The 144,179-nt window shown below is 37.1% G+C and overlaps 1 protein-coding gene and 1 long non-coding RNA gene across 5 annotated transcripts; one reads left to right on the top strand and one right to left on the bottom strand.

The window, feature by feature from the left end:
• Positions 1–6,471: 6,471 nt before the first annotated feature.
• LOC106027407 (uncharacterized) lies at positions 6,472–91,542 on the bottom strand. Of its 2 annotated transcripts, none has more exons than XR_002790907.2 (6): positions 91,232–91,542; positions 83,522–83,652; positions 74,443–74,586; positions 21,745–21,815; positions 15,189–15,270; positions 6,472–11,406 (listed from the first exon to the last, which is right to left on the bottom strand). It is a non-coding gene; the product is annotated as an uncharacterized LOC106027407 (long non-coding RNA). The 2 variants fall into 2 exon arrangements; XR_010048831.1 differs by lacking the exon at positions 91,232–91,542 and adding an exon at positions 88,902–89,032.
• Positions 66,211–96,001, top strand: Rgs4 (regulator of G protein signaling 4). 3 transcript variants are annotated; one of them, XM_063253587.1, is made up of 5 exons: positions 66,211–66,231; positions 91,969–92,073; positions 92,375–92,436; positions 92,990–93,156; positions 93,573–96,001. In XM_063253587.1, exons 2-5 carry the CDS (start codon positions 91,979–91,981, stop codon positions 93,810–93,812), a joined length of 564 nt encoding a protein of 187 aa, XP_063109657.1. In that variant the 5' UTR covers positions 66,211–66,231; positions 91,969–91,978; the 3' UTR covers positions 93,813–96,001. The 3 variants fall into 3 exon arrangements, with proteins under 3 accessions (XP_063109657.1, XP_003468662.3, XP_013006667.1); XM_003468614.5 differs by lacking the exon at positions 66,211–66,231 and adding an exon at positions 89,070–89,251; XM_013151213.3 differs by lacking the exons at positions 66,211–66,231; positions 92,990–93,156 and adding an exon at positions 89,070–89,251 and having other exon boundaries at positions 93,573–93,643.
• The last annotated feature ends 48,178 nt before the right edge of the window (positions 96,002–144,179 follow it).

The raw sequence follows: 144,179 nt of genomic DNA on the forward strand, positions 1-144,179 counted from the left end.
TATCTATTGTTCTTTTGGAATCCACTAACTCTTTCTGTTTTTTATGCTAAGGTTCACTCCTATGAATTCAAACCATTTCATTCATGAACATGATCTCCAGTTGCATCTATTTACCTACAAGTGCCTTGAGATTATCCTACTTTATAGCTGGGTAGCTTTTCATTATATGAAAATACCATATCTTTTGTATCCATTCTGTGGTTGATGGGCAAGTTACCCTTTCTTTGTTCAGGTCTTCTGTCATGTGGAATTATTGATCTCTGTCTTTTGATTTTCAGTCTATGAATTTCCTTTTGAGTTAAATGCATTTCTTATATATAGGGTATTGATGGATCTTATTTCTTGATCCACTCTCCCTGTATTTGTTTTTATTGCTGAACGAAGGCCATCTACATTAATGGTTACTACCAGCATACATTGGTTTGTCTCTGCCCTGCTATCTCCTATTGGTGGCCCTCCACTTTCCCCCTTCATTTGATTGCCCAGCCTGTTTGGTGATCCTCCTCTGCTGCTATTCGTGGAATCAAGGTCATCTTTATCTCTCTCTAGAATATCCTTTTGCACTCTCTGTAGGGTTGGTTTGGTGGTTGCAAATTCCTTCAATTGTTCTTTATCATAGAAATATCTTACATCAATTTTGAAAGATAGTTTTTCAGGGTACATCAATCTGGGTTGCAATTTTTTTTTTTCTTTCATGATTTGAAACACTTCACTTCAAACTCTTAACTTGATGATTTGTGTTAACAGGTCTATCATGATTTTGATTGGTTTTCTGTGATTAGGTGATCTGTTTCTTTTTTTCTCTAATAGCTTTTAATATTCTGTTCTTGAGTGAAATTTCTGGGATCTTGATTATTATATGCCTGGGGGTAGATTTACTTTGGTTATGGCTAGTTGGAGTTCTATATGCTTTGCTTATCTGTATGCCAGAACCTTGTCCTATGTTTGGGAAGTTTTCTGCTATTATTTCTGCAAATAGCTTTTTTATTTCATTTATGTTGACTCTTGCTTTTTCACCGATACTAATCACTCTTAAATTATTTTTCTTTGTGTCACCTTGCTGCTGTTGAATTATTATTTCTTGGTTTCTTGTTGTTTTAAAGAGATCTTTCCTTGCACAATCACTAGCTGTGATCCTGTTTTCAAAGTCTGAAAGTCTATCTTCTGTCTCTTTCAAGGGGTTTTGCCAGCTTTTGATCGACTTTTTAATTTCCTGGGTATCTCTTTGATTCTGTTTCATGCATTATTATACCTTTCTATAGCACTAGCTGTTTTGTAGTGAGACTATTAGGTCTCTATTCATAAAGATCACAATATATCATCACTAATAACAGTCACTATGTTGCATAACAGTTCTCTTGAAATACATTTGTCTTGTCTGATGTAATTACACATACTTTAATCAAATTCTCTCCAACCCCTTCCTCTAACCAGCCAACCTCTGCTAACCGCCGTTCTACTGTCTAGTTTTATGAGACAATTGTTTTACAATCTACATCTGAGTGATGTTATGTGATATTTATCTTTCTAAGTCTGGCTTATTTCAGTTGAAGCAATGTCCTCCGGTTTTAGCTATGTTGTTACTAATGGCAGGATTTCAATCTCTTTATTGTTATATTGTACTCTTTTATATACATACTACATTTTCTTTATCAATTGATGGGACACAGGTTGGTTCCATAGTTTGGCTCCTGTGAATTGTGCTACAATAAACAGAGAAGTGAACATCTCTCTTCAACACACTGATCTCTATTCCTTTAGATATATGTGCCCTAAGATGGAATTGTTGAATCATGTGATATTCTTTTTGAAAATCTTTCGAGAAATCTCCATTCTCCTTTTCAAAATTGTTATGCTAATGTATTTTCCCACTAACCATATATGAGTTCTGTTTTCTCCCATTCCCACCAGTACTTGTATGAAAATATTGATGACATTCTTTACAGTAATAAAAAAACTTTAAATTTATGTGGGACTATGAAAGATCCTGCAGAAAATTCTAAGGAAAAAGAACAAACCTGGAGGCATCAAAATATGATCAAAATAGCATGGTACTGGCAAAAAGACATGTCAGCCAATAGCATGAATAGAACAGAGAACTCAGAAATAAATTTGTGCATTTAGCCAACTGATTTTTAACAAAAATGTCAAAATTGCATAAATAGACAGGACAGACTTTTAATAAAAGTTTTTGGAAAAATTGGATATTTATGTATAGAAGAATGAAAATTCATTCTTTTCTCTCACTGTATATAAAATTAACTGAAATGGATTAAATATTTAAATTTAAAGTTCCACACTATAAAACTACTAGAAGAAAATATGGAAGTGCTCCATAACATTGGTTTGGGCAAAAGTTTTTTTTTGGAGAAAACTTTAAAAGCAAGGCAACAAAAGTGAACATAGACAAATGGGATTATATCCAACTACAAATATTTCTGTAGAAACAGTAACACTTTATTTTGATCAAAATACTACTTTAAACAAGTCATTGGTATTCTTTGAATTTTAATTAATTTATTTATAGACTATAGATAATTATACTTTTAAGAGTATGGAGCATAAATGAAGTAATATGTTTAAAAAACTGGATAAGATTGTCATTAGTCTGAGCCTGTCATGAAAGTTACTATAATTCTGTGACTTTAGATAAATTTAATGTCCATAGTCTGCAAAATAACACAAGGATTTTATGAATGCAACTTAAGGTACATCTAGTTGTAGGTTATAACTATTGAGGTCCTTTTTGAAGTTTCTATTCTTCTACAGGCTGAGCATCCTTAATCTGAAAGATCACAAACCTGAAATTCTCCAAAACCTGAAACTTTTTGAGTTATAACATGATGCCATAAATGTAGGATTCCACACCTGATCTCATGCAAAGACTACAGTTACACTATAAATAATATGTAAAATTATTTTTAGGATATGTTATAAGATATACATATATAAAATATGTATAAGATTTATGTTAAGACTTGCTTCTCATTTCCAAGATGTATCAATTCATACGTGAAAATAATTTAAAAGTTGAAAAAATTTTAAATATAAAACACTTGGGTTCCTAAACATTTCAGATAAAAGATATTATATGTGTATTAACAAAAATTCCTGTATATCAAAAAATGGCATATGACTTTAATAAGGAAATAAAAAGATCAGAATCTTGTTCCTTTACAAAATGCAGTATTCTTAAGTAGAGTTTCTCAAGCGGCTTAGGGGAAAAAAGGGGCCAATTTGGATCAGATCTAGTTTGCCTGGCAATTGGTCAAATGCTATCTGCATACAGATATTATATATATATTGTGTCAAAATGTTTGAAATGCTATATATATGTCTATCAGAATTTTATACTGCTGTTTATTTATGCTTAATTTTTAATATGCTAGGAGCCTCAAAGACCGAAAGTGGCTTAGTGAACTCCTCACAATCTTTGAGAGACCCTGTTCTTTTTATCCTCAGAGATGAAATGTTTATCTCTGACCTAAGCAACTGTCCTCTGTTTGAAATACTCCTTTCGTTTAAAAGAAACGTCTTTTAAGATACAGATATTTTAATCTATACAAGAATTTTCTCCACGTTTCTGCATCTTTTTTAGTTATAGAAGATCTGTTCTCTTTCATGGTTGATATTGATATTAATATTTCACATGTTGATGACACTAAATCAAATGACTGGAACTGCTGGGTACTTGATTGTTCCTGTAGGAAAATTAAGGCAGAATAAAATGGGATTATGTATTTTGGATCAAGAAAATTTGCATCTTAACAGGAACATAAAATTTCCCCACTTTGCGTGATTACTCAGCGAATTAAAGGAAAGTGTTTCACAAATAAATATCACATCTGTGTTTTTCTAACTCAGGCATTTTAAAGTTAAGTAAGACATCTTGGATCTTGTGGTTCTTCTAAGGTTCTGTATTCTTTGGGATTTGAAATGAGTCCAAATGCCTGGGCAATCATAGACTTGCCAGGGCATCGCTGGCCTAGAGTATCAAGTCCTTGGATTCTGGTGAGTAACTAGACTCAGGGAGGGAGGCTGCACAACCCTGTCATCTCTTCTCAAGTTGATAAAAGGAATGCCAACTGAAATGCTATCTTGCAGGGATACGTGCAAGGCTAGCTGTTCTACATCAGGGATTCTGCGGATCAGTTGTTTCTAGTAGTTCAGTATTAAACCATTTAAACACCCCAGGCAGATTAAGGATGTATGTAGAATTTGCTCATTAAAGACTTGCTGTATATTTAAATCACTATTTTTTAAAAGCTCATAGACTAGTGAGGGAAAAAAGATAAAAATGAATAATATAGGTCTTTGAATTAAGTGCTACAATAGAAATGTCTCAGTGGATAAGTATCTTAGTGAACCGTAGGGAAAGCCACAGTGGCAAAAGAGATGAAACGAATAGAAATGAGTCAGACTTAAGTGACTGGGTAGTTCGTATTGCTGAAAATGCAAGAAAAATAAGCAGAAGAGTGGAATTTATTCAGCACGGCAGCAGTGTATTAAGTCCAGGATATAAGGACATAGGTACCCTTAAGCCACCAGGACTTATCAATAGGAATGTTTAGGAGGCACTTAGATGGTTCTGAGGCTCTGGAGTGGATCTGGACTACAATTATAGATCTGTGAGCCATCAGAGTATAGGTGGCAGTTGAAACTACAGATAATGATGAGAATAAAAACAGTCATGTTTAAGTGAGGTTAGTAAGTAGCTGAGAATGAGTGCCAGGGTGTAACAGGGGAGCAATGATCTCTCTATTCAGGAAAGAGGGGGCGATCTCTTTCAGATTCCCAGGAGACACCTACTCAACCTTACACTGACTTCTCCATGCCAATTCCCTTCAGCCTTACACCTTCAGCTCCCTGGTTCCAGTCTCTCACTCCCATGCTCCACCTGCCATTCAACTCAAGTCCTATGTGCCTCTTGCTGACTGCCTCATGTACCTACCTTATGAACCCCGAATACCCCCGTGACCGAGCTACTTGCCACACCCACGATGGAGGCTCTGCCTGCCTTGCTCTCTGGGATTACCTAATAGCTAAACCTACTTCCTCCATAGCTGGTCCATGCTGCTGTAAGACTTAGGGCTACCTAATTGAGAAGTCTACTGATAGTTTTTCTTTTTTTGGTCTGGGATACACAGTTTACATGTACACACTGGGATGCACAGTTTACATGTATGAATAAGTTTTATTTAAAGTAGCAAAGAAGATACTAAATATGATCACAGTGGATTTTGGAAATGATAATCACTCTATTAATGTTTTTCATTGTGGGACTGTATTTTCTGTGTCTTCTCTCCCTCTTTGTGGAGATTTATCACAGAACATACTGCTTTTATAAAAAGATGTGGTTAAAGGTATATTTTTCTTCCCAACATCTTATTTTCAACAGTGTGGTTTCTGTTTCTCCCTTTGTGATGTGCATGATTTGGTCATGAAAGGAACTTGATCAGAGTGAATGCCTTGCTTTGTGTGATGATTGATAAATCATTTTACTTTATGGGAATCTTTCCCTATAAACAGTCATTCATATAACATACTTCATGACTATTACTGTTTTTACATGTGTGTGTGTTTGTAGCATATTCTTACACACTTACATTATTGTGAGCCTTACAATTGTGAAAAAGATGGGGCCAGTAGTTACCCCATTGAGGAACTGAGGCAATTTAAATATTTGTCCAAAATTCATATAAATATTTATCTGGGGCAATATCATAATTCCCATCCCAAGTCTTCTTTCTTAGCAACTTTTCCTATAGATTTGAGAGTCAGACTAAAATATCAGTCACAGACAGTAAAAATAGTGAACAAATAGTAAACATTTATTCAATATGCATTATGTTCCAGACACTGTTCATGTACTTTACATATATTATTTGACTTATATTACATTTGAATATAAAGTAATAAATAATAAGCAAGAACAAAGATTTGTGCAATGTTTATTAAATCAGGGTAGATTGAAACCAGTCGGGGTTCTACCTGGGAAGTGGAACTAGTAGGATGCCCATCTATATCTACATCTATGTCTCTGTCTACATCTATCACTATTTCTATCTCATCTATCTCTATATTTCTATGTTACATTTATCTATATCTGAAGAGTTTTATTTCAAGAATCCAGCTTACATAACTGTGGATCAGATAAGTCTTGAATCTGTATACTCAAAGGCAGGAGCCAATGTTTTATTTGACAGACAGAATTTCTTCTACTTCTGAGAAACTTCTGCATGTCTCTTAAGGGCTTTCAACTGATTTGATGAGGCTCACACAGGTTATTAAGAATAATCTTTACTTAAAATAAATGGATTGAAGACATAAACTACTTCTACAGAATAGCTTCACAAAATAGCTGTGCCCAGGTTAGTGTCTAGTTACACTGATGGATATAGCTCAGTCACACTGATACACAGAGCTTGCCATCTTAGAAAATTTATAGTTCATAAAGTGCTCTCATGTGTCTTATCACTTAAAATTTTTTTATTTTAAAGAGGGTAAAATTAACAACAAAACAACATAAGAAAGCAATGTAAGAGGCATAAATTTCAAAGCAGGACAACCAGAGATCTTTACTATCAATCATATTGCCTCTTGTTTTCTTCCAAACAGTTGTCCATATCTTCATATACAGAGAAACAACATAATATAAAACTGATCCAAACAGGATGAGGAAGGTGTTTTAGGTCTTCAAGACTAGACAATAGGGAAGTCGACAATGGCTGTCATAGTGTCTCTCATTCTCTTCAAAATAGCTGTCCATACCTTCATGTATGTTGAAATTAAACAAAACAAAACAGGCTAAAATTACTCTGAATAAAGAATAATAGTATTGCTGGATTTCACGTCATGATGCTGGCATAATATATGCCAGAATCAGCACTGGGTATTATAGTGTCTCTTCTTCAAAGTAGTTGTTCATCATGCATTATATAATCAGTTCTCATAAACTGTTTTTAGGTTCTACGCATGCATGAATCTCTACATGTATTTCTATCCTTTCTGCATTTGAGGGAAAAACAAAACAAATTCCTATTAAAAGCATGAAACCAAAAGTCATATAAAATCACAGTACAAGGTGATCAACAGTGGTTACTGTGTTGTCTCTTGTTATCTTCAATAGAATTGTCTATATCATCAGGCATAGTATAATTGAACATAGCAGCATATAACAATATTAATAAAAACAAAACTTTGTAGACAGTGTAAAACTTCAAAAGCAGGTAATAATCAAACCAGAGTGGGTATCCTGGCGAATCGTGTCATCTTCAGTGTAGCTGCCTAGACTCTTAGAATTGATACTATCAATCATAACAGATTCAAATAAAATCCGTCTATACAAAACAGCAATCTAACAAACCAGATTCAAATAAGATCAGTTATGATAAAACAGTGTAAGTTATACAGGGCTTCAGATTAAGTTAATAGGAAATTAAGAATGATTATCATACTACATCCTGCTATTTTCAGGATAGCTGTCTGTGCTCTCAAATCTAGTACACGTACACAAGCTGAAACAAAATATAACCCATCTAAACAGAATGGTGTGAGTAATGTGGATTTTAAATCCTGTTGCACTATTAACAATATCTTCTGCCTTCTTTTTTTTTTTTTTTTTTTTTTTAGACTATTCTTCCCCTTTCACTCTCACAGGGTGCACTGCGCATTTTGGGTCTTACCAACTCCCAAAGTTTTTAGATTGGGCCGGGGGGGGGGGGCGCAACCTGCTAGTTACCTAAGTGGTTCCAAACCTCCTCACTCTTGGACTTGATCTCAAGTTGTATTCCTTTACCTACAAAAGCCTCAAGGTTTTCCTTCATTATAGCTGAGTAGTTCTCTACTGCACATAAGTATCCTGTCTTTCCAACCTATCTGCAGGTGCTGGTTGAGTTGCTCCTATTTCTGTCTCATTCTCTGTCACATAGAGCATTGTTTTCTCATATTTGACTTTTGATCCATAAATCTTTTTTCAGGTTAATTATATTTCCTATATAGAGCATCTCAGTGGACCCTACCTCCTGATCTACTCTGCCTGTGTTTCTTTTTTCTTTTCTTTTCTTTTTTTTTTTTTTTTTTTAGTGTATCAAGGCCGTCTATGTTAGAGATTATAGCAAACCTTCTGTGTCTCATTTCTGCTATGCTATTTTTCTGCTGTTAATTGTCTACTTTCCTCCTTCATTCCACTGTCTGCCCCATTCATTGAGGCCTCTATGCCACTGTTCCTGGCATCCCATTACTTTCTCTCTCTCTATAATGTCCTGGAGAAATCTCTGTAGAGTTGGATTGGTGATCGCAAATTCCTTCAGTTCCTCTTTGTCTTGGAAGCATCTTGTTTCTCCATTAATTTCTAGAGACAGTTTTTCAGGGTGCATCAATCTGGGCAGGAGGTTATTTTCTTTCAGTGCTTGGAATACTTCCCTCCAAGCTCTTCTTGATTTGATGGTCTGTGTTGAGAAGTCTGCTATGATTTTGATGGGTTTTCCTTTACAGGTGATCTGTTTCTTTTCTTTGATGGCTTTTAATATTCTGTTCTCATATTGAATTTCTGGGATCTTGATTATTACATGCCTGGGTGTAGCTTTGTTTTCGTTATAACTGGCTGGAGTTCTCTATGCCTCATACATCTGAATATCATTTCCGTTTCCTATGTTTGGGAAGTTTTCCTTATTTATTTCTGTGAATAGCCTTTGTCATTCCTTTATTTTTATCCCTGCTTCTTCACTTACATATTTTATCCTTAAGTTATAGATCCTCTTGTCATCTTCTAGCCTTTGTATTGTTATTTCCTGTTTTCCTTGTTATTTTTAAGAGATCTTCCTTTCATGATCATACATTGCAAACCTACCTTCAAGTTTTGATAGTCTTTCCTTAGTTTCTTTCAAGCAGTTTTGCCAGCTTTCAATGGAGTTTTTAATTTCCTGGTAATCTCATTGAATCTGCTTCATGTGTTCTAGATTTTCTTTATATTCTTCATTGAATGTTTCTCTCCTTTTTTGTGTCCCTCTATTCTTCTGTCTGTGTCTTCTTGAGAGGTGTTTAGCATTTCTTTTATTAATCTTCTTATATCTTGCTTTACTTGAATTAACATTTCAGTTTTAAACTCCTTTATGAAGTTGTGAAGATATCTCTTTATGTCCAGTGATGCCATGTCTGATATTGCATGTTTGCTTCCCTCAGTATCCTCTGTATTTACCTCTCCTGGATCAATACTCACTGGGGGCTTGGGGTGTTTTCTTATTTCTTTCTCTTGTTATGTTTTTGGTTTTTTTCCTTACAGATGTACAGTGGAGGTCCCAGCCACTTTGCTGTTGGTATGGTTCTTCTGAAATGCACTGGCCAGGGATTTCTGCCCTCTCCAGTTTGCTGTTGGTCATTGAGGTGCAAGAGCCTCAGAGCTCAGGGAGGCTCTGTATGCTGCTGCTTAACTATCTGCCATATTTAGCTCTTCTCTCTTATCACTTTTGATGGCCAGTAATAAATAACACAAGATCTTCCTGTCAAAGTACTACAGACTTATTCACAGACAGAAGTAGATAATTATAGGACAGTTTCATAAGTGGTATAATTGATTGCATTACAAAGAGCCATGGGGATATACAAGAGGACTAAACAGTAGGTCCTAAAGGAGGGAAATGGGGATTAGATAAAACAATCATGTTAAGACTGACCTGGGATTTTTTCACCCATAATTTCATTAAGTTTTATAATTCTGAGAGGTAGGTGGTCAGAATCTACTTTTATAATTATGGACATGGATGTTCTGGTAACTTTGTAAAAAAAATGACAGCTCGGGCTGGGGATTTAGCTCAGTGGCATAAGCGTCTGCCTTGCAAGCAGGCAGTCGTGAGTTCGATCCCTGGTACCGATAAAAAAAAGAAAAAGACAAAAAAAAAAAAAAATGACAGCTCATACATAAGAGGTTGAGGTAAGATTTGAAATGGTTCTGATCTCAAAATTCATACTTTTTCTATTATTACTCTCAGTATTAAATTTCTGATGTTAAATAAATAAGTGTCCTTGCATACATGGCACTCCTTAGATGTTAACTGAGCAGAAAGAAATTGAGTCAAATTGAACTAAAATTAACAACTAAAAAGTCACTAACAGGGAATGAATAGGTCTCTAGAACTAAATCCTACCTTCACTTCACTGCAGACATTGGTATTTCTCTTCTTCATTTGGAAAGTGAGAGTTTGAAGATGATACTGAAATTCATTTCATCTTTTAAAGCCTGCTTTTTGTGAATTGGTTTCCTCAAGGTCATACAACTAGAGGATGAACATTATAGTGGAATGTTTCCCCTGGACTTGTATTATAAAAATATATTACACATGGTCTTAGATGAAAAGGCAGTAAAGTAAATGCAACAAAACAAAATGCCAGGAGGTAAAGAATCAGTAAACACATGCTTTTCAACTGCCATTACTATTTTCTGGCTAACGCAAGAGCAAAATAAAATTATAATAGGAATGTAATGAACTGCACTTTCGTTTTTCAAGGTATATTGATTTCAAATGTTCCTGTCCTCAGTTCTTTGGACAATTGCTGTTTTTGAGTGTTCCAATTGACCACCTTTGTCACTTGGCTCCCAAAAGCTTAAATGAACCAGCCTCTGCACACGTGCATGCTGCCATCAAGCACAATGACATGGTGACAAAGGAGCACATTTAGCTCTTGTTTTAACCTTTTTATTTGATTGAAGTGGGTGCTCAAAAACCCAAGAGGACAAAAGTAATTACTTTAGTTTGTCAGCACAGACTGTCACCAACATAGAGAGACACTGATGGTGTTTCTGGGATGCATTGTGATCTCAACCCCCTGGAACCACTTAATTGACCACTGTTCTCTGAAATCCCCAGTACTGGTAATCTCTGTTGTTCTTGCATCTTAAATACTCCTTAAAGTGTTCATGCTCTGAAGCTTTTGTTCTTCTGTCTCCATCAGTTTATCATGTTGTATCTAATTGGATTTTATTATATGTGATAGTATAAACAAAATTTTTATAGACAAGGAGATAATATAGAAGCCATTGTTCATTTTCTGTTGGTTCTAAATACCCTGTAATACTTTCATTCTCTTGAATGATTTTACACTGTCATGCTGTGTTTGATGCTATAATATATGAAGTTATACTTAAATATTTCAAGGAAAGAGACACTACGGTAGCTACTGTTATGTTGGGTTATTTTGTGGTGAAACACTATGTTCCTTAAATTGTTCTGTTCTGACCTGTGTTTTTATGTTGTTATGTCCTCTTTTATCTTAATCTCCTTCTTTCTTTTAATTTTTTAATAAAAAAAGAGTTCATGCTCACCAAAGTAGCTCCCAGATTCACCTTTTCTCCAGCAGATGTTCTGCTGGCCTTCTCATTGGATTTTCTATATTCTATGTTCTTTTTTCCTAGGAAAGAAATTATGAGCTCTAATTTGGAAGCATTATTGGCATATAGTATTTGGTGTCTGGTGCCACTTGGTGCTTGTTGTACAATCTACCTCAGAGTCATTTGCGCTAGCAAAAGGGATGGCTAGGTATTCATGCTGGTGTGGCCAGTATGTTTCTTTGACACTCTGTTCCAGTTCTTTTCAGAAGCCCTGTCCAAGTCACAGCTCCCAGGTCCACACTATGTAGGGCATTTCCTGTTTCTCCCTCCAGGTCTCCTTTTCATCCTGTTGTTTTACTCTCTAATGGAACAACTTTATGTTTTCTATCTTGCTCTCTGGCTTTTTTTGTTTTGTTTTGGTGTCAGGGATCCCTTATCATCTTGGCTTGCCAGGCAGGTGCTTATGCCACTGAGTTAAATCCCTGGCCCCAAATCTGGTATCTAATTCTACAAATGGGCAGCTGAGGCTAAGAGGGCAGGAGTGTACTTTGTCCTGGCAGTCCTCCCAGGAGCTTCTGGTTGGCATGGGCTTACTGCTGTTAAGATCATCACACGCAGTTACCTGTGTCTCTGAGTTCTAGTAACTGGGCTTCTTTTTTGCCTGCAGTCCTGGGCATGACAGTGGTTTCTTACTTTCTCTTAACTCTAAACCTCTTCCTATATTAAAATTTCTTAATTTCTTGTTTGTTTTAAGGATGTTGCTCCCTGCCAAGATCATGAGTGACACAGCCACATAGAAGCAGAAGTATGTGTTGGATTCAGAGTGTTAGGTCGGTGACATGATCTTGATATTTTTGTCCACCATTCACCTCCCTGTTGTTTAAAGTCTTGCTCATAAAGCTCAGTGGTTTAAAAGAAAAACAAGGCCGACTTCATGATGTGCAGTCTCATAGGCCTTGGGTGAATGATTTGCTATTGCAATCTTGAAATTCTTAACAAATTTTGATCAAGAAGAATTGTCTTTTCATTTGCACAAGGCCCTGCAAGTTATATAGCCAGCCCTGTGTAGAAATGTGGAATTGAGGGAAAGAGCAAACTCTTATGTAGTCTTCTCCAAGAGGAGTTCTTCACATTTCCCATCTTATTCTTCATCCAAATAGAGGGAACAGTAATCTGATTCTAAGATTGTGGTGAGACTGCTTTACTCCAAAGAAAGCCGGAGAAGTCAGGCTTTCTCCTGTGGTGTTTTCGTTTCTTTGTTATTTACCTCTAGAGCTCTTCATTAAGTTTCTCCTTGTTTTTCCTCCCTTCTTCTAGTTTCAGCTACCTGATACCGAAAGCTGTGCTAAGGAAGAAAAAAATCCCTAGAATCTGAAATAATTAGACCAGCATCATTTTTCAGAATTATGAGTTGGAGTTTCCAGTTCAGAGGCACTGCTGATGAATTGACACTCTGCATTTCCTTTGCTATTATTTCCTGACAGTTTATAGTCATTTAAAACCTTATGAGAAAAGAATTACTAATCAGCAAATGGAACAAAATGTGAGTCTCCTTCATCTCTCCTTTAGTCATTATTACTAGTGGAATGTTTTGGCATACATCTTGCCGGATTGCACTAACATATTATCGCATCAATACTTAAATACATACATTTAGAAACACATTTAAAAATATAACAGATATAATTATGTGTATGCTTGAGTAATTTTTGTGAAGTGTAATTTTTACATTTGGCAAAATATCTTGAAAGTCTTTCTATGTTGCTCCATGATGATCTGTCCATGCTATTTTTTTCTATCTGAAAAATACTCCATCATTGGGAGTTGAAAGATTCTTTACAAGACATTTATGTTTTTGCAACTTTTTTCTATTACATGCAATAATCATTGTAACTGAATCAAAGTGTCAGCAAATTTTTCTATAGATCTGAAAAGGTTTAGTTCTGCACATTTCCCTAATTTATGACTTCCTGTTCTATTATGTCCCGCTAAATTGCCAGCTTTGACCTTTCATCTCTGCCCCCCTGAAACCCAGCAGGGATTCTTAAACCCCAGCTTTCTCTGTGGCAACCTGGAAAATGCTTCCAGTTGCTTCCTCTTTTCTTAAAAATTTGAGATCAGTTCTTCCTGTTTTCTGGTGCTCTAAAAGTATTTTTTTAAATGTTTTGTCTCATTTTCTACTGGATTTTGTGAAAGACAAATTCAAAATCTGTTACTCTCATATGGGATCTTTCTTTATTGCTCAGTTCTCCTTTGGCTTGTGGGACTTTGTATCTACTTGGTGGGTCTCACAATAGTGGTCAGCTATCAATTTCACCCTCCTGTCTGTTCAAACCCAGAAAAGCACTCCTCTTTCTTAAAATCTCAATTAGAAAAGTTCTAGCGAGGATTCTAATTTGCCTGGTATGGCTCCTATGTCCACTTTGATGTCATTCTTTCCATTTCTTTGTTTTGTTGTATATTACGAGATTTTTCTCACTTAATGTCTATGTCTTAATTCACTCTTTAAGTGTCTATTGAGATTTTTCTTTTACTTTTAACTATTAATCTCTAACTTCTCTAAAGCTGACTTGTTATAACTATAAAGACTCCTTTGCTTTTATTTATTTAGTGTTTTGAAGGATTCAGGTGCTCAGTGGGATGAAATTTTGTATCTTTTGAAATTGGTTTAGTTTCCTCAAGAGTTTTATGATAATTGGTTGCCTATCTTTTGTGCTGGATAATTCATGTTTGATTTGAGGGAATCACCATTTTCTGTGAATAGCAAGGAGTAGATGTTTTTAAACACAAGAAGAGTTCTTTTACGTGTGAGGGGTGTAGGAGGAGAGCTGGAAAGACAATTACAATAAAGATGCAATGTGTTATCTGCAATTATCTTTTAACAATTTACTTCCACCCAAACTAATTTGATATTTTTTTCAGTGTACCTTATTTTCCTCTCTACTTCCACAACACTGTTCATGATGACTCACTTACCTAACGAGAACATTTTTTTTCTTCCATCTATTTGTCAAACTTTTATGTAGCCTTTGCATACAAGATTCACCCATTTCAAAAAGTATTCTGATCAACTTTAGCTTCATTAAATAATGTGACTCATTTGATGGTGATTACAAATGGATTTCAAGGTCATTTCAATTATAATAATTGTTACCATTCTGAGGACTCATGATACATGTTAAGTCTTACGGTGGCTATGCCACATAAGCTTCATTGTTTGTCCTTATGTGGTGGTGTAGGTGTGATTTCTCTCTTTTAAAGAAGAAACTAAATGTTAAAGCAATGGGTTCTCTAACTCAGAGATCCCTGTACCCAATTCAGATGACTTCTCAAAGCTGGTTGCTTTGTTACACTCCTGCATCTCCTTCATCTGATTCCCATCCATAAGCCACACACATTCAGGATCTGTGAGGAATCCAAACCCAAAGAGGGACTTTACTGTTAACAGTGACCTCGAGATTCAAAGAAAGTAAAAGTTTTTTTTTTTTCTTTGCTTTTCACAAGTAAGATGAAAGGAATCTAATTCCAAAGTTATTTTATGGTTTCCTGATTTGTTGGAAAGAGAGCTAATAGCAGGATCTTTGACACTGCTCTTCCTCCCTAACAGGATAATTCTCTGCCTTCCCTGGCAAAGTGCATAGTTGAGCAGGAATCTGTTGGCAACACTGGATTTTAAATGCATTTTTTCATTTGATGCAGATTCTCTTAGGCTGAAGCTCTGAATTTTAGTAAAAAACAAAATTGGAAACAGTTTGTTCAGATTTATCCATAGTAAGCAAAGAGTAATATAGAAACTAGAAGGGTAAAGATAATTTTCTGTAAAGTTCAGAGATGAAGTAGGAGAAAGAAAAAAATATCTTACACTGTTGTGAGCCTTGCTGTACAGGCACCCCATTGCCCTCCTTTGTGGGGGATGTTTCAATGCTGTGCTCACAGCTTCAGGTCTGTAAATCAAAACACAGGTATAGTGTCAAGTCAGGCATCCTGATTGCCTAAATTTCCTGATTAACCTAAATTGTTGACAACAACCAGCATTATAAAGACGAAACATCTCAAAATGAACATAATGTTACAAATTTCCTGCTCTCCAATGCACTTTCATCTGTATTATCTAATTTCCTTTTCACAAATGTGTGATGTAGGAATTGTTGTATTTATTTAACCAGTATGGAACTGAGCTACTTTGTGTAACTCACATTAAATTATTCTGGTAAAAAATTGACAGGATTGAGAGTTTAACCTAATTCCAAAATGCATCCCTTTTTCAGTGCATACACACACTTGTATGAATGTTCATGTGTGGATACCCACATACATCACGGATTCTGCCAATTTTAATGTAGGATTATCTAGGCAGAACAATATGGGCAGCAATTCATTTAACATCGCAGTCAATATTTATTAGTATCCAATTATGTGCTGTGTACTAGACTAAGTGCTTAGGACAAAGCAGTGTATGAAGGAAACAAAAAATTTTGGTCATGAGAAATGTATGTCTTATTGACTGAATAGAGATAGACAATAAAAGTCAATGTAAAAGATAAGAAAATTGTAAAGTATCATAGGGGATCTATAAGAACTACTATGGAATAAATGAAGAGGATATAAGTTTTTGGGGGATTAGTATTTTGGGAGCAGAACAAGTTTGCTTACTAAGTATAATGGCCAGGCTAAGGTGATTCAGAGAGGAGACACTTAAGCACAGGATACAAAAATGTGAGTATCTGGAAAAAATAATTTTCAAGCAGAGAAAATGCTAATGTATGACAATCCCTGATATGTTTGCAAAACATCAAGATGGTTAAATCAGAATATATAAGGAGCCAAACAGGAAAAGATGGGCAGAAGTAGTAGTAAAGGAAACACACAGAACCATATAGACAAGTATATTGTGAATACGCTATGTCCTGAGTGAGATACAAAGCATTTGCTAAAATGATACAGGGTGAAATTTACATTCAGAAAATTATTTGAGCTGCTCTGTTGGGCATAAATTAAGGAAAGGAAAGATAGATGTGGGAATACCAGTTAGGAGACTATTATAGTCTATTAGTTCTCCAGAGCTGCTGTATCACCAACTTGGTGACTTAAAGCAATGCATTTATTTTCTTACGGTTTTGGAGGTGCTGAGTTTGAAATCACGGTGTGGGTCAGGGCACACTTCCTTTGTAGCCTTTGGATGAGAATTTTCCTTTTATCTTTCAGGTCTCATAACTCCAAGTGCTTTTTGCCTTGTGGCAACAGGACTCCAATCTCTGGCTTTGTCCTTACATGACTGTCCTCTTCCTGTGCATTTTGATGTCATCTTTCCTTGCTGGGTGGCTGTCTCTGAATCTAAATTTAAATTTCTTAGGAGGTATCAATTATATACATTAAAGTTTCAGCCAAATGATCTCACCTTACCTTGTTTGTATCTGCAGTGACCCTTTCTCCAAAAAAAAAAGCTCTAATCTGAGGTTCTGGGGGTTAAGGTTTTAATGTAATTTTTAAGGGAAAGTTGGAGGAGGTGGTGGGTGACATGGGGTTCAAGAGTAGAGTGGTACAGGAACAGGGAGCTATCACTTTTCTGATTTTAGGTTATGATTGTATTTTGAAGCTAGAACCAGGAGGAACTGTTTCTAGGTTAGATGAAAGCAATGAGACAAAAATATTTATGGAAAAACTGGAAGAGTAGAGATATCACAGTTTTGGAAAAAGACAAAGATTAAGAAATTGGTTGTTAATGTGTTGAGTTTGAGATGGTTGAGTGTGTATATAAGTCTAGAATGTAAGACAGAGATCTAGGTGAAACGTATAAAAACTTACATTTAAAACTCTTTATCATGTAGAGAAAAGTTAAAGACAAGTAACTGTTTGAGATCACCAAGGAAGTGAATATAATTTAAAAAGATGGCTTAGGTCTGAGCTCTGGTCTTCTCAGTGTGAAGAAGTTGGGAGAAAAAGGAGGAATCATCAAAGGAGACTGAAAAGGAGACCAGGAGGGTAAAATAAAAACTAAGAGTGAGAGAGCTTAGAAGCCAAGGGAAGACCGTGCAGCAAAGAAGGGGAAATAGTCAACTGGGTAAAAAATTGCATATACTTCGGTGAAATAAAGTCTGTGAGAACCAATCATTAAGTTTAGAAATAGAGATGTGTATGTGATTGTTATGATTTAGCTCTACAATGTCCCTCAAAAGTGTCATATATTTAGAAGTTAGAATATGACTGAATCATGAGAACACTGCATTCATCAGTGACCCAATGATGGGTTCTTTGCTGAATGTGCTATTGGGAAGCGCTGCCAGGTTGAAGGAGGTGGGTCATTGGGAGCATCTCTCAGAAAGATATAGTTTTGTCCCCATTTCCACCCTCATCTCTCTGCTTCCTGCCTATCTTGGGTTGAGTAGCTTCCCTCTGCCATAACTTTCTGTCTTGGAGCCAATTAACCATGCACTAAACCTTCGGAACCATGAATCAAATAAACTTCTTTAAGTTTCAGATGTCAGGCAGTTTGCCCCAGTGAATGGAACAGTGAGTAATAGAATGACTTTGACAAGAATTTCTTTGGAGTGGTGGTGGAGAAAACCCTTTCACAGTGATTTTGAGAAAGAATGGGAAGATATCTAAAATGTTTGGATGAACCATGTCCCCCAAAACTCTTATGAGCTCAGAGGTAGGGCTCTTGGACAGTGATTGTATCATGGGGACACTGTGCTTATAGTTGGATTCATCTGCTAGTGAGTTCAGAAGCTGAGTATGCTATTAAGAGGTGGGTCTCATTCATTGGAAAAGGCGAGTCACTGAGATCATGATCTGGAAGTTTACATTTTCCCCCTTGGCTCCTTCCTTTTTGCTCTGCTTCCTGGATGTCAAGATCTAAGTAGCTTTCCACTATACTGTTTCACTGCTTGTGTCTGCCAAGCAGGCGCTGAAACTTCTGCAACAGGAACTAAAATGAACATTCCCTCCTTTAAATTGTAAGTACGGTGTCCCAGCAATGAGAAAATGACTGAGACAATAGCATTTTTGAGGGACGGACTGGTGACACATATAGGAAGGTCAAGAAGGGCTTTCTTCTTTTCTTAAGGGTTGGAGGTAGAGTAGCAGGTTCACATGCTGAAGGCAGTGGTTGGATGTTTATCTCATTCCTTTTGCAATGTGCCCTCTGCCCCCTTGATGCCCTATCATCTTTTCATCATCAGGAATCCTTTCTCCTACTTGTGTTTCCTATGCTGGCTGCCTTGAAGGAATATTCCATAGCCTGGGTTACCTCGTTTTGCCTTCTTTTTAAAAGTATTTTGTTTGTTTCTTCAGAGCGTGCCTCTCTAAAATAATATCATTAGATACTTTTCTGCCTTCTACTCAAGTCTTAGATAATGACTTTTATCAGATCATAGAGGATAAAATGCTTTTCTATGTCAAACAATACATACATTTAGTTCATTTTAAAAGTAGGATTTCAAATCTATTCAGCAGTATTTAATGTCTACATGAGGTGGAATTCCCTCCTCTCATCCCTGTGACCTTTGTCCAAGTCAGGTCTTCCTCTCCTCCCTCCTTGTTTTAAGGAGCCTTCTAAATGGTCACTCCTTGGTTTTGTTGTTCCTTCTGGTCCATTTCCCACATCTACTATCAGAATCTCCTTTCTAAAAAATGAGGCCAACCCTATGTTTTCTCTTGTTTAAAACCTTTCATGTTTTACAAATCTTTATCTTCATTCACAGTTTTTCTTTCTTTGAACTGTGCCTTCTCTATGTTATTCTGCGCTTAACATCAATCCATGTTCATCCTACAGTGCTCAGTTCAGGTGACCTGCATCTGTGAATACCTTTCTGACTTCTCTGTGTAACCCCAAGAGAATTTATTGTTCTTGCTTCTGTTCTTTCAGATGATTTTATATATAACAACACCTTATTTGAAAAGAGCGTAGCTGGTTTTACAAGCATCCTATGCCATTTGTAAAGGTAGACACTGTGACTAATTCCTTTTTGTTTCCTCACTTCCTAGTACAGTTCCTGGTACTCAATAGAGATTTAATCAAATATGGTAAGTGGGTCCTCGTCAAGGGCCAACTTTTATAGTCCACAGGAGTGACTGTCTCAGTAGGCTGTTGCTGGGTGTTGCTGTGGGAATTTCCCTTCCTTGTCCCCACAGGCTCTTTTCCTGGAGATTCTCTTTCTCTACAGTAAAGGATTAATGCATATACAATCCTCCCTGTTTCTAGAGATGTCCCCAGCACTACCATTCTGATGTCTGGTTGTAGCAGCCTATGAAGGTCACTACTGTCCTTGGGTTCATGGAAAAACCTTTTCCAAAAGTCAAGAAGACCAGAGATAAAATGCCAGTGACTAATGCAAAGGTAAGGAGGATATTTTTAGTATGAATAATCTGCCTGTTCCTTCACAGGCAAGCAGAGAGCCATTCACTCCTTTTGCAATTAAGAAACAGATTTTCTTTTTCTCTGGCAATGTCAACACAAGAAATGCCTTTTTTAAGACTCAGCCACAGAAATGTACAGACGTTTTACTCATTCATTAAAAGGCAGTTTTTAAGTGCAAGTCATACTTGAATTATTTTCATTTTCTCAGCCCTTCTTCCATTCCAGTGGATGAGGCTAGCCACTCTGGGTGACCTTTAAGCTAACCTTGCTAATTAACAAGAAGCCATAGACCCAGCAATCAAATCGGAAGCACTACAGACCCCTAGACTGTTCACTACCACAGGATGGTCTAAAATTAGGCCCCTTCTTTGTGTGTTTGAATTATTCTAGATCTCTGGTGTCCTCAGCCACTCATTGAGTGCCTGTGAAAATTCCTGTAATCCAGAAGACATAGAGAAAGTGAAGCACATTTGATAGGAAAAAGGAGTTTAGGAGTCCTTTCTATCAAGGCTGCATGATGCTGGGGTTTCAGTTACCAGTTTTTAAAAAAGTATTTTCATCTGGGGAGTTCAGAAGTTTGTGTCTATTTATCATTACCAAGAGAAATTTCTTATGCTGCTTTTCCTCTTTTATCTGGAGCCCATATCATTAAATTCTTTCATGCAAAAAGAGGAAGCCTTGTGGACAGCACTTCATTATTAGAAACTTTTGCTCCCTTTCCTTTAAATGACGACAGGGATGCCTGCTTACTTCAGGGTTTGCTAGGATGATGATACGCGACCCTGTTCGTGAGCTGTGAAATGCTGTCTTGAGTAAGAAGCAGTGAGCTTCATTCTGAAGGGATATCCTCTGTCATTACAAGGCAGCAAGGGCATGGCATCACTGTGCCTGTTTCGTGATGAAGCTTGAGTCACAAGTCAGAGAGGTCACCTGGAGATTAATTCGTATTTCTAAGCATCGTGTCATTCTGCCTCCTAATTCATGTTATGGATGCTTGAAAGAAGAGTGAGTCAGCCAACACCATTTTCTATAGACTGCATTCACTGTCCTTTGAGGAATTAACACATTTTGTCTTTGAAAAGATTCTTGTCCTTGAGGATCCTTCAACGTTGAGACACAAACAATTGAAATTCATTCATCAGTGCACCCAAGAAATTACCAGCACACACTGCAAGCATGAGTCAAAGAGTATTAAGTGGGAAAGTCTTCTGGTGAGAGGTGAATTTAGACCAAGTTTGAAAAACAGAATCATTATAACTTATAGGCCATATGACCTTGGGCAAGTTACTTAGTCTGTCTGAGCATCAATATGAAAAATTCAAATCTTAATATATTCTGATTAGGATTATTCTAAGGTTTAAATGTAATAATGTTGGTAAAATAATCAGTGACGAGGATATAACAAAAATATATAAATGCAGTATTCATATAGAAGTATAGCAGGTGTGAAGCAATGAAGCCCAGGTGCCCCATCAGCCCAGGCCTGAGTCAGCAGTTGGAATTTGGTGGGGGATGGAGAGGTGGGCAGCACTGTCAGAATGCTATGCCCTTCACTCTGAGTATGTCCGGGACCTGGAGCAGCACACCGCTCCCTTTCAGGTGTGGACATGAGCATGCGCAGAGGGGAGAGCCAGTGAGGCAAGGAACCTTGAGAGGAAGACCCTGTGGCTGGTAGGAACAATGTGAGCTAAGGCAGGTGCAGAAGTGAGCCAGGCAGGAACGGGGAAGGAATGAGCAGGCTTTGTTTGAGAAGAGGGTACATCCTGAGATAGAGGAGCTGTTTTGGTCACAACAGGTAGAGAAATCTTGTAGTGAGTAAACCAAAAAAGAGAGAGAAAATGAAAAACCGGACTTGATGAAATCTAGTTTAGTGGCTGTGAGCTGGGTAGATCAGAAGTACAGGTACAATAAACAAAGGCAGGTTTGCAGGTGGGAGCTCAGGGAAGTTGTGGTCAGCTGTAGGAGCAAGTGTGAAAAGTTCCTCATTCAGAGCCCAGTCCTGACATGAGGCTCCTAGAAGACAGAGCGGGGGGGTTTCTTTGGCTGCTTTGTTACTTACTCTGTTCAGTTAGCGTTATGAAGACCAGAGACTTCTGGAGAGGTCTTCTTCGGTTCAGCCAGCCAAGCTGTCTGCAGAAGTAAATAGGAAACATCATTAAGAATCCAGGCTCCAGGCATCTCCGTTCCTCTGAGGGCTAATCTCTTATTCTCATGACTCAGTAGCAGAGAACCCTGAAGGGAGTGAGACGGTCCTTCAAGCTCTTTTGAACTGAGAGGATTTTCTTAACCAACATCTTTATTTGGCAATACGCTTAAAAATGCAATGCGAGAGGGAAGAAAAGTTGGAAGAGTTTTAATGAGGGGAAATGGAATACCCAAAGGGCTTCTTGCCAACAGAATTTATAGAGTAGATAAGAAATTATTGCAGAATGTGAATGGAATGGGAATAGCAGGGCCAATAGCCTCCCTCTGGTCCCTCAGGATAGCATCTTCTGAAATTTCTAAGATTCTTTCAACATTCATTTATCACAATTTTCCCTGGGATGAGGGACAGCTGGAAAGCAATTCAATAAAACCTTCACCGCCTTACTAGAGAGAAAGTTTTGTTGAAGCTTAACGGTTAAATGCCAGATTTGCAATAAAAATAGTCTAATGTAGTAGAAAAGACAGAAAATTATAACTCAGAGTACTTGATCTCTAGTCTCACCGGGATCCTTTGAATGCTAAGATCGTGATAACTTCACAATATTCCTCTAGTCTTTGATAAATCTAAAAAGTCATGCTGGAAATCTAACTTTAACATGCGGTAATTGTGAAATCTGTAATACTACAGAAGGAAAAATGCAATGAATCAGTATTTTCCCTTACAATGTCTACTTTTGCCTTTTAATGAAAAAGAACGGTTGAGACTCAGTACAGGTCAGTTTTATCCACTGATTTGATGGAATCCATACCCTTGCATTTGCTTCCAGCTTCTTGAATATTGTTTTGATGTGATTCATCAGAATAGGAAATGCACCAAAAGATAAAAATGACTTGATTTTTAAGTTTTATTTCTTTTGAGAATTTTTAAAATTCTTTATTCTTCTGGTATGCATATTTTAATTTAAAATGAATTCAGATTATTCTCAGGACTTGTGGTTAAGCTTAAGGTAGCTATGAGTTTCAATATTAAAAGTGGATTTTCATGATGTTCAAATTTGCATGCTTTTCAAATTTAGTCTTCTTCCTTTTAGCTACAGTGACCCAACTTCAAGTTTACTGCTCTTATTGTTGCCATGGTAATCATGGATGACATCACTGAATCCAAAAGCAGATAATTATCCCATACACTAAATAAGCTTTGGCAATTAAAATAGAGAAGATTAGACTTTGTAATTAAGATCTCAAAGATAAAACTGTTTTCCTACACAGTTTTCTACTTCACATTATAATACATTCATTCTATCTTTCCCCAAGAAATCGTTTCCTAAGAAACATAAAGCATGTTATAGAAACTCTCTGGATTCTTGCCCTTATTGAAAAGAAGCTACCTGCATGTGTGTTACATTTAAAAAGAAATAAGTATTTGTTTGCACATAAGGGTCTTACATGAATTATCTCATTTAATCCTTACAAGAACCCTAAGGAAGATGAGTAATTATGAAAAAATTCATACCCATATTTCAAATAAAGAATTGAAAGCACAGAGACTTAAGTGACTTGCCGAAGTTCACATAAGTAATAAGTGGCAATATGGGGAATTTAAGCACTTTGCGATCACCACCCAGAGTCCATGTGCTTAATCATCTGGAAAAAGCAGCGTTTGGGGAGGTGAAGCCCTGTTAAATCATTTTATAGGGCAGACCAGACCCTTCAGCATCCTTTTTTCTTGTTTTCTTTTTGTTATTTACTTTTTTGGATCTTTTTGGCATAGGATCTTTCCATGTAGTTCAAGCTGCTGTTTAACTCTCCTTTATAGCCCAGGCTAACCTTGGGCTCATGGGGATCCTCCTGTGTCAGCCTGTCAAATGCTGGGATTATAGGCATATGCCAGCGTGGCCTTTTTATCTTCCTACTTCATATGGAAATATTTACCTTTCTTAGAAACTGTTTTCATTTTTCACTCTTCCATATGTACTACCTATATTATTTTTCTCACCTGTAAAACAGGAATACAAGTGCCCATATCCCAAAGTGACTACAAACTTAGTAGAAATATAAGTTAATACATTAAGATATGAGTTTAGAAACTAGGGATATAGCTCAGTGGTAAAGTATTTGCCTAACATACATGAGGGCCTGAATTTGATCCCTAGTAGCTGAGATAACTTCCTTTAGAGAGTTGTAATTCTTATTAGATAAGAAGCAGACTAGCAAGGACATGGTTAGTTTGAAGATGAGGACCCCACCCATACTTTGGATAGATCAAAGTGAGAAGATAGGTAAACGATCATTTACTGATATAATGATCATTTACTGATCATTTACTGATCCTACTGAATAAATAAAGAGTTTATTTGAAGAGCTGGGAATTTGGAGAGTTGGGAATAAATAATAGAGGAAAAAAGGAATTAAAGCAAAATGAAAGCTACCCGCACCAGGTAGTGAAATCAGTCATCTTTATTTTGCCCAGGACAGAGGTGTTTCTCAGGACATTGTGTTTTCAGACCGACACAGGAAAGTCCCAAATAAATTAGGACAAATTTGTCACCCTAATCCATGGCAGAGGCCAGGAATATAAATTGAAAAGATAAATGAGAGGTCTTTTAGAACAAAATTGCCTGGTTATTTATTTTAGGTCATTTTAAAAAAAATTCTACTGCAGTTTATCTCTCCATTTCCCAGTCTTGCCCCAAACCCTCAAAAAATCCTGTTACACACATGATATTGAATCTATATTTTGTGAGAAATAAAGGTACTGGAATGGTATCTATAGAGAAAAACAGTGTAGGGAGGGACAGCACATGGAAGAAAACTTAAAATCATCAGAGGCTACAATTTATGTATTACCAGTTTGTAAATGTAACAAAATAATAGAGCTGGACAGTGATCTTCAGTGGCACCTAACCTCATTCAATAAAAGGTCAGTGGAACACCAACAACTCCCCAACCCACTGACTTACATTATCATCACACAAATGTGAGTCTAAGCGTTATGAGTTGTCCAGTGATTCACCATTATCTACAGATGATGATGTACTCAGTAATACACAGGTTGCCTTAAAAGTAATCTGAACCTCTCAAAAAAATAAAAGGAATCTGTATCTCACAATCAGGTTACCGGAAACAGAACAGATAACGGGCCTTGTTAAATAATCCCATGGAGAAGCAATTAGTAAGCTTTGAGAAGTGGAAGACTTCCTAGGATAAATGACTCAAGTATTCAATAAATAAATGTCAAGGAAAAAGAAGGGAAGGTAATCTCAAAGTTAAGAGACCTAACAGGCATTATGACTAAATGTAATATGTGGACTTTTAAAGATTTTGATGGATACAAATCAATTATAAAAAGTTAATTGTGGAAATCTGGAGGGAAATTCATATTCAATGTTAAGGAGCTATGTTATTTTTAGATGTGGTAGTAATATTATAGTAGAAAAATAGCTTTAACTTTTAGAGACACATTGTATTGTTCAAAAATCCTAATGGAAAAGCATATAGATAGAAGAAAAGGGATTTATTAAGAAAACTGGCTCATAGAATTACAAAGATTGAAAAGGCCCACGGCAATCATCTGACAGCTAGAGATTCAGAGAACCAGTGGACTGTTTGAGTCCCGGTTCAGAGGCCTTAGGTGATAGTGTGGCTCTCGTCTGAAACTAAAGACTTGAGATCTGTGCGATGCTACTGGTAGAATTCTTGGAGCACAAAGGCTCAGGAACTTGAAATTCTTATGTCTAAAGGAAGGAGAAGAAGATGTCTTAGCTCCAGGAGAGAGAGTATCTTTCTGTTTTATCTGGGCCTTAGCTAATTGGATAGTGCTTGCCCACAACTGAAGGTGGGTATTCCTGTCTGTTCCCTGATTTGAGTACCAATCTCTTCTGGAAACACCTTCACAGATGCACCCAGGCACGACACATTCCCAGCCATCAAAATATCCTGTAATCTAGTCAAGTCGACACTTAAAATTAACCACTGCCTTACTGAAGCAGTACTGTGTAAACACAATGCCACAGACTTAGAGGCTGAAAACCATGCACAAGTGTTACTGCCTAATTTATGCCAATAGTGCAGATCCCAGTTTAACTGGGTTGTCCTCAAGGCTGTGACCAGGATGTCTGACAGAGCTGCAGTCTCTGACACTTCAGTGAGAAGTGTCCACTTTCTGGTGCTTGCTGTTGTGGGCAAAATTCAGTTCCTTACATGTTACTAGACTGAGAGTCTTTGCTTCTTTCTAGCAACCAGCAGAAGGTCACCCTCACTTCCTAGGCATCATGTCCCTGCATTGGGCTGCTCACCACGTGGGCAGTAGGGGAAAGTCTCCAGAAAATGCTAATATACTTTTATTATTTAACCATGTACATTCTGTCATGTTTGCCACCTATTTCTCATAAATAGCTCACATATCCTGCCTACATTCAGGAGAAGAGGACTGTGTGAATACCAGGCAGTAGGAGTCTTGGCGTTTCCCTTAGAGTCTGTTCATACATACTCAATGTTTTTGGCAATTTAAATACTACTATTTCAGAGAATAACATTCTCTCAAGGATTTTAAAAAATGATCCAGATATGACAGAAATTCAAGGATATTAATTAAAAAATTTGAACCTGAATTGATTATTGTTGAAATTGCAAGTAATTGTTTATACACACTTTAAGCATCTCTTTGCTAATTTCATAATAACATTCAAAATCTTATCAGATAAATTATTTGGAAGAAGGCATTCGAAATGGTAAATTATTAGTGGAACTGTCACTATCCTGGGAATTTTTGGAGATACTTGAGAAGGACTCTGAGTTTCTGATGTCCCTCAGGCGAACCTAAGCCAATCTATCCTTAAGTACCGGATGAGATGACTTCCACAAGCTAGAGAATTTAGGGACAATCGGGGGCTGATATTTAGGTTGTATAAGTTTCAGTCTATAACAAGCACCTGATACATCACAGTTTTAGACTTGTTCCTAGACTCTGCACTGTCTGTGTCATTACTGTTCTTATACCTTCTTTGGGATCCACATGGCTTTAAATGTATTGTAAAAACTTAGTGTCAATTACATGTTAAAATACTAGGAGGTCTTCTGTACATCTACTGCCTCATAAGTGACATTTGACAGTGCTCGTGTGGCCTCTGAGCTTTTCATTAAGATGCAAAATACTAGAGATGTCACTTAAATCCTGTACCCACACATTCTCTCTCTCTCTCTCTTTCTCTCTCTGTCTCTCTCTGTCTCTCTCTCTCTGTCACACACACACACACACACACACACACACACACACACACACACACACACAAGCACCACTTCTGTGCTGCCCTCTCAGTACTACAAGAACAGTAGATGGGATCCACAGTGTCTGTGATGAAAAGTGCTTTAATTAATGGTACAGTCTTACAGTAGGGGAGGATATATTGTAAATATTCCTTAGAAAGCCAGAGTTAGGAGATGGGAGAGAGGAATGAGGCCTTGCTTCATCACAGAAATCCCTCTCAGATTGGCAGGAACACAAACACAGGCAATTAAAGGAAATGCATCCTGGAACGCCTGTTGTTATTCCTGTGGCTGCCTCTTAACTTGTTGCACTTATCTCATTAGCAAGCAACGAGATGGAATACTCTGTCCTAGGGTCGTGCACTTCCTAGAATTGATGTGATTCTGGAAATGAACTGGGTGGTGAGAAAGTAAGACAAACAGAAGGAATCAGATTCACACTGAATGTAAGCAGAAGCATTGCTGTTTTCCTACATTGCTTTATGACTCAGGGTAAGAATCAGATGATGAGAATCAAGGAGGATGAGTTCCTTGAGCCTGAGCCAGGCACTCACAATCCCCCACCCTGTGGTCAAGCACTCAGGATAAGCAGATGAATCTTATAGAAGTCATGATTAGTTGTTGAGGGAGAGTTGGTTTCTAAAAGGCCTTTGTTCTAGCACAGAGCAGAAGATAGGATGAAAAAATTACAGATCTTGAAGGTCTTAGTGCTCTTTTTTGTTTTCTTATTCTTTTTAGACCATTTTGGTGGTATCGGTTTGGTTATTTAAGGGTCTTGCTCTCTAATGGTTAACAAAGATGTAAAAGTTGAAAAGACCAAGTATTCCCAGAGGTTTGGTACATGAGAACCAAAGGACTTTAGACCCAGAGTAGGCCAGTGATTAACAAGCATCAAGACAGCACAAAAGCGACTGATTGTAAATCATCCTTTTCAAGGCTGGAAGTACTTTTTCCCCACTGTAATTTTTCAAGTCCAGAGAAAGACACGTATAGGTTAAGCACAGAACTAAAAGTAAAGACATCTAGATCTTATCCAGACTCAACTTCAAGCAAGAAGACATAGATGTTATACCTTAATCTCTTTAAGCCTTCGCATCTTATTTTGTCAAGTGAATGGATTAGACTGCCCACCCTAAAATGGTCACATTCTCAAATACTTGTTAGAGACAATGAATAGAAATTATGAGAACACGGCTGTTTCTTAAATTGCAACTGTGATATTTGGAAACCATCTTTTTCCTCCACTATGTCTCTGTTTCCTCATCTAGAAAGTAGGGAGCAGATTGCTTGGTTCCTGCTCATTTATCCCTGGACTCATAGTTGTGGGTCTGTGTGAGGAAGGTCCACAAATCATCAACTGGCTGACAGTTCTGTTAATCAGCAATCATATGAGCCTGTTGGTCATCCCCAATTCTGTGTACTCTTATAAAAGGGTGACATTCCTGCCTGCATAATTATATGGAAAAACCATCTTTAGTCTGGTGACATACGAATATTTAATGGGAACCTAAATGTCTGTTTGGAGGAAGATAAATTCACTTCTAGATGATTTTGACTACATGGGATCCTTTCCTATTTCATTAACAAGAGTATTTTCTGTCTTACAAATCCTTTAATATCTACCTGAGACCATCAGTTCCCAAATACCAGCTTGGGCCAGAGCTTTGGCAGGGCTACTGTAAGAGAGACATGCGTTTGCATAAACAGGAGCTTATATTTGAAAAGAATACATTAACCTTTCCCGATATGAACGATAAATACTTTCAACAATCTCTTGTCTGAGCATTTAAAGGGACAAGAGACAATAATTGCCACCAAAGTAAGTTTTGTGTCCTGCAAGAAGGCTTTTAGGCTGAAAGGAAAATTCTACAACATTATGCATGTCTCTGGGTCTGTTTTACTTTTTCCTTCGTCTTAACGAAGCATTTATTAGTCTACAAACCTTAAGTAAACTTTTTGGGAAAGGTTTTGAATTTAGAGAGAGTCTGCACAAGCCCTATTTCTGCAAAGATGGTAAGATTGCAACTAAATATGCTTATTAAGAAATAAAAAGGACTGAACTCTTCTGAAAAATCAGTAATGAAATAGTCTCTAGGCATATAAATATATTTGTGGCGAGTTTTAAAGAAAATTAAGTCATGGTATATTCTGCTACATTATTTTTAAAATCCGAATAATCTGATAAGAGCATAATTCTCAAATTCTGATGCAGTCAACCATCTGTGATTAAAGGTAAGTGAATGACACATACATTCACTACCTTATCGGCTTCTCCTTTATTGACTTTTCCGCTTACCTCTCTGATCTCAGGTTTCTAATGACAATGGAAAGTGGAGGACTGATGTAGCATCAGCCTCCTCTCCTTCACTTACTAAAGAGGATGACTATGTAGACATAGTTGTTTGTATTTACATGGGGAAAACTACTCTGTTTTGGGCATAAAACTATAGAAATGAGTGACCACCATATTCTATACACCACAAAAGAAACTAGAGCCTCAAAAAATTTGTATTAGTGTATATAACTATAGAGTAGATTCTCAAAATGTAGCCTCCAGACTACTGAATCAAAAACGTGTAGCAGGACCAATATTTGATAGTTTGATAAGACCTTCAACAAATCCTGATACACATTAAAAGCTTATATTATTACACGTGCTCTTCAAGCTTCTCACATGGACTCTTTGTGTACTTTTCTGTTCATCAAAGTTGAAAACTAGATTTCAACCCTAGTTTCTTTCCTAACTAGTTCTACACTCTTGACAGAGATTATGAAATCTTAGGTTTTCATATAAAAATATGATGTCATCTGTTCCACTGACCTTGTAGACTCAGGAGAGTATTTAATAAAAAGTAAAGGCTTTTTCATGAAAAGGGTAACATGATTTATTACATCAAAACCCAAATAAGTCCTTCATAGGAAATTAGCTTATACATCTTATCATGCATCAATTATTTAAAACCTATACTAAAAATTAGAGAGTCTTGAAATAAATAAGAAACAGGAGTCTTGCCTAGGATGCAAAACTAGTTAGTAAGATGCACTACAAACATACACCTTCCAAAGTCCCACATCCATACGAAAATATTGAGCAAATAGTGTATAGGAGCTGTTGTAACTCATTCATTTTTGTGATGTGAAATTCTTTGAGTCATAGATTGCCTTGAGAAACTGATAAAATTGGGATTTTTTCTCCATAAAAGTATAAATATGCTTGAAGTTTCAAAGTATTTGTAAAATAATGCTTTCTACATATTGACTAACTTTCTTAAGACTCATTTGTAGGATTATATGTTAAGAACCTCCAGTTCTGAAATAAGCAAGAGAGAGCAATCAGCAAAATAAAGAACTGGGTATTCCCAGAGGTCTTTTTGAGACTCCTATGGTTGATAGTCTCTAAGTTTCTCTTTTGACTGACTTCAACAAACAGAAATGTTGAAAGTAACACTATGATACTTTGTTGAAATGTTGAAATTAATCCATTCAAGATTCACCAGGTTCATGGCACAGGTGTAATTAGCATGTCTTGTGATGGGCAGCTTGCAGCACTGGTAGTGTGTGCATGACTGTCCCATTGGGTGGCTTTTTATTAATCTTGTTAGTAAAAAGAAGTGACTATACCCATTTGTAACACCACTAGTACAAGCTTCTGGGTGGGCCAATCATATATGTAACAGCTGTGGTTCAAGTCTGAGGAAAGATGTTATGCTTTAAGAAAGTGGAAACATTTTCTCTTATGGCTTTGGAAGCCTTGAGATGCCCATATAAGAAAGAGAAACCTACCTTGATGGAGAAAATATTAAGAGAAAGAGATAGTGAGAGACCTAGCTGTACCAACATAGATAAACCTAGATAAACTCAGCTCAGCTCTTTCTACCCTGTAGAGGGATGGGAATGAGCCATTTTGAGTGTCCCTAGGAGTGAAGTCACCAGATGACTGCAGGCCCAGCAGACTCCATAAGGAGCAGAAACAAATATCCAGCTGGAGATGTGTCCAGACCATAAAATCATGACAGAAACTACAACTATTCTTGTGTTAACTTGGGATGGTTTCTTTTGCTGAAGTAGATCGTACCAGAAACAAAGGACTGGGGAAAAGATAAAGAACTAGAAAATTAATGGCTTGTGACCAAAGAATAGTATGATGATTAACTGGCCTAGAACAGTCAACAAGGAAATCTATGTGAGAAGGGAGATTGAAAAAATGAGGAATTGTGAGTTCATGCCAAGTTTTGGGAGTTACTGGAAGTAATTATGTTCTCAGGCATTTCTGTATCTAGAATAAGGGATGCAGGTCACTTTCTAATGGGCTTATCTTTGAGGTTAGGTGGAACAGAGGATACCAAAAGAGGGGCAAGAGCGATCATAGTCTGTACTCATCAAGGCCCAACTGGCTCACATCTGAAACTTAGAACATTCATCCAAGTGCTCGTTACCTAGGGAGAGCTTCGCTCTTATTTCCTAAGAAGACAGACAGTATCTGACACCTACCCTTTGTTGATTCATACAATTATCAGGAAGACCAATTGCTTCTTTTTAGAAAATAGGTGATATGATCCTCTTTGGAGCAGTTCACAAACACTTATGTATTAGATTGGTCCCTATTGGGGATCTTAAAATAGAAAAAAGACAAAAATTATCAGTTCTTTAGTTTTCAATGGATCTTTCATCAGTTCCTTTTGCAGGTCAATAGTGTACCCCCAAAACTCCCTCAGTGTTCAGACTGACCAATTTGAGAATGCTAGGGCCAGAAACATGCAAATTTGAGGATAGAAAGGAGCCAATTTGGAGGATGGCATAAAACTAGGGACAAAGCCAGAAATTCTTGGATGCTAACTTCTAATGAACTTCCCAGCCACAGTCTCTGAGAAGTTACATGGATTAATGGCAAAAACCTCACTTTCAGAAGTAATGAAGTTTTTTGTGGTTCTATGACTGATTCTCATCAATTCACTTCTCTTTTGCTGACTTCTGTCATGTGTCTATAAAATTAACAGGTCACCAAGTGCTTCTCAAACTTCATTACACAGACAAATCATCTGAGCTTCTGGTTAGAATAGACTCTGATTCAGTGAGGCTGCAGTAGGGCCTGATATTCTTGCTGCATTACTAACAAAAACCTAGATTGTGGAAATATTACTTCTATGCGTATCATGCTTTGAGCAGCAGAAACCCAGAAGATTTCCCAAGATTTCTTTGAGGTTTGTGATTCTTACTGTATTGAATCTTTGTAGGTTTTTTTCCCCCCTTTTTTGGCCTAACCTAGGGATTGAACCCAGATTCTTACACTGAGGTACGTACATTTTCTTTGAATTTCAAAATTATGAGCGCTTTATTCTCCCACGATTTCTTCTAAAACACAAATTTTTCAGTGTGATTTACCACAGAGTATCCAGTGTCTATCAGGCATCTATAAAGCGTAAGAATCCAAGATATAACTACATGTGGGAGTGTACCTATGTCATCCCAGCACTCTAGGGGGCTGAGCAGGAAGACTGTAAGTCTGAGCCTAACTTGGGAAATCTAATGACTTAGCAAGACCCTGTCTCAAGATAAAAAATAAAACTAAAAACGGCTGGGGAGATATTCATAGGAAGGCGTTGGATTCAGTCCCCACTACCAGGCCTAACAAAACAAAACACCTGAAAACATGGAAATATGTGGTTCCTAGTTTGACTCATGGCTACCAAGAACTGTGTCTTGGTAAGAGTGACAACATTTGGATCTTCTTCCAGGCAGCTGAACCATACAATGCAAAAAAGAATTTCAGCTCAAATGCAACAATGGAAAATTTGTCCTTTGCCAGATCACCTCAGTGTGGCAATGTCCAACACTGCAAGTTATCCTCCTGACAATCTGCATGCGAATGACTTCTGACACCCATTTGCTAACACCCGCTTAACGCAGACATATGGAAGGATATTGCAATAGAAAGCTGCTGCCCTTTCAGAGGACAGCAATTGCGATTACACTTCCAGGAACTCCTTTCTCCGTTTCCACAGCAACTCAGATCAAATTAGCTTTACTGACACTGAACAAGTTTGGTTAAAAAGGGAGTAGTACGATCACCTTCAAGCAGGAATAACTAGTTGGCTACAAAGTCTGTAAGTTTGCTCTTCCCTTTATCCTCCTCACCATTTAGGTACTTCTTCAAAAGGACTCCCACGGTGTACAGGGGTATGGGAGTCATAATGTTATTTTTTAGTTTAGGATATATATATATATATATATATATATATATATATAGTTTTTAAAAATATGCGTGTTTAATTCTGTAGTCAACTCCACATGAATGTGAAGGATCCTGAGTCAGAAATGTGTGCCCAATCTGTGTAAGACCACTGTTAGAGTAGAGGGTATAAAGGAAAGGATTTCCTCAAAACAGCAGATAATGAAAGTACCATGTTGGCCCCCACACACTGACAGCCACCCTTATTAAAGGGTGACAGAGCATAGAAAGGCAGAGACAGATCTGTAATGCTGGGGTCAGGATTGTTGCCAAAAGGCTTATGGGTTGGAAGCTTGGTTCCCAATCTGTTAGTATTTAGCGATGGTAGAGTCTTTCAGTGAGGTGGATTTAGGGAGGTGTGGTAGATTTAGGGAGATGGGCTGTGAGGTGGATTTAGGGACTCTTGTTGTAGATAGGCACTTTAGGATATGTCATTAGGAGGTATAGGCACATTCATTATGAAGAATCAAAGTACACAGAAAGGACTTTCTCAGGTTGTGCATCTACATGGGATGTAGAGTCCTGAAAACCAGTGATTGAGGACATGTGTTCCTAGTGTCTGTCAGGTTACCCATAGGTGGGCTAGGTCAGAAGGCAAATTTTTGCAGGCATTTGAAGTTTGGAGTTGTAGGAGTCAATAAACAGTGCTGTTTCCTTCAGGGTAGAAGTCTGTATAATTTGTGATTCTATAGCTTCAGAATAAAAGCATGAGCCCAATTCACAGACTTACTGCATCTTTAAGACTCTTAGGAAATTAGGAGTGAGAAGCCTGGAAGAGAAAAACATGTTGTAGGAGTGAAAAAAACAAAACAAAACAAAACAAAAAAATGTATTGTGAACTTTGTATCCTGAAGCTGTAGTTTGCTTAAAAGTACAATTTAAAATTAAAATTTCCTTGTCTCCTTCCTACCTGTCTTCATTCCTTCAGTCTTACCTTAGGGCCTAGTGGAAGACGCTCACGTCATTGGAAGCACAACCCTCTGAAGGGGTTAATGCTGGTCTCATTGGAGTTGGTTCTCACGAGAGTGAATTGTTTTATGAAGAGCAAAGTGACTTCTCCTTGGACTGTGGCTTCCTGTCTCACCTTGTGATTGTTTTCTGCCTCATCTTGTGTTATCTTCCTGTCTTACCTGGTAGTTGCTCTCTCACACAACTGCTCCTGCCATGATGCTATCCATCATAGGGTAATGTAGCCAAGGGAGCCCTCACCAAAGGCCAGAAAGATAAATTTACAAAATTGTCGGCTTTCAGTTTATAAATTGATCAAGCTAAATAAATTTCTCTTCTTGATAAGCACTCAGCTTCAGATATTTTATTCTATCAAGAGAAAAAGGACTACTAGACAGATCAATGTAATCGATAGCACTACACTACCATTTCAACTTGGGAAAGTTGAGATTCAAATATTTAAAAGTAACATGTGAGTTAGATATCTTCTTAAGTCTATTGGTTGGTATGGAAAGTTTTGCTGAGGAATTGAGAGGACAGTACCAAAAAACATTAGATTAATCAAATTTACAGCACATGGAAAACCATGATTAATTCAGTTAACATAATAACACAATGCATTATTACCCCCTTTATTCATAACTCTTTTGATTTGTATGGGTACCTTCTGGCCCACTCCAGAGAAAATCCCACTTTTTCTCACACTGCTGCTCATAAGCATGGAAGAGGTCTGGGGGCTTCAGTGATAGATTTCATTTCTTTATTTCATCCTGATTTCAGCCTTTCAAGGCTATGTTCTTTCCTTCAGCCTCAAGAGAATTTAGAGTACTCAAAAAAACTAGGTCACAAATTGCTCTGATCTCTAAGGAGAGAAATGACATTGTTTTTCACATTGCTGCTCTTACCTGGAGATAGCAGTGAATATGTGCTACTTTAGAAGAGAAAGTATGAATGTGTGAAAATCTACTGTGATTCAATGTCAGTGTTTATTAGTCAGAAACCCTTTAGTGGAGCTGAAGCTATGGCCTTCCTAAAGCCCAAAACCTCGAGAGCTGGAAAGGGAATGGATAATGAAATTTAATCACAGTCATCCTGTGAGTCACAGACAAATAACCTTGCAGCTTGAGGAGGCAATGATGAAGACAGTTATGTCTTGCCTCAAGAAAGGAAAGAGTCAGTTTCGGTATCTAGGGGATAAGAAGGGCTTTTCCAGCTCCCTTCCCTCTCATGAATTTTTACCAGTATCAGCACCACCCCAAGAAGAATAAGCTTGCAAAGAATGTTTTTGATATTGCAAATTAAGCACCTAGAAACCATTTATGTTTTTGATATATCTAAATTCCGGGACTCACATGTGCGGATTCTGCCTTCAAGGAACGTTTCTCATTTGGAAGAATGCTATTGACTTATGTGGTGAAGAAGGAAGAAAATAGTGAAGTGTCTTGCATACTCCCTGTCCTCTCTACCCCTGTACTACATGTCTGCACATGCCCATAGGCTGCTGATCATACAGCCCAGGGTCCTTTAGAGAGCTCATGCATTGTTCCTAGCCGTGGATCCTAGTTTTAGCCACCTTTGAGATTAGACCCAGATGTCTATGTTTTTGAATGCCTGAGAGGGCACAAGCAATTTGGGGCTGCTATGCTTAGTGTTAAGGTGTGTACAGGGTCAGTGAATGATGCTCTCTGAAAATCTGGGCTGCTTTGTGCAGGCAGGAACCAGATGTAGAGGACGAGGTAAAGTACACAGTCACAGTACCAAGCTTCAGTGAGTCAGACAGGGAAAGGTATGTGTAACAATAACCATGCAGTATGGCTACCTGTGATACTCAGCAGGGGAAGAGGAGAGGGGTGGACAGGAATTCTAAGCTATTTGGAAAATATATGGTCTTTAACCTCAACCCAGTGCCCCAGGGTTAAGAGAAGAGATTGATATTATTTCTTCTACTTTTGTGGGACACATTTGTAGGCATGAGTGTCCGTGATTTAATACCAGATAAATACCACAAACTCTTTTCCAAAGAAGAGCATCCCCAGAAGTGGTAAACATGTGTAACCTTTCTTCTTCATCTCAATGTCCTTCAGTATCACCAGGGAAGTTTAGTCTGGAGGTGAAAGGAGCAGGAGTGATGAAGGGAATATTTCACCCATTTGAAACAGAATAGGGCAGTTCCCTCTGTTCCCTAAAGTCATCCTGACTTGGAATACTCTAAGTCAGTAGGAATTAAAGTTCACAGGGCAATAACTTCAGGAAGTTTGCAGGTGAAACGCAGCCACAATTACATACCCAATAATTTTAGGTAGGCCACATGCTTTTTTCCTGTCAAGTATACAAAAATAAAGCCTGATGGGTTAAAACAGAAATGAAATCCCTAGCACCTCAAATATCCTATGAGTTTAAATGCTCATTTTCCAGCAACCCCATAAAACCCTCATCATCAGCCCCCATTTCAACCAATCCAGAGAAAATAATTCATGCTTACTACATACTATTCTTTTTTTTTTTCTCTTGAGGAATTGTGAAGTTATGTTGAAAATGAGCCCCAGAAAGGAAATGACATCAGTAGTGCCTGTAGACATTTTCCTCTGTGTGAAGCAAATCAAAGAGGCAAGGGGCAGACTGTTATCACCACCATTTTTTAGAAAAGCAGAGGGTGGTAAAACAAATCACAGGTGCCTTAATATTCATAGGAAAGGTTACGCACACCATTTTTTACCAGTAACCACAGCTTCTTTTATCTAAAGTAGTGCTTCCTCCTTTCTAAACCTACATACTCATGCTCTGTACTCTGCTTCACATAAAAGCTATTCTCAGGCCCTTCCTTGCATAGATCTTTTCTTCCTATGAAAAGATATGCGTTAAGGGTTGAGTCTGCACAGAGTGTTTTACAGCAGAGCCTTGTTTTGGCCCTAGGGAACCCCCTGCTGGGGCAGATCCATGTTTGGGTACAGCACCTCACGATAATCTTTCCATCCCAGCCAATCCCGCCTCCCACACTTTAATCTTGCCACAGGTAGTGCAGCCATGCTGTGTATTAAAGATAGAGTCTCAGTTTTCATTCAGGATCACGGTGGAAAAACAGACTGTACAGTTGTCTTTTGGGACCAGTGCTGATAAGGTGAAGGGAAATTTCTGTACGTCTGTTAAATGGAATAAAAAGAATGTTAATAAAAGGAAACTAGAGGCTCTGCATTTCCCAAGAGCTGGAAATGTCCCTTTTAAGCTCACTAAAGTTGTGTGTGAAGAGGCCAGAAGCTCCCCATCTCTACAAATTACTTTTCCCGTCCCCCATCTTGCAAGGTCGCAAGCACTGCCCTTCATTACACTGTTGCCTGCCTTTTTCCAAAGGGCTGTCTGGAGCCAAGACAAGGAACTCTTTTCAAGCACTCACCAAATACCTTTCCAAACAATTGCACCCCTGGAAATTCTGCCAGTGGAAGAAGAATGGTGAATTCTGGAAAGAACCAGATGCAGTTTATGGGATTTCTCAGTCATCATGAAAACCAATCAGAATTTGTAGTACCTTGTTTTTCCCACCATACCTGAAAGCATTATGGCTCTCTCTCTTAACTACTTTCACATTTTTTATTACACTTTATTGTCATAAGCCTTAGAGCCATGATAATTGGCATATTTCAACATTTTCCCTGATCTCATGTCTTCCAGTACTCTTCGTTGTCCATTAATCACTGTGATTCCCTTACCTACACTCTTCTTTCAAGAAAGCAAATATCAAACCTCAATGCTTCAAGCCTCAGATGTTTATTAACATTAGTACTTAATGGCCATTCTCTCTTAAAAAATCAATGAGACATTATTCTACCCTTCAAAGAGCTCATACTCAGTAGAAAGCGGCTGCCAAAATAACATGAGTGGAAGTGGAGGCAGAGAGTCTGTGTCACATGGAGTTTAGAAGACAGGTCAGTTAACTGCACGTGTATAAATGTGAACAGGGTTAGAAAGAAAGAAGGTAGGGGGTGGGGAGGGGGAGCCAAACAGAAAGCTGTTAGAAAACAGAGTGTGAGTCCAATTCTAAAGATTAAAACTAACTGCAGGTAAGGAATAAGATTCCAGCTAGAGGGGATAGAGCTGCAAGTAGGTGAAAACAGTATTATGAGTATATAGGAAGCCATAAAAGGTTTCCAGAGGTGATGATTTGGTATAAGATGAGTGGGGTGCAAGAGACTCTTGCTCCAGAAATGCAATGGTAGGCAGTAACCAGCACGGGAAGAACTGTATATGTATGCCATGGTTAAAAGATCTGTATCCACCCAGATCCCTGAGGCTCATCCAGCATGTGAGAGATTGACAAAGAGCTGTTTGGGCTTACTTTAGGGTTGCAACACCGGCTCCTGAATCAATGGTTCTCAAAGCGCAGAGTCTGTTCTAGTACCATCAGTAGCAGTAACTAAAACTTTATAGAAATATAAATTTTTTATGCCCCATTGATGAATCAGAAACTCTGGAGTTGGCACCCCCCAGCTGATTCCATATTTAAGAACCGCTGGTCCAAATTGATCAGCTTCTCTTAAAAGTTTGGATGGGACAGGAAAAAAAGCAAAGCATTGGAGAAGTTAAACTGAACAAAGACTTCATTGCCCCTGCTCAATGCAGGATCAAGCCACAGGACTCAAATTTTTATTGTTTTGAGAGTCAAACAGTGTGCATAATCCCAGCACTCTAGGATGCTGAGGAAGGGGGATTGCAAATTCAAGCCCAACCTGGGCAATTTGGTGACATAAAGACCTTATGTAAAACCAAACTTTAGAACTTTAAAAAAGAGCTGGGGATGGAGCTCATCGTGAAGGTTCTGGATTCAATCCCCAGTACCAGTACCTTGGAAAAAAAGAAATAAATAAGAAAGAAAATCAAAGAGGCACAGTGGCACACGTCTGCAATTCCTACATTCTGGGAGACTGAGGCAGGAGGACTGAAAGGTCAGGCGTAGACTTGGCAACTCAGTGACTTACAAGGATTTTTTTTCAAAAATTAAAAAAAGAAAAGGATGGATACTGTTTAGTGTGAAGGCCCTGGGCTCAACTTCTGTACTGAAAAAGTAATCAAATACCGTAAAGTTTGGGGGAAAAAAAAAAATTGAATGATAGCTTTAATTTAGCAACACAGAGAAAAGGACTCTTTTGGATATAAATCCACAAAGCAATATGTAAGATGTTCGACGAATAAATCAACACTTCTAACAGAACTCTATGGAAACTGGGGAGCAAAGCTCTCTCCCACATGCAGGAGAAGGAAAGAATGCGGTGTGCCTGCGAGGAAATACACCGGTGAGCCATGGCTCGGACTCCCGCGAGTCTCTCTTTTATTGCTTTTCCAGATGCAGTGGAAAATTTCTGATTATTGCTCTAATCCTTCTCTGGAATAAAATAGAATGGATTCAGGCCAGAGAATCTTCAGCGGCCCGCCTCTTCACCTGCAGGCGTGGAGCTGAGGAGGCAGCCGCGCTGCGCTCCATGTGAGAGCCCTGGCACGTGTGAGGGCCGAGTTCACAGCGGCTGCTGCAAAGAAAATAATCATTTTCTAGTGCTGGAAACTGATTTCCTCCAGGGATTAATCAAGACAAAAGCAACCTAAGTTCCCTTGAAACACAGTTGATCAGTGCTCCTCTCTGAGTTTCCTGACTGTGGGGAAATAGAAATGCTTAGTTCTTCACCTTCCGGGCTTCCTGCAGCCACCAGATCTTCTCCTAGCTTTAAGTCAGCTACTGAGAATAAATTTTCTCAGCAAGCTGGGAGTTATCATTCAGTCACTTGCTGGTTTTGGTGAGACTTCTGTTGTGATTAGTGAAAGCAAAAGTTGTCAAGGGAAAACCTATAGCCACAATTGTCAGTTGTGTGCAGTGGTGCACACCAGTAATTCCAGCTGCTCAGAGGCTGAGGCGGGAAAATCACAAGTTCAAGGCAAACCCTGGCATCTTAGTGAGATCCTGTCTTAAAAAGAAGGGAAAACGGGGCCAGCTGAGAGTGTAGCTTAAAGCATTTGAATAGCTTGTATGAAGCTCTGCATTTAGTCTCCAGCACTGACCCCAAATTAGCCCATTATTTTACCTCAATAAATGACTCATTTGCTCCTATTTTAATTTTTCACCAAGGCATTCTCTACAATGGGTGGTCAGTTACCAACAATTCTCAAAAAGAAAAAAAAAAAAAGAAAAAAAAACCTCTTTTCTTCTTGGATAAACAGTGCAAGATAATATAATGTGGACCATGTTTCAAAAATGCTGCCTTGTTGCTGTGAAAAATATAAAGTTTAAACAATCTAGACAGAACCTTGCTAGTAGGAAGCTTTCCATGTAACAAAATCAGTGACGTTTAAATTTGCTAAATGTAAACAGAGGCCAAGTGAAGGTAAGTGCTAACCACAGAAGGAAACGCCTGCTAACAGCAGGGAACCTAAAGGAAGTCTTCCAGTAGGAGATAATAACCGAGTGGGCTTTGCAAAGGAAAGATGAGCAAGGAAAAATGGGAAATGAGAAAAGATGAGGAACCCACTGCAACTGGCAAAAATATCAAGGAAAAAACCCTACAAAGTCGTGAAATCAATAGCAAGCTTACGTTGAAGTAAGTAGTTAACAAGGTAGATTGAGAAAAAAGAGGGCATAACAGCGAAACAGGGCAGATCAAAACATAACCATTTAAGCAGAATAGAGTTTCACCACCAGCTAATCCTGACCCAAAAATAGTTACCATATTGACTCCCTCCCTGAAGTCCTTGAGTACAACTTCATATACTGTAGCATTAAGTATATCAAAACAATGTAAATCCATTTAAGAGAATGACAGCATTATAGAGTATTTAGAATCGACTAACAGAAAATGAACAATGGTCTCTGTATAATCTCCTTGTCTTTAAAAGGTTTTTTCTTATACTATCGTACATAGCAAAATCCAATAAGATACAACCTGTTTAGACCATTGGAGACAGAAGAACAAAAGCTAGATGAGACTTCAAAACAAGATGGTACTAAATCAGCATTACCTATTAAGATGTCATTTTCTCCAAAAAAAGCTGTTCCTATCATCCAGTCTTCTCTGTCTCATTTCTGTTGAGCTCTTTTTCTGTCAGTAGCTGTCAGTTTGTCTTCTTCATTTTGTTCTCAAAATTAAAAAAAAAAAAAAAAAAAAAAAACAAGGTAACAGGAGTGTGAAAAGAGAAATAGGCACGGAAGAGCGGTTGTGTTTAGGTGGGATTTTGAATGTTATGAGCTTGTACCAAACTGGGTGAAAGAGGGAGACTGTAAGGACGTTATGTTTTAGCACCGACATGAAGAGGCTCGCTCCAGTGATGTGCTAGTCAGTTATGTAAGAGTCCATCCAGCCATGTATTGCATTCCGCCTCAACCACCCCACTTCTTTATTACAATAAAATGTGTAGGAAAAGAGTAAATAAGGCCTAAAATGTACAATAGACATTGTGAAATGGGAAGAAAGTGTTTGAAATGAAAAAGGAACTAGGATGGGTGCAACGGAAAAGGGAAAACACTGATCAGTTATATTATTAATGTCGCTTAGCTCATTAAAAAGGAAAGTTTGCTAATATTAATTGGAGAAAATTTTTTGTGTCCATTTCTTGTACTCTGGGCAGCTACTTTAAAGATAACAACATAAAATGTATTAAATATTGCTATTTTCCTATTATTTTGTTCTGGAATTTTGTTTTACCTTTTTCTATAAAAATTTTTAAAAGTATAGAAGAAAGTCACAGAAGTGAGGGCTTCTGTTCAGTATTTTACATTTTCCTCTTGCTATAGGAAGCATACTCCTTTTTTTGTTTGCCAGTTCACTTCAGAGAAATAAATTGATTCCCAGCTGCTACAAAATAAGAATGTGATTTCAAGAAATGTAGCCATTATAACAAAATGTATTATATGGAGAAGGAGCAGTGTCTGACATTTCCTCTCATTTTTGTGAGCTGAGTCTCTAACTTCAGGGATTCAGCATCCATGTGATCCTCCTTTCACATGTGCAGGCTTTGGTTGCTAAGCCACAGAGAATATGACCTAATGCTGTTTTCAAAAGATCAATTATTGTTTATCCACTCTTGTGTCTGTATCCTTCCAAAATGTACTACAAAAAAAAAAAAAAATCCTTCTCTACCAAAATCTGTATAAGGGCTGATCTGTCCCTTTTGACAAAACCCCGAGGAACTGAGGAGTAACTTTACCTGGCAGACAAAAGGGTGGTCAGAATTCACCAGAGAATTCACACTGTGTGTACATCTAAGTACGGACTTGAACGGAAATCCATGAGACAGGGCGGGGGTTAAATCATGAATGGAGGTGTAGAACCTTCAAATGCTAATGGGTGATACATAATGCTATCTCACTTCAAAAAGTGCATCATAAGGACTTAGATCAATCAATTAAGGCCATTGTAAGAGCTTGCAATAGTGGCTCTCAAAATTGTCTGACCATTATATTCACCTAGAGAGCTTTAATAAAGCAGAGAGCCTGGAAATAATGGATCCACCAAACATAGCCAACTGATCTTCAACAAATGACCAGAGAAAATACTATGGAAAAAAGATTATCGTTTTAAGAAATGGTATCGGAACCAGTGAAAATACACAAATCCACACACATATCAAAAAAATAGAACTAAATGCCAAATGTGAAACTTTAAAATCATGAAGACAGAATATGGGAAAGTTTGTATGTCATTGGACTTGGTAGTACATTTTTAAATGCAACACCAAAAATATGAGTCATGAAAATTGATGTTTGGCTTTATTAAACTTACATGTTTTACCATGTGAGGCTCTTGTAAGAGCATTGAAAGATAAGAAGCAGCCTTGGAAAAAATTTGTAAAACTCCTATCTGATAAAGGAATTCTATACATAAAATACAAATAACTATTAAAACTAGACAGTAAAAACATCCTATTAAAAATGTTCAAAAGGTCTATGTGGACGTCTCACTAATTCAGACTCAGAGAGTAAATCAGCAGGGCTTGGTGATGTTGATATATTGAGAATTCTGTGCAAGAGTTTGATTTTTCTACGAGTTTAAATAAAATACAAAGACCATGAAAACTAAATCCTCTAAATGTTAAGTCTATTAATAACACAAGAAATATATGAAAGCTAAAATTCCATCCCAGATTAATAAAATCTAAATCTTCCATGCTGAGATCCAGATATCAATTTTTTAAAGGCCCTCAGATGATTTTCACGCATAGCCATGAAAACTAAAAGCAATTTTGTGGCAGCAACCCGAATGAAGTCTTCCCTGGACAATTCCTTCCTCCCTTGTCCGATTGCTCAAAATTACACAGCAAGGTTGTGCTCATAGAACTGATACCAGAACTTAAGTATGTGCATGCTTATTCAGTATATGTGATGATTTCAAAGCTTTTACTACACAAAAAAGCACTGTAAGTGTTATGCATGTGTGAATTAATTGGCCTCAGTAAACTTATGAGGAATGTAGCATTGTAGAAATTTCCATGGTATTGATGGGGGACTTGGGACCAAAAGATGTGAGGTAACTGGCCCAGGTCCACATAGTTAACAAGAGCGCCAAGGTTTTGAACCCAGCACATTTGCTGCACTCAGCTTACAATGGGTATTTATTACCTCTTGCTTGGGAGAGTCTCAGTTCACAGTTGTGGTTCAATTTTTAATACCATTTTGTTCTACCTGCAAATGTGCTTGTTTTGTACAATAATTGTATGTCATTCTAACTGTATTGAGTCTTACCACATGAATTTTTTTGTTTTAACTATTAAATGCCTTCCCTTAATCATAATGACAAAGTGCTCTGATCTTTGACTCTTTAGCTAAAATAAATTTTGAACTAGTTTATCAAGCAGTACCACTCTCCATGACTATTAACTGTCTGTGACCTAGACATTAAAGTACATTTACTTCATTATGTCAGTTCTGTTCATCAGGAAATACCTTTGTATACTTCATTGTACAACTTGGATAAGCTCTCAAATGTGTAGTCAAACAAACAATGTCAGGTATTTCTAAAAGAAATTATTCTAAACCAAAAGTTTTATTATTACTCTATATCGTATTTTATCTAAAGTCCATTGTCAATTAAGTTGAATACATTTGTTTTATGTAGAGTTATTAAGCTATTTTTTGGCACCAGAATGAAATTGTGCAATTAGGTCTTAACACCAAAGATGTATAATGGGGTTATTTTTATGAATAGTAAATTTTCTCTCATTGCATTTGGCCCATCATCTACTGGACCAAATTCAGTATGTTGGCTGTTATCCAGTCTATTAGGCTAATAGAAAACTTTATCAGATTATATACTTAAGCACTTGTCTTGCTTTTGAGAATTATTTCATGAGGTTAATACAATGGTTAATAAAGCAATATCAACAATTCTTATATAACCTGAGAATACAATGGTTAGGTTGGATGCTGTTATCCGGTGTATCTTTAGTTCACTCCTGTATTTTCTCTTTTGTCTTGCTCTGTGTTAGAAAGTTAGTCTGTTTGGATTTCATCCATAGATTCCTTCATGCTTTGACTTCCAGAGAGTTTAGCTAATGGAAAACACTTGCAAGAGATCTGAGGTCAGATTACTTATTTCTCTGGATGCTTCCCTGCCATGTTTCCAAGGTCATAGCTCCAGTTAGAATCCTGTTACAGATTTAAATAAGAATCCTTCCCTTTTACCCTTTCAGCCCTGTGAGTGGTCAGAGACCTGTTTTTGTTAACTTCTGGCATACTAATCTATCATCTTTGTGTTTACAAAACACTGCGCTGACATATTTGTAAATAACCACTCATTCAACTCTCTTCTAGTTATCCAGTTTAATACATCATTCCTTTTTTTCTAGGACCCAGACTAATACCATATCTAAGGCCAAAGTCTTGAGCACATGATCAGATGTATCCTTCTACACATACTAGTATAAGGGCATCCATCTAACCAGCCCCACCCAGTGAACATAGGCTGATTTCCCCTTTTTGTCTTTTCATTTATTCCTGATTCTTACAGAATGCCACCATCATTACAGCTTCATCTATAGCTATGAACTTTTTCTCTTGTTGTGTTGGACAGTTTTTCTGTTATTGAGAAAAAATGCTTGATACCTGAAGTTTAAAGGAAGAACTTGTTTTATTTTGGCTCACAGTTGCAGAGGTCTCAGTATATGACCCGCTGGCTCTAAGCAGGAGCATCAAGGTGAAAGGGTATGATGAAGCAAAACTGTTCACTCCATGAAAGTTGGGAAACAGAGCAGAAGGGAAGAGCACCAGAGAGGAAGAAGCCAGGGGCCAGATTAGTCCCCAAAGTCATGCCCCCATAATCTCATTAGATACATCTAGAAATTTGCTTTACTAGTCTCCTAGGTATCTCCTAAGCCAACATGAAGATATGTTATATTACACACCAATTCCTCCCAACAATATGACTATTACATATTGCAAACTAACTCTAGTAAGATGATAATATTGATTTCTGTAGCTACCTTCCAACATTCATCTATATGTAAAGTAAAAGAGAAAACAAAAGAAAAAAAAGGAAGCTTTCAGTGAGAGTTTCTCTTTCAGTCAGTCTGGGGAATGGAGGCAACCTGACTTCTCCACAGTGATCTGAAGAAACGTTTTTCATATTTGCAGTATGCTCAAGAATCAGTATATAGTCACATACTCTTTTCCTTTGTGAGAAAGATCAAAATAGCAAACATTCATTGTCTTCATGACAGAACACAACTAAAGGGAGCCCCGTGCTGTGACTGAGTTATCTCTATGTCGAGCCTGAGCTAAGGAAGAACAGGAATCTCCCCAGCAATAGTGAAAAGTGAACTGTGGGGGTAAGGAGTAGATACCGAGTCTGTGTTCTTCTCTAAGAATTGCTTTTCTGTTGTCTTTTCTTTCTGTAAACTTATCAGATCCTGAAACATGCAAAAAGCAATTCTCTCTTTTGAAAAAAAAATACAGTCAAAGGAAGATTTTTAAAAGATAGAAGAATATCTCCACTCTTTTTGGTTTCAATTTACCACTGCATGGAGAGGCATTGCACTGACAACTGGAGTCACTTAGTCACGGAGCGATCACATGTGACCAGAACCCCAGATGACCCAGGCATTTGGCGCATGGTCCGGTCACACTGCTCCCACTTTTCCCTTGAGAGGGAAGCTAATGGTGACCACAGGAACTGGGTTAAAAGGTGCTCTCCCAATTCCCAGGACACATGGTGCTGAAGAGAGGCTCAGGCAAAAGAGGCCACCGACCTGGTATCAGAATAAATTTAGGGTTTTATTCTAAATGTAAAGAGAAGCCCTGAAAATGTTTTATGTATATGAGTGATACCATGAGATTGTTTTAAAATTATTTTTAAGTGCTATATGAAAATTGTAGAGCAAGAGATATTGAAAATATTCAAGAAGTTATTATAATAATCAAGAGATGATGATTTTATTGATTTGGTAGTAGTAAAAAGAGAGTACAGATTATAAATTTTGCAGTCAAAATTATTAAAACTTAGTAATTCCCAAATGATATAAAACATGAAAGGAGAATCAAGTCTGAGGGAGACCAATAAATGAAGTTTTCATATTATTAGATAATTACTTGAGGGGTGGGTTTTATTCTAATAAAACCATTTTCTTCTAGGGGTCAAACAAAAAAATAGGGAATACTTGCATACCACTAGCTTGAATAAAATTCCAAGCCTATTTTTCCATTAAATCATTAAGCTCCTTGGGAAACTACTTTTTTGTATGCAGTTAGGGATCAGTTAATATGTGAACATATTATATAAATAACTGCTTACACAAAAATGATCACATTTCAAGACTATTTACAAAGAATGATGCCATTTAACTTAAAAAAATAATTTTGTGGGTTCCAGGGCAATAGATTTCAACATGATCATTCACAAGGCAACCATTAAAAATATTTATAAGAAAATGCTTTAATATAAACATGTGCCATAAAGTCTACGTTCATGAACAAGAGTTGTAAAAATGTTTTTTAAATGTAAAAAGAGGTAAAAGAAAATAAATATAACTTCATGACATTTTTTGATTATCTCTATTTGCTTGTATCATCCACATGCTCTGCTTGAAAAGTAATTTTCCCCAAACTATAGCATTTTTTCCTCCTGGTTTGAGAACTTTAAGACATGTTATCTATTCAGTGGAAGTAGAATCAGTCATTATTTTTAGTTCAAATTTTGCTTATAATACGCATTTTTCCGTGACATGTTTTCCTAAATACTCAACTTTGAAATTTTTGAAGCAATTTATGCATTTTTATTTTTAGGAAGTGAACACCCAGGAGAAGTTCCCTCACATAAAAATTTAAAAAGGAATAGATAAGTGGGTAGATTTCTGTGCAGCGTGGGTGGGAAAAATTTGAGTGGAGATTTAGTGGCAGGGAGCTAGCTCTTAATGTTCCGGTTTTTAAAGCAGTTGGAAGTCATTTTTGAAAATAACAGATGCATCCAAAATGTACACATTAGGCTCAGATACATATTTAAATATATGCCATTTTCAAAATGTATTATTAGGAGGTTCTGGAAATCCACAGTATTTCCTACACATAAGGGAATGATCACATAAAGATCTGTTTTTGGTTAGAGGAGACTGCCTTGAGTTTCTGCATTGATCATGGAGGAGCATCCCTTGGATCTCATTTCTAGAGAATCTGCCAAAAGCAGATTCAGGCAATTCACAGCCTCCATCTCTAGCATCTTCAGGATCTACTGCAGTATTCAAACCAAATATCCAGTCTCCAGGTAAAATGAAAATAATTCAAGAGAAGGCTTTGGGAACGCGGGGTATACATAGATTGTCCTGGAGAAAAAGAAACCAAGGTGAATTCTAGAAGATAAGCAAGTATTACTAAGTTAAAGGAGTGTGTCAAAGGCATGCTAAGCTCATAACCCAAATCACAAGTTTAGAAGCAGCACGGAGTGTGAGGAAGTTGGAACACAGAGTTCAGCACTGAACATGTTATTTTAGGGATAAGTATGTTCAGTGGTAGATATGTTCAATGTAGTACAAAGTGCGTTCAGTGCTGAACATGTTCTAAGCTAAGCATTCATTTAGGGTTAAGTATGTTCAATGCTAAGGATGTTCAGTGCTAAGTACATTAATCCAAGACCACCTATATTCAGGCCACAGCATATTTGTTGCTAATTAAACTCAGTGCAAAGCATGTTCAGTGCTGGTCACGTCCAGTGCTAAACATGCTCATTGGTAAGCCTGTTCCAGAATAATCATGACTAGTTTATGGCTAATATGGTCAGTGCTGTAGGCCATATAGATATTTTAACAGTATTGTTTCTTTTGATCCATGAATGTAGACCATCTTTCTGCTTATTTATATCATCTTTTATCAGTGTTTTATGATTTGCAAGGTACAGATCTTTTAACTTTTTATCAAATTTATGTATAAATTGTAAAAAAGGCAGATTGTAAATGAGTTTGTTTTCTTGATTTCTTGTTTGGATTGCTCTTTGACAGTGTATAGTAAAACTACTGATTTTTGAGTGTGGATTTTATAATCTATATTTTTACTAAATTTTAAAATTAATTCTAACATATTTTAGGTGATGTTTTTAGGGATTTATAGACCATATAATCTGCAAATGGATAATTTAACTGCTTCTTTTCTGGTTTAGATGCTACTTTTTTTTCTTGCCTAACTGTACTGGCTAGAACTTCCAGTGTTATGTTGAAAAGAAGGCTTATCCGATTCCTGACCTTAGAGGAAATACTTACAACTTTTAATCATTGAGCAAGATGCTATCCATGGTTCTATCTTTATTATATTAAAATTTATTCTTTCTATATATTGAGAGTATTTATCATGCAAAGATATTGAATTTTATTAAATTCTTGTTCCAGAACTATTGAAATAATCATATGATTTTTGTCCTTCCTTCTGTTAACATGGCATCTTATTTATATATTAGTGTATACAACTTTGCATTCCTGGGATAAATCCCACTTGATTGTAGTGTATCACTCCCCTAATATGAATCTAAATTTGTTCCTTAAAACTCAGTGGTGCTAACCTGGCACTGGAGAAGACATAAAACCTGAAGCAGTGTGAACCAACCTGACTCTGAACTGGAACTGGAACGGAGGATGGGACGAACTGAGCCTGGGCTTGTGACTTGACTGGCCTGGAGTCTATACCTACAAGCACTAGCCTGCAGGTCTGCATCTGCATTGGTCTGATAGCTAGGGACTGGCCTGTTGCTGGAGCAAGTCTGAACCTCTGGGCTTGTCTGGAACTGGAAGCTCCTTTCTGGCCTGGAAGGGTGATTTCTTGAAGACCAAGTCTATCAGGTAGCCCTGGAACCTGAGGCTGCAGGATTCTATCTGGCACCAGAGTGGGCCTAGGGGCTTAATTCTCCAGTACCAACCAGGAGTCTGGAGGTGGGGTAGGCTTCTGGAGTGCTAGGAAGTCTTTGGTTCACCTCCTTCCTCTTCGCCCTTCTGGTTTGAGACTGGGAAAGGAGTGATGTGGATGATCTACACTGTCTTTCCTATCACCTGCAATGCATGTTTTCTTATTTCTGTGCTATACTTAGGTCAAGTAATGTCTCACCTGGTTTCTTTAGCTCTTGTGAAGGTATTGTGTGTGGGTCATTGATTAGACTATTGTCCTATGGAGTGATGAACATTAGTGTCCTTCATCTTGCAGCTATTACTCTGTCTAGTTACTCCTGGGGTTTCTTGTTTACTGAATTAACAAATAAATGGTACACATACGCATCTTTATAGTATTTTTTGAAAGATAAATCAGGCCAATAAGCTATAAGTAGTGAGGTCAGAGGAAGGCAAGTCTAGGTTACCTTCCTAGTCAGGGTGAGTTTTGCTGTAGTTTCAATTCCCACATTCATCTTCAAAATCTGTTTTCTCTAAGTTTATCTTGAACCCCTCATCCTGTGTATTTAGATTCTTTTTGTGTTTAATATCCCATCATCTCAGATTCCTAAATAATCACATCATTTTGATCTCTTTAATCTCTTTAGATTAATATTCTGGTTATGTGGAAAACCGACTTTTGCTTGAATGTGAGTCATGTGTTGAATGAGAGTCTGATGCCTTAGATGTTCTGGTCACATTCAAACAAAACTAAGCTTAGCTAAAGACAAGGGCTGTTAGGGATACTGTGTAGCTGATTTGCTCAGTCAGCCCACCAGACATTTTCAAGGGGGGATCAGCTGATTTTAGTAGGCAAGATAGACTCATGATGTGGCAGTAGCAATGGAATGAGGGAACGATGGAAAAACTTCAACTTGTACAACGGAATGATAATAAAATGTTCATTTTAAATGATGAATAAATGTTCATTAAAGTAATACCTTATTCAACATTCTCCAAATCTTATGAAACCAGATGCTGACTTGAAATTATTGTTAAGAACCCTCACCGGTTGTGCATAAGGAAAAGTACCAGTTATGCACCCCCTTCCTTGACTCCAGGCCCTGAACCGCCCGACTGCAGATACCTGTTTGTTTCTGTACTTCAAATTAACTCAGATTTTGACTTTTAATAAAACATCAGTTCCATTTAAACAAACATGCTTCTTATACTTGGTAAAATATAAGTTACCCATTAATTATCATCTTGGAATGGCTACTCGACATTTAGATGAACTTGAAGTGTGTAATTGTCCTTGAAGTTTAGCAGGATTTTCTCATTATTTTGCCTTTCTGTCTGCCTGTCTCTTTTCCGTCTCTTGCTTTCTCTGTGTCTCTCTTCATTTGATAAGTTGATTACGGTTAAAAATTTCTCTTATGCTTTATTTCTTTATATATACAAAAATGTACAGGTTTCTAATTTTCTTGGCCTGGCTTTAATATACCCCAGTTTTTAATGAAATCATCTAATCCTTCTTTGTGGTGCTGGTCCAGTAATAATTTGATCTTTATTCTAATCATCTTGTTAGAAGCAAATCTGGATGGAAACTTTTGGAGTTATGACAATGGTGACGATGAATCCATTTTTCACAGTACCTGTGGCTTTTGATTCTGTCCTAAGCTGATTTGCAAGGAGAAACATGCAAGTCTCTGGACCTGTAGGACCTATGCATTTGCTTTTCAAGACTACCCTACAACTTCACATTTTGTGCCTGAAGCTATTCTGAAAGGATTCTAGCACACTGAACCCATCCTTGTTCTGGGGGAAGTAAAATCATTCTCTCATGGCTGGGCAAGCTATTTCTTCTCTGGCACAGAGACTTTGGAAATCTGTTTTCTGGAAGGAACATTATCTTTTCTTAGTGAATATTCTACTTGCAAATGAATATACATACCTTAATTCACTATAGTTTGGTCACAGTTTATAATTGTTCTTCCTGAAATTCTTGTGACTCAAGCACCAAAAAGTATATGAATTTCCTCCTGTTAAAGAAGAGTTTATGCCACAACGTGAATCACTCCAGAGTGTGCAGGAAGTCCATATCTGTCATCCCTTGGAACATCCAGCACCTCTGGGAAATTGAGTATGGCTTTTGCTAAATTCCCATTTATATCCTGTGAGCCCCAAGCTCTTTGAGGTGGACAGAAAAAAAATAAAGTTAGTGTATTGCTATAAAATGTAGCTTTAGGGATACAATTCCAGTATATGTATAGCTGAATAACAACCGCACTATTGTCCTATGGGCTGAAAACTGAAATATTTAAGAAATAACTATTATGGGGCTGAGAGTATAGCCCAGTGGTAGAACATTTGCTTAGCACACCTGAGGCCCTAGATGCAGTCCTCAGCATCACAAACACACACACAAATACACACATAATCTACCTGACGAAAATAAGTATTTTAAAAAGGCAAATGATGAGATGGTAAAGAAAGTTTTCATGGAGGCAGCAGTGTGCCATAATGGAAAAGGCACTAACTATGGAATGAGATTATCTAGATATGATCTATTATTACTGAGTCACATAATGTTCTCAGGGAAGTTATTTCAAGTCTCTGAGATCTAGAATAGCAATAGCAATACAGGGCAACAAAGGCAACGTAGGAGGACTTAAAATCCCTGACTTGAAATTATACTACAGAGAACTGTGATAAAATCACCATGGTACTCACAAAAAAACAAAACAAAACAAAAAAATCAACCAACCAAACAAACAAAAGGACTTGAGGAACAATGGAACAGATTAGAAGATGCAGACATATCAACAAACACCTTCAGCCACTTTATCTTTGACAAAGGGGCCAAATGTTCACTGGAAGAAAGATAGTCTCTTTAATAAATGGTGCTGGAAAAACTGGCTTTCCACTTGCTGAAGACTTATACTAGACCCATGTCTACCACCGTGCTCTAAATTAAAGTCAAAATGAATGAAAGTTCTAAATATTAAAACAGAAACACTAAATCTACTGGAAGAGAAAGTAGGTAGGAACCTTGAAGACATAGGAGTAGGCATAGAGTTCATGAACAAAAACTAAACTATACAGGAAGTACTTCAAAGAATCAACAACTGGGATCTTATTAAAAAGATTTTGCAATCAAAGGAAATCACCAACAGAGTCAAAAGAAAACCCACAGTGTGGGAAAAAAACATGTTTTGCTATCTGTTCCTAAGACAAAGGACTTCTATCTAGTACATATAAAGAACTGAAAACAATGAAGCCCCCCAAATCCAAAAATGGGCATCTGAGATGCATACACAATTCTCAGATGAAGAATTTCAGATGACAAATAAATATATGAAAAAATGTTTAACATCATTGTCCATTTGAAAAATTCAAGTTAAAACAACACTGAGATTCCATCTCACCCCAGAAAGAATGGCTATCATTAAAAAAACAACCAATAGCAAATGTTGGCAGGACTATGGGGGAAAAGGAACATTTCTCCACTGTTAGTGGGAGTGTGCACTTGTAAAACCACTGTGAAGTCACTGTGAAACCTAAGTTAGAGGTCCCATTCTACCCTACTTCCTTTTTGGGTATCTTCCCAGAAAAATTAAAAACATCATACCACAGCAATATATGTTCACCTGTATTTATAGCAGTACACATATAATAACTAAATCTTAGAAACAATGCAAATGCCCATCATCTGAGGAATGGATAAAAAGTATGGTTTTATATATTGAAGTACTACTCAACTATAAAGAAGGATAAACTTGAGGATTTTGTAAGTAAACGGCTGCAATTTGAGACCATACTCGTAAGTGAAATATATCAGATTCTCATGTATAAACTTCATACTGTCTCGCTAATGTAAGAAACTGAAAGAGTAAAAATGATCCAAAATCTACAAGAGATATTGTGAAAGGGAAAGAAACAGCTCAAAAATGAAAGAACAGTTGGGATAGGAGAAAGGAGAAAAGAAGGAAGGGAAAAGAAAAAATATGTATATATAAGAGAACTAAGATAGTCATACTACTAATTTCCTTTAGTTCACTGAAGGGAACAGTTTTTTGTGTATATTGTTCAATCAACTTTGCATGCCTATATCTTATACTCTGAGTAATTACTTTGAACATAACAATAAATAATATTTTAACCACAATTTCCTATTGTTATGAAATTCTGTAATTGTTTTTTCTTTTTAAAATAAAAAAGCCTCTGAGTTAAATTTCTTTACCTTCAAAATGCAATGATCAATAGCCACTACACAAGTTTGTATGAGTTACTGACAACTGACATATAGTACACCCAAAGGATGCTAATTATGCTTCAGGAGGTAGTGCTGGAATTGGGGTAGAAAGACTTGCTAGGTAAAGCAGTGCACAGATTGAGGGGGAGGACTCGGAGATTTTCCTATGACTGGTCAGATGGGAGCTTTATTAATCATTTTAATTTTGTTCAAACTAGCATTTTTAAAAATATGAGGCCTGGACCATCAGCATTGGAGTCACTCAAGAGTGCTCATTAAGAACACAGATTCAAACCCAGACCTACAGAATCTGCATTTTTGAGTAGCAGAATTATTCTACTGTAAGTTGTCTAGCTCTAGCCAAACTAAACTCTTTCAAAAATAGGGTAATCAATTTCCACTTCAATATAAGACAAATCAATGGATCTATATTATGGGTACCAGGTAAAGTGCATTCCTGATTCATCAGAAAGCTGTTCCCTTCCCCTTCTTCACCCTAGTCCATGCTTTGAATGCACACCCAGAGACTTTGCACATCTAGACTTTGCATAGCTCAAACCGGACCAGCTTAACCCTGATTCGTTTCCACTTCCTCTTTCTCCATGTCATGTAGTTATACAGCCCTAAAACCTAGGGATCATCTGTGACTCTTTTCATGGTATTTACAGTTTATTCCTACTGACTGGTTCCAATTTCCTGAATGTTCTTTTTCTTCATTTTTCTCAGCTTCCACTATCATTGCCCAAGTTCACACTAGCAGTGCTAAAACATATATTATTTTCTTTATCCCTAAACTATACCACTGTTTCTTAATTTATTATAATGTTTTAGGAAACCATAGTAAATATATTTAGAAACAAATAGCCTCTGTTCTTCTATAGCTCAGTTCAGGTCACTCCCATGTTTAAAACCCAGGGACAACACTGCAACACAGCTGTGAGCTCCTATCTCTCACCACCATGTATGAGGGCTTTCATCAGAGGTCTTTACCTCTCCCGCCCGCTGCAGTTCTTAGAGCTCTGTGCTCAAACCTAGGTACTCACGGTACTTTAAGTTGGCCTAGCCATTTCCTAGTTTGATGATGTTATATAAGTACTTCCTACTCATCATTACCTATTCAGCAGATGCCCTATTCATCATTCAACAGTCAGTTCAAGTGTCTCTATCTCTGTGAAGCATCATACAATCATCTCTGCCTCTTCTTCTCCCCTGTGAAGTAGTTTTGTCATTCATCAATAAATATCTACCAAGCATTCACATGCCAAACATTATTCCATATGCTAGTGATGCATACAGTCACAAACAGGGAAATACTTGTTCATTATTGAAGCTTTTATTCTATGGGGATGGAGTGGGTTAGATGCTGACAATACATAAAATAAAATTAATCAGCCAGATACACAGTGATGGTGCTAAGTGCTACTCAAGACAATAAAAAACTAAAGCAATAGAGTGCAAGGGAAAGGATAGCGTTCAGTCTTGAAAAGGATGATCATAAAGGTCTTTATTGAAAAAGTTAATATTGATGCAGAACCAGAAGATGGAGGAGAATAAACTAAATAGATATGTCTAGAGAGGGACAGTCCAGGAAACAGAAAGAACAAATACTCTCAGGGGTGAATAAGCTTTTATGTGAAAGGAGTAACAAGGTAACTAATGTGGTTGGAATACAGAGAATTGCTGGAGAGGTAGTAATGTGCTCTAGAGCTTCCAAAACTTTGTATCCACAGAAGAACCTTGCCTTCTATTGTAAGTGGCACTTGAAGACTGAACAAACGAGAGAAATGACAGGATCTGATTAACGTTTTGACAGGATTGCTCCAAGTGTTATCCTATGGCTTGTGATAGTAAAGAACAAAGCAAGAAATCAAATAACAAACCCAGTCTTGTATGTGTGTGTCTGGGTATGTGGACATCCATGTGAGTGTGTTTATACATATATCTTAGTTACATGGTAATATCCATGAGTAATCATTCTATGCATTTATGGCACCCACTGGAATGATAAATCTGGGTTTATTTTCCTCTGAGTTCATTAATCTTAGGTCATTTATTTCATGCACAATCCCTTGAACATTGTAGCGGTTCAGTAAATGTCTGGAGGAAAAACAAGGAAGAAGGAAGGAGAACATGAAAGAAGACAGAGAGGCAAAGAAAGGAAGATGACTGGAATAAAATGGACTAGGAATATAACTGAGATATTATCCTTTGATAATCATAGTTTGTACTCTCGAGTTATAGTCACTGGGTTTAAATGTTGGTGTGGTTGCTACATAATAGGAGCATGACTGAGAAGTTATTTAGCCTCCTTGTGCCTTGGTTTCTGCATCTTTTTTTGTCTCTTTTTGGTGGTACTGAGGATCAAACTCACGACCTCATGCTTGCCAGGCAGGTGTTTATACCAGTGAGCTAAATCTCCAGTCCTCTTCACCTTTAAAATGAGAAAAATAATAGTACCCACTTGTTAGGCCTGAATATGCCAAATACTAACAATAGTGCCTAGACCGTAATATGTGCTCAATCACTGTTAAATATTTTAGTATGTTTTTAAAGGCTTGATCTAGATAACAGCAGAAAATAGAACACAGAATTTACAATCAAACTTATGATTGAATTTTTTGTATGACATGTAATAGAAGCAATCATTAACTTCGTTAATTTTTCCATAATATTTGTAAAAACAGTGGGGCAAATATAATTAATTGTTTAAATATTAAGTTTTGATATGAAGATAAATAAGATAAAATAAGTGGAATGACCAATACAACCTAGCACATTGTGCTGCAGTGTACATATTCCTACTATATGTATATTCTTGAGACATACTGTTGTTTTAAAAAATATCCACCACTCAGTTCTGATATTCAGAAACACAGAAAATTAAATATTCTATTGTTTTTGTCCACTTCTAACAATGTAGTTCATTTTCATGTCATAAATGATACAGAAGCCTTTTTATCTTCAACATATATGATCTGCGTCATCAGGTGAGAATTAACCATGATCGCTGCTTAAAAACTAAAAGTAAGTGCTGTAAAATCAAGCTCAGAGTCGTCATCTTGATGTTTAGGATTCTATGAGGTTTACTGAAAACTAGTTTCCCAGATACCACTTTCAAATTTCCTCTAACAGTCTCCACACTCAGTCACACAAGAAATGTGTAAGCTCTACAATGCTATCTACAATCTCATATGTTCATATTTTTCATTTCTAGAGCTTTCTCCCCTTCTGTACACAGAACCCTTTTTTTAAAAACTTGACTAAAATCCCTCCTTTTCCAGCAGGGCTTTGATGGCTGCAGGAAAAACAGTTTTTCCATCTTTCATTTTCAAATGACATTGCTAAGTTCAGCACATCTTTCATTTCAATTTGTTTTAGAATTACTTTTATTCATGGTTTTCTTAATGAAAACTTAACAAACTCCACGTAATAAGGGTGTGGCACAAATGTATAGTGTTTGCTATGATACTTTCCACATTGCATGGCCCTTAGCACAATGCCTACACATAGTAGGAGCTATGATCTCTGTCTCTCTCTTTCTTTCTTTCTTTCCCATCTCTGCTGTCATGGCTTAAGCAGCTTTCTTCTGTGCCAGGCTTTTCCACCACACTGTTTTTATCTTAGTCAGACAACCATGGACTGAATCCTTTTCAAGGGGAAAGATATACTTAAAGCTCAATTAAAGTTCAATTCATCAGGTTTTTAAATTATTTCTAAAACCTGCATGCAACATCTGTGGTGATAATGGAAAATTTTCCATTGGCAAAAGGAGGAAGTACTCAAGGATTGTGTTACAATTTAGACAGAATTTTCCACTTCTTATTTCACACTGCTCTATGGGATAGATTTCTCAGCTCAACCGATGTCACTGCAAAGAAAAAGAAACAAGTGAAAAATTTACTCTTTGAATTTTATTTTATGAATTTACTTTAGGAATTTTGCTCATAAAATATATTCTACTTATTGTTAACTTTTGCCTTTTGTTTTTTGCAAGTGATTTGATGTTCTGCTGTAACTCAACTGGAAGGACAAATGTGGCCTTGGAATCCTGGTTTCATCAATTAATAATCTGAAGACCTGGATCTATATCTTGCCACAAAATTAAACATCTTCATCTGAAACTTAAATAATATTTAGGTCATGAATTGTTTTAAGGACAAAATAATAATGATCATGAGGATGATAATAAGGATTTCAGTTGCTTTAAAAATGAATATTAATGAGGCCTCCATGAAGTACTGCTTTTAAGTAATCAGTGCAAATAAACACTCCCCTATGGTTTCTTCTTAAAATAACACTAATTTATACTTTGTACAACTGAGGTTTTAATGCTACATTATTATACAATTGTTATTATCTTGCAGCTATCTGGGCCTTAGTATCTACAGTGCAAAATATAATTACAGATTTTAACAGGCTTTTAGAATGTTTAAACTGGTCCTTGTAATTATCTCTTAATTTCATATTTTAGTAATTTCTCTTGTCTAGCCAATTACTTGAAAAGTAATTTTTTATTACAGAAAGGGACACATCTTAATTATACACAATGCAGAAAATACACAAAAGTAACAAGAATAAAATAAAAACATTCTGTCGACTGTTAATATTTTTATTGTATATTTTTGCTCCTTTTCATGTTCTTATGTAAAAATATATTCTTGTAAGCCTTGGTTTCTTCTAAATATTAATTCATAAATCCTACTTCCAGGTTCCTTAACATTTTTTCTACAATGTGACAGTGTATGAAAATATTATGTCATGTGAATATATCATTATTTAATTAATTGTTCCTCTACTTTGCATATTTTGAATCAATGTTGGCTATTTGTGAATGAAATCCAGATGTCACCTGGGATAATTTATGAAAGATCTTGGTGACTTCCCCTTCCTCATTTTCCTGTCCTGTCTTTCTTTCAGTGTTAGACGAATTTCCCTGGGAACACATTCCATGGCCGACTGTGGGCTCTGCTTTACTTACACCAAGTTGGTCTGAATTCTGGGTAATTTCACTTCCCCTTTCCCTTTTCATTCCTCCTGTTCCTCAGGCCTTTAACTCTGGCAGTGAGTTCACTCCTTTTCTAGGATGTAAACTCAGGCGTGACAGCCCCTATTCACACCATTCCATTGTGTAATAGCAGAGTCAGCTGAAACTATACCAGATCTCCTCTATTGTTCTTCCAGAGTATAATTAAGATTGGGACACATTTAAAATCCATTTGGTTGCTGGACTGTGTTTTTTGAATGCAACACCTTGGTGAGATGAAAGCGCTACAGGAGGTCTGAGGGTACCCTAAAGTTGTATTTAAAATACAGCTTCTGCAAGAAAGAAATATTTGGCTAAATGCTATGAAGACATTTTGAAGTTATGGAAGCATATTGTCAAGCTTTTTTCCCCAGAAATCTTATAGGAATTTAGGCACCCACCACTGTTTATGAGACCGTTAGACTCATAGCCAGTTTCTCTTAATATGAAATTTCTGTGTTTCCATGTAACATACTGTGAATTTGCCCCCAACTTAATATGCTTTCTTCTGCATACTCACAGCACTTATGCATATATTCTATTATACAACTGACATATGATTTCAGAATTATTTATACTTCTGATTTCTTTAACCTGACTCTGTCAAGATCAAAGTTCAGCCTTTCTCTTCTTTGTGACCTTAGCAGAGAAAAGAGTGATTGGCTCAAACCAGGCATTCAGTGCACATTGCTTCCAGATGTAGAACCCAGATCGCATTGTCTCCTTTGGAACTCTGAGGCTCTTTAGTGCCATGGCTGTTCTCTGCCTGATGAGTCTAAGTTTCCTCCTCACTCTCCCGTAATGTTTAGGATTCTCTTACTTGGCTTTCCACCATTCTCTCTTGCATCTACATGCCAAGACACATGCTGTTTTCTGTTCTCAAAACCCTTCCATTTTTCACATAAAAACTTACTACTCATCTTTCAGACACAAGTCCTAGTAGTTCACCCTACTGTTCCCCAATCCAACCTCCCCAGGAAGAGTTATTCTTTTTAATGTCTAAGAGCTCAGTGTTCAGATACTTTGCAGGGTATTTCTGTACTATACTGAATTTACCAGTTTAATTATCTTTCTCTTTTCATAGGTAAGTGTTTTTCAAGATATAGGTCATAACCTCTCCACCTTTTAAAATAATTCTAGTTATAGTATTCAACATCAAAATCAAAAGGCTAGAATGGTATAAGATAGATATAGAAATATCAGAGTTCTTTGTAGATAATGAGTAATTTTTAAAAAAAATTTTTGAATATGTCATTTGTTGGGGGATACTGTATTGCAATATAAAATGTATTGCTTACTTTGATTTTAGATGAATTGTTTGAAAAGCCACTGCTGTTTGATGTCTGAGAGTAGCGATTCTAGCTTGCTATCTTTATAAGGGTCATGAATAGAACATAGTTTTGGCACACTGTAAGCATCTCTAAAATTCTTTAATATGCAATGAATGAACAATTTAATATACATAGTTTGCTTTCCAGTCAGAGGAAATTTCTCTTTAAGAGCAAAACAGCAGTAAGAAAGGATTGAGACTATATTTCACTATGCTTTAGTGAACCAAAGATCCAACTTCTTCAGCAAAACTGATGGCTCAACACAAAACAGATTTGTTTTGGCAGTTCTACCCAGTAATTGATTGTTTCATGGTTTAAAATTCCAACTTTCTGCATTTGAAAAGTTCATTAACATGCTATGTGAGAGCAGCCAAACCAGGAACCAGAGGCATCTACTTAAGAAATCTAGCTCTTCTCAAAACTTGCCTTGGTTGAATGGTGGCTTCACTGGTTATTAAGAGAAACTTTTCAAGTCTCTGGTACTTCATGTCTAAGACAGAGGAGATAGTATCTTCATCATGGGCACCAAAATACTTACTTCATCAGCAGCCGCACTAACTGTTGGCTATTAGTGTATCATAGAAGTGACAGAGTTAATTGCGTTGCCCACTCAATATTAGTTCTCTCTTTTGTCTCTAAAAATAAAACCTAGTTTTTATTTGGAGCAGCATTTTGGGCAACTAAATTCTTAGATTCTGCAGTCTTCTTCAACAATAGGCTGACTATTGGTGGAGCTTTGGGAACACTTGTTAAAGGAAGATCATTGTTCAGGTCTGGCCTTTTGCCCATTCCCTCCACCTTTATTCTGCCTGGAATTTAACGGGGACATCTGTAACTAAAGCTACTACCACCATGACAGTTAAGCAACCTCAAGCATAAAAGTGATGTGCTAATGATGGCAGATCAGAAACAGTCCTGATTTCAAATTTCAAGTCTCTTTTCTTCATACTAGTCCTGAACTACTCTCTCCCAAAATAATCTTCCATGAAAGAAAATTTTTACTGTATCTGGTTCAAATCACTGTTATTTCAATAAGTTTAGTTTGGAACTAACTTTAATATAAATCTCAATAATTGTTGGTATTTGTTCAGATTTTAAAGCAACTCTAAAAGAAGAAATTTAGTATTTAAATTAATACCATTATGTTCAAGATTCTGGAATATATCTTTCTTGCATTTAATTCTCGCAAGACTCCAGAAAGATGAAGTTATTATCTTTCTTTGATAGACAAGAACATTTCAGCTCAGGGACTAAATGAGCAAGAACATCAAATAAATAGATCAAAGCCAGATATTTCTAGTTCAAAAATCCTCTCTCTTTCCAGAAAGTATTGAATATACTTTAAGGCATACACTGTACTCATTTTTCTAGTCAACAGAAATCATTGAAAACATAGAAAATAAAATTATTGTTCTATTATAACCAACACAGAAGTGATAGAATTAAGAGCTCATGTGAATCTTAAAAAGATGACAGGAAAGTTGAAGGGAAACTATTATTAGATGATAGGAGGGAACATGGGGAAGGGTGAGGGTGTAATAGATAGTAGTAGGAGGGATGAATATGATCAAAATACATTGCACACATTGACATCTCCAAAAATGTGAAACTAAGGGGGAGGGTTAGCAACAGGGCCAGTGAGGGGGAAAGATTCAAGTATTTTATGTACATACACAAATCTGTCAAAATGAAACTTATTAATCTGTATAAACAACATGCACTAATAACATATGTGGAGGTGGAAAGAATAATACAGCTAGGAGAGTCTGGGTTGGCAGGGAAGAATTACTGCCAAGAAAGGGTCAGGATAAAATTTCCATGCAATAAAATATTACACAGAATCTAAAATTTGCATATGGATTGTAAACACATATAAGACCTCTAATTGAATTTCTAGAGAAGTTTAAATTCTAATACTAGAGATTCAGAAGCAAAATATGAGAAGTACAGGACTCCACCCTACCACCACTTGAGGAACCCGGATGATTCTCTGGATCCTTTACTCCATTGTAAAGTGACAAGCACCTGGTGATTGGTGGGTGGGACAATCCCAAGGGTGATTTGCTGCTGAATCACTTGCCAATGACTCACTTACCTCAGCTTCCAATACTATCCTGCACTTTTGCAGAGTTTTCTCTTTCCTTGCAACAGAGGTGGTTTGACCTCAGCTTTGAAAACAGTTTCTGAAAAGCTTCAGTTTTCTAAGCAAGTAAAAGCCAATATTGTCATTGTTGAAGAAGCAGTGTGCCTCCGTGTTGCTTATGATGCTGCATCCTTAGGTATTTTATCAGCCTCCTCCTTCCCCTCCCATGCATCCTCCTTGCCTTTCAAAGAGATTTCCCTTTGTTGGGTAGAAAGTAGTTGTTGTAGTCAGGGGTTGCAAGGAGAACAATTACATACAGGGACACATAATTTATTGTATTATTCATAATGGTCACCAAAGGACTCAAATACAAAGAAAGTGCAAGAAATCTGTCCACAACAATAAAGACCTAGAAAATCCAGCCAAAGGCCTGAATCCCATGGCAATAACCTTCATGAATTCATCTGAAAACCTAAAGCCCACGACAATGACCCATGCAGGTATATTTTATGGATCTGAGCTGGGAATACCCAAAGATCAATGGTGGGAGTTAGAAAGTCTGTGCCAGCAAGCTGGGGTTCTGCACTAGAACCAAGAAGCAACACTCAAAATAAAGACCATGGCTCCCCCAAAAAAGTACCACAGCCATCCTCAGTGACAGTGAGGTCCCAACAATGAGAACAGCTGAGTACATATCAGGAAGCCAGCATGACGGGCTTCTCCAGGAGATTAAACAGCATACATTTCCCCACTGGAGCCAGGAAGTGATGCTTAAAGTAAGGATCAAAGCTCTCCCAAAGTGAACCTCAGCCATTCTTAGAAACAAGGTCCCAAGCTTCTCCAGTGATAACAGCGGAGTTTATATCAGAAGAGCCAGCATGACAAGCTCCTCCCATGATAGCTAATGACTCCAAACAATAGCAACACTTAGGAGAACCCACAGTGCTACTCTTCCTCTCCAGGTCTCCTTATTATGCTGGCAACAGTCCTCAAGTGTGCCATCCATGCACAGCACCACACTGATTCAGTTCAGCCGGTGTTTAAGTTGACCACCAGGTACCAATCCACTACAGCAGGGAAGCCATAGAAGTAGCAATTTGCAAATTGATTATGCAGTAGAAAGATCTGGTCTTGTTGAGCATGATGTGGAAGATGGAGTCTGGCTGGCCTATTGCCATGTCTCCTACAGAATAAATTACTTTTTAAAGCCAACCTTATAAAGTTACTATTAATTATTTTAATTATTAAAGTAATGTGTAATTATTGTTACCCTTTACCCAGAAGATATTCACATGTACCAGAAATAGCTACAACAGGGTATCGTGAGAATTCACAAACTTACAAATGTTTAAATACACATAAGTGCTTGAATGGGTAGTCTGTTATACAATAATCCTTTCATTTTCTAGATTCCTTAGCTCAATATCATAGGCATAATTCCAAATCAATGCAATTTGCCTTTTTCTTTTTAATATCTGCATGGTATCCTACTGTATGGATATACCACAAATTATGAACTCACTTCTCATTGATGGAAGCTTAAGGCTGTTTTTCATTTCTTTTCAATTAATAGATGTTTGTCAAATACATGACATAGTGAAGTTCCCTTTGTCAAATAACAAAAAATGAAAAAAGGGAAAGAAAAACAACTCAGACATAAAAGACATAATGTGGGGTCAAGAGATATAGGGCTCTACTTGTCAAATGTACATAAGGGAGAATATGAAAGCTCAGGATTCAAGAAATATTAAAACATTCTTGATAGGATATATCACTCTTAGTCATCCAATTGGAATATTTAAATTATGTAACACACAGTATTGCCAGAGTATAGGGGCAACCACACTGATTTATTGTTGAGGAATGTTGATTTCATGGAGCCCTGTATGGAGGGAAGCTTGGAAGAGTCTTTGAAAATTTTAAAAGCCACCTTGGATGGATTTGGTTGCCCAATTCTGCTGCTAGCTGTTCTTGCATAGGTATTCAGAAGTACTTATATATATATGGACTCACTGATACTTATTGTAACTTTAATTGGAATGTTTACCTACCAACTCTGAATTGTCATCATTACATCTGTAAGAAGCGAAAAACCATTCATTGATGGATGCTGTAAAGGTTAAACATAATGTACCTAAAGTTCCTAATATAGTGCCTGAGTATAGTTGGTATTCAGTAAATGACAGAAATTATAGCCCTCAGGAAATCTGATCCTTTCCCATAGCATTAGGAGACACAGAAGCAGGACTCTATCACAGCATCAAAGTGTCAGGAAGCAGATCCACAGCACATGCATCTCCTCCCTGCTCTGCATCATATATTCCTCTGATGGTACAACTTTTTTAAATGACCAGTGGAGACACTGAAGCTGCTGGATTCCTACATTGCTCACATCAGGCATTAAAAGTATAATGTTACAATAACCCTACTGTTGTCATTCCCAACTGGCCCATCATAGTTGATTTTTTTTCTGCCTATAAATTCATTTTATTATCACAAAGGCCTCAGGAAGAAAATATAAGTCAAGGTTTAGAAAAATTGCTTACGATCGGCTGTAAATTCTAGGAACTCAAATATTCCTTTCAAAAAGAGTGGTAAAGGAAGCATCGTGTTTTGGATGATCCAAATCTACCTGAGTGAAAAAGGCCCAGAGGAGAATGTGGTTTGTGCTACTGGAGGAAGATGAACTCCTTGAGCTATCCTGAACAGAGGATGATGTTTGTCAAGTGAGCAAGGAGGAACTACCTCTGAGAGTACTTATTTAAGATCACTTCATGTGCAACAACATTCTCACTACCTTTTTTTCGAGGATATTTCACTATTCCAATCAGTGAAAATTATATTGCTTCTTCAATTCAATAAACATTATTGCCTTTCTACTCAGGGAGCACAGAAATCACAAAAAACTTATCATTGCAAAGAAACTGATGACCTAAGAACAAAATGTAAAAATCAAACAAGCAGAAAAAATGATGCATGCAAGTAATGGAAGTAATATTGTCATGGAATCGAAGAGGATAGAATTTCACTTTGATTTAGGTGAATGAGTTGGGGAAAGATTTCAGTGGAAGAGATATGGATGCAAATGAATTATTGGGCTAAGTTGCAGGTAACTGAATTATTTTTCTCACTGCAGGCCAGCAGTTGAAGTAGAGACAAAAATCAGAGTAGAATGTATGAGGTTGGATGAGGTTAATCATATTTTATTACCCTTCACATGACTCATTTGTGCCCCTTAACTTTCTCTTACCAAAACCTTACAGACAGGGAGGACTAATAGGGAAACATTTGGACTAACAAGAAAAAAAAATCTTTCCTATCAATATATGGGATTTAAGATTAATGAAAAAGAAGAAATTGAAAAGTGTTGGAAAGTGGCTTTGATAACTTCCTTTTCAGATCACTATTGGAGGGAAAGTGTTCCCTTCTATCAATCTCATTATGTTTCCACAGAGTGTTTTAAGCTTTTAAAATTAGTTTTGAAGGCTCAGTAAGAATTTATGGCTTCCTCCCTATGGGTTAGGAAAACAGCAGTGTGGAAAGTCAGGTACAAGATGAGATCTAGCCTGCCAATCTCCGTTTACAGAGACAAAACTGAACTTCAGAGAGAATCAATGAATTGATGAGGAGTATTGCCTTTAGAATACAGAAAGAAAAGAAAGAGGCCTTGTTTTTCCAAGGCCTGCCCTTGAAAGAGCCTGCCAAGGCTCTGCCCACTCCCTGACCATGTCCCCCAGGAATGAAATTTCCACAGAGCAAACCGGAAGTGCGCGGCTAGATAGAACCCCTGCTCCTTCACCCTTTATCTAGATCCAGCCCTGGATTTCCTGCCCATATGACCCAAAGCCTACTTCTGGAGCCTGTGTGGATCTTCACAAAGTCTTGTCTTGCTGAGCTTGGACAGAGCAAGAGATAAGCATCTGCCTGGGCCCACAGGGTGGCCCCTGGGTGGCTGTTTACAGTAAGTAGGAATGTGTTTGCACATGGGATCTGCGGGTGGCCTGTGGCCCCTTGTAATGCATGGAAAAGAAGAAGGTAAGGTATTGGGAGGAGAGCAGTCTAAATTTAACTTTGAATTGTCAAGATAGGAAGATAGAACATTTAAAATAAATGCTTTAACATTTAGAAGTTTGTTAGCCTGACTTTCAGTTTTTAGTCTCAAAATGCTTTAAAATTCTCAAAAATTATTGAAAACCCTAAAGAACTTCTGTATATTAGGCAATATCTATTGATATTTTTCACATTAAAAATTGAAATCAAAAAGTTTTAAATGTCTACTTATTAATTTATTTACTTAAAATAATTATGAATTAATTTATGGTAATGCAGTTTTAAACAATTTATGCAAGATGCTGTATTTTTCAAAGTAAAAAATTAGGGAGAATAGTACTGTATTTACATTTTTGCAAGTCTATCATCTCATTTAAAATAAAACAATTGAATTCTCTTTTCTGCCTCAGCATTCAATCTGCTATAATAAATGGCTTTGACTGACATAAAGAACATCTGCCTTCACTCAATATATAGTTGGAAAAGGGGAATATTTTAAGTCTTTTCACATAAGCATGAATATTCTTGCTTTTTCTACATCAAAACTTGACAAGTGGTAATTTCTTAAAGTTTTTTTTTTTGCAATGCAAATTTTGAAACCATAGAAAATGTATTGTAGTATTTGCTAGGTCATGCGTCAGTCCCTTAAAAATATTGATTCACTGATTTATCAAGATATTCCAAATGCCGACATCACTTCCTTGCACAGTCATTAAAAACCACATTATAAATGTATGATTGGCATAGAAAGGCTACACGTTTTTAATTTATGCAACTTGATGAGTTTGGAAATATAAAATGAAACTGTCACTACAATCCATGACATACACCTGTCCATCACCTTTGAAAGTCTCCTGCTGCCCTCTTAATTACTATTATTTTTGTGGAGGGATTAAAAACACAGTATAAAATCTACATTTTTGGTATACTTTAAAGTATATAATACAGTACAGTGAATTATAGGTACTATATTGTATAGTAGTTAAGACTTTTCCAATTTTATAATAAAATGTATATCTTTTAAAAAGTTCCTCTGTTATCTCCTACTTCAGCTTCTAGCAAACAATATCTTACTTTCTAATTCTATGAGTTTAACTTTTTTAGATTTACCTTATAAGTAGCATCATACAGTATTTGCTCTTCTGTATTAGGCTTATTTTGCTTAGCCAAGTTCATCCATATCATCAAAATAGCTTATTTTTCATTTTAAAACATTTAATAATATTCCAGGGATAAATAATATTATTTATGGAGATCTGCATTGCTTTTGTGTCTTGGTTATTGTGCAATGAACACAGAAATGCAAGTGTGGATTTCAAGTCCTTTGGATAGAAACCCAGAAGTGGGATTTACTGGATCATATAGTAGTTCTACTTTTATTTTTTCAGGAGTTTTCACACTGCTTATATGATGTTTTACCAACTTACATTCTCACCAATAGTATACAGGGATGCTTCTCCCACATCCTTGCAAATATTTGCAAATATTTGTTGATGGTAGTCATCCTAATAGGTATAGGATAATATCTCATTATGATTTTGATTTTCATTTCATGATGATTGGTGAAGTTAAGTATCTATTCATATACCCTTTGAGACCTCTATGGAGAAATGTCTATGTATGACTTACATGGAAAAATATCTATTCAGTTCTTGTCTTCATTTTACAGTTGAGTTCTATATGGTTTGTTGTTAAATTGTATGTGTTCCTTGTATTTTGGCTATTAACTACTTATAGTTTTTAAAATATTTATCCAATCCATAAATTGTCTTTTCATGTTATTTTTTCCTTTGTGTTGTGCAGAAGATTTGTCCTACTTACTTTATTCTTGTTGCTAATACAAAATACCTGATATCCAAAATTAAGGAAAGAAAGGTTTATTTAGCTCATGGTTTGTAGAGGCTTAAATCTGTAATCAGCTAACTCTAAGGCATGGTGGCCCTGCTAAGTCACTTAATTAAACTTTTAAACTTTTCAAGTTGACACAATGAAAAACATCCTAGTAGAGAGGTAAGGGCATGTCCTCCACACCCTGGGATGTATAACTGCTGAGGTACTTAATTAATCTTCTAGACTTCTCAAATTGATACAATGTGTGAGCCATTCCAATGATTTTAATTCTGTGTAATCCCAATTGACTGTTTTTGCCTTTCTTGTCTTTATTTTTTGGTGTTTATCCAAAAAGTCAATTCCAGTGTCAAAAAGTTTTTCCTTGTGTTTTCTTTTAGGAGTTTTACTGTTTTGAAATCTTACATTGAAGTCTGTGATCTATTTTGAGTGTATTTTTGTGCATTGTACAAGATAAAAGATTTGATTTCATTCTTTTTCATATGTATATAATTTTCCAGCATCATTAACTGAAGAGACTGTTCTATTTTTGTTGCATACTTTTGGAACTCTTGTTGAAGATCAGTTGACTGTATGTGCATATGTTCATTTTTGAGGTCTTCCTTCTGTTTAATTTGTTTATATGTCTGTTTTGATAACAACACCTTATATTTTAGTTACTGTAGCTTTCCAATTTGTTTTGAGGTCAGGAAATAAACTTTCAGCTTTTTTTCTTACTCAAAATGACAATTATTTGGAATGTCCTGTGGTATGAATATAAGGATTTTTTTCCATTTCTGTAAAAGTAGCATTGTGATTTTAACAGAACTTGCATTGTGTCTCTATATTACTTTGAGTAGGATGGATATTTTAACAATATTGATTCTTCCAATCCATATATACAGGATGAATTTGCATTTTTGTGCCTACTTTAATATCTTTCATCAGTTTTTTGTCTTAATGTATAAGTCTTTCTCTTTGATTAAATTTATTTTTAAGTACATTATTCTTTTTGTACTGTGGCAAAATGGGATTGTTCTCTTAATTTCTTTTTTGGATAACTCATTGTTAGATTACATATTTTAAAAATTCATTAAGCCCACTATTCATCTCATCAGATAAGCTGTTCAGTCTTGGAAGCTGTCAAACTCATAGAGACAGATACAAGCTTTCTAAAAATTTATTTTTACTTGAAAGTTCTGCTCTTATCTTTAGCAACACACACTGACAGTTATATTTCTTGAAGTGATCATCTTATTGTAGTTCATTTGTGAGAAAATATTTACCAAACATTGAAGTCTGAGTTGCCGCCATTTGTTCATCAACTATTTTTTTCAGGAAAAGTCGGGACAATTATGGGAAGAGCTAGGTCGCTGCACACCCCACAACCTCACAAGTGCTTTTCCTCTGTGGCAGGAATGCTCCAGGAGAAAGTTTCTATTTTACCTCACAAAACAGTTACAGACATGAATGAAGACATAATGAAGGATTAATAAAATGAATAATTTTAGGGCTTACTGTTTGCACCAAAGACATTTTAAAGAGGAAACTGGCTCTCATTTGGGAGGGAGTAAAGAATATAATAACTGCAAGGAAAGTTTGGTACCTTGGTTCATGCTAAAGTACTAGGAGTTTTATCCAATATTTCTTTTGCATCACCAATGCAAATACTGAGACAGGTCAAAAAGACTGAGGGATCCCCAAGGAGTCTGTAGATTGCAGACGAACACAAGGGCTGCCTTTTGTATTTTTCTCCTAAGGCATACAAATAAATGTTACAGACCAGGCCTATTGCAAAGCAGTGATTGTATTTGTATAATTTATGTGCATGGATTCTACTAATATGTATGATGCAGAACACAAGCCATCCAGTATAAAATTGATAAAAATATGCATAAGACTGGGAATGAGCTTCAATGACAGCATATATGCTTCACAGGAGGCTGTGGACAATACCCAGAATCAAATGAATAAATAAAACTCTAAAACATGCATATTGAGTTTAAGATATATGTTAGTTTTAAGTTTATGTAAATTCAATGACTACTTTGCTATGTTATTGATTATAAACACAATTGAATTTAGAAAATGGAAAGTGCAAACTGGAATATTTGAGAGAAAGTCCACAGAAAAAAAGAAACTTTCATTGGATATAATAAAGATGAAACAAGATTTGGGAGGGTAGCAGACCACCTACGACATACAGCAGCATTTCCCATTTTGATTTCTCCCCACATGACAACACCTCCTGAGCTTCTCCACTCAGTGATGTCGGGATGTCTCAGTGTCCTTTGCTGGAAAGTCAAGTGGCCACCCAGGAGAGCTCCTAGGAGGGGAGAGAAACCCAAAACAACTAAGACAAAGCCTGCCCAAGCTAATTACCTTTAAAAGGAGGGTACAGTAGCTTTATCCTTGAAAGGCACTTTAGGCTATTGTCAAAGGGAGGGACTCATATTAATTGTCATAAAAAATAAATGTTAGGGATTGGGCCTGTTTCCCATTCTGTGATAATCAGAGAAGAGGATCACAGAGTAGTGCTCTAAGCCAGGAGTCACCATCCCCTGTTAGGAACCAGGCCCCACAGCATGAGGCCAAATAGCATATCACCAGCATGATCAACAATGGCTCCAGATGTTGGTGAGGTCCACTGGCTCTAACTAACCAGTTGGTCTAAATAAGTAGAAACAGTGGTCACAATACAGATCAAAACAGGGTAGAGGCGATGGGCTATTGGCTTTCAGTGTCTTAATTACAAAAGTTCTCTGTAAGTAAGGCATCATGGCACAGCAGAAAGAAGAAAAACGTTTAGTTTAGCCAGCACTTATTTTAAATTCCAGATCTGCTACTTAATAACTATGTAATTCTTGAGTTTGTTTTTAATATTTATGAGCTTCAGTTTTTCGTCTCTGCTATGAGGATAGAAGACCTGAGAAAATACCCGAAGTGCCTGATAAAGGCTTTGGTTCGCCCAGTAAATCAGCTCCTATCATCCTTTCCATCATATAAGGAAGAGAGGCATAATAAGGCCTTAGGAATTAGACTCTCTTTAGCAACATTCTTCTAGGATGAATACTCAACTCAGCAAGGAAGTTCTGTATTTTCAGGGCAGAGAGGACCCAGAAAGTCATGGTGATGCCTGAGTAGGTGGGTGGGGATTTCGGGCACTAGAAGTAGAAGCAAAAGACCTTCCAGAAGCTTTTGGGAATAACGATCTGAGTCAGAGAGAATCAGAACAAACAATTCTGAGATGCACTGAAATTTAATTTTAAAAAAAAAAAAAAAACAAGTCACAAGAGAACAGTGTTCCTATAACACGCTCATAACCCCTGATTAGCGTGGTTGAGGTTGTGCATGTGTCTCACAGCCTCACATGTTCTTATTTTGTTATATTTGCGCATGAGTGGGAGCCTGCCATATGGTGCCACCTGGTACAGAAGTTTGGGGGGGTCGATACTAATTAAAATACTGCTCCCACAACACCCACCTACCACACACATATGCAAGCACACACAAGAATGAACACACTCTTTTCCCCACATAGACTTGACATATTAGGCAGAACCTATGAACATCACGCTCAATAATAAAACAGTAATCATTGGAAAATGACTTCATGAACGCACACTCACTGCTCTACTTACCTAATTACACTGCCCTTGAGATATTTCTGTTTAAAGCCAGTAAGATAAGAGTTGCATTGCCATAGCAACATGCTGTGGGATGCTGTTTGGTGTCTCCAAGCAGATTAAATCACCCACAATTTCCATCAACGATGCTCTAGTGGCATAATTTCTAAAAGCCTAGTACATTTTCCCCCTTGATCTTGCTACAAAGTGAACTGAAATAGGAGAGCCACTGTGGAAAGGTCCCTATTATTCCTATGTGTGTCTCTAATGGGGCTTTAAAGGGGCCACATTGCAAATAGAAGCTGCGGTTCACTGGAAGGAGCACTAGAGATGGAGTCAGACCAGAACACTGACTTTAAAAACTGAGTGCTTTTTAAATAATTGTCTAACTCGACTTCTTTGAGCCTCAGTTCCCTTATCTAAAAAACAGGATCAAGAGTATGTTCCTCTCTGGTCCTTTTCCTCTTTCTCTGCTTTCTGACTGTCACAAACTGGGCTGCTATACCCCACCATGTCCTTCCGTTATGACATGTCCGCTTTGCCACAGACTTAAAGCACAGGAGCCAGGTAATCATGTACTGAAACCTCTGAAGCCATGAGCCAAAATTAACCTTTCTTTATAAAGTGGTTTTCTTGGGTATTTTGTCACAGCCACAAAACAGCTTGGTGGGAAATAGATGACATTTTGTGGATCAAACTGTAAAGTCATCTTGAAACCTGAAACAAAAGCCTGAAAATATAAATTGTTATTGCTATGGTCTCATCAAAGTAGTCTCTATCTTTGTAGTTGGAAGGGTCTACAATAAAGTAGGTACCAAAAATATCCCTGTTCTGTGGATGGTTAGTAGTGATTGAAGGCAGAGATACAGAAACAAGTGCCTAACTGAGACAAGGGGCGTAATGTGCTAAATAAAATTAGAGTCTTTCAAAAAGAGGGGACAGGGGGAAAACTTCAGACATTGATCACACTTATCTCCCTCCATTCCATTTTTTACCCAGCATTAACATACCAAAAACATACTGATCAAAAATGACTATTTAAAACTGGAATTAATAGCTCTTCTATTTTTAGGTTTGGGTGGGGAATTAACTTTGCTGCTAGAATCATGATAGGATTAAAAAATGAAATTCATGGTAATACCTGTATTTCGAGTGAAACATTGAGGTTACCTGCACTACACTGGATGTTTTTTCTTCCCATCCTTTACCTATCTGTCTGTCTGTCTATCTATCTATCCTTCTATCAATCATCTATCTGTTCATAAAGAACATCTGACCTGTTCTTTATCTTCACAAGAGCCATGTTCCATTACACTATACTTTTCACTTGCAATCAGGACAAAACAATGTAGATAATAATTATTGTGACTCATTTTCAATTTAAAATGAAAAATATCTTAGCTTTAAGATGTATAATGAGAAATCTTTCTAAATGCCTTACGGGGGGAAAGAGTGGAAAGCATAATTTAATCTCTGGTGACTCAGTGACTTGGAGGAAAATCAGCACTGACAGAGATTCTTATTCATCAGTGAAGCAGGTAGGGACCTCAGGATGTGGGGTAATGGCTGCGACATAACTGAAGCCAAGTGTGCACTGGATTTAGATCCTATTCTGAAAGTTTTTTTTTTTTAAAACCTCTATTATAAACAGTTCTCCTGTGACTTGTCTTTTTCCCCTAAAAGTTGAATACTGCTCCAATAGTACAACAAAAAGTTACGATTTATGTCTAGGAAACAGGTTGTGCCAGCCCCTTTTCCTCCTCAGATATTTGTAATTCTGCACTTACCCTATATCCAGAAGTTGCAGTTTCTGCATTTCACACTATAATACCTCTTATTAAGAGCTGGTAGGATAAATTTAGAGTAGCCTGAAACAGGCTGTAAGTCATTCTGTTCGTTTTCCACCCACCAGGCTTCTGATAAATTTTCTGAAGCACCAGATTCCATCCTACCTTTCTGCTTTGGGAGGACAGGAAAGGCACATTTGAGCAGGTCAGTTAAGCCTGTATACCCCTTCCCTAAACCCAACACACAGCCTAGCCACAAGGTTCTCAGACTTTCATCATGTACCATCAAATACCACATCCTTCAAGCGGCTGAAGCAGGAGAAAGGGCATGGGAGAGAAAATATCAAGACTTTTGAGGCAGCTGTGTATCTGAAGAGTATATAAATAGCCTAAAGGCCGGGTACAGGGTTACTGAAGAGACATGACTAGAGAGTAGAGAAAAAGGAGAAATTTAATACATGCAACTATTGGCAATAAATTGGATAATGATTAAGATTAAAATTCATTTTTTTTGCCTTATTTTCTATGTTAAGTGTGGCAGCAAGAAGAATCCTTGGCTTAATTCAAGTTGTACTCCATTTCTTGAAGTCCTAGTCATTCTTCAAGGCTTACTTCAAATGATACATCTTCCTGTTTTTGTCCTAAATTTGGGTATTGGCTCTGTCTCTGTCTTTCTCTTCCTCTTTAGTACATTGGTCCTCTCTTATGGCTTCCATCTGACATTACTTTGTATCGTATCACATTTAATGTTAGTAGTCACTCTTTCCTGTTAGACTACTGTACAGTGCTTAAGGGACAGAATGATGTTTACTCATCTGTAGAGTCTGAACTCTTGGATTGAAAACTATTAAATTTAATCTGGTTAAAATAAGCAAAAGTCACCTTTGATTCAGTGTGGAGCATTTGTGGGCTCGTTCAATGTGGCTTCTCATCTTATGTTCTCTCAGTCCATAGTTCTATTGTCCAGCCAGCTGCCCAAGTTGGAAACATAGGACACATTTTTCATCCGTCCTGTTTTCTTGTCCCCTAGAGGTTGCAGATAAAAATTTTGGATTGATTTTATCATCAAAACTTTTCATTGATTGAACCAAATTTCTCCATTTTAATTACCATTTTCCTAGTCTTAGGTCTGCAACTTTTTTTCCTATAAAGGGTAAAACAGTGATTTTAGAGTTTTCATGACCACAGACATGTTCTTCATTTCTGCTGTTGCTGTTTTTACAACAGTCTTACTCAGTCTGGGCTGCTATCATAAAGTTTCACATTCTAGGTGGCTTACGAATGACAGAAATTTACTCCTGACAGTTATGGAGGATGGTAGTCTCAGATAAGTATGGCCTGGTTCTGGTGAAGGACCTGTATCTAGTCACAGGTAACTTCTCTTATACCCTGGTGTGGAAAGAGGGAGAGAGAGACGTCTGGGGTCCTTTTAATAAGGGCACGAGTTCCATCCACCCTAGTGACCTAATTACTTCCCAAAGAACTGAAAACCCGATATTGCTACACTGACTATTAAGGTTTCAACATATGAATTTGAGGAAGACAGAAACATACAGTCCATATGACAATGCTTGAAAAGTGAAAAATTATTGTTTGCTTTGACTATAGCAAGACCAGTTGTGGGCTGTTGATTTTCACCTCTGCCTTGGACTGAGCAATGTATTACTTCTTATCTGGTCCCCTCACTTCTATCCTACCTTACAATTCAGTTAAGGGAGTTATCTTCTTAAAATGGAAATCTGATCTTTTATCTCCTTGCTTTTCTTATAATGATTTTATAATCTTCTTAAGGGAAGTTAAAAATCCTTGGTATGGCCAACTAGGCTGTCCAGAGCTGGCTTCTTCCTCTATCTCTCAGTATGTTAATTATTTTTTAGACCTTACAATGATTCCAAAAGTACCACTCTTACCTGTTGGCCTTCGGATGTGATATTTCTTCTACATGAAACACCCTGTCTTTGCCTATTAGTGCTTATTATTCTTTAAATCTCAACATGACTGGTTGTTAGGTTAGAGTCTCTTTGTTCTATTTCTCCTTTGATCTTTCATCTTTCATTGTTTTTCCCAGAAGCTGATCCTGATTTGAACACTCATGTGTAAATTCTCACAGGGAAAACCAAGAAATATGTAAGGCTAGTATTAGGGTAAGAATTAGTGGGGAAGCTCAGTGTGCTTCTCTGGATCTGCTGAAAAGCAGATACCAGTTTGGGATTAAGCATTTGAGGATTTTATAGAGAAATACACATACAATTATATATGAAATTATAGAACTGTTCAGAATAGCCAAGAAACGAATTCTACCTATATGTCCATCACTGATGAATAAGTAAAGCAAACATGGTATTTACGCACAATGACACACTGTTAAACCATAAAAACAATATGAAATCCTGTCATTTTTGAGGCAATAAAGATAGAAAGATATTATGTCAAAAAAATAAAACAGGTATAGAAAGGCAAATACCTCACAATCTAATGCACATGTGGAACCTGAAAAATGGATTTCATAGCAATACAAAATAGAACAGTGGTTACCAGAGGCTGGGGAGAGTAGGGAAAACAGAAGGATGAGGAAAGAGGAATCAGCAGGTTCTAGGTTATAGTCAGAGAGGAGAAATAAATTCTTGTGTTCTATTGTATAGTCCATTAACTATAAATATTGATAATATGCAGTATATTTTGAAAGACCTAGAAGGAAGGAATCTTGGATGTTTTCATCAAATAGAAATGATAAATGTTGAGAAGGTATACATGCTTATCCTGACTTGAGAATTACACAACATATACAGTACATATATACAAACATGTGGTACTCCATAAATGCCTACCATCTTTGAGTATCAAAGGAAGGAAAGAGTAATCAGCAGAACATGATGCTCTGATGCTGGTCTGAACTCCTGTACAGGAGAATGGTAGAGAGGTTAGGGGAACATCTAAGACTGCTGTCCAATCTAAGGAGAATTTTTGAAACTGCTAAGCTGTCCTTAAGCCAAAGCTATCTGTCAGTGGAGCCCAGTGTCTCTCAGGAACAGACAGCCTAGGAACCCCCGCCACACTCAGTTACCAGCTGGGAGCAGCTTGGGCAAATGTGACCTTAGCACAAAAGCAGTGATTCAGGGTCAGCAGAGTTCAGGATGAGCAGCTGGAGCCACTGGTCAATTATGCTCTTTATAGTTGGGTGTCTGTCAGTGGCCATGACATCTAGAAGGGATATAGTCATCAAAGGCTCAGCTCAGCCTGATCAAGGGGACTCAGCAGAACTATGTAGCAAAATTATCCCCCCAGTGTTGTGTCCTGGGAAGTCAAGGAAGTTGAATGCTTAGACCAGTACTGATAGTCCTATGGCACACACACACTGCAATGCACTGATAGTATAATTGAAAGCTCTGAAGGATTCACCATCGCTGGTTTAGATTCTCCAACCAATTAGTGGGCAAGAACATTAAAACTTTTAGGTTACTCTTTGATCTACACTTGCAGGCTGCAACCAGTAATCCTGATTGACAACTTCGCTGAATTAAGAAATGCTTAGCAGATTAGCAGATCACACTTTTGGCTGTACATTATCTTAGTAGGTCATGGAGGAATAGCGTTGGGTTCTATATACTATCTCTGTACTGGTCCTGTATGGTACTGTTTCCCTGCTCTGCTCCTCAGCTGCCACAGACTAAGCATCTGGCCTAGGCATGATGTTCTTACCTTGGAGCCAGTCTACTAGGAACTAAATCCCCCAATCCATAGCTAAATTCAACGTTTTCTCCTGTAAGTTGTGAGAGCTGGGTGTCATGTCCAGCAACAGAAAAACTGACCAATATACCTGCTAAATCCTTCAAAGGGGAGTCAGGTGCAGGTGATTAGAAGCAAAGGCACTTACAAGCTGGGAGGAAAGCTCACAAAAACAGTAAAAGGCATTTGAAAGGATCTTTTCAGAGCGCTGATGCTGCTCATTCCAACTCTGTTCCTCCTTTTATGCTTTCGGTGCTCTTGAAATGATGTTACCTAGCGTCAGTGTGTTGCATACACCATAATCTCTGTGAGATCAGGAAGCATACCTATCTCCATGATAAATTTGCCATAGAAAGGGCCAGAAATTTTCTCAGCTTGTATTGAGTAATTCATATAATTTTGCCATTAGTAGAAAAATTAATAAAACCTAAAAGACAGACATGCACAATATCGCTCTCAGCCTTATACATGTATCTTTAATCCCAGTGCTGTCAAACTTCCAATGGCCCTTTACTCCCAAATGCAGGTAATGGCATCCCATTTACAGTATTTTCCTTGCTGCTAGGATCCTTTTAAGGCAATCAACAGTAACGGAAGTTGTCACTTCCTGTACTTCCATCTACGGATGTAGTAATTGATTGTCTGATAGTGATCACTGAAAGAACCAACCTGAGCAATCTTTCATTTGTTCTCTTCCTTTAGCTAGTCTAGGTGGGTCAATCCAGTTTAAATAGGACACAGCCGTTAATATAGTCTCTGTCAGTCTGCTTTATGATGAATGGAAAAAGAAGCTAGATTTACAAATCAAGTGATTTCTTTTCAAATCCCTATTCTGCCATTTGCTAATTGTGCTATCTTTTTGGATCAATCATTTAAACTCCTTGTAGTGGATTTTTTTTTATTATTTAAAAATATTTGCTGCCCTTCTTAGGGGAAGATTATAACTAGCTCCCTCTTTGACATCCAGTTGGCCAATAAAATACAATGAAATATAAACTGAACTAATGTGTGCGACTTCTGCACAAAAGCTTCCAAAGGTAAAGCATATTTTGCTCTGTTCTCTTCCTCTCTAGCAAGAAAAACAAAAATACTTACAAACAGAACTGAACCAACAGCCTAGACCCTGTGGTCAAGACAATAGAGAGCATAGCTACCTTTGGTATTTTCTATGTCAAAATGCAGCATGAACAAGAAATAAATCTTTTTTCTTATAAGCATACTGAGATTTGGGAGTGGACTGAATGTTACTGCAGCATAACCTAATGTACTCTGACTAAATTCATCTTATCTTTTAGTTTTCTCATATGTAAATGGAGCTATAGTAATTTTTATCCACAGACTTATTCACTCAACAACTCTAACTTAATCCTGTTAGGATCAAGATACATGCTAGAAACCAGTAGGCTCACCAAGAATTGAATGGCAATCACTGCTCATCACCAGTAAGTTTACAGAATAGCAAAAGAAAGAATAGCAGTATATATAAAATTAGAATTTGTGTTAGAAATAACTCACTTTTACCATATATGAAGTGATCAAAATGCTTACAAACATGTAAACAAGCAGGCCTCCTTGTAACCAAGAATTTAAAAAGATATTCCTATAGGAATATTGACCTTAAAGATTAGGGGCAGTGAACTTGGGAAGCTAGACTGGAGGACGGATTTTCATCTAGATTAAAAAAAAGAAACCCTCAGCCATATGGAATCACAGACCATCAAGAGATTAAAAATAAATATTTCAGTTTTGTAAAAGGACTGGAAATTCATATAGAAATGAGACTTGGCTGTCATGTTGAGTAATTTTGTACAGGGAATTTTATCTTTATTTTGTGGGAACTGAATAGCATTGATTTTTTTGAGTCAGAGTATGACAGTACTCTGTTGGGTGAATTAGATAAAGAAAAATTAATACGAAAGAACATGTTGGATATTATTTGTGTCTTGTTGACCAGCAGTCAGAATTTTGTGAAAGGCCAGAGTAAATAAATATTTTAGCCTTTGTGAGGCACGTGGCAACCAGTCAACCCTGCCACTGTATCACAGTGTGGCAGACCGTATGCCATACTGTGGCAGATACAAGACCCCAAAAATGGTGGGCATTCCTAGGTTCTAGTGCTATCCAAAGAGGAAAGAAAGCTGTCCTTCTTTCCCCCAGAGACATCCGTCACTCTGCATTACACACAAATGTTCTCCATGCAAACCTCCTTTGAGACAGGTACATTCCCACTTCAGAAAGAAAGAGGTACATCTGTGCCAAAGAACAGGTTAGCGAGGATCTAAACTAGGGCAGTAAGGGAGGAGCAGGCAAAACGGAGCGAGAAATGTTCAGAGGGGGAGGATTTACGGGAAGAAGGCTGAAGGTGGAGTAGCTTTGAGAGGGAAAATTATCTCACTTCTGGACACACTGGGTTTGATGTGAGAGACAAATGAGATAATGTAGGAAAAAGTGCTTTGCGAACTGTGAAGTGTTTTAGAAATGGTAGGGTTATTTTAAGAGGAAATGGCTGGGATCATTTTATGACTAACACGGACCCATCAACACTCCAGAGAAAACAATCAAAGCACACGAGCTGTATACTATGGGATAGCCCTATCATATTTCTGAGTCAACACCACAGCATTATATTTTTTTCCATCACTGTTGTTTCCTTTGAGGCAAAGGGCAGCTGCCCCTATAGCATGATATATATGAGTGCGTTTACATTTCACACAGAAGCTCAGCAGAACTCCTGACAGTGTTTCTCTGTGGATCTTACCTGGCTCAAACACCAAGGCTGGAAATAAGGGTTAGAATTTAATAAGCCCTCCTCAAATTGCCTCTTTTATGTAGGATTTTTGTTTTAGTGTCTCTTAAGACATGACCTTTATAGAAACAGATATAATTACTTCTTCATAACTTAATTATCCAGGCCAAAGATAATTTTTTAAAATGAAACTCTTAAGGGTTTATACTTGAAGGGATTCTTCTACTGCTAGGAAGTACTGTGTGAATTTACAAGACTAATAGAATTATCTTTCCCTTCTTGTCTTGCCTTTATGTTGATGACTTAGTTATTGCAGTTCCAGTTGAAGACTGAAGATCAAGGTCATTAAATTAGAAGTGGACATAGGAAGGTTAATTCACCGACACAGCAAAATTGACCCCATCATCTGGTAGCCCTGAAGGAAGGAAGCAATATGCATATATAACTCTCATCAGAACAAGCAAGCCCATGAGGGAGGGGACTTCTGTCAGCTGATAATGGGCAAGCAAACTGGTGGCATCACGTGAGGTGAAGGACTTGACTTGGGAGCCAATCAGCCTGAACTTCAATCTTGCCCTATTATTCCTTGGTTGTGTTAATAAATTACTAACCTCGTTGTGTCTTAAATCTCTCATCTGCAAAATGGAAAAGTAATGATACCTGTGCTGTGAGGAAGCCATTAGGGTATGTGAAACAGTCTGTAGAGATTAGCAATTATTACGAGTTACTGAGCACAACAGAATGGTGTAAACCTACAGCAAAAGCCCAGGGCTGAAGAGTGAGAATGAGGCCAGGAGCCAAAATTAGCATCTGTAAAGAGGTAGGTTAAGAAACTGCAGGAATAGGGGAAATAATGAAACACAAACCGAGAAAATGCAAAAACCTGAATTGGTGGGGAAAACAAGGAGATGACATCAGTAAGATACTGAACAAGATGAGGTGAGGATTAAGTAAAAACTGCTGATGGCAATGTAGCGACCCTACCCCCTATCCAAGGTGAGTGTGTTCCAAAACCCCAGTGGATGCTTGAAAGCGTGATGTATTATTCTGTACTCCCTGCAACGTTGCTACATGCAGAGGTACCAGAGTTATCGGTTCTTCCATGTTTTATGCCCTGGGGCCTCTTTTATATCATTACTCTTACACCTTACAACCATTGTTAAGTAAAATGAGAATCACTTGACCACCAGCACTGTAATCCTGTGACAATCTATCCCGTAACCGAGACAGCTACTGACTCACAGATAGCCTGACTGTGCTGTGTGAAAGGATGAACCATGTTCCTGGTGAGACAGAAAGGGACAGCACTAGATTTCAGCACCTGGCTCAAAATAGCATACAGTTGAAAATGTATGAATTGTTTCTGAAATTTTTCATGTAATATTTTTGGATTGTAATTGGCCACAGGTAACAAATGGAAAGTGGGAACAGTGGTTTGAGGGGTAGAGTGGGTGTGGGGGTGGGGTGTGGAGCTTCTGGGAATTGAACCCAGTGTCCAGCCCACGCAAAGCATGCATTATAAAACAGAACACATCCACAGCCTTCAGATTCTTTTGGAAGCCTCATCTTTCTTGTCCTTAAGGACCTCTGTCATCTCTTGCAGAATCAAGTGAGTCTGTAGCTTTTCCAATGCCACCGTCTGAAATCAGCCTGGTTCTCTGCTTTCAGAAAGGTCTCGTGTGTTACTGAACCATCACTGCTTGCTCAGAGCAAAAGCTAAAAATTCAAACAAAGCAAAAAAAATTGGAAGTGGAAAACAAACCTTCCAATTCATCCTTTCATTTTGCCAGTCTGAACTAAATAGAAAGTCTGCTCTTTTTCGGAGAGGCATCATTTCCTCATTGTTATGGATATTGTTGTTGTTGTTTACCATCAGAAGTTTCCCCAAATCCTTCTTGTATAACAAAAATGAAAATTCACAAGCCTCAGAAAAACTTAGAGTTTGAGTATCTAAATAAATATACATATAAATAAATGTATTATAACACAGATTACAGAGAGAGCTAACCAAAGAACGTGTTGGTGACATAGGACAATCAGATCCTTCCTTAGGGCTAGGGGATAAATTCTTGGACACTTTACCTGCTACTAGTTAAAAGCAAAATTTATATTTTCTTCCAAGATAGGCAGGGACTTACAATGGTTTTTGTTAAAACCATAATTCTTCTACTGAGCTTACAGTAGAAAAAAGATTGACTTTTATTTTACATTCTTTATTGTCTTAAACTTTTGGATAATAGACACAATAATCGTTTATGAAAAGTTGACAAAATAAGTTTACTAGCCCTATATTTTCTTAGCCTATCATGTCATTTCAAGACTAAGAACATCAAGATCAGAGTAAACAAATTAATTCTCAGGATTTATGGAAGCACGTATATATCAACTTTTACAACATCCGGTTCTAGATATCTTCCCCCTTCCAGGGTGATGCCTGAAAGTCTTCAGCCATTGTCTTAAATCTGTAGTCACTTGTGTTCCAGGAAAAGTAGGCCCTCACATAACTGATACTGCCACAAAGATAGTAATTCCATGGGAACAGAAGAGACTCTCACGCTAGGAGGGTTCCTCATGAGCTGCAAAACAAGGACTAAAATAATGATCAACTGGATCCCCAGCCTATGGCAACACCCCATAAAACTGGTGTCCATTATTTATGAATGAGTCAGTCTGATCTTCAAGCTGAGACCCGTGCTTCTTTCAAATCCTCAAGATGAAGCCTTTTGCCTATCTTTTCTCACTTTCCTTTGTTAAGAGACCTGTTCAATCTTTGTCTAAGCTGTGTTCCTTTTTGTTGTCCAATTCAGACTTTTGCCTGTAAATTTATACTAGGACCTGTTCTAGCTGGTGACATTGCTTCCTGTTTGTCTTCTCTCTGCTTCGCGTGGAATCATCCCTGGAGAGTTCTTTTGTCTGGGAATCTTACATTTTCCTTGTTTTTTTTGACCCCAGCCATGCTTTTAAAATTTAAATAGTCCACAACCAGGATAGTGAAGTTGTTCAAGAGGATGTGAGGCTCACATAACATTCTGCGTAAGCATCACCAAACTGAATACATTCCAAACTCAGTTGACCTCCATCAACAATTCTTGTTTCTCTTTTCTGTTTTCCTAGCACACACAACCATTGTTATTTTGGAATGCTGAGCATTTTGCTAAGTTAACGGATCAGTAAATGGTTCAGTTAATGATTTTTCTCTGTTAGAAAAAAAGCTCTTCAAGTTTAGAGACCAGATATGTTTGTCTCTTTGGTTCAGGCCCTAACCATCCCTTATTTAGATAACTGCTTTAGTTTTCTACAGACTCTTGATATCCTGCATTCTATTGTCTATAGGACAGCCATGAAATATAGGCATTAAAATGGCACATATCATTCCTTCTCAGTGTAGATAAATCTAAGTTCAATCCTTTAACAAGATACAAGACTTTTTATTTTCTGATTTTTATCAAACTCTTCAACCTCATCTTCTGATACTTTTGCTCTACTCACCAAAATCTAGCCACTGTGGTCTCGGGAATCAACCTCTTTCTGCTTCAAAGCACAAGCTTTGTTCTGTTCAAGATGTTCCTTTGTTGACACGACTAGCTCCTATTTCATCCTTATAGAAGGTCTGCTTCATTCTGTAAAAATGTCAGTGCTGATTATTTCTGAAGTTACCAGTGTTTTTCTTTTCTTCAAAGCACATAACCAATTTGTAATTTTTACTTATTGGTCCACATATAATCATGAACTACATAACAATATTTTGGTCAGTGATGGATGGTGTATACACCTACAACAATGATCTCATAAAATTTCATTATGTACTCATGTCCTAGCCATCTTGGTTTGTATCAGTGTATTTTATGATGGTCCCACCATGAAAAAATCACCTAATAACACATCTCTCACAATGTACCCCCACTATTAAGAATGTATGATTAAACCAGAAGTTTTTGCCCGTCTATCCTCCAAAATGTAGTGTAAAATCAAAAGGTGGAGGGTCTGGATCTATCCCTGGTGCCCAGCATGGAGCCCAGACCATTTGGGTGTCAGTGTATGTTTATTACATTAATATCTCAAAAATGATCATTTTTCACAGACATGCAGGAGGTGCTCAATATAAATCATTGACAAACTGATCTTACTCTCAAATACAACACAATCAAATCTAAAGAGTAAACACACAGTGCTAGATGAAAACAGAAGGGGGGATCAATTTATTACTATTGAAAAGTAGAAAGCCTGAATTTGACATGGTATTGTGAGGATGACCTTCAAGTTAACCAGCACAGCATGGCCCAAGACACAGAGTAGGGCAATACATAGATGAGTAGAGCATATATACAGAACTTGAGGTTGACTGCAAGATAGACCTTGATGAAGAACAGAATGGAAGGACAGATGGACTTGTGGATTAGGATCAATGATGAAAATACTGGAATATTATGCTGAGTTAAAATTTTAATCAGAGGACAAGTGGGGATCCAGGGCACTTAAGGAAGCTAAAGTCAGAAAGGTTACTCTAGCTTGCCCAGGTTCCCCAGCTAGTCTGTGGAGGAGCTAGAATTAGAATCCAGGTCCACCTCCAGGGAAGTTCAAGCACTTTCCATCACACCACCCAGGCTCTTTCCAACCACGCAATGCAAATGAACTCTTTATGAAACTGCTGCTTCTATCTTGAGCTAAGCTCTGCAGAGGGAAGATTTAATCTTCGGAATAGGGCTAATTTGATTCTTCCCCTACTTCTTGGGAAAGATCTCCCTGACCGAGTTAATTGTGTTACTGTCCTTCCAGTACAATCAAGTGGTATATCACCTGCTATTATCAAGTGTCAGGACTCAATTCCTTGGTTTACTGTAGGTGCCTACAAAGCTTTATGCAGACAAAGATATTTCTCAAAAATTAACACATACTGGAAAAGTCCTTGTTTTTATTCCTGGTATAGAACATCATCCAGCCTAGTGTGTTTGCTTTATAACCTTAACAAGCAGTAACCATGATCTTTTACTGACATCTAGGACACTTAACAGTAAAGAGGGAGAAAGACTCCAAAAAGCTGAGAGGAAATTGTAATCTGAGATGGTGCAAATACTGCCTAAGGTTGAGTTTTGGCTCATATCCTCCCAGGTGAAGAAGTGGTGCCTGTTTAAAGCAAAAGAGCCAAAGCTTACCAGTGTCTTGCTTCCTTGTGTTAGACCCCATTAAGTGTTTGAGAAATGTTTTCCCCAAGCAGAGGGGAAAGGAGCTTTTTTATGTGTGTTACTTCATTTGATTCTCATCATTACCTTTGTTGACATTATTATTACTATCACATTTCACAATGGCCTATTGTAATAGTCTTAAAACTTTTTTGTCAGTTTCTTCCACATACAGTGCATTCCTGTTTCCCGAGTCCTCTTTCTCAAGCACTAATCTGATCATCTTAACTACTGTGATTAGCCCACAAGCTCCACCAGCTGCAGAATAAATTCTGGTCTTTAGTACAACAGGAAACACTCTGGTTTTCAGAGTATCTGTGCAGCCTTGTTTTTTCTCTCTCGTTCTCCCTCAAAGGCTCAATAATGCTAAACACTTCATCTCCAAACAGCTCCTTTTCTTGCATATTTAATGGCCATAATCACAAAGGTGAGTAAGAGAGACCTTGAAATCAGACTGTCTGAACTAGCAAAGGGTCACCACCAATTAGATGTGTAACCTCATGTAAGTTATTTAAACCTATGTCTCATCAAAAAAATGTGAATCATTCTCTCAGGATTGATTGTGGACAGTAGCTGAATTAATTGATATAAGGTGCTGAAAATCATTCCTTGTACAGCTGACACACAGTAAAAAATAGCAATAATTATGGTACTCTGCAGTATAATGCTTTTGGCTTCTTTGTGCAGTGACTACATTTGTATTCATCCTTTAACAATCTCCTAATTCTGAGGGTTAAACCTATTCTCCATTCTCTAATGAGTTTATAATGACAGCACTCAGACTGGTGTTTTCCAGTTATTCAACCTTCTCTCCCATCAGGGAATTTGCTCCTCAAAAACACAGACCACTTAGGTTACCAGGGACTAGCAGAATGTCTTCTTTAGTGTCTGATAAATCCCACTTTGTAAGATAATTCTCCATGCTGCAGTGGACAAATGGATGAACTAGGGTTCAAAATAACCTACAACTGGTCTCTTTACATCCATATTCCGGCCATCTACTTCAATCGTTTCACTTGCAATAGCCAGTATGATCATAGGTCATGCCTTTTCACTGTGTTAGTGATTCTGTGGATTTCTGTTGCTCTTTGATAAGATCCAGCCTCTATATCATAGCTTACAAGTCCTTGCCACAGTCTTTTCTGATTCTATCCTCTGAGCGTTTCACTAGGGTGGAGACCTTTTCTATTCCACCATATAAATGTGCTCTTCAAAGAGTACCTGTCACCCAGCAAATATGTTTAAGACAGATCAAAAGACATGTCTTAAACAAATGAATAGATACAAATAGATGTTTTGAGAGCTAAGCTCTTCCACATTATTGGCATCACCCAGGAATGACAAACTGAAGCATAATAGCATTGTGCATGTCAGAGAAAGGTGGGATGCTGTAAAGGCATCATGATGTACCAGCCCTCGCCTCCTCAATGCAATCAGTGAGTCCCGGCATGAGAAACAAGTTAATTTCTGAGATTCATTTTCAAGCAGTCTTTAAAAGATTTAATATCTTGCAAGCAAGAAATCATCATCCAAAAAGCAAATCAATATAAAACATACGAACCAAGCGGGGCTAAAAAGACTTGGTTTAACTGAGAACCAGAGACACAAGGTCTACAAGCAATTCTCTTCCCAAACCCAGAGAAGACGTGGCAGCATGCAAGTTCCTCAAAGAAAATGTAGAAAATTAACACTGGTTTTGTTATTGACTGTGTCAAACCTAACAATAAAAATTGTTTGACCAGCACTTTACAGTTTAGAAATATCTCTGTTTACACAGTTTATCTCATTTGATAAGGCTGTTGAGTGACAGGAAAGCATAATAGAAAATCTGGATAATTTAATATCAAGAAACCTGGATCTGGATCCAGCCTCATCAAGAAGCTATGATCTTGTCAAATCTCTTTCCTTCTCTGGGTTTTTGCTTTCTTTTTGGTAAAGTGAAGGCATCAGACCAGTTCATTTTGTAAAGTGTGTTCTGCCCAGGATAAACCACGATTGCCGGATTCCGGGTCCCAGACATGAAGTTCTTGTCATGGCTTTTTCAGGCTTGAGTAAATCCTTTGGGTCTTTACTCATGTTCCTAAACTCCAGGGATTTGAGTGATTACTTTGTTAGGTGCCTATGTAAACAAAGAAGACTCTGGCCTATCTTTGAGTAGCCTTCTACCTTTTAAAAATCAATCTCTCTGCTTTGATGCTAGCTATGCCTTCTCCATCTCCCCACAGGGTCCCCTTTCCTGTTCTGGTGGCCTCTTACATTTTACACTGTGCTGCAGTCTCTTCTACTTCATTGCCAAGGGTGGCTAGCAACTTTCACTTGTTCCATGTTATAACTCAAGGAAAAGTCATTCAGTAGTCAATCTAATAAATATTTTTCTGTCTTCAGGGGAAAGGCTAAGGACTTTTTCCTGTGATTTAAATTCATGATCTAAAGATTACAGTTCTCCAGTCTTTTTTTTTTTTTTAATATCTGTCTATCCTCCTTGCTCTGGAAGAGGTGGGAATCTCCCTTGAACAGAAGGAGGTAATAATGTAGGACATTTGGGGACATGGACGCATGGGGAGACAAACAGAGAAACTGCTGTTTACCATTTTCCTTCTACAGTCTTGGTACAATGAATCACTGGAATCCATTTGTTTTTTTACCTTCTCTGTCTAAATCATTGATATTTCTATTTCTGACATGTACAATATGGCTCACTCTAGCCTATGCACAGGTACCTATCTGCTTTTAAAACAGAAGCTATTATGGCCAGACATAGTAATTCATTTTCTCTTCCCAGTCACAGTTTTTCAGTTAAAGATCCCTTGGTAACGCTGAGGTGGGTATTTGAGCTACAACCATAAAATGTGAGACACTTGCATGAATTTTAATGTACTGCTTTATGATATTGTGTGCAAAGCATACTGATTATCCAGATGTTCTGAAGCACCTGCAGGCCTGAATATTTTTCTGAAGACTAGAAATATGAAAGGCAAATTCATTCATTTTTTCTCTCTCTCTCTCATCATCATCATCATCATCATCATCATCATCATCATCACTTTCTGTTTCCTTTGTTTTCTGCAGTTTGGAAACTTAGAGTTACACAAAGCATAAGATTCACATACTAATGCAAGTTGGTGGCTAGATTGTTCATCTCCTCTCTTCTCTGGTCCTCAAGCTGCTGTCTGAGATTTCTTGCAGAAGGCAGGCATATACAGGAGAGATTGTCATTGCTGGGCTGAATCCTATCCTTAGCAAGATTTTTAGAAATATATTTCACAGTCAAGCTGACTACAGAGGTAGGGAATCTGTTTTCCCTAGGCTGTTTTGTTAATGCTTCAGGGCATTTACCAATCTTACACCCAGGAATTTTTCCCCATGGCTGTGAGCTTAATAACCAGGAAATAGACTTCTGCGAATCACTGCCTGGGAACTATGAACCTACCAACTCCCGTTTGGAAACAATGAACATAAGACCTCAGAACTCAGACCAAGTAAATTATTTCCAATGTAAAAGAGGAAGTATATTGCTTCAGATTACCTACTGGCATCTTTCCAAGATGCAACTTTCCTGATTTTTTTTAACAGACAAATGAACAAAGCCCACACTGCGCAGTACATTAGATTCTCCCAACTCCTTCTCTAGAAAAACCCCACATACTGGTAGAAATGCCAAGAACAAAATTATTTTTCTGTCTGCCTACTTTGCAAGAGGATTTTCTCTGCTTGGTTGCTTTGCATCGGAGATGCGTCAGTCTTTTCTTCCTTATGTCTTCCATGGGCTGGAGAGGCAGGGGAGACACAGGAGCACAGGCTTCAGAGCTGCCATCTGATTGGCTAGATCAGTGTGGCTGGGCTATAAAAGAGACCTCTGCAGGCTCAGGAGGGAGACGCTCAGAGGATTCTGACAGCATCTTTGCAGAAAAGAGGCAACGTGAACTCAAAATAGAAACCACAGCTCCTTCTGCAGCATTTCTCTCCTGTCTGCGAATATAACACCATTCAACAAAATGTGCAAAGGACTTGCAGGGCTGCCGGCTTCCTGCCTGAAGAGGTGAGACTTTCCTGCCACTAACCATGTTAAAGTTTTGGAGAGACTTTCTCAGTTCCTTGCATGCTGTACTTACCATGCTGGTTCTTTGGAATTAAACAGTGTGATCAGGAGGGCAGTAGTATCTTATCTTTCCTCTCAGAAGAGCTATTGTGACTTAGAAAGCAATGTTCCCCAAATTTTGGTACCTATGTGTTTTTATGGCTCCAGGTTTTAGACCTATTTTGACCTTACAGACAGGTGCTTGAATCTAGGCAGTCTGAATTAAGAAGTAACTTGAAGTTTGGAGTTACAATGTGGTTCCACCTTTGTCTGGGGTTAAAGTTGTGATTTGTGCATCACTTGGGTACATAGGATCACAGCACTGTACTTTCTGATAACACATATTAGATAGTATTCAAAAGAAGACAGCCCAGATGGAGGTTTGGCTTCATAATTAGAAAAGCACCACACTTTCCACGCAGTGCTGCAGTGTCCTTCACTCTTTGTTCCTCTAAACAAATGTGACACAAGTTTGAAAGCCAGACATCCCTGCTCTCTGCCTTACCTCTAATTTCTGAAGTGAGTGACGGGTGAAAAGTATTGAACATAACAAGCCAGTTAAGAGTTTTATAGAAAGCTTATCTTAAACATGTTTTATCAATATATTACTAATTTAAAAGAGGACCTTAAAGATTTGTGTTTGACTTTAAAAAAATGTAAAAATAAAAGATTTTAGAGAATGCTCATATATTGGCTAATTGGAAAGGAAACACAAAATAAGTGTATATTACATTATTTAATATTACAGTGAACCTACAAATAGAAATCACTATATATTTCAATTTGAAAATAATCACAAAAAACTGGTCTCTTGGGTGTTTCCGAGTTTACCTTGTCTATATTCTGTCACTCAGGAGGCTGAAAGTGTTGAATTAGGTGGGTCTTGCAGAGGAGTGGTTAATAAACACATCTCACCCTCGGCATGGTTTTCCTGAATTGGTAGAACAAATTACTCCAAACTTTGATTAAGTTACATACAAATTAACCATGCAAAATATAGCAGTGCCAGGTGAAAGTTCTGCTCTGTAAATACTTTGGGAGGTAGCTGAGAGACTGTCCTAGAACCCTACCTTCAAAGAATTAATTAAATAGCTAATTGAGGAGGGAAACTTAGTGTCAGCTGTGAGCTGCTCTTTTCTCCCCCTGCACCTTAGCCTATCAGTTATTGACCCATCTCATTACCAGCAGGGTGGAAGCACCCGATGGACCTTAACTGCTCAAGGTCATAAGGATCATGGGTGTAGAGTGAGGGCCAAATTTGGATTTTTAAAAAATCTCTTGTCTCCTGAAGTCACTTGAATTTTTATTTTCATGGTTGTTTTATGTTATAAAGGTATCGCTACACTTACTTCTAGTTCATATAATGACCCTGCCTTGCTCGGTAACTGTTGGATCTCAGGTAGAGGTGGCACATGGAGATGTGATAATTTTTATCTTCACTGAATCATGATACATTTACATCATCATCTTGGAATCACTGTAGACTTTATGATTTTAACTAATGGTCAGTGTAGTGATTTTGGGGGTCCTCTGATCAGTCACCAGTTGGGGAATAGAGAAAAACAAATACAGTGTCATTGGAGATAAAATACTATTTCAAGTGCAGGCTAAGCATACAACAGAATTAAAACATTCTGAGAAAATCCACATAGATCAGCCACTAGTGTGACTAAATGTCTTTTTACTCATATCTCTAATTTCCTCCAAATATATAAGAATATCTAGTTGTTTCTTCTAAAAATGTCATTTCTCTTTTGTAAACTATCATTTGGATTTTATAAGAAAACAAATACAAACAAAAAATAACTACAAGGTGAGATAGCTGAGCTGAAAGCCTATTAGAAGGTCCTCCTTCTCAAGTCAGTTAGAAGTCCTGGTGTACCCTGGCTACCTAGAAAACTGTGACAATACCTGGAAACTCTAATTAAAACAATCACTTACTTTAGTGATGACTCTTGATTGCTTCTCCTTGTCCCAGTGCTTCAAAGGTCTTTGCTAGTGTGTACAGCTCCTGGTAATGTAGATTTTAAAGGAAGGCAGACCTGGAGATTGTCTACAAACAAGCCTAATGGACCTCAGGTTTTGGACTGAGTACTGGTTTCTGCCACCTGCTTGTCTTGTCCTCCTCCTGGGGGTTCAGGCTTTGGGATACACTCCATGTACACCCCAGGAGGGCATTGGTTGGCAGCAGCCTAACAAACCTTTGTTTTCCTGAGCCGGAAGCTGCTTTCTCTATGCAGACAGGGAGACAGATGGCAATAGCAGCCATCTGCCAGAAGGTGGCAGGAGGCAGGCAGGTGCCGTACTTCGCTGTTTGAGCTTTACATTCTTAAAAATGACTCAGAATAGTCATGTGTTCAAAGTGGTTCCACGGATGCTACCAAAGGCTCTATTGGATAAAAACAGTGAGTTTACAAAAGAGATTTTTGAGGCAGACTAAAAGTTTGGAATTCCAGTTATAGATAAAGGAACCAGAATTTTAACTCTGGTTCATAATTTTGTAGTAAGTCATAGGTTGAAGGAGAAGATTTTTTTTTTTCCTCCTGAGAGGTCACACCACTTTAACTCCTGTTCCATACATAAATTGTACACTGACAATAATTCTTCAAGCTTTACCATGAAGGTATCTTTTTAGAGAAAACTGGTTATCATTATTAATTCTTTTTCTCTTTTTTCAGTGCAAAAGATATGAAACATCGGCTGGGTTTTCTGCTGCAGAAATCTGACTCCTGTGAACATAATTCTTCCCATAGCAAGAAGGACAAAGTGGTTATTTGCCAGAGGTAAGAGATAAGGCCTTGGTGATGTTTCATTTGCTATCTGATGAGAGATACATTCTCTGAAACGAGTAGAAGGTTATGCCCCTAATTAGGCTAGATATGGATCAAACTGACTTCTCTTTTTATGGAGCTCATATTAGAATGAAAATTTCTATACATTTAAAGTTCAAACCTAAATAGTAGTAGATCTTATCATAATGATAGAAGATAAATTTTCTGCTTTTATTCAGAATCCTAGTCTTCTTGCCCTTACTCTATACTATGACAACATTCAAATTATTGTTTTTCTCTTTCATGTCTCCAGAGTAAGCCAAGAAGAAGTCAAGAAATGGGGTGAATCATTGGAAAACCTGATTAGCCATGAATGTAAGTTCCATCCCTTATACTGTCTCTACTCTGAAAATAACACCAATTGCCTCATATTGTGCTGGTCTGTTAGGAAACAGAGTCTTGGCCCCTTCTGATGTTCAGATAAATGTTGATCTTATATCTCTTATGTTTAACATTTTACCATGTCCTAGAGTACTGTGATCTGCAATGAGAAATTTATACAAAAACTGTGTGAAAAACCTTCACTGTTATCTCCTAGAAAAACAGGGGAGAGAAGACATTTTAATTATTGAGATCTTCAGAATCAATCTGTCTCTCTTCGTTAAACCTACTCTGTCGGTTGACAGCTGTGTAGATATTTCAGGAATATAGCACATTAGAAACCTCGAGTAAGAATCATAGGTATAATTGTCATCTCCTGGATACAAAACACAAATTAGGGTTATCAGATCCCATGTGAAACTCAAACACAGAAAAAAAGGGATTTCTTGAACTCATGCCTTAGCCCCCTAAGCACCTATTTGAAGAATACTATCCTACAAGCCAACCAGTCTGATGACAAACTGTGGGACTTTCTCTTGTGTCACAGGTGGGCTGGCAGCTTTCAAAGCTTTCTTACGGTCTGAATACAGTGAGGAGAATATTGACTTCTGGATCAGTTGTGAAGAATACAAGAAAATCAAGTCACCCTCAAAACTGAGTCCCAAAGCCAAAAAGATCTATAATGAATTCATCTCAGTCCAAGCAACTAAGGAGGTAAGTGTTTAAGATGGAAACTGTCAGGTCTTACTGAAGGTTCCTGGGGTGGTATTCATTGGTGTGGATCTTTAGATGTTATTAGGTAAAGTGAACAACAGAGTAGGCTATTATAATTTCAATGATCCTCAAACAATCTGCTAAGAAAGTTCTTTTTTGTCTAAGTGACCTGTCTTAGTGAGTTTTACTGATAACTATCCTTAAGTAGTGCAGAAGGGAAAGGTATTTCTCTTCCAACCTGGGAATGAAATGAACTTTTTGTAGTCTCTCACCTATGCCATGATGGGACTAAATGTCCTTCATTGCACTCCTAGATACAGATGGTGCACAGTGCCTAATCTGTCAGTACAAAGCCTGCAGAATCCCAGCCTCAGCTGGGTTATAGATATAACGAAGCCTTGGTCTTTGCTCTTCAGGTGAACCTAGATTCCTGCACCAGGGAGGAGACGAGCCGGAATATGCTGGAGCCTACGATCACCTGCTTTGATGAGGCCCAGAGGAAGATTTTCCATCTGATGGAAAAGGATTCATACCGTCGCTTCCTGAAGTCTCCATTTTACCTTGATCTGACCAATCCTTCCAGCTGTGGGGCAGAGAAGCAGAAAGGAGCAAAGAGTTCTGCAAACTGTACATCTCGGCTTCCCCAGTGTGCCTAAGTCTCACCTGGAGGCAGAGAGCCGGAATGCCAAGACTCTATGCTCTGGAAAGCCTGAGGCCAAACACTGATCTGTATTAAGCACTTTGCTTTATCCACGTCGTAGCCTAGTGTTCACACTGCCTGCCGTGTAAAAGCTAGATTTAGCTGTGGGTTTGGGTATTCAGCAGGGTGGGACCACATTCCAGTCCAATTTCTCCAAGTATCTTTAGGCTGTTAGGGGAGCAAGTATCTAGATAATGGCCTTACTTGTAGGTCTGTATTTTCCAAGATTGTTGGCAGTGCACCTCTCCCAGCCACTTGACATCAGTTTGGCTGGTTGGTACATATACATGCACATGGTTTCTGTTAGCCAGAACTTCTCCAGATTCTCTGTGCTTAGATGAGGTTGATGTGTTATACACAAGTGTGTGCATGTGTGTATATTAAATATATATAGATAATATATACATGTACATTCTGTATATAGTTATATGTGTTTATGTATTCAAATGTGTTTGTGTCCTGCAAGAATAGATGGGAAAGACTCCAGGTGCTCAAATTGGAGCGTGTGTCTATACTTACATGCAGGTTCTGATATTTGCACAGCATTTGAACAGGGGAACATAAACTAATTGCCACGCAGGCTGAAAGAGAAATGTTAACTTGTGGAAAGCTGATTCTGGAAAAATCCATGGGTCTTTCTGGAGGTGAATCCAGGGGACTTCATGTTTCATTTACCATAGATGGTCTCCACCTTGAGCACTATTCTAAGAAACAGATACTGTTAAAGAATTATATATCTAAATGATACTGAACTGTCTGGCAACAGTTATCACTAGAGATCCTAAACCTTCTCTGCCTGGGTGCTCAGGCCATACTTACTGGCGGCTGGGTGGGTCTGGATTTGGGAGACAGGAGGCTTGAGCTGAAGGAAAAAATACAGGCAAGGGCTTGCTGTGTAATCATGCCAGTTATGCGCTCAGTGAGGGCGCAGAGTTTAAAGGTTACTATTTTTATCTGCTGTCCTTTATCTTCCTCTTTTGATAAAGGTGCTCTTTTTTTTTTCCCTGAGAAAGTTAGCCGTCAGATGAGCCTTCTTAATTCATGGGGCTGGTTGTCTCCCCCATAATGATTCTAGGCTACATGCCTACATTTATAAGCCTACAGCAGAAAAAAGATTGTTTTTTGAAAGCTGAAAAGCCCTCATAAATTTTCTCTTTCAAGGCAAAATCTTGTTTATTCTACCCCAACCATCAGAGCTGGCAGAGAATGAAGCCATTTTGTCTAGGCACTGAGATTATAAGAGAGAAGAAGAAAGAAAAGCAAAAACAAAAAAAGAAAAGAAAGAAGGGATACTAAGTGTTAGAACTACTGTTTGAAACTTTTCAAGGCACATAAAATACTTGAAAATTTCTCCTTTATGTTATTTATGATGTTTTTTACAATGTTTTTTATTGTATTGTTTTATAAATGAAGATACAGGATCTTTCCTGAATTACTAATGGATGCCTAGGGAGTAATTTTCTTCTCATTCTTTTAAAACTATTGCCTTTCCAAATGTGCACAAACATCCACGCACCCTCCTCACCACACACACACACACACACACACACACACACAAATATCCACCACCTCCAGTATAATTTACATGTATGACATCTTTGTGGCTTTTTAGCCAATACTGGACTGTAAAATGAAGACTCTCGAGTGTGTGTATACAAATCCCATTGTGCTAAAGATGCAGGTTTTCTATTCCTTCTTGTCTTTCTGAAAGTTTTTCTCTAATGTCCCCGGAGTTCCTTGTCAGTGTCCCTTTATTCTATACACAGTTCCACATCATGTCTGTAGCCAAGTCCAGGATCCAAATGTACAACTTCTTGGTCTTGCCCTATTAAATCATCATGAATTACAGATTGTACCTGTACTCACAGATTTATGTCTCATAAATAAGTCTTAAAGGCCATTCTGAATGAGAAGTAAATTATTTTATGTAATATATTTTTGAGTGTGTTCTTCAATTGTATTTTCCTGTGGGGTCTGTCACCATTTGATATGGTGAGTTTGCCTGCCCGTGGTCAGTGGACAGAGTACCCCCTCTATATGCATATGCATGCTCCTAATATGCGCTTTGTAGGCCTCAAAGATAATGCTTCCAGTGAACACACCTATCTTAATCATGAGTATTAATAAATGCCTCATACGAAACTATCTGCTTGGAAGCACAGTAATGATCCATGGAGATATGTTATAGGAAACAGCAGGGTATTGGGTGGCTTTAGAAAATGATTCACATCAAGACTTTTGTCCCCTCTGTGCCAACTAATTCTGGGAAAAGAAAGCAGCAATGGGATATGCTTTATGCTTCAATCGCTGCCATAACTGTCCTGCTTCTACTCAAAGAATTAAGTCAGGCTTAGCATCAGAGACTTTGCCAAACAGACTCAGCCATCTGCTTGCTGGTGCTCAATGAGATTTTAGCCTTCCAAAGCCATTCCTCCACTTCCAACTGCCTGCTTCACTGAGAGGAGATGGGGCAGAGCTAGAGTGAGAGAGTTAAAGGGAGTTACAGACATATAAGCGATAAATCCCTCACAAACTACTCATAATCTTTTTTTTTTTCCTTTAGCTAATTCTGTTCCATGGAAAAGGGGTCACAGCATGTTTATATCTGAAGTCACAGGCACTGGGTCTAATATGTCATCAGAATAGCCCTTCCCTTTCCTGAATCTTTCCTCTCGCATTCTAAGAGTTATGATTACAGAGTGTTAGGAACAACAGATTTGAAACACTTTTGAGTAGCTGATTCTTTTAAAGATCTGGGGAAAACCACAGGTCATCTCTTTTAAAACATACACATAGTGGCCTGGCCTCCTGAGTTCATGGCATAGCCAGGTAGCACACACGGAATGTCTGCAAGCTGAAGGGCAAACAGCAGAGGGTCACTCTGACATATATGTGGTCAAAGATAAAGCCAAATGCATTGTCCATCTTTCTCTTGGCCTTCTGTAACCACTTTGGAGCCATGTATGGTGCAGCTTTGGTGGAAATAAGCCTCTGGGCTATCTCAGAATATGAAGTGGATGAAATAAATCTCTGCTGATGTACGTGGTTTGTTCACGGGACTATGCTATTGCAGCAGAGCAATAATCTTGAGTGTACAGGTTATGTCTATGTCCTGCCTGAGCTAGGACGGAACAGATATCTTCCCTGCATCAGTGAAAGTGAGTTGTAGGGGCAAGGAATAGAGACCAAGTCCATGTTCTTCTCTAAGAATCGCTTTTGTGTTGCGATTTCTTTCTATAAATTTGCCAGATCCCAAAACATTCAAAAAGTAATTCTTAAAAAAAAAACACTCCAAGAAAGATTTTTAAAAGATAGAAAAATATCTCAACTCTCTTTCGGGTTTCAGTTTACTGCTGCGTGGAGAGACATTGCATTGATAATTGGAATCACTTAGCCACAGAGGGATCACATGCAACCAGGACCCCGGATGACCCAGGCATTTGGTCTGGTCACATTGCTCCTACTTGTCCCTTGAGAGGGAGCTAATGGTGACCACAGGAGCTGGGTCAAAGGCGGGCTCCCAATTCCCAGGACACATGAGTCTGTGGAAGGCAACATCATGTGCAAATTAGTGAGCTCAGCCGTGGGAACTGGCAACTGGCGACCTCACCAGAGTGACTCTGCAGGGTTGTCTTGGGGTGAGGTGCTTCTGAAGCACGGGAAGCAAGAGTTTTGTTGATTTTTAAATGTAAGATTTATAAAAGATTCCCAGATTACTCCATTAATCCATCTTGCCTCTTCTGTTTCTATCTTCTTCCAGAACAGTATATGCCGGAAATATCTCTTCAGTAACTACAAATCACGGGAAATAATAACTAGTTAAGTCACATTCTAGACAAGGTCTGCTTATGTCTTCCCTTATCTTGCCTCTTTTCTTTTTCTGATTCTCCTATAGGATTTTTGCTTTGTTTAACTTTACTTCTAGCTAATCTTTTTATGCCATTAAATTGATAGAACAACTCTTAGAACTGTTTGTAAATTCCAGATCAAATATATTCCCTACTCCTCTATTTCCTACCTTGGTATGCCCTAAATTTTATGGAGTTTCTCTAAGTAGGAAACATAGAATCATGTCTTCTGACCCATTCACACTACTCAGTAATCACCCAGCGCTGCAGAATTTGTTTCAAAGAAATCTCCCAAAACCTGTTTCTGCCTCTCTACCTGCATGGATAGCTCCATCCAGAGCCTTACAGTGCATGAATTTTTTGTTTGTTTGTTTGTTTTTGTACTGTAGCCTTTCTACTGTTCTCTCTCCTGCCAGTCTGGTTCTCTGTAAATCACTTTGTAAATGTGCTCTTGGTTGTACATGTAATCTATCACCTGAAACTTTGTAATGCACTCAAATTTCTAGACATTATTCTCGAAACTAGATTCTGATCTCATTGCCTGCTCTTTCAATGACCCACATGTACAGATTTGTAGCTCCTGAAGTGTCACATGGTCAGGTGCTTCTGTCACTGTTCACTCAGTTCCTCTAACCTATTCTAGCAAATTCCTTATTCTAAACTCATCTCAAGACCCACCCAAACAGAGAAACCTTCTTCCATTTTCTAGCATGATTTCAGTGTTCTTCTGTGGGGTTCCCTTAATACTCTATTGTGCTTTTATTACCAGCACACCGTCCTATATTTATAAGTACGTCTCAAAGGGCTGAACCATGTTTCATTGGACTTTGTGACCCTTACATCAAACAATGAGTCTAAGACAGCAAGGTGACTATTTTTTGACCAAGTGACTGGCATAAATTTATGTGTTTCTGAATGGACAGGAAATGACCCATCTAGCTCCTCCCACTTCCTGAGTGCTTTCTATATACTGATTATGTGATGTAATCCTCTCAGAGTCCATTATGTTCTTGCCTTTTCCTGTTGGAAAATGCCAGAGTGCTTCTTCCAGCCTTGCACTGAGGACTGGCAGTGAAATACTGATAGGGAAGGTCAGGTTGGAGCCATTTTACTAAGAAAACAAATTTTAAAGAAGTCACAACAGGGCAAACAACATTTTCAAATATGTTATACATATAATATATGTTTTATATGTACTTGTGTATATAATTAAGATCAATATACTCCTTATGTACACAAACTTGTCAATTATAAACTCAGTACAAATTCACTAATGTGTATTATTTATTCTTTACTAGTAGTATTCTATTTGCATTAATTCACTTAGTATATGTAACCACTCTGAAAAAAAAGGTTCTCAAATTTATTACTTCTTTTTAACAGACAGGAAATCGAAGTTCCCAAACACTTAGCTCATAATCAATGGGCTAGAATTGTATCCCAAAAAGATGTGACCCTGGAGACCAATTGTACCACACATGAGCCCAGAGTCTTGTCTACAGGGTGTTCACTCAAAAGGTGTAGATAAGTCGACCACTCTTTTCTCAAAAAGTGTGTCTTTAAAAGTTCAAAAAAGTGTCTCTCTGAAAGTTCGAGAAGTGTCTCTCTGAAAGCTTTTTCTCCTAGTGTTGTATGGTGCCTAATTCTTCATATGCTCCTTGGCTGTCCACATCTACTAATTGAGTCAAGACAGCTTGCTTAAGACAGTCTCTCCCAACAGTTCACTCCCGTTTCTTTCAAATCTTCCTCTCTTGATCCTCACAAGATATTCTTATAGTTGCAGTGACAGGACTTTTAAAACTGAACCTCAATCAGCACTGTAGTGGCATTCCCATATGAGCCAGTTCACACAGCTGGCTCCTTAATATCTACCTCCCCATTAGCATCTGGACTCAGTCTGTGGAATAATTATAGATGGCAGGGAATGGCGGGGGAGAGCAGTCTCAACACCTGTCTCCAATTCCGTTCTGTGATTTATGGCCCTTTGGCACAATGATAATTGGGAAAATAACTTGAATATTCTGTGACCTCAACACTAAAAATGAATGCTGAAAATAGACTCCTATCACTGTTTATATTTTCAGGATAGTATTATGGGAAATTTGAACCAGATGAGTGAATTTAAGTATAAATAGAAAGTCCCATGTAAGCAAAGGGATATGGGAGAACAATTAAAGGTAAATATTTGTCTATTGTTTTAGATAATAGTAATGGTTTTCATTTATGGAAGGTCCCTGGAATTGAGCTTCATTTGTGTAATCCCATTCAATTCTTATAGCATTTATTTTTTATTTAAAAAATTTTTTATTTTAAAGAGAATGAATAAAAAAATTTCAAAACAAGATAATAAGATAGTAACAATGGTTAAAACATTGAATATTGTTATCTTTAAATTAGTTTCTCAGAATATAAGATATAGGCATTTAATTGTCCAAACAATATTAGTCTAAATATTTCTTTGCAATGAACTATGAGAAATTAGTAGTATAACTACTTTTTTCTTTCTGTCCTTCTTCTCTTTTCCCCCATCCCAGTTTCTCTTTGCTTTTGAACAATTCCTTCCCATTTTATAATTCCTATTGTGTATTTTTGGATCTTATTTACTCTTTCAGCATCTCACACTAGGGAGATAATAGTATGTTTATATATGTATGTGAGTCTGGTTTATTTCACTTATGAGTATGGTCTCTAGTTGCATCCATTTCCCTATAAAAGTCTCAAATTTATCCTTCTTTATCGCTTAATGTAATTCACTGAACAAAAACAACCCACATCCTTTCTATTCATTCCTCATTTGATGGGCATTGTGTTATTTCCATGATTTAGATATTACAAAATCTGCTTCTATAAACATGGGTGCATACGTATTGTAGTGGTATGATGTTTTAATACGTCTGAGAAGATTCCCAGAAGAGGAATAACTGGGTTCAAAGAGTCTTCTAACCTTAGTTATTTGAGGAATCTGCACACTGATTTCAAGAGTGGTTGCATCAGTTTACACTCCCACCAGCAGAGAAGTGTTCCTTTTTCCCACAGGCCCTCTAGTAATTGTTATTGGTTGATTTCTTTCTTTTTTCTTTTTTTTAAAAAGCAAAACAGATAAAGGGTAGAAAGGATACAGAATTTCAAAAAAATAACATTAAGAAATCATCATTAGTTGATATATTACATATTGTTATCTTAGAAGTAGTTGTTCAAGTTATAAAATTAAAGCATAAAGAATGAACAGACAATGACAGCACAAACTATTCTGTTTGAAGAACTAATGAGATCACAGCTACTATTTCCAGGATGAGATGGAATCTCAGAGTTCAATTTGCATCGCTCAAATAACCAGTGATGCTGAACAGTTTTTGATTTGAGAAGTGTGTATTCATCTTAGATTTCCATTTTTGGACTGGGCCTTTAAATTTGGGAGTTCTGAATTTTGAGATTTTTATATATTCTCGATAGTATTCCTTTGAATAACAGTTGGCAAACATTTTTTCCCACATTGTGGGTTGCCTCATCACCCTGTTGGTGGTTTCTCTTGCTGTGTAAAAGCTTAATAAGATTCCAGTTACTGATTCTTTATGATAGTTCCTGTGTGATCACAGTCTTATTCATAGTCTTTGCCTGTACTAATGTCTTTAAGAGTTACACCTATTATATTTTCCAGCAGATTTAATAATTTTGCTTTAATATTTAGATCTTTGATCCATCTACAATTTAGTGTAGTTCATGGTGAAAAATATGGGTCCAGTTTTAATCTTCATAGCATGCAGAGCTAGCTTTTCAAGCACTGTTTATTAAAGAGGCTTTCTCTTAGTGAAGGTATTTGGCTCCATTGTCAAAGATAATGTGGCTGACTATGTCTGCAGTTGTTTCTGTATCTTCTACCCTGTTCTGTTGATTCCCAGATCTGTTTTTATGCCATTACCTGTTGTTTTTAATCACAGTAGCTTCGTAGTATAATTTCAAGTCAGGGATTGTGATGCCCCCTGCCTTGCCTTTTTTGCCCAGAATTACCTTTGCTATTCTAGGTCTATTCTGGTTCCAAATGAATTTTGAGATTGTTTTCCTTAATTCTGTGAGACATGCTGTTGGAATTTTGATTGGAATTGCATTAAATCTATGTAATAGTTTTGGAAGTATGGTCATTTTCACTATATTGATTTTTCCTACCCAAGAGCAAGGGATATCTTTCCATTTTCTGATATCCTCTTCAATCTCCTTTTTTTTTCAGAGTACTATAGTTTTCAGTGTAGGGGTCTTTTACATCCTTCATTAGATTGATTCCTGGTATCTCATTTTTTTGTATGCGATTGTGAAAAGTGTTATTTCCCCTAATTTCTCTCTCAGTGATTTTGTTATTCACGTACAGGAAGGCTACTGATGTTTGAGTGTTTGCTTTATATCCAACTATGCTACTGAATTTACTTCTTAAATCTGGCAAATTTTTAGTGGAGCTTTTGAAGTCTTCTAAATGTAATACAATATCATATACAATTAATGATAATTTAACTTCTTCCTTTCCTATCATTATTCCTTTTATTTGTTACTCTTTTCTAACTTCTCTAGCTAAAGTTTTCAGGACTATGTTGAGTAAAAGTGGAGACAATGGAATCGGTGTCTTGTTCCTGAATTTAGAGTGAAAACTTTCATATTTTGTCCATTTAGTATGATGTTAGCTGTTGGTTTGTCATAGACGGCCTTTATCAGATTGAGATAAAGAACATCTATGCCAATTTTCTATAGAGCTTTTATCATGAATGGGTGCTGGACTTTGTCAAAAGCTTTTTCTGCATCTATATAAATGATCATATGGTTTTTATTCTTGCATCTGTTAATATGGTGTATTACATTTATTGATTTACTTATGTTGAACCTGTATCTCTGGAATAAAACCAACTTAGTCACACTGTATAATCTTCTGGATGATTTGCTGCACTGTGTATCAGTAACTTATTGAAGATTTTTGCAATTATGTTCACTAGGGAGATTGGTCTTTAGTTCTCTTTTTTAGCTGGGTCCTCCTCTGGTTTTGATATCAGGTAATGCTTGCTTCCAGGAATGAATTTGGGAATATTGCTTCCCTTTCAATTTCATTAAAGAATCTGAGAAGCAGTGGCATTAAGTCTTCTCTAAATTTTTTGTAGAACTCATCAGTGAATCTATCAGGGCTTGAACTTTTCTTGGTTAGTAAATTTTTAATTACATCTTCAATTTCATTGAGTGATATTAGTTTATTTAGGACTTTTCTATCTTCTTGATTCAGCTTTGGTAATTCATATGTATCTAGGAATCATTTCTTCTGCATTTTCCATCATTTTGGAATACAAGTTCTCAAAGTGGGTATAGACAGTCTTGTGAATTTCTGCAGGGTCTGTTGTGATTTCACTCTTTTCATTCCTAATTGCATGAATTTGAGTCTTTCCTTTCCTTTTTTGGTAGGGTTGACTGAGGGTTTGTCAGTTTTATTTAGTTTTTTTAAAGAAACAACTCTTCAATTCATTGATTGTTTCTATTGTTTTCTTAGTCTGCAATGCATAAATTTCTTTATGGATCTTTATACTTTCCTTCTGGTTTAGCTTGCTCTTAATTTTCCTAGAAGTTTGAGGTTCATCATTAAGTTGTTTACTTGCACTTGCTCTGATTTCCTGATATGGGTATATGAATACTGCTATAAATTTCTTTCTTAGGACAGCTTTCATTGTGTCCCATAAGTTCCAGTATGTTATTTAATTGTAGGGACGAATTTCTTCTTTAATTTCATCTGTGATCCTTTGGTTGTTAAGGAGGGTGCTATTTAATTTCCATGTGTTTATATGAAATTCTCATGTTTACTTTTGCCATTGATGTCCACTTTCATTGCAGTATGATCTGATAATATGCATGGGATACTTTCAATTCATTTGCATTTTCTAAGCATATTCTATGAGCTAGCATGTGGTCTATTTTGGAGAACATCCCATGCACAGCTGAGGAGAATGTGTATTCTGATGTTGTATGATAGAACACTCTGTAGACATCTACTAATTCCACTTGTTCAAAGTTTGGTTCAATTTTAATATTTCATGGTTGATTTTTTTTGACTAATTGGTCTGCTTTGTTGTGACAGTGGATACTGAGATCTCTGAATAAAATTATATTAGTGTTTATTTGATTTTTCATGTACGTTATTCTTTGTTTTATATAGTTGGGTGCACTGGTATGTGTTGCACATATATTTAAGATTGTTATTGAAAGGGTTTGGCCCAGACAGAACACTGTAGCCGGTAAAGCCAAGGAGCTCTTATCTCCCCCTCCCTTAGGAATCTACCTCTGGTACCAAACAAAGACCAATGGGCTATCTGTGCATCCCTAATGCCTCCTTAGGTTCCACCCCAAGCAGAGGCTACTTATGTACCTCACTCCACTTGTTCCACGTGTTCCATGGAGAGATCGCCAACCCCCGGGTTGGAGATGCCGTGTCCCAGGGGATCAGGGGTGTCTCCCCCCCCCCCGCATTCTCAAAATAAAGGTCATTTATATTTCATACTTCTTATCTTTTCAGCCACCACCGGTCCCCCACAGTTCTATCAGTTATATCTTCCTCTTAGATTGTTCCCTTTGCAAGGATGTAGTGACCTTCTTTGTCTCTCTGAATCAGTGTTGGCTTGAAATTTACTTTATCTGCAAATAGAATAGTTACCCTGCTTTTCTCTGAGTTTCTATCACATGGAATATTGTTTTCCATCTTTTGACTTTCAATGTGTGAATATCTTGAATTAAATGTTTTTTTATGTATCATATTTTTAGATCTTGCTTCTTAATCCATTCTGACAGTCTGCATCTTTTGATTGGTGAATAGAGAACATTAACATTGATAGTTATAATTGATATGCATAACTTTATCCTTTTTGTTATTTTCCTCTTGTTACCCTGCCCCTACCATTTTCCCTCTTTGTTTGTTTACCTTGCCTGGTAGATTCCTTCTGTAGGAGTTGATGAAGTTATACCTTTATAGAATAGAATGTCTTTCAAAACATTTTGGAGTGCTGGTTTGGTGGTCAGAAATTTCCTCAGATACTGTTTATTATGGAAGTATCTTAGTTTTACATCAGTTTTGAAAGATAGTTTTGCGGAATATACCAATCTGGCTTCAAGGCTGTTTTCTTTTAGAGCCTGAAATACTTCACTCTAAACTCTCCTTCACTTGAGGGTTTGTGCTGAGAAGTCAGCTGTAGTTCTGATGAGCTTTCTTTTATAGTTGATTTCTTTCTCTTCCCTAACAGCTTTTAAGAGTCTATCCTTTTGTTGAATTTCTGCACTCTTGACTATGATATTTCTGGCTACAGATTTCTTTCGATTGTGTCTAACTGAAGTTCTATATTCCTTACATATCTATATGGTCAAGTTCTTTTTACATTCCGAGGAAGTATCTACCATGATGTCTGCGAACAGTTTTTTAATATCATTTTTGCTATCTCCTGCTTTTTCATTGACTCCATATAATCTTACATTATTCTTCTTTGCCTCATAAAGCACCTGAGTCTTCTAAATCTGAGATCTTGTCCTTATATTAGCTTATTCTGCTGTGGATACTTTCTTTCTTTCTTTTTTATTTTATTTTATTTATTTATTTTGGAACTGGGGGTCAAACTCACAAGCTTGAATTTGCCAGGCAGGTGCTTATGCAGCTGAGATAAATCTCTGGCCCTACGGATACTTTCAATATAATGTTTATTCTCCTGGATATTTGCTTAACTCTGTCTTATGGATTCTATTTCTTTCCAATTTGGAGTATTCATGGCTTCCATAATTTTCTTAAGCTCCACTGTTCTTTTTTCAATCTGTATTCTGCTCTACTGTCACTGACCATGGTTTTTATTGTGAACAGCTTCCCTGCAGTTATCTGAGAAATTATATCTGATCTGAGTTTTTTCTAGAGCCTCATTCAATTGCTTTGTTGTTACCACTTGATAGAGGAGGGTTTTGGATTTTCTCACCTCATTGCCCTGTGGGTTTGCATTTGGTAAAATGGATGTTTGGGGCTGAATCTTGTTTAAGTTTCATCTCATTTTCTTTCCTTTTATTTTTCTTAGTTTAATTCCTGGGGTGATGCTTGTAAATTCCCTATAGTTGGGTGGTTTGTTGCTAATATTTAGAACCCTTAGGTAATGACTACATCTCAGAAGTATCTTCCAGATGTAGCTGGTTTTGGTTTTAAGCCTGTTGTAAGATCCTACCTCTTGGATCAGAAGCTGCTGCCTGCTTGGCACAGCCACTGGTTCTTTAGCACTGTGCCACAGTATTTTCTATGACACTTAATCTCAGTCTTGGAATATGAGTAAAAATAGCTGTTTACACTATTATGTCATTTTTATCTAAAGTAGTACCATCAACAATAACAATAACATCAAACAATGACAAATTGACAAATTGAGAAACCATTTGACAAATTGAGAAACCATAGAAAATGACAAATTGAGGTAACCATTAATTTAACACTTTTAAACATATGAACTAGATTCCTGGTTATATAAGACAATCTAAAATAAATAAGCAATTGTATGTAGTATGTAAGTACTTAATATGTCTGAAAATAATGAAAGTAAATTTGATGACCAATTCAGAGTCCATATTCTTTTCTATAAAGACATTCTAGAAGCCCTATTGAATAGAAAAATCCCATACTGAGTATTAAAGTGAAAGGCAGTTAGTTGAAGGCAATATTTCCTTCAGTTAGTGTTTTCAATAGAAAAATAAATCCTCCACAAGTTCATTAAGACTTTTTTGATTATGTATAGTGCATAATAATTGTTTAATAAATGTTATCTGTTATTATTGTTGTTATTATTACATCTTGAGATCCCTTCCTTTACAAAGTTCAAACTTAAGAGAGCAACTGACAAATTAATACTTCTCAGTTCTCCTTGGTATTCCATATTGATCATTTTTTCTATTATAATTAACATATTTCCTGTCCTCTGTTCCTTAGTCTAATTCATCCTTCATGAAGGTTGCTTTTGTGTAATGCTTACCAATATCTAGAAGTGATTCTCAGTGATGAAAGCCTGTCAATAAGATTCACATGTTCCAAAGAAAGAAGTGCTGGGAGAAAGACCCAGCTGATACCAACAAGAAAATAAATGCTTCCATGTGACAGAGATATTTTATGCACTTCCAAAAAATAGAAATTGAGATTGTAATTGAGGTTGCATTACATTATTTATGGGGAAATTGGTTTTTGAGTAATAGTATAAGTTCTCATCCATTAGATTGTCCCCAACTTCTCCTTGGATAAGTGTTTTTTCTAGGGTTGAATGAGTATAAATTCACATGAAATCACCCTCAAACATTGGTGTCTTTTACATAAGAGAGCTGTTTTGGGGAAATTATTCAAAGCAGCATATTTTCTGGAAAAGGGCCATTATTAAAATCCATTAAGATCCAAAGAACTTAATCTTGAATCCATTGTGTGTTGGATGAGGGATCTTGGGTTTAACCTTACTTAACTCTAATAGCTTTATTAATCTTCAAAGTAGAAGAATTGAATTGTGTGACGTATACGAAGAGTAATTCCAGTGACGTGTTCTATGGCATGCTTTCAATAAAGGAAAACAATTACCATTACCTTAAAAAGTATAGACGTAAATATCTCTCAAGAAAGCCAAACAATTAGAGCAGTGAGCACATACTTGTTCTACCAAATATCAGATGTGATGCAGCTGTATTGGATTAATAACTAATATAATTTTGAGAATAAGGTGAATGGTGCTTTTTTAATGAATTGTTTCTCTCAGTGAAGTCAATTGCCTCCAAAGTGGAAAGAAGCAAACTCCAGAACTTTATCTGTACAAGCAAAAACAGATGCCTTCACTGTGCAGTTTTTTTCCACCTTACACCAGCAGGTCGCAAAGATGAAACCAGGGGTAGGTGTATCTATCACCTACCTATGATGGTACTCTTTAAGATCTGGAATCAATTAAATGTGCCTTTCCATTTCCTTCTCCAACACTGAAACTTGGACCAGGGAACCAAAGTGAGGAAGCAAAAGGAGCTTTTTACCCTTATAAGTTGACATTGAGACTATTCCCAATAAATCTTGTGCATTGCTCATAGTTCATTCGCTTTAATTGGGAGTGGGATGGGGGCCAGTGATGGAATGAAAACAAGCAGAACTTGTTCAGTCTTCCATGAGTCATGCTTATGAAAAATGTCTGCTACTTGGATCATTTAGCCATGACCAAATCACCATCCTTTCTTGTTAGCAAAATTTTCAATTTCATTTTCAGTTCTTTTTGAATATATGCAGGGCTTTCTGAATTTTAAAAGGAAAAAAGGGGAAGAAGAAATCAAGTGGATTATGATGCAATATGTATATGTACCAATTCCTCATGATGAATGCATTTGTTATTTATCACAAACACGTACTAATAAAAATAAATAAATAAAACAATTCCAATGCTAACAGAGTCCCAAGTGGATATTTACAACATTGCCTGGCAAATATATAGAAAACCATGCCAGGGATTTAGTTCAGTGGCATAAGTGCCTGCTTGCCAAGTGCAAGGTCATGAGTTCAATCCCTGGTACTATAAAACATTTTATCAGCAGTCTGAGAAAACAAGAATAAAAATAATTTAAATTACAATCTGTGTTTTCTAGAGACTGGTTACAGTTTATTAAGAAAAGTTCTAGAGATGGGCAGAAGATTTAATTTTAATAACTTTTACAAAAATAGTTATATTACATGGAATCAAAGTAGGCAAGTTAGAATTTACTGGATACCCTAAGAACTAAACTATTTAATGACTGTAAACTCTCTGAGAAGAATTGTGCAGCTTGCTTGTACAAGCAAGGTGTAATAGGCCTGTAAGAAAATAGATTGTCATAAGTAAAGGGATTTTTGAAATTGAGTATAAAATTCAGAACTGTTATTTATAGAGTAGTTGCTAACTTTCAGTGCAGTATGCATTTATATAGTCATAGATGTCATAGGTTTTTTTGCTAGTCTAGAGATAGTTTTTCAAAGCAAAAAGTCTAGCATTTCTGACGGAACAATATTGATGCAAATTGAAATATAATGTTTCAATACTGAGGTCCTTGAGTAACTTACTAAGAAACATATTGAGAATAAGAATTTATCTATGCTGTTCAGAGGTAACAGGATTGCTAATGTTCAGTTGTCTTTCCTCCATTTTGTGTTTTCCTGATGACTATCAGCCACAAGAGCTGGGTTCCTCCACCTTGCCATGAGATTGAACACAAGAAATAAACAAGGCTAATCAGACTTTGATCATTTACTTCTGAGCAGGAAACTTTATGAATTCCTGATGGATAAATCTGTGAAACTTTCTGCATTCTGAACTTCTCAGAGTTTAATTATTCATCAATTCCTCTTATTCTATAAACAGACAGTACTTTTGACATATTCTTCCTCCTTAAGTTTGACAAAGTCTAATATGTGAAACCAGAGACCACCACTAGTGATAACACTGTCACTGGTGGAAATGTTTTCTGCCAGATGAAAATATCTTAAGATTCTTTAACTCCATTAAAATTTCACATACGTACATCTACTCCACATGGTCTTTAGATGACTGGTTTAAGTTTTTTGTTTCCTGATCCTTCCAGGCAGTTCTCCAGAATATTTTAGGAATGTATTTATTTCTGTATCAGTTAACTCTTGCCATGTACCAAATTGCTCCGAGGTGAAATTTGATGGTTTAAAATGATTTCTGTCCCTTGGATGCCTTTGGAAATCCGCAAGGTCCTCTGAACTGAAACAGATAACACACGACTTACCTTCAGGTTGCAGTGCTGGGACTGTTCCTTCTCCATGTACCTACCTCCTACAATTTTGGCCAGCAGGCTACCTGTGTTATGAGCTAGCCACAGTATAATATGGCAACATTCATTGTGCAGATGGTTGTTTATTTTTTCCTAACTTCTTTTTTTTTTCTGGTACCAGGTGTTAAACTCGCGACGTCATGCTTGCTGGGCAGGCTCTGTGCCTCTGAGCTATATTCTTGGCCCACTTTTCTTAACTTCTTATCTGTTATCATCATATTACTCAAAAAGTCACATCATCAAATATAGTTTTCCAATAGAAGAATGGAGAAGTAAGTAAAAATTTGCTGTAAAATAATATGAATCATAGTACATTTTTCATTCATAGTTTAATAAGTCTCACACAAGTATGAGACTCTAAGACCCTAAAAGCCTCATTTAACTCAACTTTAATATCAAAGTCAAAAAGCCCACATCATTTTCATTTGAAGTTCATCTTATGCCACAAATCTAAACACTTATAAGATAATCTTTCCTCCACACATTCAATATATAATAGAACAGAACAGAATAATTACAGAACATACTCTTTCTTGGAAGGGTAAAAAGTAAAAAGCCCACAAAAGTATTGGTCTGGAAAATTTGGAATTCGTGTAGAGCAAATATTGCCAAGTCTCACTTCATTGTGTGTAGAAAATTTCCTTGATTAGCATAATTAGCCCATTGTTCTCCCTGGCTCTTAAATCCAGCCTCTGTGAAATTCTTCTATCATGATCTTTGACTATTTCGGAGCAAAAGCATCAGTAACTGTACACTCAGTATCATTTGGCAGATTTTTCTGCTCATTTTCTGTCTGTAGAAAGTTTGAAACACAGTTTATTTTATATGTTAAATAATAGCATATTTTTAGTCTAGGTAAGCAGAACTTTTATCAAGATGACTTTAGACCTAAGAACTTTATCAGTGTGATAGAAGTGTACCAAGTTACCACCTTTACATGAAGAAAGTGCTAACCCCCCCCATATTGTTTATAACATGGTTAGAAGTAGCAATATATAGTGGAGTGGTTCCATAGATCTGAATGCTCTGACTTTACATTTGGAGGATAGAATTATAAGGTTCCACTTGACATTTAAGCCATCCAAACTGGACACAACAGTAGTTGTCCACCTGCACACCTGAAAAGGAGAGATGATAAATTTTAAAAAGAAGGCACAGAACCTAATAATGACTGCATGAATCGTTTTTCTGAGTTCCCATCTCTTCCTCAACTCAGTGAGCAAAATGGAACCTAACTCTCAGGCTTTCTGTGAAGAATGAATAAAGTTTTCGACTTGTAAGAGCCTAGCATAGGAAAACGTGTGTGTTCTGCTAACAGTGGTTCTCCGTGACTTACTAGCTGCCTTCCAGGGCTAATAGCCTGGAAAAGTAAAGAACTCTTATTTCCTCTTACCCTTTCTAGTGGAATTTCTGAATGTGAGTTGATCTCTACCAATCAGTGCTGAAGGGAGTTAAGTGAACGGAAAACCAGCACATAACAGGCATTTTATTGCTAAGGATCCTGTCGATGGTGGTAAAACTCTGGACCCAGAACCAGTAGAGGTGACCTTCATGATTCAGTGACTTTGAGTTCATGGTAGATATCTTGCCCTAGAGTCTTCTAGAAGCCCTGGCAACTGCTCCTTCTGATTCTACAATTCCTTGAAAATGGAAGGGTGGCAGATCCTTGACTGGCCAGCTTTTCAGTGTGGCATTGTAAGCATTTCTAACATCTCAATACCAGTCTGTTTCTTTAGCCTCGCCCATGATAATTTTTCCCCTCTCTGAAATTCAGAATATTCATCTGTATAATGTTGCCAACAGAAAAGACTCACTTACTGAGAAATATTAATTAGCCATTGACTAAATGTCAATTTTTTTTCTAATACAACTGTCATCAATTTTATTTTTTATTTTAAAAAGCAAAACAGAAAAAGGGGATAGAAATAATAAAGAATTTCAAAAAATAGGAAATTAACACTAATTAATATATTGCATATTGTTATTTTAGAAGTAATTATTCATGTTACAAGATTTAGGCACAAAAAGTGATCCATCAAACAAAGGACACTTTGGATGAAGTAACAGAGATTAGTAGTATAGCTATCTATCTTGTGTGTGTGTGTGTATAATCTTTTTCCTGCTTTCCATTTTTTTTTTTTTTTTTTTTGGTACCAGAGATTGAACTCTTGACCTCATGCATGCCAGGCAGGGGCTTATGCCACTGAGCTAAATCCCTGGCCCTTTCCTTCTTTCCTTCCTTTCTTCTCTCCTTTCTCCATCCCAGTTGTTCTTTCCTTTTGAGCAATTTCTTTTCCTTTCATATCACAGTATCTGTTGTACATTTTGGATCTTCCGAGTTTTGTTTTTACACTAAGGAGACAATACAATATTTGAAAATGTGACTTTGATTTATTTTACTTATTAGTATTGTCTCAAGTCACATCCATTTACCTGTAAAAGCCTCAATGTGATCTCTTTATAGCTGAGTAGTACTGCACTGTATAAAAATACCACATCTTTTTATCCATTCTGTGCTTGATCAGTGTTTGGGTTGCTTCCAAGATTTAGCTATTATAAATTGTGTTGCTATAAACATGGGTGCACATATATAACTGTAGCATGTCGTTTTCAGTATTTTGGGGAAACTACTCAGAAGGGGAATGGCTGGATTGAATGCGAGTTCCAATCTTAGCTTTTTGAGGAATCTCCACACTGATTTCTACAGTGACAGCACCAGTCTACACTCCCAACAACATGGGGCAGTGTTCCTTTTTCCCCTCAGCCCCACCAACATTTGTTATCAGTTTATTTCTTGATGGCAGCCGTTCTTTCTGGAATAAGATGGAATCTCAAGGTTGCTTTAATTGCATTTCTTGAATGACCAGTGATGGTGAATGTTGCTTCATGTACTTACTTGTCATTTGTATTTCTTCATCTGTATGTTCAACACAGATGCCCATTTTGGGTCGGGTCTTTGAATTTGGGGGGTCTGATGTTTTTCAGCTCTTTACATGTTCTAGAGAGAAGTTCTTTGTGTGAGGGACAGCTGGATAAAATTCGTTGGCATTCTACTGGTTTTGTTTTTACTCTGTTGGTGATTTCTTTTGAAGTGTAAAACTTTTCAATATAAACGAGATCCAAGTTTTTGAATCTTTGAAGTACTTTCTGTGCAGTTTTCATTTTGTTAATGAACTCTTTGCCTACCCCTGTATCTTCAAGATTTTTACTTACCTTGTCTTCCAGTAGATTTAATGTTTCTATTTTAATATTTAGATATTTGATCCATTTGACTTTAGTTTAGTGCATGATGATAGACATGGGTCTAGTTTCAGTCTTTAGCATATAAAAAGCCAATTTTTCTAGCTCTCTTTCTTTCAGTGAACATATATAGCCCCTTTATCAAAGATACGGTGGCTGAGTATAGTTGTAGTTGTGTCTGCATCTTCTAAACTGTTCCATTGATCCTCAGATCTGTTTTTTTCCCCCAGTGTCATGCTGATTTTATCATAGTAGCTTTGTAGTATAGTTTCATATCAGGGATTGTGATACCTCCTGCCTTGACCTTGTTGCCCAAGATTGCCTTTTTATTAAATGTCAACTCTTTTAGCCACTCTATTTCAATAAAATATACCAATGCTTGCTTGCATTAAGGTTAAATTCTAGCAGAAAGTGACAAATAATAAAATATAGAAAGTAAAAATGTGTATTAAGAGGGAATTATATTCAGAGAGCAAAAGTAAGACAAGAGGTTAAAACATGACAGGTGGGATCAGGAAACTTCTGTTTTCTTTGCTCCACAAAATAATTTAATTTAATTCTTATGATGTAAGGCCAGTCTGGTAGGGGCTTCCAGATTTAACTGCAAATGCTTTTTCTCAGTTTTTTCCTCTCTCCAGCGAACTATAAAAACTTACTCATCCCCAGATACTATAAATCCATTGCACATGGCATGGGTCAATCAATAATCCAGTGGATATGAAGTATGTAAAGAGAAAGAAAAGTAGAGGAAATTTGCAAAAAAAAACCACAACAAACAAACAAACAAAGAAGTTGATAACGTGCTCTGGGCTTGCAGCCGGACACTTTCCATGAGAACAGCTGTGACAAAATGTGTCGTGTGTGAGAAATGTAACTAATCAGCTGCTCCACTGAAGTCAGCACACTTGTAACAGTCACGTCTCTGACCTGGAGCAGACCTAGCCTTAGTTTTGCCTTGCCTCTCCCCTTTGCCCTGTGTATGAACACATTCTTTTGCCCATGATGTCCTTTCCATCTGCACTGATCTTCCTTTTCCGTTTTTACTGGCAAAAGACTTTTCTACTAAAAAAATACATTTAAAAAATGAAATGTCACCTCTTCGAAGCCACCTTTGATTTCCTGGGGCAGAGTCAGTTAACTCCCCTCTTTGATCCACACCATTCTTGCATTTTAATAGTTATATCTAAATAGTTTTCCTTATCTCTCCCACTCGGATGTGTCTCACAGTATGTGTAGAGATCGTTTATACTGTGTTTTCTCATATTTTCATCACTGCTACTAATTTTATTCATTTTATTCATATTTATATTCAGTGTTTGACAGAAATATGTTGACAAACTTAAGGGAAAAAAGGAAACAAAGAAGTCTAGAGGGAATGAAGAGAGGAAGGAAAGATGGAAGCAAGGAAGAAAAAGGGAAAGAGAAAAACCGTTTACATCTTTGTTGTATGCCCCTCATTTTGTTATGCTGTTTTTGAAAGAGAAAAGGCATTCAAAACTTTTAAGGTACCATAATCCTTAGAAATCCTTAGAAAACTCAAACACACGTGGATCTGAGTGATGATTACCAGCAAGGATTCTTGTTGAAAACTTAAAAATTTACATGCAGGAATCACATTTTCTCTAGGAAATAATATTTATTTTGGAAAAATCGTAACATTCCTTATTTACTCTGCATGAGTTTATGCTAAATTCCCTAAGTTGGAAAAGAACAGCAGAGGTGCATGCTTCTTTATGATTAACAGAAAATTTATATTTGTTTCTACTCAAATAAAACATGGACTTAAAGGATATGATTTCTATCATGAGAAAATGAGTCTGGCTTATTCTGTCACTTAATATAATGAAAAATGTAATAGAGAAAATTTCTGCTGAAATACGGTTTTCTTTTTTCCAAGTTGGTTTATCTGTGCTGAGCTTTATTTCAACAAAACTAGACCAGTGCTCTGAAGACAGCCAGAACATTGTTAATAATAATAAAGTTCATATTTATATAAGCTTTTGTTCTGGAAGGTTAAAAGGCCAGCTAATGTTATGCCACCAGTTTTTTAAAAGAGAAAGGAAACAGTAGGAAACAAGGAGGCATATTTGTTTGGAAATCAAAAAAAGGGTCAAGAGAAAGGGGACAGGGGGGAGATAGGGAGGTAAGGAAGGTATACCAAAGTGTTCACAGTACAGTGTATAGACATTTATTTATTTATTTATAACATATGTTTTCCAAAATTAATGTAATTATTATGCAGTGAATACATATGCTAATAAAAATAAATAAATTTGTTCTCCTTTTTGTAGAAAAAAAGAGAAAACAAAACTGTAATGGTTATTTTATTTGTCTGGTTTGTGTAGCGTAAGTCTGTTTTAAAAGAATGAGTTTATGCATTTGTGGATCATTACTTTGTACCTAAACTTTCTACTGACATTTAATTGTTAATTTTGCAATCACGCACCCTTTGTGTTAAACTTAGTTTTAGCATCACATTTTGTGGACTTCTAGATATTAGGTAGGGTGTCAACTAGCAAGAGAGAAACCCTGATCATAGTCAGATTTGTGACCTGTACTTAGGAAAAGATGATATAAAAGTAAAAGAAAACATTAAGTGTGGTAAGTGACTTAAATATTTGAAAATAAAATGACTCAAAATAAGTGTCAGGAGTGTGAAAATGTGACTACATAGAGTACACTACAAGATTTCCAGGGAAAACTAAGTTCCAAAAGGTTCCGTATTTTGGCCTTTATCCTGATGAATTCAGTGTTATGTAAGCTGGGTTAATCCCTGCTGAATATCTAAAAATCAATAAAATGTTGCTAAAAAAGGCAATGCTCTATTTTCCTCTTTAGTTGGTTGCCCTTTATAGCCCAGTATGAATTTTAGTCAATCATTTTCCACTGTTTTGGTCTTTACAAAGTGCTAACTAAAGAAGATACAGGGGTTGGGGATTTAGCTCAGTGGCATAAGCACCTGCCTTGCAAGGCCACAGTCATGAGTTTGATCCCTGGTACTCCTTGCCAACAAAACCCAAAAAGGATACAAAGCTTTTCCTTTGGGGTGCTTATACATCTTACTAATGTAATTAGTGGACTAGCAATTTTTTGGAGAATCAATCTGCTATTTGAGCAAATAAGTCATCAGAGAAGTGTTATTCAACCAGAAGCAAGAGAGATAGAAATTCCTTGATTTACTTTGATAGTAACCTCATTATGGAGCAAAGTACTACCTGAAAGCTAAAGAATTTTGTGATGAAAACTATTAGACTCCATACAGTGAATCCTTGATTTCCTGCAGGGTTTTATGGAGCATAATGAAGAAAAAGAGAAAGAGATAAATAGCAGTGCAGTGGGGATTTGGGGTGGCCAGTTGTTCATGGGGCACAAAAGGCCACCAGCCTGGCAGAACCTTATTGATCACATTTGCATTGCGGGGAATACCGTTGGATGTGCTAGATAACTAGCTAGGCAGGCAATGCTTGTAAAAGAGGGAAGAAGGCATTCTTTAGAAAGAAACAGGACACCAGATTCAGGTTGTGGTTAATGAGTAACCTGCTTTGCAGTCAATTCTAGCAACAGTTTTCTCTGGAGTCCTATCTCAGCCCCACAGCTTCACAGCCCTTCTGGGCTCCGCTGTGGCCATTGGTGAGGAGTTACAATGCCATCATGCTTGCTTCTGTAAAGACACATACACAGCTTGGGTCAGGTTCACTATTCAAACTTTAAAGCCCATTTTGGGAGCGCACCTCTATACAGCCTGCACTGCTCTCAAGCAAGCACAATTACATTTAGGTGTGGCAGAGGACAATGTGGAGGTGCTCCACAAAAGCTTATCAGAGTAAGATGAGCTGGAATTCATTTAAGACTTTACTATATTCTTGGAAAAGTGCTAAGCCCTTTTACAAATATTATCTCATTTGTTTATTGCTGCCTTGATGAAGCATTTCATTATCTTTACTTTACCAAAGTTATACCTGAGACCCAGACACACCAAATTACTGACCAAGGTCCCAGGCAAGAGAGCAATCTTGGCAAACTCAGATTTGTGGTCTTTTTTAGAAAAGAGATGAACACATATGTTCAAAAGAAAATTTGGTATAATTTAATGGACCAGAGATCTTCAAAATAGAAAATAACTCAAGGGAGATGAGAAAGGAATGAACATGAGCGATGTAAGTTAAACACTATAAAACATTTGATAGTGTTCGTCTGAAAGAATGACAGTGCCAAAGGGTCCCCCTGTGAATTAAATGTGAATTAGGAGATGAAACTAAGCTTTTTAGGTTCGAAGAAGACTTGATCAATGACCTGAGTTTGCTCTATTCAAAAAGCCTGACTCATATTGATAGAATTTACTTTAGAGGTGGTAAGAAGTGATTAGATCCAATATACTATATTTTTTGAAGAAGATACAACAAGACTTGTAGGAAGAATGATTACAAAAGTGTAGAGCCAGAGGTAGCAAAGGATATATCTTAGTTATTTTTTCTCTTGTTGCTGAAAGAAAATAACTGACACCCAAAATTAAGGAGAGAAAGGTTTATTTATCTCACAGTTTGTGGAGGTTTCAGTCCATAATTGGCTGGCTCCAAGGGCAGGTGGTGAAGCAGAAGGACAACCATCCATGGTGCCATGGCAGCATGTCAGCATGGTGGTGGAGATAGTAAAAGCATCAAGTGAAAAAAGGAGACAAAAGTGGAAAAAGGGGAGGAGAGAGAAAAGACTCTTTCTGTCTCTTACGTTGTATGTAGACTACCTGCCCCAGGATTAGTGTAGCACTCACACCCATAATGTCAGCATTGGACCATGAATCAATCAAAAACCCTGGAAGCCCTCCACCATGACTGCATGAGGCTGGGGGGGGGCATCTAAACCCAAATCATAGCAAGATAAGTACTAGGTCTTGCTCTAGATAATTGGGTAAATGATGACATCATTCACTGCAATGGAAAAAACTAGATAATAGTTGAGTTTGAGAACAAAATGTCTGAATGATTTGGATTGCATTTATTTTAAGGAATCAATTTTATTTAGAACAAGGGCAACATCTTAAATCAGTAGGAAACATTTGAAATTAAATGAGTGATTTGAAGACAACTGGACAACCATATGGTAAAAAAAGTAAAGTTTATCATGTCTCTCATGCTAGCATAAAATCTAAATGAATCAGTTGTAATGCCAAATATAATCATAGAAGTATGAGAAAAAATACTGAAAAATCATACCATGATCTTAATTTGGACAAAGTTTAACTATGACCCAGTTTTATTTTTAGGTCTCCAACACTTCATTGCTCTGTTATAGCAATTGGAATGATTTCTCTTTGGTGTGTGCATAGGCAGCATTAGAGCCTCTCAGGAGACAGTATGATCAGAATTTTAGGTTCCCTTCCCCATTTTCTTCCCTTTTAGTGATATGAGCCTCTCAGGTTGTGGCTGCCTCCAGTGTTTATTCCTTATCCCAGTGATGCTTCTGCAAACTCCAGGGCCCTGTTCCCTGAAGACTTTATGGCACACACCAGGACTCTGCAAAATCTCTGAGGAAAAATTGCAACGAATGAATGTAGAGCCCACTTCCATTTATGTTCCTTCATGTTAGTATCTCATCCTTCAATTTGTGACTGTGATATTTTCTGATGATTTCATTTCACTTTTCAAAAATGTTCCCAGGAGGAGGGTTTGTATGATACAAGTTACTCTGTCTTGGATGAATGTTCCTTGTCTTAGCAACTAGCTGATTGAATAATGAATCAGTAAGTGTTTAGATTGTCTAAATATCACAACTTATACACTTGAACTTTTTTTTGTTCCAGGGATTGAACTCATGACCTTGTGCTTGCCAGGCAGGTGCTGTGCTGCTGAGCTGTATCCCTGGCTACTCAAACATTTATAAACTCAACATTAAAGCCACAGTTGGAGAATAAGTGTTGTTTTAAAACTGTTTTGGAAAATCTACAGACATTTACCATGTGCTAATGTATAAAGTAAACGCCAGCAGATTTCAATGATTTATTCTCACAGAGACTGTGTATCACTGTAGGGTTAAGTTGTAAATCAAAAATAAGAATAAATAGATAAATATATAATTGTAAATTTAGAAACAAGCTTCTAAACAATTAGGCAAAAGCAAAATTATAAATGGAAGCAAGATCTACTGTAAATTAAATGATTATGGAAATATTATGTACCAAAATTTGCACAATAGAGTTAAAGCAGGCCTCTATTAAGTAGATTTATTATTTAAAATCTTGTGGCAAAAAATTTAAAATAACAAGTTATGCATCCAGTTTTACACATTAAGAAAAACAGAATCACATAGATCACAAGAAGAAAGAAGGAAATCTAATGATAGGAAGAAAAACTAACGTATAGGACAAATATAAAATAAAGACAATGTGTAAAATTCAGAGTTTGTTTCTGCAAAAGGATGATACTAATCAGTCAAACTCTTAGATGACTGATCACCAAAAGAAGTCATAACCAAATGCTATTTAGGAACAAAATAAGTATATAACAACTACAAATACCAGAGATTTAAAAAGTGAGGGGTAATTAATTACCATACAAATTCTGGAAATATGTGAAAAATAATTTTAAAATGTATATTGCAGGAAGACTAAGTCATGAAAATTTAAGAACCCAAGAAATATAGTAGCCATTATCAAAATTAAATCAGGTACAGGTAACTTTTAATGATAAATTCTATCAATATTTAAGGAATAAGCACAATAAAACAGTATCCCTATCTTAAAGATTGGCAAGAATTAATAAATCATATATGTGTCCAGAAAGACGCAGGGCAGCTCACCCATTCCCTGTCTCTCACTGTATTCATGGCTTTCAGTGAGAGGCCTGTAGCATCACAGAAAGCTATGGGGGAGAACTCAATCTGATCAAGAACAGCCCTTCTTACTTATCAATTGCAAACTGAATCTCATTTTTATCCTCAACAGATTTATTAGTCACTTTCTGGTTGCTGGGACAAAATACCGCACACCCACAACTTAAAGGTGAGGTTCATTATTTTAGCTCATAAGTTTAGAGACTTCAGTTCATGGCCACTGGCTTCAAAGCAGATATTATGGCAGAGGAAAGTTCTTCAACCATTATAACCAGGAAGCTGAGAGAGAGACAGACAGACATAGAGAGAGAGAGAGAGAGAGAGAGAGAGAGAGAGAGAGAGAGAGCAAGCACCGGGGGAGAGATACACAATCCAAATGTATGTTCCAGTGACCCTCTTCTTCCAGTAAGGCAACTTTGTGACAGCACATCCAGTTATAAACTCTTCAGTGGACATTCACTGAACTCAGCTCCCCCATGACTCCTTCACCTTCAAAAAGTCCCACTTTCGAAGATGCGATACTTTGGGGAACATTTTAGACCTAAACTGTAACAGGTGACACCAAGAGGTAAGTGGTTTCAGGGGGACTTGGGTAGGCAAAAACCAGCACCCAGGAAACTGCTATTGAGGTTTGATAAATATGACTGTAAATACATAAGCATTTCATTTAAATAGCTCATTGTAGCAAAAAGGAGTTAAATGAATAATTATCACCAAGCATTGGGAAAACTATAAAATAAAGGGGTGCATCCATTGCGTGTAGAAGTATAAACCAGGGAAACCACACTGGAAAATACTAAGGCATATTTTCTTCAGTTTTGAGATTGCCATAATAGAAGAGCTCGTTATTCCATTTCTAAATACAACCTTAAGCAAATCACTGCATGTATGCATCAAGAAATACAAAATTAGTAAATTCATGGATATACAATTTTAAAAAGCTCAAATATCTAATGTCAAAATTCAATGGATAAATAAAGTATAGGACTTGTTATGCAATGGAAAACTACTTAGAAATGAAAATTAATAAACTAAAACTATATGAATTAATATAACCTCAAAAATTCATTTGAACAATAGAGAAATAAACAATGAAACAGCACATATGTTATTAAATTTATGAAAATTTTAACAGACATAACTAAACAATATTTGTCTTGCAGAACTAGTTAGTTCCCTTGAGGATAACTCATTGTAAGAATTGGCCCCTGAGTCTCCTGGCCTTCTGTCTCACCTTGCGCTATCTACAACACATGCTACTGCCATGCTGATGCTACCCATTTTGAAATCCTCAAGAGACACGTGACAAATGAGAGGCCATTGATCCTGGACTTTTGTGTTCAAAATGCTGACTAAATAAACCTTTATTCTTTGTAAAACATTTATGCAAGGGTATTTTGCTATAGCAACAGAAACTGGGATACAACGAGTTCCAGGAAAGAATGGAAATAAGTTCATGGAGACCAATAACCTCTTCAAGTTATGATAAATTATAGCTAGAGGAAGATACAGCTCCAACCAGGATGCTTATTTTAATGTTTGTATTGCTGCTTTGCACAAGGTGGGTAGAGACGTGGCATCATGTTTGAATGCTGAAGGAAATGTTTCAAATACAAAGTAAAAACTAATAAAGCAGAACAATTGGGTTATAATTGAAAGGAGCAAAGCAATATTTTCTTGCTTTGCCATTGTCCAGTCTAATATTTTTCTTAAAGTAAATTAGGAAAAATAGGATTCAAACTGAAGCGTTACCAGTATTTTGAGTTAGCCTGAAGTTCTCTTCTGGAGAATTCTATAGTGAGAGCCATTGATTCCTAGCTTCCTTGGGAGGAGCACAAACAAAATGTTGCAAAATACAGTAACTATAACAATAAAGTTGAAAGCAGGATGAAAAATGATCTAAAAAAACTACAGAAGAGTTGATCCTGGAGGAATGAAACTTGAAACAAGATACGGAAGTGATCTTCAAACAGATGTCATGTGGAAGAATAAATATCTCGATTTTCTAGACATGTTCTGGAGAGGATTAGGGTTTATACAAAAACAGAATCACAAGTAGGTAGGTTTGGGGTAAGTGTTAATGAGTGTGTCAGTGTGTGTTCTGTATGTATGAATTTTTAACAATGAAGGCTTTCAGTATTTATGTAAGTATAAGTATATTATAATTAGAAATATAAAAATATACTCTTTTCCTATTTGGGGGGCTGTTTGTTCTCTTACTGCTGTTTTGTTCTTTATATATTCTGGACACAGTCCTCAATCATATATGTGAGTTACAAATATTTTCTCTGAGTCTGTTGCTTATAATTTTATTCTCTTCTGTTCTTATGATTTATGTTGGTGCCTATTTGTTTCATTTTTAATTTGGATAATTTCAAGTTTCTCTTTTACTTGTTTAACCTCATTAGTCTTTACAAATAACAAACCGTTAGCATCCTTGAATTTTCTATTTTTCATTTTCTGTTCTAATTTTTATTTTAGTTGCTTTCGTTGACTTTCATTAGGCTTATTATGTGTTTCTATTTTTTCAATTTTGAGTTCTCTGCTTAGGCCATTATTTTTAGATCTCATTCCATTTAATTTAATTTATTTCTTTTTTAAAGTGGAGGAAGAATTTACTGTCCATCTGCGGACAGAAGGGGGCCCAAAAAGTGGGTTTCCCTGTCATTATTCCATTTTAATATACACAGTTAATTAAATAGAAAGTTACTCTCTAAGCGTAGACTTGGCTATATTCTACAAAATGTATGTGTCTCATAGTTCTGTGGTTATTCAGCTAAAATATTTTCTAATTGTCACTAAAATTATTTTTGACATGTGGAGTACTTAGAGGTATATTATTCAATTTTGTAACATTTAGAAATTTTGCAATTCTTTTATTACTGATTGTTTATTTAATTTTGAATGATTTTAGTATTTTAAAAGTTTTGTGACTTTAAATATATCAATTTTATAATCAAATACACTAAAGCATCTATGTGGCCTTTAAATGAGTATACACTTCAGTTTGCGAGTATAGCTTCTATACATGACAAGTCAAATTCATTCAATATACAAACCAGCATTAGAGACTTCACATTCAAACAATAACAACTTAAATAAACAACAAAAATTACACTTCCAAGTTCTACTAAGAATGTAGAGAACAGGAGCTACTGAATATTACTGGTGGGGAATAAAAAATTTATATTGCTTTCTTTTTAAATAAAAAGAAAAGTACAAGATAGTTATACTACTGTTAGTGCAACTAACACAAAGTAGTTATACTACTAATACAACATAGTATTGTTTCTCCTAGTTCATGGAAAAGAAAAGTTGTACTAATATCTTTTGGAGAATTTTTTATGCCCATATCTTGTACTTTGAGTAACTACTTTGGAGACAACAGTGTGCAATGTCTTAACTTATTATTTTCCTATTATTTTATTATGAAATTTTGTTTTGTTTCCCATAAAATAAAAAGATACAATAATTGGGTGGTTTACTTTTTTAGTGAAAATGTCTAATGCACAATACAACGTTTGGACAAAATTATAGTCAGCACTTTGAAAGAATCTGGGAAACAGACACAGACCAGTTACCTGGTTAGTTCAGTGGGCAGAGCACAGGACTCCTCAACCCAGGACTGTGAGTTTGGGGTCTGTGTTGACTAGTTCTTGCCTTCTATTTTCAAATTCCCTGTCATTTGCCCTCTCAGTTCTCATCAATGCTGATAATTTAACCTCTTCCTGTTTTTGCCAAAGGTAATAACTGACTTCAGTCGTGAGTTTCTTAGTTTCCTTTGTGTAAAATTGTTTTGTTAGTGCATACCTGCAATACAGGCAGTTTACAATCGTTTTGGGGGAATGGGTTCATGTGCATACCACACTGCAGTTTTTAATGCTCTTTGCCTTCCCCCATCTCCCTCCCTCCTTCTCTAGATCTTATTTCCCTATTTTTGTTGTTATTGATATCATTAATTTTATCTCATGTTTATGATATAAAATACTTACATTCACTAAGGTTAATAAGTTCCTGTACCTGACACGTCTTTATTCTATTTATTTTCCCTCTTCCACTTCTCCCCTCACCCTGGGTATCCCGTTCTCCTTCCCTTTGCAAGACATCGATCCCCCTGCTTCCTTCTAGCTATCCTTCATTGGGCCCTTTGTTTGCACTTTGCCTTACTCAAATGAGATTCTGTCTGGTATTTAAGCTTGTGCGTCTGGGTTTACTAAACATATTTTCCAGGGGCATCCACTACCTTATAAGTATCTCAAATCTGTCTTTCCTTAGAGTTGAGCAATATTCCATTATGTATGAATACCATGTTTTATCTATGTGTTTGTTGGTGGATATATAGGCAGCTTCTAGAATTATGAATTGTGCTTTTATAAACACTGTTTGTATGTATTGCTGTAGTATGATGTCTTTAACTCTTTGAGAACGGCACCTAGAAGTGAAATAGCTGAGTCACAGAATTTCTAACTTTGGTTCTTTGAGAAATCTCCATCTGATTTTCATAAAGGTAGTACTAGCTCACATCTGTATCAACAGTGTAGGAGGGTTCTTTTTTCACCATAGCATCCCCAGAATTTATTGAATGTTGACTTCTTGATTGCCATTCTTTAAGGTAGAATCCTAGCACTATTTTAATTTGCATTGCTCTAATTGTCAGAGATGTTGGTTGATTGTTATAAGATTTAATGTGTATTTACATATTACCAAATATGTCATTGCTGTGTATTGACACAGTGAGTTAAAAAAACGTATTCATGAAAAAACCTATACCATAATGTATATAGCAATTTTATATAAAATTATATAAAATAGAAAGCTACCACAAAATCTATTCAACAATCTGTGTTACATTCACTAGATAAATCTTGAAAAAGGCCTATATTCCCATCAACTGATGAAGGAATAATAAAAATATCATATGATATGATATATATATATATATATATATATATATATATATATACATAAACACAGAGTAGTATCGTGGAGTACTACTCAGCCATAAAGAAGAATACACTTGAACCATTCATAGGGAAATGGGTACACTTTCAGACTATCATGTTAAATAAAATGAATCAGACACATAAGCTTCAATATCAAATACCTATGATATTTACGCAAATAAATATTTGCATAAATTCCAATAGGAGAGACCCAGAAAATTGTAAAGAGTGAAATAAAATGCAGGTAATAGAAAATAGAAAATTGTCTGTGTGGAGGTAGAAGGGAAATCTACGAAAAGGGTAAGAGTAAAGGGAGAGAAGAAGGAGCAAAAGGGGTTAAGACCCAATATGTATGTTTACAAAAGACAATGTGTATTGATTGTGTTATAAACATACACAGTGTTTTAAAAAGTTATAGCATAATATATAGGATATACAACTGTGGCTTCAGAAAAGCCATAATTTAGGATTCTGACTTATATCTCCAATCTTTAGTCCTAATAAAGCCTGAAACAAACCTATTCAAAAGAAATTAACCATCAAATAGTAAAATCTCAACACCCCTTACAAGAAGACAACATAATTCAGACTCAAACATGTGGCTTTGGCCATGACAAGCAAACATCGTAGGGAAACATATATGAATTAATGATAGAAAAATAAGGTAATTGATGCTAAAGAGAACAAAAATAAGATTGACTACTGAATTCCTATAAGAAATAATTCACACCAAATCACAGACACAAAACAAAGCAAGACCAAAATATCATAATACCCTAGAATTCTCTGTCTTTCCAGAGAAAACATTCATTAAAAACTGAAGGCAAAGTAAAGACATCTTAATACAAAAATTGAAAATTATTATTAGCAAATATCTACCAACAGTTCTTTGAATGCTACCAACAGTTCTTCGGATAATTTGTATCAATACAGAATAAAAAGCACTGAAAATATTAAATCAGTGGACAAATACAAATGTAAGAATAGGAAAAATATAATAACCTTAATCATAAAAAGACTGGACTCTAAAATGTACCCATGGAAGCACATGCTTGTGATCCCAATACTTGAGAGACAGGAGTATTCACAAGTTTGAGACCAGCATGGGCTATAAAGTGAGCTCAAGGTCAACCTGAACTACACATAGTGAGACCCTGACTCAAAATAAAGTAGTATCTAAGACAGAATATTGTTGTAAAACAATAAGAACATTTCATAAGAATACATACACACACACACTCACACACACACACAAAATTTACAAACCCCAAGCAAAAACAAAATTTACCAGATTAAGAATTGGTCTAAAGATACTAGAGATTTCTTCAAAGAAGTTCTACAAAGAATCAGTGGGTATATGAGAAGGTGCTACTGGCAATAATATCAGGAAACAGAGGACCAAAATGCAGTGATGTATTGCCTCACATTTTGGGATGGCTATTTTTAAAATGAATTATGAAAAGTAACAAGTATTTCCAAGGGTGCGGGGAACACTTGTTGAAATGTATTTTGGTGTGTGCATTATGTAAAACAACATAGAGAGTCTTTGAGAAATGAAAAAATGGAACTACTACATGATCTAACAATATTCATTTGGGGTATGTATTTAAAGAAAAAGATGAAGTCAGTATGTGGAAAAAATACCTGCATTCCTGTGCTCATTGCAGTATTTTTCATAATAGCTAAAATACAGAAATAATGGGCTTAACAACAGATGAATGGATAATGCCTCCTTTACATTTAAATATTATTCAGCCACAACATGAAAAAATATCCTACCATTTGAGACAATGTAGATGAATCCGGAGAACATTATGGTGAGATGAGCCAGGTATAGAAAGACATTGTCGATGCCTCTGGAACCTAAGACAAGTTGAATACAGAGGAGAGTGGAATGGTGGATGCCAGAAGTAGTGTGTTGGGATGTAATGTGTAGGACAGGGACATGTTGGTCAAAGGCTGCAAACTTTCAGTTAAGATTAATAAGCTCTAGAGGTGTAATGTGCACCTTGGCGATTATATTTAATAATACTGTATTGTGTGCTTGCAATTTGCTGAGGGGTCTTAAGTGTTCTCATCATAAAAAAATAAACATCTGTCAACTGTTTTAGGAGATGATGTGTTAATCAGCTTACTTGTGGTCATCATATAACAATGTGTATGTCTATCATATCATTAGGTTACACACCTTAAATGTATGTATCTTTTATTTGTCAGTTATACCACAATAAAACTGGGAATTTGTTGTATGTAAAGAAAAATGATTACAAATATAAAAGTAGTAACTATAGATATTTTTATAAAAGTGATTTTAGCATGAACTCTATTCAACCAGTTCTCACTGATTTTTCTTTTGTACTTAATTATGAGGGTTAGGTATAAATCAGTTAAAACAGTATTTGGGAATATTCATCACTATAAAAATTTGTCCATTATTATTGTATTGTGTTTTCTTTTGTTAGCATAACTAACTGCATTTCCATAAAATTTTAATAGTAAAAATGAAAGAAGAGTAAATATCTTAGTTTATTTATGTGGATAAAACTAGACAAGGATATTGTGAGGAAAGAAAATTGCACAATAATTATACAATACCAAAAATTAGTAGTAAAATCTTAAACATAAAGTAGCAGTTCTATCATCCTAAGTGGACAAAAACTGAACATTTTCACTCTAATATCAGGTACAAAACAAGGATGTCAACTACAACCACTCCTATTCAGTATAGATCTGTAAAGTAAACGTAAGCCAGAACAATTAGACAAGACAGAGTAATACATAAGAATAGGAAAGCAAGAAGTTAAACTACCATTATTCACAGATGATGTGACACTCTACATAGAAGATGCCAAAAACTCCATTAAAATACTTCCAGATTTAATAACCTAATTTAGTAGCATAGCTGGATAGCAAGTCAACAGTCAAATATCAATAGCATTCCTGCACACAAAACAATAAACTCAGAGAAAGAAATTATGAAAACAGCAACTTTAAAATAGCATACAAAAAATTAAATACTGAGGAGTCACTCTAACAAAGGAAGCAAAAGATTTATACACTGAAAATTGCAGAACTCTGAATAAAGATATTGAGGAAGATATCAGAAAATGGAAAGACATCCCTTGCTTTTACATAGGAAGAACCAACATAGTGAAAATAGCCATACTCCCAAAATCATTGCATAAATTTAATATAACCCCAATCAAAATGCAATTAACATACCTCACAGAACTAGAGGAAACATTTCTTAAATTCTCTTGGAATCAGAAGAGTCCTAGTATAGCAAATCTGGTCAATAAAGGCAAGGTAGGAGGCATCAAAATCTCTGACCTGAAATTGTACTACAAAGCTACTGTGATACAATCAGCATGCTACTGGCAAAAAACAAACAAACAAAAAAACAACCCCATAAGAATTAGTGGACATGAAAATCAGTGGAAAATAATAGATGATTCAGACACAACTACAAACACAGCCGTCTCATTTTTAAAAAGGGGGTCAAGAATGTTTACAGGAAGAAAACCTCTTTAATGAATGGTGCTGGCAAAGCTGACACTCTAAATGCTCAAGACCAACACTGGGCCCATGCCTATCACCAGGCACTAAACTAACATCAAAAATAATGAAAGATCAAAATATTAAAACAGGAAAATTAAATTGACTGGAAGGAACAGTAGGTAGAAATCTTGAAGACATAAAGGTAGGCATAGAATTCATGAATAAAACCCAAACTACAAAGGAAACACTTCAAAGAACCAACAGTTGGGATCTCATGTTATTAAAAAGCTTTTGCATGTAAAATGAAATAACCAACAGAGTAAAAAGACAACTGACGGATGGGGAAAAAATTTAGACAATTGTCCCTTAGACAAAGAACTTCTATTTAGAGCGTAGAAAGAAGTGAAAAAATAAGACTTTCCCAAATTTAAAGACCCAATAAAAAATGAACATCTGAGATGAATACAGATTTCTCAGATAAAGAAATACTAGTGAGAAACAAATATGTGAAAAAATGTTCGACATTATTGATCATTTAAGGGATGCAAATTAAAACACACCGATATTTCATCTCACTCCAAAAGAATGGCTATCATCAAGAAATCAATGAATAATAAATGCTGGAGAGGCTGTAGGGAAAAAGGAATCCTTGTCTACTTTTGGTGGGAGTGTAGACTGTGCAATCACTATGTATATCAGTACAGAGATTCCTCAGAAAACTAGGATTAGAGGTCCCTGCTATTTCTTTTCTGGCTATCTTCCCAGAAGAATGAAAAACATCATACCACGGCAATATATGTGTACCCATGTTTATAGTAGCAGTTCATAATAGTGCATCCTGGAAACAATCCAAATGTCCACCAACTGAGGAATCAATTTTCTAAAATGCAGTATTTTATACAGTGGAGTGCTACTCAGCCTGAAGAAGGATAAACTCAAGATATTTAAAATTATATATAGAAGAAGACAATAAAAACAATAATACATAATTTCAAATCAAGATAATAGGAAATTAAGAATGGTGAATATAATGCATATTGCTATTTTCAAAGTAGTTGCTCAGTTTATAAGACACAGGCATGCAACTGATTAAACAATGTAAGTACAAACTATTCTCTTCAATGAACTAAAAGAAATTACTAGTATAATTATTTTAGCTAACTTGTATGTATATATATATAGTTTCGTTCCTTATTTTCTCCTTTCTTGCATTCCAGTTGTAGTTTCTCATTTTCTTTCTCTTTCACAAAATCTATTGCAGACTTTGGATTTCATTTACTCTTTAAGTTTCTTTCACTAGGGAAACAATTCAATGTTTACACATGTAAGTCTGATTTATTTCACTTATGAGTATTGTCTGAAGTTGCATTCATTTACCTATAAATGCTCAACCTTATCCTCCTTCATCGCTGGGTAGTACGCCATTGTACAAAACTACCCTATTTTTTGTCAACTTGATTGCATTAAGAAGCACAGAGCAGATTGAACATGCTTCTGGGTGTATCTGTAAGCTGTTCTGGAGATGAGGATAAACAGGGAGCACACTGAGCGGAAGACAAGACCTAGGACCCAACCTCTCAGGGGATGCCTACCCAGAAGAAAGGCAAAGGGAAGAGGAAGGAGGAAGGCCTGCAGCCTGGGCTGGGGAAAATCCATACTGCTTGAGAGGGCATGTCGTTTGCTACTGTCCTTGCCTGCAGATGTCACACTCCAGTCCCTTCAGCCTCTCCATGTGGACTCAACCAGCGACTCTGCAGAGCTTCCAAGCCTGAGGCTCAGAAATGCATCCTCCATCTCCCATGTTCCCTGGCTTCCAGCTTGGTGGACCTGGGCAGCTGCTGGACTCCCTGGCTATGCAGGGCGCTGCCAGCTGTTGTGAGCCATCCTGCCCTTGCCCCTGTCAGCCCCAAGCATGATCTTACTTGTATATTTATTAAAATATTCATAATATTAAAAGAATGCATCTTTTTCATACATTCCTAAACTTGAGACTTTTATAGGTAAATGGATGCAAATTGAGGCCATCCATACTGATTAGAGGAATAAACCAGACCTGTGTATAAACACTGTATTCTCTCCCTGATGTGAGAAGTTTCAAGAGTAAATAAAGTCTAAAATGTACAATAGATATTGTAAAATCGGGAGAAGTTTTTCAAAAGGAAAAAGGAGCCAAGATGGGGTAAAGAGGAAAGGAAGGGAAAGGGCGAAGAATTCAAGTTAGTTACCCTACTAGTGTCTCTTAGTTCATAGAAAATGAAGATTTGAGCTAATACCAGTTAGAGAATTTTTTATGCCCATATCTCATACTCCAAGTATCTACTTTAAAAATAATAATATACAATGGATTAACTATTGTTATTCTTCTATCATTTTGTTATGAAATTTTGTTTTACCTTTCTTCCATAAAATAAAATTTAAAAAGTAGCAGTTCACATGAAGTATTATATTAAAATGATAACACATCAGAACCTAGAGGAGATTTTAATCAGGAACACAAGAGCGAACCATCATTTTCAATGTAATATAATTTTGGTAATTAACAAAACAAAGCAAATGGGAAGATCTGATCACTGCAGTTTATCATGGAAAAATTATTTGATAGAAATAAATACCAATTTATAGTAAGAACTCTGGGAGACTGAGTCCTCTTTTGTGAGTATCATTCCCTGCATTGTAATGGTTGCCTTGATGTCCTCAACCAATTAAAATGTTTACCATTCATGATCATTTTAACTTTGGGGAAGAGCCAGAATTTACCCAATTCCATCTCCAGGGAATAAGATAGATGCGGAAACACTGTGATGTTATTGTTTGGCAGATGATGAAAACCACAATGTTGTTGTTTGGTAGCCCAAGATGGGGGTTAATTACCCAAAGGTTGGAACTTTCAGCCCCATTTTCTCAATCTCCAGAATGTACAGGGGCTGAAGGTTGAGTTGATAACCAATGGCCAATAATTTCAGTAATCATGCTAGATAATAAATGTTCCAGAACTCCAAATTACTGGGTTTGAAAAACTTCTGGATCCCTGAGCATGTGGAGGTGCTGGAAGAGTATGACCCCCAAAGGACTTATGAGCTCTATGTTGCACTCCTCCATACCTCATCCTATGAATCTTCTACCAGGTTTGTCATTTGTGTCCTTCATAGAGTCCTTTATGGTAAGCTAGTAAATATGCTTTCCTGAGGTCTTTCAGTCATTTTAACAAATTAGTTAAATCCAAGGAAGATGAGCTAGGCAATTTGATTAGTAGCCAATCAGTGAGCAGTATTGGTGACAATATACTACACTTGGCATCTGAAATAGGGACAGGCTGTGACTCTGAGCTTGTAACTTGTGAGATTTGGTGCTATCTGAAGGTACCTGGCATCCAAGTTGAGATAAGGGACACCCACCTGGTGTCCATGGAGAATTGCTTGGCATGTGAAGAAAATTCTTCCCATTCAGTCACACAAGTGTTTTGTATTGAATGTGAGGGTAGAGAGCAAAAGCCAAACAAGCTGTTTTCCCAACACATGTATCTTCAGCTCTGTGGTGAATGCCCTGTCTTCACACACACATACAGTCAAGGTTAGAAGCAAGAGTGTCAATCTGTCCCATACTTTTCAGTGGATGCTTTTGAGAGCCTCTTATTTTTGCTCTCTCCCACTTTGTATTTAATTCCTAACAACAATAATAACAGCAAATCCCCAAGCCCCACCCTTCCCCACACATCCCACATCATTATAATTAAAATATAAAAACAGTCATTAACAGAGTCTGCCAACTGAGATGTTCATTTCAGAGAATGACTTATACAACTTTATTCTGGAATCATCAGAACATTTTGATGTTCTGTAAAATGTCTTGTATATTTGAACTCATCCAGTAAAATCACATTGAATATCAAAAACTACTTAGGCAAAATTTTGAGATAAAGTTAGTAAACAACAATAGGAATCTGTAAGCCAGTTGTCTCCAAGTAGCAAGTTGGCACTTAATAAATTTTCAAAATCCATTAAAAACCAGCAAAAATGCACTTGAACCCTTTAACAGTGACTTAATGTTAACAACAGATAATAAGGTCCAAAAATGTGATCAGGTGTCAGGGGGCACGTACCAAGGGATATCATTTTATCTAGGGCTGCTGCTCAACAGCCCAGAATTGAAAGCAGTGTGTGACTGCTAAATATTTGTTGTGAATATAAAATCCAAGGTTTTGGGGGTAGAAGATCACAAATAATGAAATCATGGAGCTCATCTTGCTTTATAGCATTGACACGACTAAGAATAACACAACTCTGCATTTGGAACAGGCATCTCAGACACTGCTGCTTTTGTAGGAGGTGGGTATGGTGGTATATGAGCCTTAGCCTAGAAATCAGAACACAGGTGTCTGTCATTTTGGCTTGTGGAACTTGGGCATGTTACTTAATCTTCCAGAACTTCTTCAACTGAAATATTGGGAAAATTGTATTTGCTTTCCTCCTCACAACATAGAATGAACTTCAATTACACCTGACAATCATGCATTCATTCACATAATAAACATATTTTCAGTATAAAGTTTAACACTATCCTGCCCTTTGTCCTTGGATCACACAATCAAATTGAAGCATGGAATCAAACTCATAGCATAGGCAGACAAAAAAACATTTCAACCTTGAGTAAATCAACCTCTCTTTCTCATCATTTTTGAAGCAGGAATGCTAACAATTATCTCATGTTTATTTCTTGAGGTTATTGTAATAATTGAGAGAAAGTACTAGGCAAGATTCCTAGCTTACAGTGTAGATAATTATTTCACTGATATTATTGTTATTTTAGAAAGAAGATACTAAGCAAAAGGATTCCATCTTTGCAGTGTGTAAGGTTATAATATCTCCATTCATTAGTGACTGTGTATCTGAGTCTTTATAGAAGGGCTAAGGGTGGGTGGGGGAGTTGCTGGAGAAGCAAAAGAGTAAACACTAGGATGAGGCGAACAGCTGTGTTTGTTTGCAATGTGATGCTTGTTTAGTTGACACATTCAGGAAGGAGGTGAATGTAATGACAATGTGGTATGGAGATACATTCACCTGCTGTGCTGTGCTGCCCTATATAGAGGGGTTATTTGGAAGACCCTTCCTCTAGGGGTTTGGTAATTGTGAACTCTAGCATGGCATTTATCCCAACACAATCCCAAGCCCCTTGGGGAGCAGAGATTGAATTTACTTCACACCTGTGCTCCTAGATGGCATGGGACCTGGCAATCAGTCAAGACTCAATGAATACATATCATAGAAGAACCTCAATGAGAAGGACAAGGCATTGAAGTGCAGAGAAGCAGGGAGCTGCTGACTTTGCTGAGTGCTGACAAGGGTTTCAGAAGCAGAAAGGTCCATAAGAACCAGATTGGGAACTTCTGTGTAACCTACTGGACTGTCATTTTATAAACAAAAAGTTTTTAGGCATAACATGACTTGTTCCAGTGATTTCCCAGGATCTGCAAAGTTCAGCTCCTTGTCCTTTGAAATTTTGGAATATCTTTTCCTACAACTGCTGATTTATTGACATTACTACAGTTACATAAACTTGGCTTGTCTGGGCTAAGTAACAGCTTAATTAGAAGAAATATATTTTCTAAACTCAAAACTGGAATGCATGATCTAACAAGGATAGTTATGAGAAAAAGGGAATAACTTGTTTGAGATGGCAAGGGTCTTGGTTACCTTGGTAACCTCTTGTTGCTCTTAGTGTAACCTGTTACATCCTTGTACTTAAAAGACTTCTCAGAGTCCCATAGGCCATGGCCTGTGGATAGTAAGACGAATTGGAGGTGAGTCAGTAGAATTCCACACAGGTATGGAATCTTGCTGATAAGAAAAGAAAACAGAACTCTGAAATTGGAATTCCATGCCTATGGGGAAAAGTAAAAGAAAATCCAGGATTTTTGCACAGTAAAATAATCCTATTTTCATAAAAGAGAAGAAAATAGATTTAGGAAAGGAAAGAAAATAAAAAATAAATTCAGTGTTGTCTGTTACCATGGATCCCATGTTGGCAACTTGAGTTCATCACTGATTCTCTGAGACTTACTTCTTCGTGAGGAAAATGGAGTAAACAAACTCTTTTCACAGAAAATTATCTGTGTGGAACACCTGGAATATTATCCCCCAAACATATATGCAAACTGAACTTTTAATAAAGAGGGATTATTAGCTTAGTAATTAAAAATAAGTAGTAGAAATGAATCAAAGAAGAGAGAAAACCCAGAGAAGGAAAGGAAGACTTGATTAATTTCAAGACTAAATGATACAAGCATACCACAAAACAAGATTGTGAGACATCATCAGTGTCAGAGTATCTTCAAAGACTATGAGGAGTAGAGAAACTGATGGAAAGCTGATGGAATCACATATGTAGAAGTGATCTGAAGATTTAGAGAAACCTCCCCAATACAAGAAGCCATCAAATCCTGAAAGAAGTTAAGCATATAAAGTGAGCCAATAGTAGACTTTCACAAATAGACATTGAAGCATTGCCTCAGATATTAGTCCACAGCTCCAGGTTTTAGGGAAGCAAATGTGATAGATGCTCTTGCTTGCCCAGCTGGCTGCAATCTAAACATCCTTTTAAGCAAGGAACCAGGCAGAAGCTTTGTATGCAAGCTAATCTCATATGTGCACTCCTACATTTAAAAAGAAAACCAACTGCCCATACCATGGATCTTCAATATAGAGCATACAGATGTTATGCAGGATTTTTCATGCTCTGTGCTAATCCTGAGAAGAGGTTATAGAGCTGAGATTGTTGGCAGCACACCACAAAGTCCAGAATAAGCAAATGAGCTCCAGAATGAAAGCCACAGACCTCCTCCTGGTAACATCAGGTCTCATATTTTTGTCTAATATTTACTATATAACTTTTCCAAGTCCTTGGAATTTCTGAGCTTCAGACTTCTTATATGTAAAATGAACATATTTAATTCTACCCACTTATCAAGTTATAATGACCAAGTTTTTTAAAGCAGGTAAAAGTTAAATGAGTAGTTGTTACTATGAAGGCATCAAGTAGATGACTACTGAACAGGCCTAAGTATCTCAAGTAGACATCTAGTAAATAGATATCTGGTATACCAGCTAACTGCTCATAATTCTGTGTGGGTTCGTGACATTTATAAGTTAGGTTCTCAGAACAAAAGGAATACAGCACAGCTCTTAACTTTCTCAAGCTCACAGTCAGTCATTGACTGGAGAGGGCTGGAAATGGTCACATGTTAGTACTCTTTCCCTTGGTAATACCTAAAGGATCTTACTTTCTTTGACCATGCCTCAGTGCTTCTTACAGGAAAATATGAAAAGAAACAAAATGGCTTCCACAAACATCTAAGGAAGCAGCTTTATTTTGCTGATAACAGAACCCGCAAAATAAAATGTATTTTATTTTATTTACTTTACATCACCTTTCTGTTACAGAAAATTAAGCAGAGCCCTATTTTGCAGAGACACAGTGAGTTACTTGTACTTTGTAAGATCTACATAGAGGGAAAATCTAGTGTACAATTCAAATTACATGGCTCTAAGCCATCTAATACTGAGTCAACTGAAGGGAGATAAAGATTGCAAGTAAAAAAGCCATTTCCCAGCCCTAGAACCTCACATCACCTACACATCATTTTTAATGTCCGCACTTACAATTCAAAGTGATAGAACTGTGGAGGACCAGCAGCGCGGCTGTAAAGATAAGAAGTATGAAATATAAATGACCTTTATTTTGAGAATGCGGGGAGAGACATCACCGATCTGTGGCATCCCCCGGGGTCAGCGATCTCTCCGTGGAACACGTGGAGTGGAGGCATATATGTAGCTTAGGTTTGGGGTGGAGCCTGAGGGGCATTAAGGATGCACAGGTAACCCATTGGTATTCTTTTGGTGCCATAGGTAAATTCCTAGGGGTGGGGAAGATGGAGCTCCTTGGTTCCGCCTGAGGATTTACTGGCTACAGTGTCCTGTCTGGGCCAAAACTCTTTCATACATCTTGTGATTATTATTATGAAAAGGGGTGAAGATTTCCTTTTTTTACTGATTCCTGCTGGAAAGGGGCACTGTACTGGGGTCTAAGGGAGTCAATGGGATGACGGTTGATGCCCATGTAGAAGCTGGTGCCAGGTGTTTTAGCCAGGACAACTTCATTGGTGAATGCACCTATGTTAGACTGGAAAAACAGAGACAAGATATTATGAGGAGGCATGGCACTATCATATTTAAGGACCCAGGTGAGGTAAAAGGAAAGGTGCCTTTGATTTAGATATGTCATTATATCAGGACCATGTTGAGGCAGAAACATTTCCATGGTAAGGCAGAATTCTGAAAATTAAATGTGTGGTTAGGAGGAGTGAAGTTATGAGAGGTGATTACTCCCTCATCTGAAAGGGTAAAAGTTAAGATGGTAGGTAGGTAAGGCTTGTCTCTGGTATGTATGACATTGGAGTCTTTAGGGAATATTGTTGAGAGTCCTGCTGTAAAAATGATCATTAATAGAACATAAGAAATTAGGAACCAAAGTGGATAACAAAACATGACTTAGCCTGTGAACTGTGGCTGTGAAGCCTTCGTGAAACAGAGACGGGTGGGCGACAGAAGATGAGATGACCACTCAGAATGATCAGATTTAGGGTTTGAAGGGCACCACTTAGCCTGAGTGATGTGAAACCAGGATGGCAGTCTAGCAACTTTGATCACTGTTGATGTTGCCAAGAATATCAGGTATGGGTCACTGTAACCTGGTTGTAGTTTTTGGAATGATTTACTGTAACAGAACTTTAGCAAGTATATCAGCAGTTTTTCTGGTTGTGGGAAAGGCTTTTATGTATCCTGAAAAAGTATAAACAAAGTGAGAAGACAAAATTTATCTGTTAGTCTTGACCAGGGTTGTCTGAGAAATTGGTGAATAAGAAAGGAAGGGGGTGGTCTAGTGATAACAGGTGTAAGCTGTTGAGGCCTCAGTGTCTGGGTCAGCCTGTATAAACACAAGGGAATAAAAAGCATTTTTAAATTTAGGACTGTAGAGTGAGTGGTGGAGGGAAGATTTGGCACCATTGGGTGGATTGGGAAGAAGCAGTCTGGAACCTGTACAAAATAGGCACTGCTTGTAAATGGCATAGGTTGACCTTTAATAATACCCCTAGAGGCTGAGGATTTAATACAACAGCTTGAAAACTCAGGAAGAACTCTGTACATATGGCCTCTATGTCCACAAGTATAGAGAATGTCTTACCTGAGACTTTTAGTGGGACTTGGACTCTGAGACGGACACCCATCAAGGGGGCTGTTGTTGACCCTGAGCCCCATCAGTCTTCAGCAGCAAGTTTAAGCAGATCTGTCAGCGATGAATCTGGCAGTGTTGGCATTTCCTGTGAGGGCTGGACGTTAGGATGGCTTACCCACTCTCTGGTGGCTAGGCCAGTCCAGTAGCCCTGGGGTAAAATCCCAAAGGAACACCAGGATGGGGCACTCTCTTGCCCAATGTCTTCTGCTGCATTTGAGGCATGGTCCATGGTGGGGGGGTGGGTCCAGGCAGCCCCACCTTGTGTTGATTTACCGTCTCAGAACTCCAAGTGTCACTGTTATCTCTGTTGTTGAAAACATGAAAAACCATATTAAGGTCTCTATGAGGTTTGAAGGTCAAGTTTTGCCTTTTTGTTGTGGGATCTGGCCTACAGTAGAAGGTATCTGTAGAATTAAGTAAGTATGAAGGAGTCAAATATAATCAACAGGGCATTTATAATTTTAGTAATGGCTTCTCATAAGGAAGACAGGTTCAGAGGATTTTAGGAACTGACATGTCATTTATATCATATATATAAGTATCTCTTTATGTTATTAAAATGTGTAATGCCATCTGATTTTTAGAGGATGGACTATTTAATTAATTTTTACCTTTTTATTTAGGAGAGAAATCAGCTAAGGTGTTATTTACTATCAGTTGAATATAGTTAATTATGGCTCGGTTGAGGGCTGAGCCAGGGCAAGCAGATAGGCTGGGAAAGGTTTAAGTTTGGCTTCTGCCGCAGTGTTTGTCTTATTGTTTTGTATATATCATACAACCCTTGTCTTGGAAAAGAGCTAGTGGTTCCCAGCAAAAGGAATGTATTATTATTTTTTAATTTTAGTTGTTAAACAGGAGATCGGTGACAATACAGTATAATATAGGCAGTAAACAATATAGAACATTACTGGTGGTGTATAGTAAAAGGAATTCATAAATACCTTTTAATTTTAGTTGTTAAACAGGATATCGGTGACAATACAGTATAATGTAGGTGGTAAGCTTAACATAGAACATTACTGGTGGTTTTCAGCAAAACCATTTATAAATACCTCCTAATTTTAGTTGTTAAACATTTAGGAGATTACTGAAGGCTTCAATTGATAAACAAGACTGATAAAATTACCAGGTGGCCACTTTCCCGTTTATCAGCCGAAGTCTTGTCTATTGCCGCCTCATTTAACCTTGATTAAATGGTTTGAGAATGTAAAAAACAGCATCTCTGAGCTGAGCCCCAAGCTGCTGTTTATCTGTGTTTGTGTTTAAAGCGGCACTTGTGTTTGGGAGATGCACGTTTGTTTGGGAGACACACAGCACCTAAGGCAGGATGGAACTCTGAGGCTGGGCAGAGCACACCCAGGGTGGGGCAGCACAGGCAGAGTGAAGGTGGGACGAGCACCTGGACATAGCATGCGGGGTGGGCTGGGACTGCCCCTGGAAATGCGCGCAAGGCAGAGGCAAAGGCAGAGGCGATAGCAGCGGCAGCAGGTGCAGCGCACAGGGGATGTGGAGCTGGGAGGCGGAGTTGGGATGGGGCATGAAGCTGAGACCTTACACGCTGGCAGACCAACACGGAGCTGATCCACCACATGGAGCTAGAACTGCTGGAGGGGCAAATGGATTATGGTGCGGTGTTATAGCTGACCCCATGCGGACCGGAGTGTGGCATGAGAGCCGAGATATGGCGTGGAATTGGGGCGCAATGTGAAAGCTTAAAGCAGTCTGTGAAGGTTTAAAGCAGCCCATGTGTATCTCTCAACACTGTTTGAGTGCACCTCCCATCTTGCGGGGAATGGGTCAGCACACGTGGTGGGGGAAGGAAAAGCAGGGAGGAAAGGAGACGCTGAGAAAGCTCTGAAAGGCTGCAAAGAAAGACGCTGTTATCTCTTTAAGTGCGGGGAAGGGGAGGGATCCTGGAAGAGCGGGAAAGGACACACATTCCCAAAACAAAGGCTTAAAGATAGAGAGTTTTGCAAACTTGTGGTCAGTGTGATAAGCCATAGATAGGTATGGTTTTTTTTGGGGGGGGGCAGGAAGTGGTCCCCAAGATAAAATCTGGTGTGGGGTCTGGCCCACGGAGTTACAGCCAGATGAGGCAACCGACCATGGTCCACTTAGTGTAAGTCAGCACTTTTTACTTATTTTAGACCAATCAGTATTATATGGTTCCAAAGCTCATAATAATTGGCCATCACCAATATATACGAATGGATTTCTCGTGGGTTTTAGTAACAGCTCTGCCCATGAGAACTTAAAAAGCTCTGGAGGATGTGAGAGTCTTTCAGTGTGGACACAGGCTGGCCCAGGAAAACTCTGCCTTGGGCTATCTAAGGATGTGAGAGCATCACGGGAACCCATGGAAAGGGGGAGAAAACCCGCCTGGGGCCTGGCCCAGCGACAATCTCCCGGGTTGCTCACCTGTGGTAAATTGGGTCAGTGTTGTTTGCAAGTGAACAGTGACAAGTTTACAGCTCCCGAGTGTAGAAGTGAGGAATTAATGCAGGGTGTAGTCTGGTCCTGGTCCTGAATAGCAGGGGACTCAAACTGGAAGGGCCCAGGAGTCTCTCATCTGCTGTTCCCGGTCAGGGAACCATACGATAGAACTGTGGGGGACCGGCAGCGCAGCTGAAAAGATAAGTATGAAATATAAATGACCTTCATTTTGAGAATGCGGGGAGAGACACTCCCAGTCCCCTGGGGCACAGCATCTCCCCCCTGGGTCAGCGATCTCTCCATGGAACACGTGGAGTGGAGGCATATATGTAGCTTAGGTTTGGGGTGGAGCCTGAGGGGCATTAAGGATGCACAGGTAGACCATTGGTATTCTTTTGGTGCCATAGGTAAATTCCTAGGGGTGGGGAAGATGGAGCTCCTTAGTTCCGCCTGATGCTTTACCAGCTACAGTGTCCTGTCTGGGCCAAAACTCTTTCACAAAGAATCATTGATTTAGTGTTTACCACAGTCTGCCATTTAAATCTTTAAAATCTGCTTTAAATTGCCTAATCTATGGTCTAAGTGAATGTTTTTATTTGGGTTTCAGTTGCTTTTATTCTCATGTGCATATACTATGCAGATTGCTGATTAATAAAATAGAAGGTCCTCCACAAGGGCTAAAATGTGAATCTTTTACTATCTTTACTTATAACTAGTCATTCAAAAGGCTGGCAAGTCATGTGATTTTCAAATGCCATTAAACCTTTCTAGAAGAACGAAATATATTTTTTAAATATGTAAGATTAACCTTCAAACTCTGCTTAACTCCTAGGGTAAAAGAGAAATGATATTAGGATGAAAAATGACAGTAGCTATCCAATGTAAAATAATTAAGAATAATCCATATTTTTCTGTCTCTCTCTTTTTTTGCTTGGTAGTTCTGGGGAGCAATCTATTTTTTTAATGGTTAGCAAATTGGCTAGGAGCAAGCAGGGATAAAGACCCTGATTAATGTCTGACCTACTTATCCTGAAAAGGAGCACAGTCACAGAGCTATGGAAATTTGAAGGAGATGAAGTAAATGACTATGTGCCAGGAGGAGTCTGGGGTTTCTGATGGTCCCCACAGTCTCCCTCGTGCCTGGGAAGCAGCTTCCTTCCTGTCTGACTTAGTATTTTTCACGTGGACAACATCAGGTTATTATTTGCTGAGTGCATAGTTAGAAGCCACAGTAATTTTCGTTTCCTTGCTTAGCTTATCTTCCTACCAAATTAGGAAGAGAGTGATATCTGGAAATCTTCATGTCTAGGTTGTTTCAGAATTTAAAAATTCAGACCTTTGTTTTTCCAACACGTCTGAAGATGAAACACAACAAACTAGAAAAATGTCAGGTGGGGTCCCCCATTGGGTCAGGTGGGGTCCAGTGGACAGAAGAAAGTTCTTCTGTACACAATGGTACCTGACTGCTAATTCTTAATTAAAAGTGTGTCAGCAGTACATGAGTGAGACAGAGGGAATGTAATGGAGGCTTGGCAAAGTCAGGCATGGGAAAGTCCGCAGTTCTGCTGAAGCTCCATATGACTGGCTGGTTTAGAGGACTTTGCCTCTCAAGCTGAAGATTTCGGATGCTATTCATTACAGTAGTGCCAATTAAAATTTCAGAAATAAAATTACATTTTTAAGACTAACAGTTACATGGAAAAATGATTATAATATCATAATCTGTTCATTTAAAAAATTTAAAATGACAAGCAAAGAGAAATTCAGGAGTATTTTTAAAGTGAATATGCATTTTTCTCTCAACAACAGTGTCTGGGTGAGTTATAGAAAAATCATGGGTATGCAAGCCATTATTCAGTCAATGGACAATGGAGCATGCCCAGGTGGATCTATAGACTCCAGGAGGCCCCTCTGACACCTGGGTCCACAGCCCAGCTTGCAGAGCTTGAATATGCTTTAAATAGAATAAAATGATCCAATGAACACTCTAAGTCATTTTCTCTCTTGTTGCAAAAAGTTATTAATTATTTTACATGTTATTCCTCATTGAGAATTTATGTTTATTGGAAAACATTTAAGTGATGAACAATGCATAACAATTGGGATAAAATATGAATAGCAGTTTACAATTGGTAAAGTTTAGAAGTTTAACATACAAACTTTGTCACTTCTTCATATCCAGGTAAAGAGTCAAGCAATATATAGCAGTTTCCAGATTAATATTTAGGATAAAAGATTGTTCTGTGTCAATAAACTTATATTTACCATCTGGTGCTATGAGAGGGTATGTATAACACATTTGTGTTACCAGTTATCAAAGTAAAACAGTAGATCTCAACCTTCCTCAGTCAAAATAATCTTCTCCACAATCAGAACAATCCTCTGGCAGTCTTTAATAAGATTTTAAATAGTTAAGCAATGTGGCTAGTCCTATCAGTGTTCAAGCTAAAGTATGAATGACTGATGACTTTCTAACAGGATATTTTACACTTAAAAGGGTTTTTTTTCTGTGTATTCCTTCATATTGTCTGATTGGGAAAATAATTTTACAGACAAGGGTTAGGGCTATAATTTTAAACAGGATTTTTTGGGCCAAACTTCTTTAGCATCTTATAGTTCTTTGAAACTGATGTTAAGAAAATGCACTATTATGTCACTGTACAGGGTGATCAAAATATGGGGTAAATGTTCAAGTTTTTTAATAAACTGTAACAGTAATAAACATATATTGCCATAAATCCCCCTCAAAATACTCTCCTTTGCTTTGAATAATTTATCCTATCATTCTTGCCATTTTCAGAAGCAGTGTGAAAAGTCTTCTTTTGTGAATTCCTTTATAAGATACGATTAGACAATACACTGCTGCTGCTGCCAAGTGCATTCAACAGGAAGGTAGACTGATAACATGATAGCATATCTTCATCTACTGTACTTGCCTGATTGGTACCCTGTGACTTCTGGTTCTTCACCCAATTCAAAAAGATCACAAAATAAACATGTTTTTAATTGATTCATGACATCAAGGCAGCCCCAACAGTACAACTAAAGACATTCACAAAAGACTTAGAGAACTGTTTCAGAAAGTGGTCAGAACAGTGAGATAAGTGTATTCAGAGTGAGCGGGTTTAATGGCAATGTGTTTTTTTTACTATATTTTAAAATTTGTTTTTAAGTTTATACATTCATCATATTCTTCACATATGTGAATGCGGCTTGCATTTTCTTCCATGAGCAAAAGTCGTCCCCACTAGGAATCATGTTACATGTAGGAACTATGCCATTATCTCTATGTGTGACTTTGAACCAACCGCCTCATTTCTATGATCCTCAGGGTGCTTGATTTTATTTACAATGGAGGTTGAGTGGACTAATCAGGATGGCTAAGTAGTTTTTTTGTTTGACTGACCCCTATTCTAATGATCAGCAGGGAAAATTGGGCTGATCTGCCCAGCCAGACCAACAGAGAACTCCTTTGCTCTTCAGGCTGTGTATCTGTGCCCCTCCCTCCCTGGCATTTCAATTGAAGTTTAAAACTGATTACTTTGCAGAGAAGGAGTGATATATGAGCATCGTACAATCATCTCTGGCTCCAACTTTTTCTGAACGTGGATTTCTTTTTCTCTATCACCTTCCCATTCATTGTGCTCAATCATTACAGAAATTCAAGTAGTCTAAGACTTTAGCTGCTAAATTAAGAAGGATAAATGTTTAGTTAAAAGAAATAAAGGAACATCAATCTGCATTCATTCTTATTAAAGTCTCCAGGATCTAATGTCTTTCAAAATATCTTTTATGTCTTCTAAGGATTCTTCTTGGAAGCAAAGAGGCTTTGGACATTGAAAAGGACAAATAAAGCAGGCATCTCCTTTCCACAGCTCCTTCCACTGTCATCACAAGCTTGGACATACTCCCCCCGTTCCGCCTGTCATCAACTTCGTGCTCCTGTGATGAAAGTGACTGGAAATTTGACTTCAACAACAAAGCCACATGAATACCAGAACATAAGGCTTATCTGCAAAAGACCTTCTCCTTAAACACTTTGATTTTTAATAAAATTTTCAGTTATATTTTTTTGTCTCAGCTAATGAAAACATGAAAATGGCAGGATTCAACCACAGAGCCAAAAAGTATTTCCCACATATAATCAAACACAGAATGCATGGGAAGCATGGGAAGCCACTGGGAAACTTAATGTACTTTGGAAAGTGCTGTATGGGTAAAATAGTTTTCAACATACCAATGATTTAGAAACATAAATCTAACAAAATAGGCTTTGGAGATTTTATAACTGGAGAGCTTGGCTTATTCCATTTGGTAGTTGGGAAGTCATCTTCCATGGCGTTTGAGATCTGCCCTAGAAATTGAGAAAGCTCCTTTTTGGATGTGTCTGGGTGAGTCCTGGAGGCATGATTTTGGGATTTAAGTCTGGTC

This window comes from Cavia porcellus, unplaced genomic scaffold (assembly GCF_034190915.1).
Source record: "Cavia porcellus strain 051 isolate PalLab524CR breed Dunkin Hartley unplaced genomic scaffold, mCavPor4.1 scaffold_7, whole genome shotgun sequence".
NCBI classification, from domain to species: Eukaryota; Metazoa; Chordata; class Mammalia; order Rodentia; family Caviidae; genus Cavia; species Cavia porcellus.

Bases quoted from the DNA above. Each gene is read 5' to 3' on its own strand.
- Rgs4 (XM_003468614.5), top strand. From the start codon at position 89,208: ATGTGCAAAGGACTTGCAGGGCTGCCGGCTTCCTGCCTGAAGAG. The intron at 92,074-92,374 runs GTAAGAGATAAG...TCATGTCTCCAG, and splicing joins AAAGTGGTTATTTGCCAGAG to AGTAAGCCAAGAAGAAGTCA. The intron at 93,157-93,572 runs GTAAGTGTTTAA...TTTGCTCTTCAG, and splicing joins CAGTCCAAGCAACTAAGGAG to GTGAACCTAGATTCCTGCAC.